The 140866-nt window shown below is 37.2% G+C and overlaps 2 protein-coding genes and 1 non-coding gene across 9 annotated transcripts; all 3 read right to left on the bottom strand.

The window, feature by feature from the left end:
- Positions 1–11712: 11712 nt before the first annotated feature.
- Positions 11713–82836, bottom strand: TMEM131L (transmembrane 131 like). Of its 5 annotated transcripts, none has more exons than XM_087936006.1 (35): positions 82520–82836; positions 81387–81457; positions 74052–74095; positions 58061–58129; positions 56874–56997; positions 50722–50838; positions 46821–46931; positions 44447–44524; positions 42206–42356; positions 42048–42106; positions 40756–40864; positions 39987–40083; positions 39413–39566; positions 38428–38598; positions 37812–37881; positions 35979–36096; positions 34944–35082; positions 34529–34638; positions 31878–31950; positions 30032–30162; positions 29245–29387; positions 28708–28894; positions 27135–27320; positions 26342–26488; positions 25238–25854; positions 24478–24632; positions 22885–23006; positions 20551–20690; positions 19964–20143; positions 18279–18357; positions 17723–17808; positions 15378–15489; positions 15086–15156; positions 12740–12882; positions 11713–12136 (listed from the first exon to the last, which is right to left on the bottom strand). In XM_087936006.1, the coding sequence occupies exons 1-35, from the start codon at positions 82641–82643 to the stop codon at positions 11858–11860; spliced, it is 4767 nt and encodes a 1588-aa protein (XP_087792132.1). In that variant the 5' UTR covers positions 82644–82836; the 3' UTR covers positions 11713–11857. The 5 variants fall into 5 exon arrangements, with proteins under 5 accessions (XP_087792132.1, XP_087792130.1, XP_087792131.1 ...); XM_087936004.1 differs by having other exon boundaries at positions 19964–20140; positions 22885–23009; XM_087936005.1 differs by having other exon boundaries at positions 17723–17805; positions 22885–23009.
- On the bottom strand, positions 45250–45379 carry LOC113434889 (small nucleolar RNA SNORA66). Its single transcript, XR_003373867.2, has one exon. It is a non-coding gene; the product is annotated as a small nucleolar RNA SNORA66 (small nucleolar RNA).
- Positions 82837–96212: 13376 nt separating the features above from the next.
- Positions 96213–131511, bottom strand: MND1 (meiotic nuclear divisions 1). 3 transcript variants are annotated; one of them, XR_015744094.1, is made up of 8 exons: positions 131251–131385; positions 126997–127062; positions 125761–125818; positions 123265–123413; positions 112252–112326; positions 110940–111054; positions 98011–98705; positions 96213–96443 (listed from the first exon to the last, which is right to left on the bottom strand). XR_015744094.1 is itself a non-coding variant. In XM_026697816.2 (8 exons), exons 1-8 carry the CDS (start codon positions 131251–131253, stop codon positions 96337–96339), a joined length of 618 nt encoding a protein of 205 aa, XP_026553601.2. In that variant the 5' UTR covers positions 131254–131511; the 3' UTR covers positions 96213–96336. The 3 variants fall into 3 exon arrangements, 2 of the variants coding, with proteins under 2 accessions (XP_026553601.2, XP_087792134.1); XM_026697816.2 differs by having other exon boundaries at positions 98661–98705; positions 131251–131511; XM_087936008.1 differs by lacking the exon at positions 98011–98705.
- Between the last annotated feature and the right edge of the window lie 9355 nt (positions 131512–140866).

The raw sequence follows: 140866 nt of genomic DNA on the forward strand, positions 1-140866 counted from the left end.
CCTCAATGAAATTGAGTTTGACATCCATGATCTAGGTTATAGTTTTACATCTTTTGCAATAGTTTCTGTAGTGGATCATCATTCTAGTCATATGCAGATGTTCCTAGATAGATGATGCCAAAATAATGAAACATGTTTAATGATATTCAACACAACCTCTGGCCTTTCATACTTACATCATCTCATAACAATAGCTGTAGTGTTGCAAAGAATATTTCATCTGTCCCCCATATCTTCTCTGTATATGCCTGTAATCCCATGTATATGCCTATAATCAGGGGTGGGTTTCTACCAGTTCTGTCCACCTCTGTAGAACCAGTAGCTCTGAAGAGCAGCAGACATAGAACCGGTTCTATGTCTGCTGATGTTTTTGCCCACCCACCCACACGGGCTCTTACCTGATCTTTATTTCCTGTTTTTTCAACTTCAGCTGCCGAACAAGGCACAGCTGCAGTTAAAAAAACCAAGAAAAGAGGACGGCTTCTCGGCACGCAATGTGGTAATGACGATTAATAGGTGTGTGGCTCAGGGCAGGGAAGCTCGTAAATCCCGAACTGGTAGTTAACCCTGTCGTATCCCACCCCTGCCTGTAATCCCATTTATATTATTCACATTTCTTAGATGTGCATGAAATTAGGTCTATTCAAGATCCATCTTCTAGTACTATAGCCATTGTATTCTCTTTATTCCTAAATAATCAGGAAATACTGGGGCATCTAATGCTTGTCATGGATTGGTATTGTGGTTTCATAAATTGAAAAATGCATTGATCTGTATTGTTAGGGGGAAAAAAATCATTGTCTTGATTTTTTGTTGTTGTTCAGTCACTAAGTCATGTCTGAGACTTCTTGATCCCATGGACCACAGCATGCCCCCCCCCCGTCCTCCGTTGTCTCTTGGAGTTTGCCTAAATTCATGTTCATTGCATCAATGACACTATCTTACCATCATATCCTCTGCTGTCCCCTTCTCATTTCGCCTTCCATCCTTCCCAACAATTTGTGTCTTTTCCCATTGGTTCTCTCATTTAGTGGCCAAAGTATTTGACCTTCAACTTCAGTATCCTTTCAAAGAACAGTCAGAGTTGATTGTCTTGAATACCACAAGTCTAACCTTTTGGTGACATCTAGTGGTAAAAATAATTTTCCTTGGGTTTTTCCTGCTTGTGAGAGAGCTTTTTAAAATGAACGTAATGCCAGCTGTCTTAACACCTTTTTTAATTTGGAGGAAAATGAATAAGAATGGCACTCTGGATAGCTTCCATCTCTCCCTCTGTTTCTTGTTAAAAATGGGCTTGCCCCAACTGCTGTTCCTGCAAACAGCAACTTCAGGGACAAATGACTTTTATCCATAAGCTATTTTGGGGCAGAAAACAACTCAAGACCGCTACCTAATGCAAACCTCACAATATCTCCCTAGAGATTTTAGTTGCAAACTGGACAAGTGGCTTCAGGGCATGGACTATAAATGCATCCCAAACTATGGGCTAAGACAAAAACAGTCTGATTTAACTGAATTAAAAATTATATTAATTGCATCAATGAATAAGGAATGACTTATATGTGTGTCTTCTTTTTGCAAAATTATAAATGGGTAGCAACTTCCAGAAGTTCTACTTAGAGTAGATGATCCTGCATATTCCAGGTGTCAGGCCAGAAGGAGTTCATAGGTTAAAACAAACAATTTAAATTATACCTGAAAATCAACTGACGATTCAAGCAGGATTCACAAAACTTGCATGCTTCCAATGACAGAAGCTGGAAAATATGCATGCTTCTGAATTTTGAACTAATTGTAGTTTTTGAATAGTTTATAAGGACTGCCCCATTAGGATCACAAGTGACAAATCAGCTAATATTAAAAGACTGCTATCGTGTCACCCCTAGTCCCTCTCATTATTAGACTAGACCAGTGGTGAGATTCAAAATTTTTTACTACCGGTTCTTTGGGCGTGGCCTGATGGGCGTGGCAGGGGAAGGATACTGTAAAATCTCCAGTCAGAGGTGGTATTTGCCGGTTCTCCGAACTACTCAAAATTTCCGCTACCGGTTCTCCAGAACTGGTCAGAACCTGCTGAATACCACCTCTGGACTATATCAGGGGTGTCAAACTCATGTCATCACAGCGTCATCACGTGACGTGTTGGGACTTTCCCCCCCTTCCCTAAACCAGGCAGGGGCAGGACCAGCATGGAATGCATCTGGCCCATGGGCTGTGAGTTTGACACCCCTGGACTAGACATACCCACCAGAGGTGGTATTCAGCAGGTTCTGACCAGTTCTGGAGAACTGGTACCGGAAATTTTGAATAGTTTGGAGAACCAGCAAATACCACCTCTGACTGGAGATTTTACAGTATCCTTCCCCTGCCACATCCACCAAGCCATGCCTACAGAACCAGTAGTAAAAACATTTGAATCCCACCACTGATACCCACCTCTTACAACTGTTCATCATAGTTTTCAATCCTCTAATCATCTTTGTTTTTCTTCTCTGCACTCAATACCAGGTTAATTAGTTAAACATTTTTGTATTATATCAATACAAAAGTAGTGTATTAGTTAGATATAACTAACCACTTGGCAGCATACCTAAATTGCTATTAATATTTCACCAATGCAACAAATGATATTTTAGTTTTAATAGAGGCACCAAACAAACCCCCCAAAAATAGAACCAGAAACTATTTCTGTGTGCTGAACTCTTACCTTCATTCTGTGTGTAGGCCAATATTTGCAAAGGGTTTATCATCAGATATTTGAGTTTGCATGCTTATAAATTGCCTCAAGCAATGCAATTTGAGCCTCAGTAGCAGAAAAATCACTTATAAAGTGGGTTAAAGTTTTATTGGTGAGGTAGTTTTGTTTCTTCTCTACAGTTTCCTATATGGGTCCCATCAAGGTTTTCCAACCTTCCATTTTATGTTATATGATGATGATAAGTGTTATTGTGGAGGTAAAGAGCAATTGACTTGGATGAATCTGGATTTCTGATTTTAGGTACAATTTTATGCTAATTGAGGTACTATCTGAAGGACACACATGTTTCCTTTCTAAAAACAGAATCGAAGCTTCTACATTAAAGGAATGGTGAACATTATGCCATCTAACTTACCTCTTTCCCAAACTCTAAAACAAGCTCTTTCCAAATGTTAGTAATTTGACTATAGCCGTATATATAAAGCATTATTAAGAATTTTATTTATAATCATAAAATCTTATAAAAATCAAGCCTCAAGAAACAGAATAGAAAGAAATGATAAAAGTTAAATGGAAAAAGAAAGACAGAAAAAGTAAGAAGATAATTAAGAAAAAAGAAATCATGGGTGGTGTGGAGGTCATGGGCTTTCGCCCTCCTTCCTTTCTCCAAACACTAGAACCAGAGTCTTCCAGTGAATCTGATTGGACAGATATTTAATACAGACTAAAGGAAGGACTTATTTGCAAAGGGTAGATTAATATGAACAATGATTGCAATAATTGGGAATGTCTAGTATAATGAGGAAAGGAATGCGATGGCTCAGTGGCAAAGACTAATTAACCAATCCATCATCCTCCACTTAGAAACAAACAACTTACTCTTTAATAAACAATTTGGTTTCAGGAAAAAAACTATCATGTAATCTGCAACTCTTACACTGCAAAAACATGGACTACAACTTGATCAGGGCAAAGCAATAGACACAATCTACATAGACTTCTGTAAAGCCTTTGATTCAGTGGTACATGACAAACTACTCCTAAAACTAAAATCTTATGGTATCTCTGGATGCCTGCATTACTGGATAGAAGCATTCCTGTCAAACAGACAACAAATGGTCAAAATTGGGAGCATCCTATCAAGTTCTGTACCTGTCAACAGTGGTGTCCCCCTAGGCAGTGTTCCAGGACCAACTCTTTTCATACTCTACATAAATGACTTCTGTGATCATATCAAGAGCAACTGCGTTCTCTTCGCTGATGATGTAAAGCTATTCAACACCACCGACAATACTGCTACCCTTCAAAACGACCTTGACGATGTATCAGAATGGTCAAACAAATAGCAACTTCAAATCTCAATAAATAAATGCTCTGTCCTACATATTGGCAAAAAAATAATAATCAGAAAATAAAATACAGGCTGAATAGTCAATACCTTGTTGATGATTCAAACTCTGCCAAGGATCTTGGAGTACTAATCGCTAATGATCTAAGTGCTAAAGCCCACTGTAACTACATAGCCAAAAAGGTGTTAAGAGTTGTTAACCTAATCTTACGTATCTTTTTCTCTGGTAATATTACACTAATAACTAGAGCATACAAAACATTTGCTAGACCAATACTTGAATACAGCTCATCAGTCTGGAATCCACATTACGTATCTGCTATTAACACAGTTGAGAAAGTCCAGAAATATTTCACAAGAAGAGTTCTCCACTCTTCTACTTGTTGCAGAATACCTTATACCACCAGACTCGAAATTTTAGACCTAGAAAACCTAGAGCTATGCCACCTTCGGTCCGATCTAAGTATAATATATAAAATCATACATTGCAATGTCCTACCTGTCAATGAATACTTCAGCTTCAACCATAACAACACAAGAGCAAACAATAGATACAAACTCAAGGTTAATTGCACCAAACTCAATTGCAGGAAATACAACTTCAGCAACAGAGTTGTCAATGTCTGGAATACTCTACCTGACTCTGTGGTTTCTTCCCCAAAACCCAAAAACTTCAACCTTAGACTGTCTACTATTGGCCTCATCCCTTTCCTAAGAGGTCTGTAGGGGGCATGCATAAGCACACCAACGTGCCCACCATCCCTGTCCTATTGTTTCTTTTATTTTTTATTTTTCTTATATGTACCCATGTATTCATAACTATGTTTTACTTATACCTAGTATCTTGTAAGCAATTGACAAAAATAAATAAATAAATAAATAAAATAAAGACGCCAAGCTTGTCAATCAGAAAGGTCGGTAGTTCGAATCCCTAGCACCGCCTAATGGAGTGAGGTCCTGTTACTTGTCCCAGCTTCTGCCAGCCTAGCAGTTAGCATGTAAAATGCAAGTAAAAATATTGGGACCACTTTGGTGGGAAGGTAACAGTGTTCTGTGTGCTTTTGGCATTTAGTCCTGCTAGCCACATGACCACAGAGACGTCTTCGGACAACACTGGCTCTTCGACTTTATAATGGAGATGAGTACTGCCCCCTAGAGCCAAAAATGACTAGCACATATGTGCGAGGGGAACTGTTACCTTTAGCTAGTATCATGAAAAGAAGGACTAAGGGTTACATGATAGCGGTGTTCCAATATCTAACAGGCTGCCAAAACAGGGGCTCAGCCTATTTTCCAAAGCACCAAAGGGCAGGACAAGAAGCAATAGATGGAAACTAATCAAGGAGTGAAGCAACCTAGAACTAAGGAGAAATTTCCTGACAGTTAGAAGAACAATTTATCAGTGGAACAACCTGTCTCCAGAAGTTGTGGGTGCTGCAATCCTGGGAGTTTTTAATAAGAGATTTGGGCAACATTTATCTGAAATAGTATAGGTCACCTGCTTGAGCAGGGGGCTGGACTAGAAGACCTCTAAGATGTCTTCCAACTCTGTTTTTCTATCAATCAATGAAATGCATTACTGCAAGATGCAGTGATGGCCATTACATTGGATAGTTTTATAAGGTATTGGTCTTCAATACTGAAATATGACCTCAGGAATCAGGGGTCTTGCTTCCAGTTATCAATTGCAGAGGAGAGAGATAAGGTTTCCATCTGTTGCTTGTGAGCAGCCCAGAAGCCTTTGGTTACCTCCTGTGACAAACATGTTGAACTAAGATTTATCTTGGCTTGACTCAAGGCTATTCCTTTGTTGTCTTGCTTATAGCATATTTCTAACTTCCCGAAGTTAGAAAAGTCTAAGTGTGTAATCAAAGAAGACATACTGGATAATATTGCCAAATGCTCATGCTCATTTTGACTTTTTAAATTTCTAAATTTTAGTCACAGTAACCTACCCCCCTGGAATTGCTCTCAAGCTGGTTTCTTTTATCAAAAATCTGATAATATAGATGTACTATTTTTATATATAAAACAATGCTTGAAATGAAAAAGGGATAAAAATCACTGCTTCTTTGGGCCATAGCCCTTTTCTGTTCTACGCTTTGTTAGAGTCAAAGGAAGTCATGAAAGAAGCAATTGAAAGCAAATAAGAAAAGAAGTGAGAAGGAAAGGAGGGTGGATAGCAATGCTCTGGCCTCCTTATACACCGCAGTGCCTCAGATTGCAGCCATTGTATGGGTTGAAGAGAGCGTTCGTTTTTATTGTGTGAGCTATCAGGATCACAACTCTTATAAAGCTCCTTTGACGTGGACCACAAAGATAGACTTTGTTCTGAGAATTCCTCTTAAATTTCTGTTGATAACTTCTTCAAGAGGTGGGTCAGCAGGAAGAGGGTTTTGCCACAGCTCATTGATCACTAGAAAAGCAACAGGAGCACCCAATGGATTCTAGCAGATTGCTTCCCGACTTTGAAGCTGTCCTTCAAAATCAAGAAATTGTTCCCTGCTTCTCCTTTTACACCAGGAGGACGTAGCAAGATCAATACTGATATTGTGCCAAAATCTTCAAAATCTGGGCTTCTCAAAACATTCCTTCTTGCTTGCAGGGGTCTTTTGTTTTTGTTTTTTCCAAATCTTGATGCTTGAAAATCACTTCTGAATATTATTCGGATTCTATTTTTGAGATTTGTTAACTGCTGCAGTTAGAAGAGGATGCAAGAAACCAAGCAAAATGTAGATTGCTGGGCAGTTGCTTTTAAACCTTACCGTATAATAAAATACAGGATTGTCATCAATAGGCACCTGATAATTAAACAAGTTCAAAAGCAACAAAAGACACCTGAATTCCATTTAAATTCTTTAATTGTTTTAAATAAATCAGACGAGACTGGGTAGAAAAAAATGGTGAAGAATTATTAGGCAGAACTCTAGCAATTCAAAGTGCTGTCACACTTAAAGCCTATCATGGCTTCAGCTCTGAATATCTTTGGGAACACCTTCTCTCATTGGCATCTGTCTAGTTGATCAGCTCCTTTGATTACTAGCTTTCATGAATGTCTTCTACATTGAACAGGTCTTCTCCAGTGCTGTCTCTCTGCTCTGGAATAAAATAGACATTCCCTTCTCTAATCCTAACCCATCTACTTTCTCTTGGAGATTAGATTGTTGCCTACAGCAGTGACCCCCCCCCCCACCACAACCTTTTGGGCACCAGGGGCCAGTTCTGTAGAGGCTTTTCTGCAGATGAGAGGGGCATGATTTCATGTGCTGCCTGCATCCTGTAAATAAGGCTCTGCATGCTTGTGCGGCCCAGTTTCTGGCATGCTGCAGCCAGGTCCATGGACTGGGGATTGAGGACCCTATAGTATGCATCCAGGGCTCCACAAAGCCATGAAGACCTGGCCGTTTGATTACTTGTGACATTGGGACTTGAATAATTTGTTTCCCCCCGTATCCACAGCAGTGTATCTCAACCACAGCAGCTTTAAAGTTGTGTAGACTTCAACTCCCGGAATTCTCCGTCAGCAATTCTAGGAGATGAAGTCCACACTTCTTAAAGTTGCTTGGGGTTGAGAAATATTGCTGCAGAGGAATTTTTGTTGATGAGCTGATTGTCTATGTAATGTGCCTACTTTGTTTTTAGAAGTGCGGAAACCATGTTGAAGTAAAAGCCCCTCCTCGAATATCCTGAATAATCCTACTATAGAAGCAGTGTCCATGCACAATGGCTTAGTGCAGGAGTCTCCAACCTTGACAACTTTAAGACTTGTGATTTCAACTGCCAGAGTTCCTCAGCCATTAAAGCTGGCTGAGGAACTCTGGGAGTTGAAGTCCACAAGTCTTAAAGTTGCCAAGGTTGGAGACCTCTGGTTTAGTGTGTGGTCTGCTCTTTAGTGAAAGTCTGTGAAGATTATTCCAACATAACACAGTGCAACTTCAGTAGAGTTCAGATGATTGGAAGTCAGTTGTGAATTGTGCCTCAATAAGCCATAGTAAAATTTGAAGCGTGCAAAGATTAAATCATGATCTTAATCACACAGATTAGATATCAGCCATTTGCTGTGGTCCTCTTAGGCTTAAAGGAAGATTTGCAATTTTGAAAAGATGTTGCTGGCACTTTAGGTAAAAGACTTTGGGGCGGGCATAACCTCACAGCTTGATTAGATCCAGCATTATGTGGCAACAGAGTCAGAGCACGTTAATATGGGAATTGATATCCAACATATAGTGTAGTATGACACAAACCACATCTGGGAGGAAGTCATTACTGAGCTTTTTAGTGTATTTATTTTAAAAGATGTAACAGCATCACTGGATGGCTCAAAAACTGTATCTGCTGATTTCTAAGAAAATCCTATAATAAAAAGATTATTCCTCATTAATCTGAAAGATTTAAAACCATGCTTTAAAATGGAAATACTGAATGTTCCAAATGAACTTCTGATGGGCTTTTGTGATGTAGTGCTGCCTTTGAATTACGGTCTTAGTCATTTTTTATTGTGGCTTCAGACCTGGACAAGAAATACGTTCATAAGTGATCTGTAACTCTCTATAAAACGCTTATGGTATAACAAACCGGTATAAAAATATAAAACAACATTAAAACACACCTATAAAACCACCTAACTGGAATTCCTGAGTAAAATTAAAGAGAAGCAGTCTCAGTCTGGACTATGAGTAAGATACACATATGTAGCAGGAACTTCAGCTGCTGACATCTGTAGGATCTTATAAGATGCTGCACAAATAGCAATGTGGACTGGAACCAGAGGGGGTATTCAGCAGGTTCTGACTAGTTCTGGAGAACCGGTAGCTGAAATTTGGAGTACTTTGGAGAACCGGCAAATACCATCTCTGACTGGCCCCGCCCCCATCTATTCTCTGCCTCCCGAGTCCTAGCTGATTGGCTGGGTCTTCTTTGGTTGCCCTGCATAGGAGAATAGAGCTGGAAAGCAGGTTAGTGGGGTGGGGAGGGAAAGGGATTTTGCAGTATCCTTCCCCTGCCACACCCACCAAGCCACACCACACCCACCGAACCATGCCCACAGAACAGGTAGTAAATTTTTTTGAATCCCCACCACTGGCTGTAACCATAAGTACCACCTGGTCATAAGTCGAGACTGAGCGATCAGGACATCTGCTGATTAGGATGAGAAATCTGACTCAGGAAGGGAAAAGTATATGTTTCCTGGTTTCCAATCTCACAAGGGCAAAGCCTTTCAGCTTTACTTTTAATGCAGTATTTACCATTCAAACTACAGAGGGAAGAACATGACATTGGGTAAAGGATAAAGCTTTCCTATCTATAGCTGGGTGTTTGTACCTCTGCCAGATAGCTGGCAGCAATGACTGTGTAACTCATATTTGCTGATGGCAGGAAGGCTGGGGTCTTTCCTACATCCGCTTGCTGTCCTTCAGAGTTTGTTTTGCCTGATCATATTCCATTTAAAGAACCAAAGACAGAAAGAAGACCAGGCTTTGGAAATTAGTTTTCCAAAGTTTACAGCCTTAATTAGTTTAGTTTACTAGTTTACAGCTAGTAAACTAGTTTACAGCCTTAATTCTGCTAAAGTGATACTTCTGGAGTATTAGTGGTGTTAAGCCTCAAGGGTAAGAGCTTCAGCCAAAGGTTTATGGAACAAGACATACTCTGACTTTGACTTTTAACTGGCTCTCTCTAGACATAAATAAGAGCTACTGTGATTAATTTGGGTTATAGCCCCTCCAAGGTAGAAAAAAAAAAGAAGTTGGAGATCCAACAAAGCCCATCAAGGTACCAGGATAATTTTATGTTTGATCGATCTATCATCTGTCTGTCTATCTATCTAATCTATCTATCATCTATATCTATCCATCCATCCATTTATCATCATCTATTTAATTTAGGAGTGTCAAACTCAGTTACATTGAGGGCCACATTTGGGTTGTGTTTGACCTTGGGGGGCCAGGGTGAGCATGGCTGGGTTGGGCATGGCCAGCTCAATGTCACTCCTGTTGGGGGCACATGTGGTAGCCAAGTGCTAAGGCAGGACTTCCCTCAGACCCTCCCACTCCCTCTCATTATAATCTCCTTCCTTTCCTTCTTTTTCTTTGTCTTTTTTCTTTCCCCTTCTCCTTTCCTGTCCCTTCTTAGATGCTCAAATGCAAAAAAAGGAAACGGTTTTTCTTTTGTTGTTTTGATTTTAGTTTGTTTTGATAGATCTCTGCCTGCAAAAACAGTGTGTGTGTGCCCCTCCTGAGCTCTATTTTTGCTGGCAGAGGCACTGTGGGCCGGTCGTTCGCTGTTTCCAGGGCAGGCCCATGGGCCAGGTCTAACGCCTTGAGTTTGACACCCTTGATCTAGAAGAAGCCTACGTAATCAGTCAACAAGCTCATGCACCTGCTTTTCAGACTTTATGCAATACATAGAAGGTGCTGAGGATGCCGCTATCTCTAAAATGAATATATATTTATAAATAGTATATTGCTTATAGATATACATATGGCAAGAAATGGAGATGCCACATCCTATTAGCATTTTTTGAAACAAGGGGAATTATTTGTAACTTTTTTAGTTCTAAGAGTATAGTAAGAACAACAACTTAGGCAATAGTGTTCCAGAGTCAATTGCTATGTTCACTGAAAATGAAGGGAAGAAAATGAAAGAACCTGCTTTGTGCAAAAATAGAAGTGAATTTCCCAACTCTAGAAGTGAAATCTCAACTCTAGAAAATTCCAGTAAGATTTTTGCACAGGTGGCAAACTCTATATGATATGCAGAGACCAAAAAGAAAATCGTGTTTATATATTTTCACAACTATTTATGTTTTTATTTTTGGAAATATGGCATATTCAGAATTAGGTTTTGGGGTAACTTCTGTTAGTAAAAAAAAAAAAAGCTAGAATTTGTGAAGTCGCAGTTATGGGGATATTGAATTTTCTTATACAGTTAACATGTACTACAGGTAGTCCTCAACCTACGGCCACAATTGAGCCCAAAGTTCTGCTGCTAAGCGACATGGTTGTTATGTGAGTTTTACCCCATGTTATGACCTTTCTTGCCACAGTTGTTAAGTGAATCACTTCAAGGGTTTATTAACATGGTTGTTAATTGAATCTGGTTTCCCCACTGACTTTGTCAAAAGGTCACAAAAGCTAATCACCTGACTCAGAGACCCTGCAACTGTCATAAATATGAGTCAGTTGCCAAGTCTCTGAATTTTGTCCACACGACCATGGGGATGCCACCAACAGTTGTAACTGGGAAAATGGTTATAAGTCACTTTTTAGTGCCATTATAACTTTGAGTGATCACTAATCAAACTGTTATATGTGAAGGATTACCTGTACTTCTTAATTTTGTTTTGTACAATTATTTGTATGGCTATTTTTTTCTGTTTATTGTTGTTAACTGCCTTAAAAGCATAAAAAAAAAACTATAAACTTGCTAAATAAAAATATATGAAATAGACATTAATGAAGTCAGAAAATGCTGGTTAGATGGCTTTTCATTCTGAAAGAAACAAGACAAAAACTTAAAAAGACCCTTTTACTTTCCCAAAATGAAAAAAGAAAGCAGCTAGGGAGTCAACAGCACGATACTCCCGATTGAGACTTCTCTAGAACACCATTGCTCATCTTATGCTTGAATGTGTTTTGTCAGAAAAGAGAAATGCTAGATGCCTTGGTAAAAAAAAAAAAAGTTTATTTTTCATACAAAAGTGCCAAAATAATGACCAACATTGAATTCTAGTTCAACCACCAGTTCATTCTAGTAATCAAAAGAAAAAGCTTTTTTTTTTAAGTTCACATTTTAAAAATGACATTCCTTTTTCACACATTTCCACAATAACCCGAGTCCCTAGGAAGAGAGAAATTTGCATTCCGATTAGCTGCCGAAGTCCATATATCTAAATTCATATAGGCACGGAATGGGTTAAACCTCGGGTAACATTCCTGCTTACAAAGAACTGCTTGGCTCTCCACCTGAGCTGAATGTGGAGTGGCAGCGCCGACAGGGCAGCAGTTGTCATAGACATCATTCTGAGGGGCCCAGATGGAACCAAAGAGGCCAGACATGGGTGACAAACTCCTGGTGCTTGAGAGGTAGGACTGAAAGGCAAAGAGAAGGTGTCACTGGGAGTGCAAAAGATGTCTGAAGTCCAGGGACAAAGCAGTTAAATAGCACTTGAGAAACTGAAGCAAGCTAAGGTGAACATTAAATTAAAATGGAAATAAACATTTTATTTTTAGGCACATTTTGCTGAAGGACCAGCCTTAACAACGTATGCATGCCCTCACAGCCCCTCATTATCCAAGCATGTTCTCCAGGTAAACGCGGACTTGAACCCTGTGTTTCCTAAACCCTGCTCCTATGCCTTAATCACTGCACCAGGACTGTAAATCTATTTTTATATCCAGAAAAAAAACCCAACACTTTTCCATTTTCCATTACTCATTTCATTGCATGCATAATGAAAACGTGTATTTAAATATGTACTGAACAATGAAACCTATGGAATTCAGAGCATGTGTTATTAAATGTGCCAAAATTACAATCAAAACTGAAATTGAAGCCATCTAAATTGAAATGTGAATGTTAAATACATCACTCTTTAAAAAGAGAAGCCCAAGAATATGTAAAGGACAACCCCAAAAGATTATGTTTGAACTGCTATAACAGAATGCATGAAACAGTCCATCTGTAATACTTACTGTTGGGTTGACATAACTGGTGGGTTCCCAGGTTGGAGGAAGGTTAGGTGGGGTGTTCCATGAAGACTGACAGCTGTGATCAATGAAGCTTGAATTTTGAATTTCTTCTGTGCATGGAAATCCATTATGGTAATTCATATTTTCTTTATTTTAGGAGACAGAAGGATTTTCAGTATTAATCAACTTTGTATCAAAGTGTGGATATTGTATATATTGTATGAATAAACATATATAATTTACATTAGTTATCTGAATAATTACTATATGAATCCTAGCTCCTGTTTTTATGCCCAGCTGACAGCAGCACCTAATCAACTCTGGCTAATCTCCATAAACCAAAAGGGCTCAGTCCAGATTAGCATTCGCATGGGAGGCTTCCAAGGCTATTTGGGAAAATTTTAAATTCCCAAAATAATGCCGTGGAAAACTACTCCCATTGCTACTATATTATATACCTATGTAATCCATCATAAATCAATCTGGACTTAAAAGTAGACTTCATTTTTATATCATGTTTTTGTTCGTTTATATAGGAGAGACAAGCTATACCAGGGGTGTCAAACTCGATTTCATTGAGGGCCACATCAGGGTTGTGTTTGATCTTGGGGGCCAGAGTGGGTATGGCCAGCTTGACATCACTCATGTCAGGGGCACCTGTGGTGGCCCGAGTGCTCTGCCAGCGAAAATGGGCTCCCGAGCTCAGTTTTTGGCTGCGATGGTCTCCTGCAACCCTCTGCCAGCAAAAATGGAGCTTAAGAGGATAGCTCATACCCCACCCCCGAGCTACATTTGGCAGAAAGTGTCAGGAAGCTGTCACAGCCGAAAACGGAGGTTGCGGTGGCAGCACGTGGCCCTCGCAAACTCCATTTTCACTGGCAGAGGCACTGAGGGCCAGTCCTTCACTGTTTCCAGGGCGGCCCTGTGGCCCAGATCTAAGCACCCTGCAGGCCGGATCCGGCACATGGACCTTGAGTTTGACACCCATGGTCCATACTAAATAATAATACAGGTTGGCTGAGTGAAGAACGATACCCATTTCACAGATATTGAAGGTGACTGAAACAGGCAGGCTGCCATATCTAAAGGCAAAGCAGGCAAGTAAGCAGGGTGGATAAAAGCCACTAATCCATTCTAAAAGATCCCTTTGGGGAAATAGATAAAAAGGAACTAATTTGTTAAGGAAACAAAAGAAAAAAAATGTCTCCTGACCCAAACAAAAGAAGTTGAGCCGGAGCACATGGGACGCCCTTTCCCAAATCCCATCAACAGCTACCGGATTTGGATATTAACAAGAAAAGAGTAGTTGCTAGTCTTGTCAATCAATAAAGCAAAGCAAACAAGGATTTGGGGAGCAAAGGGGCTCCTGACTCCAATTTCATTTTTGGATCCAGACTTGGCAGCTTCTGTCCATCTGGCTAATGCCTGCCAGTCTAATTGACAAAAACATGTGTGAAGTGTGAATGAGTGTGTGTAAGAAAGAGCAAATATACATCTATTGTAAAGTTCTACTGTTACTTTACGTTCACCAAGTCTCTAAAGAACCGATTGTGCCTCAATATTTGGTTGAAAGTGATTTCAGCATGGCTATTTTCCAGGGTTGTTGAGTCTGTGTGTGAGGGAGTCACCATTAGCCAAACCTGAGTGTGTGCTGACAGTCCAATCTGGACAGGAGACCAAAAGGAATATGCAAGAGCTAGGAGAACAACCAAAGCTATTCAGTGGAAGTCTGAATGCCTATTTAAGTGCACCTATTTCCATATATAAAATACTAATGGTTCTGTAGAACAGGGGTCACCAACCTTTTGGACCTCAGGGACCACCAAATTCATAATTTTAAATTCCGCGGACCACTAATATGAATTTTGACTGACAGTGGCTTGCTGATGTTGGTGGGAAAGTTGGTCCCATATTCCAGAGCTGCCGTAGTCACAGGACTGGCCCTTTGGTCATCCCGGAGCAGCTGTTCCTCCACCCAGGTGAACCAGCCTGCCATGACTAGAGGAGCTGCTCCGGGATGACCAAAGGGCCAGTCCTGTGATTATGGCAGCTCTGGAATATGGGACTGACTTTCCCAGCAAGCCACCCCGGGGCGGATTCCCTTCCCCCGCCGTTGGTCTTACCTTCCAGTTCCAGCTCACATGGCTCTACTCAAGGTAAAGTTTGTGCTCGGCTGAAGGGTGGGGGCCAGCGGGTGGGCAGGCCATGTGGGCGGCGCAGCCTGGATTAATTGCTTTGCGGGGGGTGTACTTTGGAGGGGACATTTCTCTGCGGACCACCAAAATTTTCTCATGAACCACCAGTGGTCCCCTGCCCACTGGCTGGCAACCACTGCTGTAGAAGACTTACCGTATTCATTCACTTCTACTGGACAGTACATGTTAAGCTGGCCATCACAGGGTGGATTCCAATCAACAAAGCTATTGCAAGATATTAAAAATAATGTAAGAAAAATTTCAGAAAGACTGAATTAAAACCAATACTTCAGCTCAAAAGTCACAACAAAAACATATTTCCAATAAAACAGCCCCTCCTAATCTGGATCCCACCACATCTTCCAGGTGTGAGAGGACAAGTCCCAGCCCCCCCCAACACAATCTCAGACTGTGAAGACCATAGTAAAAAAAAAACAAAAACCTGCCTATTATGTAATGAAGGGTTTTCCTGGATCATGCACGATACATTGTTCTCAAGACTGTAATTTGTCAGGCAGATAGGCTGGGATGACCACAAATCTCCTGCTGGATAAAGACCTAGAAAGGCAAATAAAATTTATAGCATGTTATATATTTATACAATATATATTTTTTTAAAAAACTTTCACACATCAGTATTACAATGCTATGCAACATTGTATTTCTACCCAAACAAATTAAGTCTTATAACATACAATATTCTAGCCACTTAATTGGCTGAGGTTTATACAGTTTTGATATAAAAGTTAAGGGCATAAGGCTGAAGATTATCCATCATATGAATTTGTTGTAAAGTTATGACTTCTCAGCTGGTATCAAACTCATTGACTTTGCTTGTGGGAAGCTGGCAGGAAGTTGCAAATCCCAGTCATGTGAGCTCTTTGCTTAATGTACCATGATCTTTAATGTTGACAATGAGGATTGGCAGTATTGCTACTGCTAAGTGATGCAGTCACATGATATCCCTCTTTACGATGGCATCACTTAACAACAGAAATTCCAGTTCCAAGTGAGGGCTTCCTATAGACCAGGGCTGTCAAACTCCCAGCTCGTGGGCCAAATGAGTCATGTGCTGGCCACGCCCACACCCGTTTTAGCAAAGGGGAAAAAAGTCCCGATACGTCATGTAATGCCGCTGTGACGCCATGAGTTTGAAACCCCAGCTACAGACCAAAGCTGAATTCTTAAGAGATTCTGGGAAAAATAATATATTTGCAGAAAGTGATAAGTTAGTCCCCAATTCTCTTTTTGGAACCCTGTCTATTTGAGACCAATAGATTTTAGAGGAGATGCTGAATTATTATATTCACAGGACTATTCCAGTCTTTTGAAACACACCTTCCAGAAGCAGCAATGTTTAAAAATGGGAGTCTGTGGGAAATGGAAGAACAGGAAGTGGATATTTGTTCTGAAAATGCTGGATGAGCAAGTCTTTCTACTTTAATTACTTTAAGCTCCCATTCGTCATTCACATTTTATGACTTAGATGGCAATTAATTAGAAAAAAAATGAGCAAAAAGACTTAATTTGTTTGTTCATTTATTTATATCTGGCATAATTTTCTACCTAATTTCTGAGATTTTACTGTCTGTCATTTTCCTAATACCTGCCCATAAAAAAGCAAAGTAAATCCAATCACTATAATATGTCAATTTATTTACATGGAAGTTGGTATTCTTGATTAAGGTATTCAGAAAGGAGAAAACGTACTTGCAAACTTATTTTAGCTCTGACAAAACTTCTCATCATACTTATTTTTGACCTTTTGTGAACAATAAGGTGATCAGTAGTTCTTATTTTGGGGGGAAATGTCATTTTAATTTTTTATAGTACTTTTATTAAAGATTGCAATTTACAACAATAAAAACTAATGCAAACTAAAAACAACAACAAAAAGTAAAAATGGAAGCAGGAAAGACAAAAATAGAAAAAAAACATAAAAACAAGGAAAAATAAAAATATGGTAAGGCAAAAGAAGAGAAATATATAAAGAAGTCACTTCCTCCTTCATCAAAAAATATAGGTAGTCCCCAAATTATAACTGCAATTGAGCCCAAAATTTCTGTTGCTAAGCAAAACAGATCTTAAGTGAGTTTTGCCACATTTTATGACCTTTCTTGCCACAGTTGTTAAGTGAATCGTTGCAGTTGTTAAGTTAGTAACACGATTGTTAAGTGAATCTGGCTTCCTCACTACACTGCTTTTGTAGCTGAGCACGACCTATGTAAACAATTTTAGTAACTTATCATCTTAAAAATTACATTTTAAAAAGTTCCTTTCCACTTATTTATTTGATTAGGATTTCATCTAGACTTTATCTTCTTTTAAATGGACACTGCCTGTAGATCTCATCCAATTTTGTCAAAGGGGCAGGATGCTAGTTGCACTCAAGGAAGCTCCAGATTTCTGAATCAAAGTTTCGGTAAGTAAGAAATTAAAAAAGAACAATTAATTATAACAAAACCTTGAGGGAACATTATCTTTCAATAGAAGAAAAAAGAAAGAAATACAAGGGATTTTTAATATCTAATTTAATATCTGTTAAGTTAGTGAAATTTAAGCAATCATTCACCCTAAACGAACTACCTAATTTCACTTGAGTTACACAAATCTTAGTGAAACAGCATTAAAGATAAATTAATCATTAGTTATATAACATTGTATATATCAGAAAGAAAATGAATAATGCAGGACTGTTTGGATGATTTGCCTTATATTACAAACAATAAAAATTATGCATAAAATTGGTATGATTTAGTTATTGTGTCAGATCTTTTTTTAATTAACCAACCTTCATTTTTGTCTTGATCTGTGGTTATATCTGTGAAGCTGGTACACAAATTCTCTGGATACTGTGCGATACCGTTCACCTCTCTACTAAAAATAAAGATAAATATTTTTATTTTTTTAACGATCAACATAACTTTTCCACTGCAAAGAGTATCACCATGGTTATGTTCATAAATGGACATATATTCCAGGCATGGTATCTAATGTAATTAATCCAAGTTGGAAAAAAAATGGCTATACGGGTTTTTTATCAAAATATTTGCATGGCAACATCTAGCTGTTCTTTTGTCTGATCTAAAAATACAAAGCAGTCAGAATTGATTAACATTACTAAGAAAATACATACATACATACATACATACAGACAGACAGACATACTGTTAAGCCAAAAAAGGGGGCACTTTAATATTTTATATGAAATAAACAGTAAAAAGCACTATCAAATGTATAAGTAAGTTTAAAATTAAAACATTTGCTTTTCATTTCTTTGTTAGTTATATTTGAAACAGTTGGTCTGTGAGTGATCTATAGAAAGAGGAATTATTAAAAGTCTTTACCTGGTGTTGCAGATGTTGTGGGAAAGATTTAAAGTAATGGGCGTATCCGGTGAAAAGTCATTACATGAAATGCTTTCCCCTGCAAAAAGCAAAATTAAGAATGAGAGACTGGAATAACATATATATAATACACTGACTATATGATTTAACTGGCAATCCCTAACGGGACTTTTAGCATCTTTCTAGAGATCTTCTTTCTTTTCTGTAGAGATTCCAAAAAGTCACAGAAAAGAAAAAGATTGAGGAACAGACATAGTATTCCCATCCAGAACTAATATATAAGACCACAATACCAGTAACAAGTCATAATGTATAAATTTGATAGTAATAGCAATAGCACTTAGACTTATATCCGATTCACAGTGCTTTACAGCCCTCTCTAAGTGGTTTTACAGAGTCAGGATATTGCCCCCAACAATCTGGGTCCTCATTTTACCCATCTCGGAAGGATGGAAGGCTGAGTCAACCTTGAGCAGGTGAGAATTGAACTGCTATCAATCAGCAGAATTAGCCCGCATTCTAACCACTGTGCCACCATGGTTCTTTAGATAAATAACTGTATAAATAAACTTGTCTCCTTGCCTTCAGAAATAATAACATTTTTTCAATGGCTTTGCCTTCATTGTTCCTTTATTTAAACTATGCTATTAACTCATGACAGTATTAAAATGCATTCAAAATAGTAATCCCAATATACATTTAATAAAGGTTAACAAGAAAAACAAATAGGAATTGCTAATGAAAAGACTTGATTGTTTATACAGGTAGTCCTCACGTAATGACGGTAATTGAGACCGCCAACTAAGTGATGCACTTGTAAAGAGCAATACTGCATGACCATGCCAATGGCAATTCCAAATGCCACCATTAAGCAAATTCCACCCAGTTGTTAAGCACAATGTCATGTGATTGCCTTTTGCTACCCCCTGCTGTCTTCCCCATTGACTTTGTCTGAAGTCAGCACTGAAGTTTGAAAATGGTGATCACGTGACTGTGGGATACTGGGACTGTTATAACTGTGAGTTGCCAAGTGTGCAAATCATGATCACATGATCATGAGGACACGGCGATAGCTGCATCTTTAAGGACTGGTCATATTTCTCCTCATTCAGCACCACTGAAAATTAGCATGGTTGCTAAATGAGTGCTTATAAGCAAGGATTATCTGTAGTTAAACTTCAGGAAGAGTTAGTTTTTGAATTTAAAAAGCCAGTTTGGTCTAGCAGTTAAGGCACTGGACTAGCAACCAGGAACTCTGAGTTCTAGTCCTGCCTTAGGCATGAAAGTCACTTTTTGTCAGCCGAATTCACTTTATAGAGTTGTCGCTGTGGGGAAAATAGGAGGAAGAGCCTTGAGATATTTATAAAAATAATAAAAAGTGGGATAAAACTTTTTAAAAGTGATATTCAGATATTGAGTTATGTTAATAAGTTCATTGGAAATTTAATTTAATCAGAATCCCTTTAAAATAAACTGATTGTATATTATCCCCTAAAATAGGTGTGCTTGTTTTGAAAACTTTAACAGCAGCAATTAAGATGTTTTTGTTATTTTCAAGATTATTTTATGAATAGCAATTAAGATTCCGGGGTGGGGGAGTCAGAGTTTAATGTAAGGTGGTGACATGCAGTGACGTTTCCCCAAAGCAGAGAAAAGAAAGAATGCGCGTCCAGACGCCCACATACTTGACGGAAGGAAATGCCTGCTAGGAATCTTCTTATCTCCATCTGAACTGCTCGTGCTGCTCCAGCTACCCCAGCTGCCCCGACTGGCCCGGACACTTCCAGAAGAACTCCCACAATCTGAACTTGAATCTGAACAAAACCTCTCCAAGCACTTCTTCTTGGGCCACTGGTAGAAACCTTCTTCGGGAAGCAGTTAACAAAACCAACTTTAACACTCGTATCATAGCATTCTCGTAAATAAGCAAATGTGTGATTACCAGGATATCAGACTTTCTCTTCTATTCCAGCTTTTGTCAGATAGAAAGATTAAACAACTTTAACAAATGGCAGACTAAGAGAGAAAGCTCATTTTTAAGCAAGGACTATCCCTGAAGTTTAGAAATGTTCAGTTTTATAAATATGGATATTTTTTTGGGTCACTGGTTGCCATTTTCCTAATCAGTCAAATATAAAGACTAGGATGTCCTCCTTATTATAGCATCAAATCAATTTATTTCTTGGATTTGATTTGAGGACCGAAATAAAAAGGATTTCAAATGAAAAACTGGTTATTATTGTTTGCCTTCCATTTACATTTTACTACCAACCTGCTTCTCTGTGTGCAGATTTATCATCTCCTTTGCAAGTTTCCCCGTTGCTTTGAGCACACCAATTTCTTATATTAATAGTAGTTCTGAGTTCATGTCTTTCACTGCACACATGCTTCAGTTCAGCCTGCTCAGGAACCCTGTAAAAATGTCCCCCAAACAAGAAAAAAAGCATTTTTTTTCTTTCTACTCTGAGCAATGAATGAATAATGCAGGGGTGTCAAACTTGATTTCATTGAGGGCTGCATCAGGGTTGTGTTGACCTTGGGGGAATGGGGAGGGGTGTGACCAGGGTGGGAATGACCAGCTCAGTGTCACCCATCAAGGCTCTATTTTTGGCCACGTCAGCCCTCCCGGACTCCGTGTTTGGCTGCAATGGCCTCCTGCGGCCCTCTGCCAGCAAAAACGGAGCTCGGGGAGGCCAGACCCCAGAACTCCTTTTTCGCTGGAAGAGGCACTGCAGGCCGGTCCTTTGCTGTTTCCAAGGTGGGCCCATGGACCAGATCTAAGCACCCCATGGGCCGAATCCGGCCCGTAGGCAGATAACAGATAACCAGAGCTGGAAGGGACCTTGTAGGTCATCTAGTCCAACCCCCCACTCAAGCAGGAGACCCTACACCATTTCTGACAAATGGCAGTCCAATCTCTTCTTGAAAGTCTCAAGTGATGGCGCTCCCACAATTTCCGAGGGCAAGCTGTTCCATTGGTTGAGTGTTCTCACTGTCAGAAAGTTTCTCTTTATTTCTAGGTTGAATCTCTCCTTGGTCAGTTTCCATCCATTATTCCTTGTCTGGCCTACAAGTGCTTTAGAAAATAGCTTGACCCCTTCCTCTCTGTGGCAGCCCCTCAAATATTGGAAGACCACTATCATGTCTCCCCTGGTCCTTCTCTTTACTAGACTATCCAAGCCCAGTTCCTGCAACCATTCGTTGTATGTTTTAGCCTCCAGTCCCCTAATCATCCTGGTTGCTCTTCTCTGTACTTTTTCTAGAGTCTCAACATCTTTTTTATAATGTGGTAACCAAAAATGGATGCAGCACTCTAGGTGTGGTCTTACTAAGGCTTTATAGAGTGGTATTAGTACTTCCTTTGATCTTGATTGTATCTCTCTGTTAATACAACTTAGGGTTGCATTAGCTTTTTTGGCTGCTGCTGCACACTACTGCCTCATATTTAACTAGTTGTCCACTAAGACTCTAAGATCCCTCTCACAGTTACTGCTATTGAGCCTGGTTTCACCCAGTCTATATGTGTACTTTTGGTTTTTCTTGCCTAAGTGTAGGACTTTACTTTTTTCTACACTGAATTTCATTTTGTTAGATACGTCCCAGTGTTCTAATCTGTCAAGATCCATCTGGATCTTGAGCCTATCTCCTTGGGTGTTAGCTATTCCTGCCAGCTTAGTATCATCTGCAGATTTGGTAAGTTCCCCTTCTATTCCCTCATCTAAGTCGTTAATGAAGATATTGAAGAGTACTGGGCCTAAAATGGAACCTTGTGGAGCCCCACTGCTTACTTCCCTCCATGTAGACTTAGACTCATTAAGGACTACTCGTTGAGTACAGTTTGTCAGCCAGTTGCGAGTCCATCTAGTGATGGTGCTATCTATTCCACTTTTTTCTAGCTTACTAAGAAGTAGGTTGTGGTCTACTTTGTCGAATGCCTTGCTGAAATCTAAATATATTACGTCCACAATATTTTGCTGGTCTATTAATTTAGTCACTGTGTTGAAGAATGAAATAAGATTGGTTTGGCTTGGTCTGTTCTTAACAAACCCATGCTGACTGCTAGTTATTACTTTACTTGTTTCTAGATGTTGGCAGGCTTTGAGTTTGACACCCCTGGAATAATGGCAACAATTCATATTAAAATTGGATGCTTGGGTTAAATAGCACTTCAACAACAACTTGACCACCTAAAAAGATAGGTTACATGTTAACAAGAAAATGAGTGAAATAAATAATTATAAAATAATAGATGGAGCCAAACTCTCCCTTTCTTACACAGAATTACTATTCCTATTTGGTAAAGGTTTCTGATCCAGCCAAAGAATTCTGCTTAAAAAAAAAAATCTTCATTTTTTTCTTTCCTCAGAATCCTTTTAGCATTCATTCTAAAATATTGCAGAAACCCCTTGGAACAGCAGCAGCAATGGTGACGGAAGAAGAGCAAGGAATTAGAAAAAGTCCTTCCTTCTGTAGACCGGGACATTCAGAATAAAAATACACTCAAAGACTGCTAGCACTCTGAATACATCCAATAAAATTTAAGAGGTAGAAACAGTGCTGATCTTCTAATTTAAAAATGTGAATATGTAACGGTAGTGATGCTTACCGTGAAGATATGTTTATATGCTTCTTCTTATTTTTTCTATTTGTCCTATGTCTATTCCAGCTAGTATTGGGCAAGTGTCCATCTTTTTTCTCTTGGCACCCATTTTTTCGGTGAACTTCTTCCTGCTGAAAGATACAATAATTTTTTTTAAATATACATGTGCTAGAACCATATTCAATATAACCAACTGTTGAAAGTTGATACTTTTATTCTGTTTCGAGTTAGAAATGGCTGGAATGGGAGCAAGAATAAGTAGTACAATTTTGACTGACAAAAACCAAGTCAGTATTATTAGCAGACCTACTATAAATGCTCTCTTTCTTTCTTCTTTTCTTTTTTTTTTTCACTCACTCACTGTTATTGCTGTTCCAGTGAGCTTCAAAGATTCCTGAAAAGTTATTTCAGTTTTGTATAATATAGTTGCAGCATATTTTGCTTCTGGTGTTAAGATCACAAAATTGTAAATCTAAAGTGAATCAAACAATATAAGTAACCTCATGTTGGGTATACGGCATCTAATTTGATCTAAGAGACCATGCAAAGCTTTGAAAAAAAATTTTTTAAACGATTTAAATTTTCTATTTTGTAAAAATGGGGCTCATTAACCCACTTCAACCAATCTTCATATTTTGAAAGTGTTATTCTTTTTAACAATTATATTGCTTGTACTTTATTACTAGTAATTCCAATTACTGTAACACACACATTGTCATGCCCCTGTCAGAATCTGATTCAGGGGGGGGAGGCCAAACAACTGACAGGGAGTGGGATTGTGGCTCCATTGGCTGTGGAAGAAACTGGGGAAGGGCAAAGGCCAGCTGGGCAGAGCAGGGAAGAGGTAGAGCAAGGGAGAGGGAATTTGGAGGAAGATCCAGGCCCACCCACCCCCCTTTTCATCCTAGGGCATGCAGGGAGGAATGGAGATGGGAGCAAAGAGAGTTGCATGGCTTACTGGGGAGGAACGAGCCCTGATTCCCTTCATTAGCTGCAGCTGGGAACACAGTGTTTAAAAAGGGAAGCTGGGCACAGCGAAGTTGTTGGGAGCAAATTGTGAATTATCTGGTACTGTCAAGGCTTATTGGGGTTCCTGGCGTCTTCCCAACTGTGTGTGTTTTGCCGGGCTTTCAAGTCTGCAATTACTTCTCCTGCCCTGTCAAGTTAATTATTGCAGTGTGGTTTGTGTGGATTTTTATTTACAGTTTGTATGTACTTTGTTTTTGGACTGAATTTCCTCCACTTAAAAACTGTACTTGGGAGAGTTTTTTCTCTAGCTGAAGGTAACCTGGACATTGGCGACAAAGTTGGAGGTACAAAAGGGACCCTTCTTGCTTATTTGACCATGTTGCCTTTGGGCCATGTCTCGGGTCATCGCACACATGGTGCCTGGGGCATACTGATAGACAATTGTTAAAAAATATGAAACAAGAAACAAAATAGGACTACTATATAAAGTTCATCTCGTTGTAACCACTGGGCTTTTATTAGCTTCAATAAAACTTTCCACAAATTGGATATTTAACTCCCCCCCCCGCCCTCTGATCTATCATCTTTTTTTAAAGTGAATATTTCAACAAAGAGATATAAAATACAAACCTCAGCAGAAATCAATTCCCGTTTTCCAGAATACAGTAATTCATCTTTAAGTCCTTTGTTCTCTATCTTCTCTGTGGAAAGCGGTCCACTAGCCTGTTTTTGCAACGTCTCACAGTTCCCTGTTTCATTCCTGAGAGGCACTTGCTGACTATTTCCTTGAGCAATAAAAAGACATGTACCTTGTAATAACCACTAATAAACCATGAAAAATTGTGGACCTGTGTTACTTGAAATTTATAGTACAGGTTAGCACCATGTGAGATTGGATTTAAAAATTCTCAATTTCTTAACTGAAAATATTATTTCATAAGATACTTTAGAAAAATATTTGGGTCTGAGTAGATAAAATAAAACATTGGCAAAACCCTTTTCTTTCTGGAAAGTAAAATAAAGGTGAACAAAACTATGCTTGTATTTCAATCACTTTAAAACTTACTCTGAAGGAATTTCCTCATTTACAATTTGTTTTAATCCTAGTAAATATGCCTAAAATTGCAGCCTTTGTGTCATATATGCATATCTTTTGTAACTGTTGAATGCTGAAAATTCAATTAAAAGTCACTTCTTAAAAGCATTAAAATGCTTGGGGGTTGCAATATCATATTAAGGTTGCTAATTGGACATAGTCCAGCTTCTATGGCCATAATTCTAAGCATTATCTTCAAAATTCTAGAAGTTAACAAAAAACTATTTTCTGTCATGCATATTTCTTTGTTGAGTTTATTCAAAATGACACCTTTTTTATTTTAAATTTTTTTACCTCCATTTTTCCTGGAACTCTCTTGAAATTCTGATTGTTGTTGAGGTGAAGATCTTGGAAAGCGACTTTCCGACAATTTCTTTGATGACTTTGAAGGACATAACTCAGGTTCTTTGAGTTCAGCTAAATTTTCTGGAGACTTAAGATTCGTTTCCTTAGGAAACATATTTGTTTGAAGGCCCTCCTTCAAACTGCAGTCTGAAGAAATGTTTTTCATAAGTGTTGCACTTTTCAATGCACTTTCGTCTTTATCTACAAAGTTCTCTGGATGTGCTAAGTTCTTTTGCATGTCCATGTTTACGCTATTTGCATATTTCAAGCTCAGCCAGTTTTCATTAACAGTACAAATGTCTTCCTTTGGTGCTGAAATAGGATTTTCAACTGACTGGCTCGACTTTTCATCTGTTGTCAGAATGTTGCTACTAGTCGTTGGGCTTGATTTTTGTTTACCATAGTACACAGAACATTTATGTTTCTTCTGAGAATGACTATATGTTGCCGGACTCCTCTTGGCAGCATTCTGGCTACGGCTGGTTGCAGCGCCCACCAAAAGGGATCCTTTGCCTTTGCCTTTATCAGAAGAACTGTAAGTCTCAGTAAACGTTCTGCAGCTGCTCCTAATTTTAAAATAAAATTATAAGACTTACTATAAAAAAAGATTGCATGGCTTCTATACAATTGCCAAAAACAACACAATAAAAAACAAGTTGTAAACATGGAACCAAGCATAAAAACTGAAAATCAAGTTGATACTTTCTAAAAGGATTTCTGTATTTCCTTCAGTTTTATATTTCCCGGCTCCCGTAATATATGTCATAACAAGAATATTCATTTTTTAATTTTATTTATCTATTAAAGTTATATGTCCATCTTGCCTAGATTTTTGTCCCTCTTCCACTGGAAAGATACTGCAAAATGCAAATATACATATACTCTGATATGCAAATATGCAAATCTAGATTATGTATAACCAGACTTTTTAAAATAGTAATTGCCTTCTCAGCATAAAACAGCAGCCATCCCTACTAAGATCTTAGAAATATCAATTACCCCTTTAAATAAGATTTCCAGGAATTTTATATATAGAAAGATAAAATGCATTACTTATAAGTTTCAGAACTAATGATGTCCACAGAATTGTTGTTTTGCAATGTAGAATTATGATTTGACCGCTGTCTTGACTTCATGAATTCTGTTAGAATGTACTGTGCTTGCTGGAAAGCTATCAAGATCACACCAAATAAGGACAAACTGCAGATACAAACACACATATAGAAACAGTAATGCAAAATGTGCAAAAATTAAAGTCCATTTAACCTCAATTTAATAAAATACATTTGAAGGCACCAAGAAGTTATAGTCAAAGGGTGATTACTATTATACAAGTTACCATATCCTAAACTTTGTGTAGCAAAGGATTCAATATGTAATACTGCATGGCATGTATTCTCTTAACACTATTTTAAAGTCATCCATGATCCTGATAGATTCCAGAATTTACTGTGCCTAGTACCTCGGTATGATGCAAAACCCACTAAGGAACGGTATGTGGGATGTAGGATTCTTCTCCACCAAAATAAGTGGGCTGTCAGACTATCAGCACCTTTACATATTTTAGTTTCTGCTTAACACTGAGGTTATCCTTTTTTTTCTGGGTTTGTATATTCTTCAAAGCCTGATAGATACCAAGCAATTTTGTTGAGACCAACTACTTGTATGAGTAATCAACAAAAAAACTCTCTTTTATAATGAAATTTAAAAATCAACTAGAGGAAAAGTTTGGTGGTAATTGATTTTAAAAAATCCTCATCTGTTAAAATAATGTAACAACTATTCCTGTATGATTACTTCTCCTTAGGATCCCACCGAAAGCATCCTGAGATTCTTAATGCTTTACCTTACAAAGAGTACTGTGAGCCTCCAGAATGACTCTTCCCAACTGGGGCCTGGTACCACATCCGCACATATGGGTAAAAGATGGTGAGGAAGGGTCACATTGAGAGTAAAGTGAAACTCGATGCCAGCAGCAGTAACCAGAGTCAGTTCACGAATAACCCAAGATGATGTAAAATCTGGAGTAAAACTGCACCAAAAAAAAAAAAAACCAAGTCAACGAAGCCTTTTTTTAAATAGTTCTTTCATAATTGCTTTTGCTGGGAACAAGATCATTATGGGTAGGTCTCAAATTCCAACTGTTCATTCAGTGACCATTCAAAGTTATGGTAGTACTGAACGAGTCGTACTTACACCTAGTCCTCTAAGACAGGGTTCTCCAACCTTGACAACTTTAAACCTGGCAGACCAGTTGAAGTCCTCCAGGCTTAAAGTTGCCAAGATTGGAGACCCCTGCTCTAAGATACAGTGGTCATGTGTTCAAAATTCAGGTGCTTGGCAGACCACCTGCACTTATAATTTTAGGCATACTTCATCGCCCTTCATCTCCCTATCTTTTCTATCCCTGAAGCCTGACTCTTCTACTGGAGTGCTCCACCACCCAGCTGACCTTTACTATCTTCTTCCTCCCACTGCTGAAGAGGTATGCAAGGCTTTCTTGCCAAGGTCATACATGGCAGTTACGAGAACTGGGAAGGCAGTCTCATACGGTCAGCACCTGCCTTGTGGAAGACCAAGCTGGGTATACCTTGTCAGCAGTAAGAGCAAGAAGATGGCAAAGGCCAGTTTTTCTGTTGTGGAAGCATACTTTCCTGAAGGAACTCCTTTTCTCTCCCCCCCGCCCCCCCATATATATACACACAGACTTAAACTATGAGCAAACTGTCTGCTGAGAAGGAGACATTCTGCAGCTATATATCCACATAATGGCCTCATTAACTGCTCTAGTCAGGAGTGGTATCAAAGCATCACCAACAAAGAAAGCAAGAAAGTGGTAAATGCCTGGGTAACAGGATTCTACCAGAAATATTTTCCATTTTTAGCAGAAAGATGAATCGTGAAAAGGTGTAATCATTCCAACACAGAATGAAAAAATGCTTTGAATGCATAATCTTATTCTAATATATCTCTAATATATCTCTCTTATCTAATACCAGCAACTGTGAAATGCGTTCAGGAAAGAATACCATAACAAGAAATGCCTTTGCCAGAAGACTGAGGAAAGAAGGCTAAAGAAGAACACTCTCAGATCTGAACTAGCCTATGGAACTTTTCTTTTTAAAGCATTATTATTGTTAGAGGTAGCAATGACAAAAAACCCATAAATAATGATTTAAGTAGCCAGCAAAGCAAACTGTGTCTTGTTAAAAGATTAATCTCAACATCTAAAATAATGTTGAGAATTACAGAATATATTACTGAAGTAAAATTTTATTAAAATCCTTACTAGTAAGAATTTGGGAATTATAGGATTTTCTATGAAAATGTTTTACGGAATGAACGTTCTGCTCATTATCGATATTTAAAGACAACTGTAAGAAACAATAAGTTTATCAATAAAAGCAACAAATGCTTACACAATGCTAATGTCACGTGAAGAATTTGATGCCAAAAAGAATTCTCTGCAGTCAAGTACTTCGAACCCATATCCTTGACAACTGTATCCATTAATTTTCATAGACATTATAGTAATAGGAAGATGACCAATGTTCTCAACTTTAAAGCTCTTTGTGATAGAAAGAATATGCTTGCCATCTTTCAGTTCTGAAAGTCATAAAATTGATATAGTTATTTTTATAGCAGTCGATCTATCTCAATGTTCTAAAATGCTAACAAATCTTCCCATAATGCTGTTACAATGATATGCAGTGCCCCTTCAACCTCTTCCCTGTATTAATGCAAAAAATATCTGTACTACATTATATATTATCCATGCATTTATGGCACATATTTATGATTATAAATAGCCACAACAGGAATCAGAGATACGTGAATAAACATACATGCATGTTATGAACCTAGTCTCTACAACCCTTTCTTCTAACCATACATATTCTGCAGACTGGAAACTAATTCAATTCAATCCCTTACCAACAGACAAATTTTGTACTCACGTCGTCTGCAATCCATAAGGGTTGACTCTGGCACCTTAAATCGAAGAGATCCACCAGCCCCAGGTAACCTTCCCCCTACTTTCAATAATTCTCTTGCTCCAATGCCTTCAACATGAACCATATCCAGAATTGTCAAATTATTCCTGCAATAAATCAATACAAACTTACATTAAGAAAAAAATATTAGCACCATCACAAATCATCTGACAGCATACAATATGTGCAATATATCTCAAAACAAACAGCGATAATTCCTTTTCCTAATGTATTAATGAATTAACTTATCCTAATGAATTAACGTATCCTGAAGACCTCATGGATATAGGAACACCTTGAATTAACACTGACTTTAATGATGGAAAAAAGATATTTCCAATAAAAGAAAGCTAAGAGCTCTGTATTTGTGTGCACAAAACTGACTACTGGAGGCATACAACATAAAATATTCAAGGATGGATAATTATTATATAGTATACATATGAACTATTTTACATATGAATTATATGGTATACATATGAAGTATATAAACTAGAGTTTACATCAGGGATCCCCAACCCCCAGTCCATACCCCGGACCCAGTCTGCAGCCCTTTGGGAACTGGGCCATGCAAGCCACAGGCAAGTGCATGCGAAACCCCACTGCCCCCTGCCCGCCCACGGAGATGGAAAAGTTGGGAACCCCTGGTTTATATCACCTCATATCATTTCAGAGGTGAAGCATTTTTAAAAATCTGCAATGATACTTTTTAGCTTCACTCTCTTTGAAGTAAGTAAAAAAGTAGATTTACCTGACTAATATAAGGGAAGTTACTCTCCTGTAGTCAAGAGGTGTAAAGACAACACCAACTCTCTTCATTTCTAGAGGCTGCAATTTCAAATGAAGCATCTCAGAACCAGACCTGCGATAATCATGGCCTTCCTGGGGTTTGCCCCCCCGAGTAAAATAAAATAACATATTAGTTATATTTGTATTTTATGGCATCACTTAGCATTGATTTGTAAATTGCATTTTTAATAAGTTAAATTAATAAGATTAGATAAACATACAGTTTATAAATTCAACAAAATATTCTGATGCCTTTTCTGTTTGTAAGAAAATAATTCTTTTTCTAATTATTAAGAAATGAATGTTGTTGAGATGAAGACTCAATGTGTTACTTTTAGCAACAAACCAAGAAACAGTTTGCCACTCAGACTCATAATTATGAAATGGAAGACTATATAAATTGATATAATACATACATAAATTTATTATTATTAAGGCATCTTCTTTTTACTCTACAGCAGAGGGAGACAAACTCAATTTCATTGAGGGTTGCATCAGGATTGTGTTTGACCTTCGGGGGCCAGAGTAGGCATGGCCAGCTCGATATCACTCCTATCGGGGGGGGCTGTGGTGGACTGAGTGCTCTGCCAATGAAAATGGGTTCCCAAGCTCCATTTTCAGCTGCCACTGCTTCCTGCAACCCTCTGCCAGGGAAAATGGAGCTCAAGAGGACTGCACGTGGCCCTCCTGAACTCCGTTTTCCCTGGCAGAAGCACCATGGGCTGGTCCTTTGCTGTTTCCACAGTGGCCCAGATCTGACACCCCTGCTCTACAGTATTACTTTCTGCATAAACAATAGCTTAGGCAACACTCAGGGCAACACCCTTAAAAAAACTGAAATATCAGGACTACAGAACATATGTATCAAAATTAATAGACTGGTTAAATCAATGAACAAATTAGGCATGATCGTTACATCTGTAATAAAATTAACTAATTTTGAACATCACAGAATCCATGCCACATAGTCAATACAGTCAAATAAAAATTTTGCAAGTCTTTCTATACTCTTTTCTTTTTCTCTAGAGATACTGCATATCACACTTGAATCTTTGGAAAACTTCTTGTTGCCCAAGACAAAACGACTTCCACTTCTACATATAATCTAATATGTAGACTAGATTCTAATATAATAATATAAACCATCATACTTTGGATGGATAGATCTATGCACCCATTAGATGGCATCAAATAACTAGTTTTCTGTATCTTTTTGCTACCACTCAGCACCTAAGATATGGCAACCCTAATAAATAAAAATTGATTACAACTAGCAAGTGAATCTTTCTTCAAGGTTTTCTCTCTTCATTTGCATTGGAAGCAATCTTCTATAACACTTAAAAATATGGAGGTGTTTCTACCAAACTTCTTTTTCTTAACTCCTATCATTAGTTACCTGTGGTAATCATTTTATTCAGTGGCAGAGCCAGTTTTTCTTCCCATTTTTAATCCTGACTGATTAAAGTCTGTATTCTAACTAAACTTTGCTCTTTTAATGTATACTCTCTAATAATAGGGTTTATCTTTCTGTGACCTATCCTGTATTATTTGATTGTTCCATAAAAATGAAAAACTTGCAATAGAGACAATGAGTTTTTCTTTTTTTTTAAACTAATAAATATGCCTCATGTAAAAGTTAATTCTATACTTTTTAGCAAATAATAATTCTGAATAGTTGAGTGCCTTTTGTGTATATAAACAACACATTCTGAAAAAAGTAAATTGCTGGAGAGTTTATTTAATGTAGATCTATTTTTAAGTTCCCTATTTTTTATGTATTACATCACTTTAACACAAGACAAACTTACCCGGTAAGTACACTCTTCTGTCAGTCTGAATTCAGTGGTTGTATAATTAATAGATTTTATATTTGCACCAAACCTGCATCCAAATGCATTAAAATAGTTATACCCCCAAACATAGAAAATGTCACAGAAATAACTGAAAAGGTCAAGTTATTTTAAGTTTCTATTTAATTCAAATATTTTGTATTGCTCGTCATTGTACTGTAAGAAAGGATATTATACAGTTCAAAAGTATATTATAAATTTTATTGCCAGAAAAACATATGGCCACCATTAAGAATTTTGAGAGAATTAGTCCAATTTCCCCACACAATAGCCACAGGAGATTGGTACTTTCATCCAGTTGGGGAAAAAAAGGCAGTGTCATATCATCCTTGATGCATGCATCACTGCAATGCCATTTCTGTCATTCTGCTTCTGTACCATCCCCACTTTTCCAGCTTTCTGCTGCAAATCATGAGAACCAGTTTGGTCCGGTAGTTAAGGCACTAGGCTGGAAAGCAGAAGAGAGTGTGAGTTCTCATCCAGCCTGAGCCATAAAAGCCAGCTGGATGACATTGGGTCACTTACTCTCTCTCAGCCCAACTCGGCTCACAGGGTTGTTGTTTGCGGGTAAGGAAGTGTGTTTTGCTACCTTGCAAAACAATAAATGAAGAATGAAGGAACAAACAAATGAATGAATGAATGTACAGGCTCACATCTGCTATCATTTATTCTCAACCTCTGCATGTTCTATGCATGCTCTTTTCTATGGAAAAAAAAAGCAACTGGAATTGGAGACTCACTAAGAGCACAGAAGATCTAAAACATGCATAGCTACACATACTGTCTCTTCTGTTTTCTCTATTGTTTTCACATACACTGCTCAAAAAATATAGGGAACACTTAAACAACACAATGTAATTCCAAGTCAATCACAGTTCTGTGAAATCAAACTGTCCTCTTAGCTAGGTAGCAACACTAATTGACAATCAATTTCACATGCTGTTGTGCAAATGGAATAGTCAACAGGTGGAAAGCATAGGCAGTTAGTAAGACATGCCCAAGAAAGGAGTGGTTCTGCAGGTGGTGACCACAGACCACTTCTCAGTTCCTATGCTTTCTGGCTGATGGTTTGGTCACTTTTGAATGCTGGCGGTGCTTTCACTCTATTGGTAGCATGAGATGGAGTCTACAACCCACACAAGTGGCTCAGGTAGTGCAGCTCATCCAGGATGGCACATCAATGCGAGCTGTGGCAAGGAGGTTTGCTGTGTTTGTCAGTGTAGTGTCCAGAGCATGGAGGCACTACCAGGAGACAGACCAGTACATCAGGAGACGTGGAGGAGGCCAATAGGTGGGTAACAATCCAGCATCAGGACCGCTATCTCCACCTTTGTGCAAGGAGGGACAGGAGGAGCACTGCCAAAGCCCTGCAAAATGACCTCCAGTGGGCCACAGATGTGCATGTGGCTGCTCAAACGGTCAGACACAGACTCCATGAGGGTGGTATGAGGGCCCAATGTCCACAGGTGGGGGTTGTGCTTACAGCCCAACACTGTGCAGGATGTTTGGCATTTGCCAGAGAACACCAAGATTGGCAAATTCACCACTGGTGCCCTGTGTTCTTCACAGATGAAAGCAGGTTCACACTGAGCACATGTGACAGACATGACAGGGTCTGGAGACGCCGTGGGGAACGTTCTGCTGCCTGCAGTATCCTCCAGCATGACCATTTTGGCAGTGGGTCAGTAATGGGGTGGGATGGCATTTCTTTAGGGGCTGCATAGCCCTCCATGTGCTCGCCAGACGTAGCCTGACTGCCATTAGGTACCGAGATGAGATCCTCAGACCCCTTGTGAGACCATATGCTGGTGCGGTTGGCCCTGGGTTCCTCCTAATGCAAGACAATGCTAGACCTCATGTGGCTGGAGTGTGTCAGCAGTTCCTGCAAGATGAAGGCTTTGATGCTATGGACTGGCCTGCCCGTTCCCCAGACCTGAATCCAACTGAGCACATCTGGGACATCATGTCTCGCTCCATCCACCAACACCACGTTGCACCACAGACTGTCCAGGAGTTGGGGGATGCTTTAGTCCCAGTGTGAGAGGAAATCCCTCATGAGACCATCTGCCACCTCATCAGGAGCATGTCCAGGCATTGTAGGGAGGTCATACAGGCATGTGGAGGCCACACACACTACTAAGCCTCATTTTGACTTGTTTTAAGGACATTACATCAAAGTTGGATCAGCCCATAGTGTTTTTTTCCACTTTAATTTTGAGTGTAACTCCAAATCCAGACCTCCATGGGTTGCTAAATTTGATCTCCATAGATAATTTTTGTGTGATTTTGTTGTCAGCACATTCAACTATGTAATGAACAAAGTATTTAATAAGAATATTTCATTCATTCAGATCTAGGATGTCTTATTTTTGTGTTCCCTTTATTTTTTTGAGCAGTGTATTACACTTTTTTTTTGATAAACCTAATAAACTTAGTTTATTTATTTATAATCTGTTCTATTCCAGAGTGACCTCAAGTGGTATAAAAGTAATAAGAGGACTAATGGCTATCATCACATCCCTCCCACTACATATATTTAGTACCATCGATATGGATGGAATTATTTTGTATGCGTTTAAGTCATATTCTTTAATAGTTATGTTAATTACCATTTGCTGAGTAGACTCAGTGGAGCTTGAGGATCAGGATAGAAAGACAAAGGCAGGAGTTGCAATGTAACTGGGAAATATGAAGGGTTTCTTAGCGTAAAATATTTTACCTATAAATAATTAAAATACAAGAATTCAAGTTATTAACATACAGTTTTGAGGCATATTTTGGAATGTTATAAATTTTAATGTTTTTTCTCAAATATTTGCAATTATATATAAAGAGCATGATTATAAATGTCAGAACTTTTTCTTTCCACTAATTATAATGTATGTTCAATGTGCTAAGCTAAATTATTGGCTTCAACCTGCTTCTACAATTTTCCTACACAGCAGTTGACCTCAAAATTCTTTTAAATCGATGCAATACCTACACATTAGAATTTTTTTCAGGATCGTAATAATATAATCTCACCATGCTGTTCATTGGTGCAGCTGCACTGAAGTTCAGTGTAAGACCTGCCTCTGACACCAAGTGGGGAAAAGATAATGCAGGTGATGATTCTTCAGGATTTTTTTGATAAGCAGCTTGAATAATTTCCCTAAGATTTCTTCTGTTGAGATAATACATGGAAAACAATGGTCAATACATTTGATGCTTTGATTATAAGTATCAATTATATATCTTTAGTTGGGAATATTTGTGAAATTAATTCTTGTTTTTTTAAAAATATTTATTTATAAAATTTATTGGCTGCCCACAGGGTAACTCTGGGCAGATTACAATCCTAGAAAACACATATACATATACATTAAAAATATAAATTAATACAAGCAAACACTACGATCCAAATACAGATGGGGTCGGGGGTGTGTGTTAATTGATCAACCACCGCCATGGTTGAGGTGATGCCCCATTGGGGCCCCAACTTGAAATGCAAAGCCAGGTCAGCTCTTAGGAAAGCTCAGAAGGGTTGTGTCTGACCTTACACCGAGGACCAAGATGTTCCAGAGGGCAGGTGCAATGGTGGAGAAGGTCCTTCTGGACCCCAGTAATCAGGCTGACAGGGCCTACAGTGTCCCTCCTCTGCCAGCATGGATGAGACGGGCCAATCCCCATGGAATGATATGGTGCCTCAAGTACCCTGGACCCTTGGCAGTGCTTTTACTCCACTACTTATTGTATTTTTAAGAAGAAAAAAAGTGAAGATTAATTTTGATAATGGCTGAACAAACAAGATGACAATGGGATGTGAGATAAAGGAAACTGCCAATTGGGGACCTGTTTCCAGACTGTCTTCCTCCCAAGTCTATGGTCTGATTAAGTCAGGAAAAAGCTAAGTTGCACTCTATAGTTGGCATTTTACCCATAAGTGACTGCGAACAACTTTTTCTTTATTCCAATTTGAGTTATGCTTATTTTTGTTACGTATAGAAATTTAATTATAAACCACAACTCTAGCTTCAGACAAAATTGCTAAATGAATATATATGTATTTATTATGCAAACCTGCAAATTTCACTCTGCTTAATTTTTTGCCATTTTTCGTGGAGTTCATATGCAAGATCAGAATCCACATTCCATGTTGAGCTGTCCAGAGAAAGACTTCTTTCCCAAAGAAGGTTTGCTAAAATAAAAATAATACTCAGTTGCATTGTTATACAATGTTTATCTTAATTAATACCTCTCTGATCATCATCTCATTTTAGGGAAGTACCAAAGAATCAATACTTTTTTTAAAATTAAAGAACAAATTTTATCTAATACATCAGAGGTGTCAAAGGCAAGGCCTGTGGGCCACATCCAGCCCATGGGGTGCTTAGATTGAGCATATGGGGTTGCCCTGGAAACAGTGAAGACCGGCCCATGGTGCCTCTACCAGCAAAAACTGAGCTCGAGAGGGCTAGGTGCAGAGGGCTGCAGGAGGCTGTCACAGTTGAAAGTGAAGACCGGGAGAGCTGTGCAGGGCCACCCGAGCTGTTTTCGCTGGCAGACTGCTAGCAGAACAAACTACTAGCAAAAGTAGATCCCTCCAACCCCGCCTGGGCCACCACAGGTGCCCCCGACACAAGTGATGTCGAGTTGGCTATGTCTACCATGGCCACACCCACCTGACCCTCCATGTTCAAACCCTAATGTGGCCCTCAATGAAATTAAGTTTGACACCCCTGTAATACATGGACTTATATTTTTTAAAAAACCTTGCCATTGTTTCTCTTCCTAATGCTGGAGGCAGCTTCTGACTTATCTTTCCTCTGATGTACTGCTTTGCCCTATTTTCCTACTGGTGTGTGTGTGTGTGTGTGTGTGTGTGTGTGTAGGTCTAGGTGTGTTCGGGTCTTTTCCCATGTAAGATTAAGAGTATCTTGGAGACATTTCGGCGAGGTCCCACTCACCATCCTCAGGCTGGTGCTTTCGGCTTTGTGCCAGTGCAAGCAGTGTGTGATCAGAGCTGCCATCTCTCTATAAATACTGGTGGTGGGGGCTGGTGTGCTGGGCTGGTTGGCTGCGCTGCTGCCTCTTGATTGGTTGATGGAGTTGATATTGGTATAATGGGCTGTGTGATGGCCTTGTGAGTTTTGTTGTGGAGATATCTTGGATCTTGTGCTGTAATCTCCTGGGTCGTTTGTTTTGTAGTGATCTTTTTTTCCATTAGCCTCTCGTGTTTTAACGGCTTGGGTAATGGGTTGTGTGATGGGCTTGCAAGTTCTTTTGTTGTGGTATCCTGGGTCCTGCATTGTAATCTCCTGGGTCATTTGTGTTTTGATCTCTTTTCCATTAGCCTCCTGTGTAGTAATGGCTTGGGTAATGGGTTGTGTGATGACCTTGTGAGACTTATTGCTGTGGTATCCTTGGTCTTGTGCTGTGATATCCTGGGTCATTTGCTGTGTTGCAACTTCTTGAGTTGTTGTGGTGTAATTTCCTGAGTTTTCTGATGTGATACCCTGAGCGGGTGGCTGGATATCAGGATATCACATCAGAAAACTCAAGAAATTACACCACAACAACTCAAGAAGTTGCAACACAGCAAATGACCCAGGATATCACAAGACCAAGGACACCACAGGATGGTGAGTGGGACCTCGCCGAAACGTCACCAAGATACTCTTAATCTTAGACAGGAAAAGACCCGAACACACCTAGACCTACATACCCGTACCCGTGACAATCTACGAATATGTGTATGTGTATGTGTATGTGTGTGTGTATGTGTATATCTTTGTACTACAAAATTAAGCAGAAAGGACAGAAGATATTTAAACAATAGTGTTGCAAAAAAATGAATGCTAGTTGTTGTATTTTACTTGATAACAGATTAAAACTTTTTTTTTCTACATTTACCTTTGTCTGACATTCTTAAGGAACAGTACATATCATGATGTGCTATGGCTTCAAAATGTCTCTCTCCTGGCTGAAAAATAATTGGGGGAAAAATAGTTAAGTAAAATTATCTTGCAAAAATAAGCTTCTGAATGTAAGCCGGCTTGCACTATGTTTCATCCTTATGTTTTATGTGTTTTGGGAATTTTTAAAATACAAATAGAACACAAATTAAGTGACATAATTTTAAAGTAAGTGTGTCTGCCTTTTTAAAAAATAATTTAGAAAGAAGCATAGAAATTGTAGACTCCTGTGATCTAAAGCTTTCAATTTCTGTCACTATAATACAAAGTGGTCCAGAAAATCCTGGGTCCTATTTAATTCAGATTCAGCAAAAAAATTCCTTCAATTAGCTATTTATTTAACCTTTTAAATACAATTTATATGGCTGCACCATTCAAACATTATGACTACAGATGGCAATAAATTTTAAAAAATGAAACAATGTCAGTTAAAATCCAAAACATTAATAAGTGACCAGGAAAATCTTATTCATATATTTCTCCAGATGAAAGTGCCATCTGGGACCAACTATTCAATACATTCCTGTATTTATAAATTTAGAGCAATATAGTACCTGAGACAAAGCAGAATAAATCTGTAGTGGAATCTCAAATATCACTCCAACATTTGTAGTCACAAAAATGCTGGAAAATAAATTTGTTACAGATTCCTGTATGTGATATTTCAAGGAAAACACATTCCAACAACCAGGAGGTAGTGTCAGGGCTCCTGTGAAGTTCAGGACCTATGGCAAAAACCTCAGATTTAGCTGATGGTAAAAGAAAAAGAAAAATACAAATACTACTTGGTTTTACGTCTTTTGATTCTAATCCTAGTGTATATGAAAATAAAACAGCAAACAAGGATTATGTTTGTCCTGCTACTTCTCTCTGCTGCTTCTTTCTCTGATATTTCCTTCAATATGTATTAATTCCAATAAAGCCAAGACTAGGAAGATTATTGATCATTCTTCAAATATACTGCCCCAAAGTGAAATTTGATTACGAATTCAACATTCAATGTTCTCACAACTTCACTGGAGCCTCACAAATTCCATCACAAGGAGGATAATTTCTAAAATGTGCACTGATGCTTTAGTGGCATTTTAGAAGCTGTTTAGAATAAGAAACTTAAACAGCTTACTTCACAGCTACCAAATGCTAAAATAAACTGGGAAGGCCCCAAACTGGATCATATAGTTTACTCAGACCTTTTGAGAGGCCTGGTACTCATTAACACACAATATTCAAATCACAGTAGAGTTTCACATTGGTTCAATATGATGTGTTTGCACTGTGCATTACTGTTGGTGGGGCGCACTGAATTGACTTTGAAATTTTGTATTTTATGATACAGCGATAAATCCTTGTTTCTTATAAATGTTCATAGTTTATACCAGATAAGGTATCAGTATTTTATGTAGAATGAATAAAAATATAGATATATACACAAATTACAGAAAGGAGGTATGACTGAGCTGAATGAAAGCGCTATTATATATAGATGATCATTTGAGGAAAAGTGCATTATGAGACCAGAAGTAAAAAAAAAAAAATTACCTTTAGAATATCCTTAGTTTGCCTTGACACATACACATCATTTAGCATAATGCTAAAATCGAAATTATTTGTAAACCACACAGACCAAAATGCTGAAATATTGTGATGTGGTTCTATGTGAAATACCACTGCAAATGGATTAATGCCAAAATATCTACAGAGATAAAATGCACAATTAAATGAGAAGACTGTCAATAATTTTAATTAATATTGTATAAATATCTTTGAATCAAAACAATACAATGGATAAAGTTTTTCAAAATACAATAAAAAGGGAAAGGAAAATTAATCTGGAAACTGCCTGTTTCCTTCCTTCCTTCTTTCCCTCTCTCCCTTCCTCCCTCTTGATGTAGCATTGCCACTTATTTATCTATTATTATTATTCTATAATCTCAATATATAATAAAATATATCTGTTCCAAATGTCAAAAAATCAATCTTAAGTCTCTGGAAATTGCTTTTAAATCATGTCAAATGAATTATGGATTAATTCTAAATTATAGAATATGCATTCCTCTATTTTTGAGGTCTTTGCATTGTAGTATGTTATAACATACTTGCATTAAAAACTCACCCTTCTATCACTGGATGTAAAAGACAGGGCTTAAGTAAAGTTGTTCTATCCAGTAGATTAACTCTTTCTTGGTTGCTTTCATGATCACATAGTGTACCTATGTCAAAGAAAAAGGGAAAAATTAATCCAAGAAACTATAGACCAATCATCCAGACATCAATACTTGGGAAGATTCTGGAAAAGATAATCAAGCAACAGATCTGCCAACACCTAGAAGCAAGCAAAGTTATAACCAGAAGCCAAAATCGGTTTGTCAAAAAAAGATCATGTCAAACAAATGTTATTGCATTCTTTGACAAAATGACTAAATTAGTGGGCCAGTGAAATGCTGAAGACATATTATACTTGGATTTCAGTAGAGCATTTGACAAAGTACAACCCACTTCTTGGTAAGTTAGAAAAATGTAAAATAAGACAGCATCAACAGTAGATGGATTTGTAACTAGCTGATAAACCACACTCAAGATAAGCAATTTCTCACGTTTGAAATTGGATATTTAGAAAGAAAATTAATGAAAAACAGGTTTAAAATAATATAATGTGACTTATGTTTAATTGTCCTATCAAAAGGACCATGAATTTTAATAAAATATATTCTTGAAATGTTCTTAAAAAGCCAAATTATACAGTATGCTAGGTTAATATATTTTGTTCTTTTACTAGAAAGGTAGACAAAATGCTTAAAACGAAAATAGTTCTTACCTCTGAACAAAAACAGACCCACAAAATACCACTTCTTAGTACTACACAACATATTAAAATACTGTACCTTTACAAATAATAGAAGCTACATTTGTGAAATTCATGGTCAATGATGGCAGCAATATTGGCTCAAAAAGCAAAGAAAATATTTTTTCCTGGGTCAAATGTTTTACATCCTGCAAAAAAAGGAAATTATACTGTTACATCACACTTATTACTATCGTAGTTGCTATAAACAGGCAAAGTTTCAAGTCCCTGCAGTTAGTCCCATCAAGCCATTCTTATTCTGAGCTCGTACTACTGAACAAAGCCATTAAAGTTTCAAGTCTGTTAACGTAGTTTTATACTAAGAATTAGCACAGAATTAGAAAATTCTTCTGGGTCTTTTTAAACTATCACTTACCCACTCCCTACTTATGCAAATTCTTTCATTCACAAATTTACACAAAAAGTATGTCCTAATCTCCTTTTCAATATTCATTGGAATTGATTGATTTTTCTCCTTTGTTCATAAGAGATACAAAGAGGTGGTTGGAATGTCTAATTATGCATAAAGAGAGTGAACAGAGAAATATTTCCCCAAATGGAAAACTTATATGTATTTCTCACTCTCCTTAGTCTGCTGGAAAACTACACAAAACTTTCCACTTCTCACTTCATTGGCTGAAAGATTCTTGAGTAAAGCAGCCTTTCCACGAAAGTATTTGGTCATCCAGAGAAAAAGATACTTAAGGGACAATATTGTTTTGATTTTACTACTACTACTATACTTTTATTCATTAAACCTGAAACTCAGCCAACTGAACATTTAAAAATGTATCACACATATTATTGACTGGCACTGATGGTTGATACGGGTTGCTGCCAGCGTCCTAGGTATCAATCAAGTATCTTCTTAAAATGTACAATCTCTGAGTAGCACAGTTTTTTGCAGTTCCACTGGTGTGTTTGCAGGAAGTGTCATCATTTTCCTCTTCTTCTTCATCATCAACATCATCATCATTATAACAAGTTTCAGTATTGGTTTCCAGGACAGTTCCTTCCTTGCACACCTGATTCAATACTTAAATTCTAATTTTGACGTTGAAAAGAACCTGGAGTAATCTCTTTTTCTAAATCAGATTGTGAAATAAAGAATGTTCAACATCATAAACATGTTGGTAACAATCCTGTTTGCATTTTGTTCCTTGAATTAAAGGATTTCTATTCCAATTTCTTTTTCAATACAATCACAGTTTGCTATATTATAACTGCCTGGGCATAAAGGGACCAACAAGAATTTGTGAGCAATTTATTCAGCATAAAAGTGTAGAGCAAAACTAATATTAAGCACAAAAATAATATATTTTTTAAAATTACCTGCACATACAAAAGGTTGTTCCCCGAATGTAATACGTACAAGATTACTGAAGAGCCATCTATACAAAAAGAACAAAACCAGAAGCAAATGTAAACTCTAATACTATACTATGGTCTAAAAAAATTAAAGTTAAAATGGTAATATATCTTGGCCTTACCTGAGGTCTGTGTTTTATCCATTGCTACATAAATTACAAAAAGGTTCTCCAGTAAGTATTGTCTAAGATCCACAAATTCATGCTGCACATTTTTCATTCGGACCATTAAGCTTATTTCTAGCAGCAGGTCATTGGATGCAAAGCAACAATTCTAATATAAATGAAAGGAAAATCCAAAAATGACCACAGGTGAATAATTAAAAACCTATAAACACAAGTCATAAAAGGGGTGTTAGCCACATCAAAACAAAACTGTTGGTGCGACAAGCAAAGGGATGCTCTGATGGCATTCTTCTTGTATGCACTAGCTCAGGGATTGGTTTGGTTTTTTTTGACAGATACCCCAAAGAAGAGCAGTATCATACATATTATGTTGCTTTCATGTAAATAGTTTAAGTTTAATTTAGTCTATCTAATGATTATATGTAAATTTAATTTATAATTTACATATAATTAGACAACCATGGAAGGGGTAGTAATATCAGTATTGATGATGCAATGTTACCAGATCCACTACTGCAGGGGTGTGAAACTCAAGGCCTGCAAGCTGATCCAGCCTTTAGGGTGCTTAAATCTGGCCCACGGGGCCAGCCTGGAAATAGCAAAGGACCAGCCCACAGTGCCTCTGGCAGCCAAAATGGAGCATGAAGCCACATGCACTGGGCACCCCTGTACCCTGTTTTGGGCAGCAGGAGGCTGCAGGAGGCAGTCCAGGGTGAAAATGGGGTGTGGGGTTCCCCACGCCCTCCACACCCCATTTTGGCGGGTAAGGTGCTACAGGAGACATCTGTCCCATCTTTCCCCTCCCTCCAGGCCGGCCCATGGAAGACAAGTATAATGCTGATCCAGCCATCGTAGAAATCTAGTTTGACACCCCTGCACTACTGCATCTAGAAGTCAGTCTGCAAATCTGAAATGTAATTGAAAAGTTTGATTATGTTAAATAAACAGGATGAATGAAGAGTATTAAAGAAAAGGCTTTTTTGATATTCAACATTGTATTGGTAGAAGAACATTTTTGGAAGCTAACTGCCCTTCATTCCAGAACTTCCAAAATCCTCCATTATTCAGGAGTACAGGTAGTCCTCACAGCAGTTTGGTGACCATTCAAAGTTACAATGGCACCCCAAAAAAGTGACTTAGGACCGTTTTTCACATTTACAACTGTTGCATGGTCACATGATCAAAATTCAGGTGCTTGGCAACTGGTTCACATTTAACATGGCTGCAGTGTCCTGGGATCATGTGAACAGTTTTTGTGATCTTCTGACAAGCAAAGTCAATGAAGAAGCCAGATTCTATGAACAACCGTGTTACTAATTTAACAACTGTAATGATTCACTCAACAACTTTGGCAAGAAAGGTCGTAAAACGTGGCAAAACTCACATAGCAACATAAATTTTGCACTCAATTGTGGTCGTAATTTGAGGACTACCTGTAACCCCTCTACATTTTGTTAGTTCTCCAAGGGGAGTCAGGAAATGAGAGTTATGAAAGCTAGTCTCCAAATGCTACCTTCTACTAGTATGAGATTATGTTGACTTGTCCTTCCACAAAAGTAATCCAGGAAGAAAGAGTTCTTGAAACTAATTATTACTTTTTTCATAGATGGAGTACTAAACATGATAAAATTAGTATTTTCTAAACACTGATACATGTGAAAGTGCTGATTCTGGGAACGGATCATTCTGGATAATTCTATAATGTTCCATTCTTCCTCTGAATACCACCAATCCAGCTGTTCTTGGGATTGGAACATCCTAGAATTTAAAATGGCAAGTTTTGCAGATTCTTAGAATCACTTTAATAACAGAAATTGTGGTGTCTACGCCATTTTAAGATCCCCAATATAGGAAGACAGAAGGGAAACATAGCACAGAAACCTGTGTTAAATAATATCCATCTTGAAGTTGAAGAGAAAGAATATCTAGAATAAAAGTGGCTTTGATTAACAAAGCTAATTATTCACAGAAGATAATATCTAACAGCAATTATTAAATAATTATAATAATGTTCATGAATAAATATTAAAAAGGGCACTTAGACAATATATTACTTGAAAAAGATCTGATAAAGATAAAGAAGGAAAAATTAGTTTTGAAAAGATAACTCCAGTGTAATACCTGAGCAATGAATCAGAACTGGTGCAAGTCACATCTAACAGAAGCTCAATTTATTGCTCATAGATAAAAGGCTTATATTTGTAAAAGCAAATTTAACAGCAAACATACATGCCATACCTTAAAATAATGATACAATTTGTTATGTAAACTGCATTCAAGGCGAACTTTTACATGACTGACATTCCTAGTTTCTGCCTGAAAAAAATACATAACCAGTAGTTTTATAAATAGTTCAAGAAATTGAAATCTAGAGGAAAATAAGGAGAAACTGATAATATCTAAGTAGAACAAAGGTTGTGTCAAAGTACAAAGAAGTACTTTCTTCTGTGTTAAAATCTTGGGCTTCCAAACAAAAATAAGAAATTTGGGCCTCTAATTGCTAGACTCAAGGTCATAGAAGCAAGCCTTCCTTTATATAAGGTATATAAAGACATTTGAACAAGATACAAATGGCATGTATGCTTTTTAATGTTGTAATGTATGTTATTTGTTGTAAAATAATAAGTAACCACTTGTAAAAGTATTTATAATAATGTATAATCATATTGTCAAAGGTACTTATTGAAGAGTTTGCATCCAAAATATAAATTATAAAAACATAATATAAAATTTAATAAATTTAAATAGCATTATTACTAATTTTATTTCATTCTTACATTCAAAGTTTTAAATTTCCACAAGGGGGAACTATAAGATCTAAGATTTAAATTCTTTCTATAAGCACTACATTTTGTGGAAATATTAATACCTAATGTCCAAATTTGTGTTTATTATCAGCTTTGTTAAAATACAGTTCAGGAGAATCAGCAAAATCTACACTTATACTTACACTAAAAGAATATTTACTAAATCAGTATAATGACTAACAGCATAACAATTGAAATAATCAATCCATCTTTTAATAAACTAGGGCCTGTTTATGTTGTCATGGTATAGAGTAAGCAGCCTTGCTAATTTAAGGCTAGTAAACTTCTGTTACCACATTTAATTTAGCAAACCTGTTCCCCTTGCTTCTGCTACATCATGCAGAGCCAGTGATCGAGTTTGCATGTTTTTTTTTAAATTTAAAATAAGGTCTAGACTTATTATTGTCCCTTTTCTATGTTTATTAGTCTATGGAAGTGTATCTTGCCCTTTCAAACATATTTATCCATAAAACAGTCAATAAAACACTTCTTTTTCTTCATTAAGCTAGAACTTTTAAAAAACAGTTCACATAGCAGTCCAAAGTTCTAGCTCCAGTTAAAAATTTTCTTGTTTGCAAAGTGGGAAGCCCAGCCTTTAGCATGCAAATCACACCCTTTAGTTATATTCTTTCACATATAAATCTAATATTTGTGTTCTGCAGACTTCAATGCATTTTTATTCTGGCCAAAGTTTCTAAAGACAATGACACAAACGGAAAAAATCTTGGAAAGCACACTGATTTGTTTGTGAAATTCGCATTCCTGCTTTTTCTACTCTAAAGTGGTCAGTCAGTATGCTAATTCAATTAATTCAGTTCTGGATAACAATCTATTATAAAATGGCCAATCACTATTGATCAATTATAGTGCTTCAGCAGACAAGTGCTAAAAAGAAAGATCCATATTTCTTTCTGAGCTGAGGTTCACACTTTTCAAATACAATCCACAAAACAATACGTTAGCACAGTGTTTTCAATCTTGGCAACTTTAAGCTGTGTGGACTTCAATTCCCAGAATTCCCCAGACAACATGGCAGTTGAAGTTGAGACATCTTAAAGTTGCCAAGATTGAGAAACATTGCTCTAAAAAATTGTTTAAATTCTGTACAAAATTAAATAATATTTGATAAATTAAAATTAAATATATGATTATCCAAGTCCTGAATTTAATTATTTCTCCACAGTCACATTACATGTTGCAATGTTTAAAAGAATGCAGCCAAGGGAATCAGATTGTGCATTTCTGTATTACATAATACTATGTAAAAGAGCTTAAGACTGGTTTAGAACAATTTATGGATTGATCTAACTTTCTCAAGGTTGTTATGAATAAGTAACAGCAGCAATCAATGTAATGAAATCCTCAATAACATTTATTTATAAGCAAATTGAAAAAGACTTTTAAAAATCTCATTAAGAAATTCTCTCTTTCTGACAGTATCTTATTTAACAGTTATATGCCAAGCTGGTTTGTGTGTCAGAAATTTTGCCTGGTTAAATTAGCTGGTGAAAGTGAGTGAGAATTATGTCAAAGCATAGGTGCATGAGAAAGCAAAACAGTTAGCTTTATTTTTAGAGCTAAAACCTCAGCACAACGGAAACACTTGTCTGCAAAACCACACCGTTTATTTATTGGTTATTTTGTCAATAGGGTTACTTTTCCCACCATTTGCAAACTCATTATTACAATTTTCAAATGTCAATACATTTACCCATTCTCAATTTCCAGGTCACACCTAAAGTTCCAATTAATACACTACTTAATAATGGGCATTAAGAATAATAGATTTTAAAAAAATACAGTACCAGTGTTTGTGAGATCTGAATACTATTGATATGTGGAAACAGCAAATAAGTGTTTGCTAACTCCTGTCTAGAATCTTCCGAAATGGCCTCTGAAGTTCCAGTCCCAAATACCTAGTGCAAAACAGCATGTTATATTAAATATTTCCATCAATAAATGTAATAAAGAACTGCAGTCTTTTAAAAAAACTTTTATATAATGCTATTTTAACAATAAATAAGATGTTGCGGTATTAAAATAGCAAAAAGATATTGTTGCAGTAAACAGAGAGTACAAATAAAATTTCTTTTCAGGAAACTTCAGATTCAATGGACCAAAATTTTATTTTGAACATCACACCTGCCTGCCTAAACAACAAATTACGTTTCTTACAAAACAGTCCTCAAAACCTTGTAACATAGTTTTGTGTAAAATATTAAATTAATATTTGTATTTGTTTGCATTTTCTTTTAAATTATGCAAATGATGTAAGTGTCTGCAAATGATGCAAAAATGGCAATGAAATAATGGTGTAAATTTTGCCAATTCAGATTTAACAGAACTTCGGATTTAATTACACTTTTTTCTCCGTTGTTTTATAATTATAAATCAAGATTTTACTGTATTGTATTGGCATTAAAAGTGTGTAAGTGTGCATTCATGCATGCATGTTTGTGTTTGTGTGTGCGTGTGTACAAGACATGCATCACATAATATTATTACTGGAATAGATAAAATAGATAATCCTCCCTTCAATATATTTGAACCAACTATCCCATCTAGCTTTCACTTTTTGTAAAACAAGCAAAAAGACCAAATTTTTATTTAAAAAGTGAAAGTTGATATACCATTTGCCCTCTTCATGTATCCCTAAAATGTGTCACAAAGTAGAGAAGCAAAAACTTTTCTGAACTCTCATAGTAGCTGCACGGGCCTAGTAATTTAGGTAAGGGATTTTGTAGTGTACTATGCTCAATTTTCTATTTCCCTAAGCTACCGTGATTATCATTTAAGTTCAGAAAAAGGTATCATTCCTTTAAGGATAGCCAACCGGTGCAAGGAGAGCCAATTTGGTCTAGTTGGTAAACCACCAGGATTAGGGTTAGCATTGCAAATTCTAGTCTTGCCTTTGGCATAAAAGCTAGCTGAGTGATTTTGGGCCAAGCACTCACTCTGTCTCTCTCTCTCTCTCTCTCTCTCTCTCTCTCAGCACAAATCACTCCATAGGATGGTGGTTGTGAGGAGGAGAATTAGGTATGTGTTCACTGCTTATTTATAAAAATAATGAAGGTGGGATAATAATAAATAAATTCATGCCAGATCCAAATGCATGTCAGACCCTTGAAAGCCTCAACTCTAAATACTTCTAAATTCATCCCTACTAAAATTAAAACACTTTTTTTGGAGTGGGGGGAGGCGGGGAGAGCACGAATATGTTCAAAACCTCATATAATAAGGGTTTTTTTAGCACATTGATTAAAAATAAACATATTTCAAACATGCAGGTAGTCTGGTTAAGAAATAGTTCCCTATCTCTGTCCTGTACCTAGGACTGCTTATTATTAAAAAGGGAGCATGCCATTATCCTTCTTTGAGCCAATGAAGCAATGAAGCTGCACAATATTTTGGGAACAGCTAAAAACAGGCTATATATAAAAAATACTTTGCTTCAGTGGTTCCTGAAAGAATTATGCGGCTTCAATGCTTTGTTGGCTTAGGAAGGACTGCACCATCTGCCACTGGTATTTTTAGTGATAGCCAGCCTGCTTTTAATCTAGTGGTTGTCCTTAAGTCAGACGGTCTTACCCTGGGGGCTGCCTATATTAATAAGGTATCACTTCTTTCCACAACTTTATATCAGAATCATACACATGACCCCACAAATTAAAGGTAAACATATATTTGAATAAGCTTAGTAAAACAAAATTTCCAAAAAAATTCATTTTAGTTTGTAAGATGGATTCGTTAAAAAAAAAAAAAGCAATTTGAAGTACAGGTAAGATTTCAACTATTGGTACTTAAATAGGATGTCCTATTTAAAAATAAACATAGTCCATTTTAAAAAGAGCTTCTTCCCCAGGATTAACAACAAAAACCAACAACAACAACAACAAAAACCTCTTCCTCAAGTAAAGTTGAAAGGAATGCAATATAACAGAAAATGTTTCTGCATGCCAGCATGGTTATTATCTTTTTAAAAATCAGGATGAAAATAAAATTATAGCTTTCTCCTCTGTCACAGAGTTGCTCTCTTTCTTTAAGTGTCTGAAAAGAACATTTATAGAAAATATATAATATAAAGGAATAAAATAAAGGAATTTTTCATATGGTATAAAAGCACTGACTACAAACAGGATTCTTGAAAGGAAGAAGCTACAGGTATTCCTTAGGTTATGACCACAATTGAGATTGGGATTGTCAGTGTGGTTATAGTTAATGTCATCTGACTGCATTAACTTACGACAACAATTCTGGCACTCCACACTGCTGTTGCTAACAGAGAATCACACATCGTTAAGGGAGAACCCACCTCAATCCAAGCCACTCCAAGACTGGCCCCTCCCAGACCCCAGGGCTCACTAACGAATTGCCTCCAACTAACCCCCAATCTATCTCCTCCACCCTGCATCTCTGCTCTTTTGGCTGCCCTGCAGGCTGCTTGGCAGGGTGGCAAGTGGCCCCAATACCAGAGATCTGGGGCTGTTTATAGTGTCCCAGGAAGCTCCAGATATTCCAGCAAGCATTCACTCACCCCGCTGTCTTCTTTTCCAATTGTCCACACTAACTTCTCATCTTTTACATTCAGCTTCCATGACCAAAGCAGAAGCACCTCCCTGTCTTTGCTGTCTCCTTTTTGAATCCAGCTTGTCCTGCAAACATCTCCCACATCTACAGCAGCTGCCCAGAGTGGCCTAACAGTGCCAGCAAACCGTCATTCCCCCAGCATGCTAGTCTCATGCACCGACCTTTAACTTTTTGCTGTGTCCTTATCAGACCCAACTTCTCTAGCTTCTGTCTTCAGAAATCTGTTGTCTCCAGAATGACTTGTTTCAAAGATAGAACAGCTTTCCAAAGGCTGTGATATCTTTGGAAATCTGTGCTGTCTTTCCAAAGGCACTCTGATGACAGCACAAGTTTACAATGACAGTGCTGTCTTCAGAAAGAAGGAAAAATAGTAGGAAAGTAAGAGCCATTTGCCAGAGAAGCTGGGTTCAAAAAGGAGGCATTTTTTACCCAAGTTCCACATTAGCATAAAAACGAGGGCTATGATAAAGGTGTTATATTCTCTGATGACATGATGCTTTGGTCTGCACTATAGTGAAATGAGGGTCTTTGCTTTTTATAAGACAAGGATGAATGTATTATGTTTCCTGGTAGAAAAGAGGAATGAGTGGGTATCAAACAGTCTGCTTTGCTCCAGCAATAGAACTGCTTAAAAATCAGAGGCATCTACACAAACTATGGAAACATATCTTTCCCATGCCAGCTGCTCACACTCTGGTAAGACCAATTCTGCAATTAAACATACAAATGAAGCATGATTGCTTACATTGTAGAATGAGTCTGGCATAAAACTTACATTGTGTCCTCATACCTTGCAAAAATAAATCAAGGCCAAATAGTGTAACAGTTTAAAATTATGTGAGATGACTACCAAAATATTAATATTCCCCACAAGGCTACTTGTCTTTAAAAAAATTAAATTCATAAAAATTGTTATTTTTAATGCAGAGTCACCAATATTATTGCAGAATCCTTTCATGATGGCAACAGCTAAAGGAGCACAAAATGTCAACCTCTTATACAGCATGTAATGTTCTGCAAATTCTATTTGTTTGGACTATATAACTGACAGCTTTCAGTTGTTGGTCCATTACACCATCATTAGAAATCTGTATCTCAAGCTGGTAAATGAATAATTACCTGATATGAAAATATTCCATGAGATGAGGTATTTATAAATAATGAACTTTCAAAACTGCCTTCTTCTACTGGAAGAAAAAGTACTCTGAAAGAAATTTTTCCCATTGCTGGAATCACCTACAAGTAAAATAAAAAGCATCTGATGTTCAATATATTAAATTGCCATTGATTTATTACAGACTTATAAATTACAAAGGGACAGCCATTACTTCTTTCCTCCACTATGATAAAACTAGCCAAGATACCCTTATTTGCACATCACTTCATCAAATCTAGAACCAACTCCCAGAAGTATTACATTGTCCTTCTACAACCCATTATTGTCTTCAAAGTGTCATAAAGAGCCAGAGTGGTGCAGTGGACAGAATGCAGTATTGCAAGCTAATTCTGCCTACTGCCAACAGTTTGATCCTGACCGGCTCAAGATTGACTCAGCCTTCCATCCCTCTGAGATCAGTAAAATGATGAACCTGATTGTTAGGGGCAATATCCTGATTCTGAGAGCTGTAAAGCATTGTGATATGGTATATAAGTCTAAGTGCTATTGCTATAATAGTGGTGTTCTATTATCTGGGCTTCAATATGCTATGCTATAACTTTTATTAATCATGCTTTATAAATCAGTATAGCTAGGTTACCCATAACACTAAGCTAAAAACCATTTTTATGAGTAACAATGGCCAAGTTCACACACATAGCTAAGCCAAAAATTCAGATTATGGCTAAGCATTGTGGCATAAATTCAGCCATTATCTATTCTCACATACAGTTATTAACCACTGATATAATGCTACTTCATAATGGATACATTCATATATTATTCCAGGCTAAAAACCGGTGATATTACACCTGAATATAAAATCCATTTTAAAGGGGTTCAAATGGATTTCATATTACATATCCTCTTCTCATTCCTCATGGCTTGTTCCTACACTACAATTGTAAGCCACACTTGTAAGGTTTGGATGAAATGGAAAGCTACAATATGTCACAAATCAGTATAGGTACAACTAAAAGGAACTAAATATTACAATTAACAGAAAAGAATACTCAATCCCATAGAAATACAGAATGAAGCAAAATATTTTAACATTGGACATATTGAAATATATTTTTGAACAATGGTCAGAGAAGTTGATTTTAAGAGTGACTGCCTCTACAAACAGGACTGTGTTTAAAAGACGCTATGGAAGAGGAACAAATATTAGCTGACTTGATTGAGAGTGATTTAAAGGTGAATTTAAAAATGACATGGGGAAAGATGTTACACAAGGCATACAAAAGAAACTGACGTATTAATAATTAAAAGAGGTTTATAAAGCTGGTTTATTTGATCAAGGTTAAAAGAGATACACTGTTATCTCTAGTAGCCCTTAATAGACTTTTGCTAATCAGGACTGAAACAATACAGCTATAAGGATTTGTTTATAGATAAGAAATACAGGAAGATACATATTTTAAGAATAGGCGATAAGCTACTGAAATTATTTATACTTTTGATGAAAACTCTCTCTCTCTCTCTCTCTCTCTCTCACACACACACACACACACACACACAGAGAGAGAGAGAGAGAGAGAGAGGCAGACAGGCAGGCAGACACAAAGATGACATTTTAGCATTAAGGATGTGATGCAAAAACCTCTATGGTAATAAGTTCACATTTCCATATATTTGGTTTATGTAGACTGCTGTCCTTCAAAAGCAATTGAACCTGCAACATAACAAACTACCCTTGAACTCAGGTCAACTTCAGAATAATTTGTGACAAGATGCGGGTAGGGAGGAAGCACTGTAGAAGAACATTTTAAGTACATCTAAATGTTCACATAATCATGGTTGCACTCCTTACACTTTGAGAGGAAGTTCCAGATTAATTTGGCTTTCCCCCCCACCCAAAAACAAAGCATGATAAATTGCAAAATAAATGTTATTTTGCCAAAGGAAAACATGGAGCCTGCAAACTATATTTTAAATATGCCATTAAAGCAGCTGGTTCTCAGCTTCTGTTAAGATTTAGCCTTCCAAGCATAAAAGGAGGATCCTTACAGATATACAGGCCTTGATCTTGCCTCAGCTCTGCAGTTTCATGTGCAAGTTGCTTTATGTTTCAGGGCTTAAATCACAATTTCCATTCTGTGTGCATTCACATCATGTACTTTATAACGGGAAAAACATTAAGTTTTACAAAAGGAGGGAGGAACTTTTTGGTATGTTCCCTCAAATGAGACAGACAACTCACCTTTATTTTTTACAGGATGTGATCTAATAATGCAAAATTATAAATATACTTCTTGGTCACCTTGGAATCTTTTAACAGCTTTTATATCAGAAATATTTCAGTTCTTTTAATACAAGCTGAGCCAAAGCCACCACTTTCTGTCTGAAGACATGAGTCAATATTTTAACCACCAGAACCTCAAATGGCCTTCAAGAGAAGGGTTTCTAAGGAAGTGATATCCTTGCACATTCAGCACCACATAAAAGAAGAGTTAGTACTTCAGCTTTTAATAATGTGGTTGTTGCACACATAGGTATCATAGCTACAACTTGTGTTATTGTATTAGCAACTTTTTGTACTTGCCGTTTGAGTGCAGTCTGGGGATTGAAATTTTCGAGAGATAAAATTCAGACTGATTTCAGGTGTTTCAGTATGATAAAATGGCACTAATACATAAAGACTTCATTGTGCAGGTAATCCTTGGTTTTACGATCGTTTGACAAACTTATAACAGCCTCAGAAAAAGTGACTTATGACCTAAACTCACAATTACAACCGTTGCACTATCCCCATAGTCATGTGGTTGCAATTTGGGTGCTTGGCGAGTTGATAACAGGAAAAATATTAATGCAGAGTATTTATTATTATAGATTTGCTATTAAATGACTGGTATTCTAAAATTCCAGAAAAGTGACTAAGTCACTGGACCAATGTTTCTCTTATAAATGGACTATACCGAAGGCTTTATTGAGATTTTATACAACCACGCATTAGTAAAATATAAAAGAATACTATTTAAGTATTGTGTACATTTGATAAAATATAACATTTTATTTGCAACTCTGCATTTTACAAGCAATGTTTGCTCTCTTTTGCATATATTTATATGGTATTCAGCTTTGTTCGGGTATTTTCCTATGTCATTATAGTTGTGCTTTTAAAGTTGTAGCAACGTTTCGGCAGAATCTCATCTGCCATCATCAGGCTTCTGTATTGTGTTCGTCTGTGAGTCAGACTTTTACAGTTGTAAAAACACACATATCTTCTTCTTCTTCTTCTTCTTTTTCTTCAGCGTTTGTCTCGCGCTCGGGCGAGGTCCGCTAATGTCCTTAAGTACTGCTTCCACACCTCTCTGTCTACCACGTATGTCGGGTCTGCCTTCGCGATCTCTAGATCGGCCTTGATCGTGTCCATCCAGCGTTGCTTAGGTCTACCACGCGGTCTCGCTCCTCCGACAGTCACCTTCATTGCAGATTTGATGATAGATTCTTCCTTGGCGCGGCTCACGTGGCCGAACCATCGTAGCCGGGACTGCCTCATGACCGTGGGGATGGGCACGACGTTGAACCGTCTACGCACTTCTTCGTTCCTGACGCGATCGAGTAGGGTGAGGCCTACCGACCATCGAACATTCGCATCTCCATTATCTGGAGTCTGCTTTCGACTTCTTTGGTCGCCGGCCAGCACTCTGCGCCGTATATGGCCACGGGGCGCACCACAGAGTTATAGATTTTTGCCTTCAGGCGCATCGGCATCTTCTTGTCACAGAGGACGCCCGTGACGGACTTCCATTTGCCCCACGCTGCGTTGATCCTGGCTGCCACCTCAGTTTGTAGTAGGCCTTCTTCCCCAAGAATAGTTCCCAGGTACTTGAAGGTGGAGGCGCGCAGTAGCTCCTGCCCGTTCACATGGATGGAGCCTGTCATTTCATTGTCAGTGGTTAGGTATTCGGACTTCTTTAGGTTCAGCCGGAGCCCGAACTGCTCAAGGCGGTCGTACCACTGTTGGACTAGGTGCTCGAGTTCAGCCTTGCACATGTTAGCCAGGAACACATCATCGGCGTAGAGCAGCGTCCATGGGGCGGGCGTGTACAGGTCGGTGTAATTGTGTCCATCACCAGAATGAACAGCAGTGGTGAGAGAGCAGAGCCCTGGTGTACGCCGACGGTGATATTAAACTCCTCTGATATCCCAGCTGCCGCTTTTACACGGCTTTTGTGACATCTGTATAGGAGTTGGACCCATTGTACGAGCAGCTCAGGCACGCCGTGATCTCGCAGTGCGTACCAGATGAGATCGTGCGGGACTCGGTCGAAGGCCTTTTCCAAGTCCAGGAAGGCGGTGTGGAGCGGGATTTTCTTCTCTCTGTGAGCCTCCATCAGCATCCGCACACCGAAGATGGCGTCGGTGGTGCCGCAGTTCTTGATAAATCCGGCCTGGTTGACGCTGATGTCGACGATGTCCCGAATGCGCTTATCAAGGACACGTTTGAAGATCTTCATAGTGTGTGACAGTAACCTGACCGGTCTGTAGTTGGAGCAGTCCGCTGGGCTGCCCTTTCCCTTCCAGATCGGAACAGTGGTGCTGCGGTACCAGTCGTGTGGCACTTTTCCCGTGGAGACGATGTTGTTGAACAGCTCGCACAGCCACAATGCCGAGCCCGGTAGTGCCTTTTTCCAGAAGTCGGCAGGGATGTCATCTGGTCCTGTTGCCTTACCGCTTTTCATGGCCTTGATGGCGTCGGTGACCTCGCTGGCATAAATGCCTGAGACTGGGCCTTCAACTGGGTCACCTCGCGGGTTCGTGGGTGTGGAACTCCTCGGTGGAGATCTTCTCGAAGTATTGCCGCCACCTCTCGGCAGCATCTCTGGGGTTCACGATTAAATTTCCCCTTTGTCGTTGATCCCATGAAACTGGTCAATGTCCAGGGTCTTCCTGTGTCTGCTTTTGGCTAGGCGGTAGATCTCATTCTCGCCTTCTCGCGTGTTCAGCTTCTCATAGATGTCATCGTAGTGGGAGCTTCTGGCTGTCGCTACTGCTTTCTTGGCTGCCTTTTTGGCCGCCTTGTGACTGCAGAGCTTCTCGCTGGTCTTGTCCTGAAGAAAGGCCTTGTAGAGCCGTTTCTTCAGGTGTACGGCATCTTGTACTTCCGGTGTCCAGAGCCATGTATCTCGTTCGATGCGCTCTCCATCCTGGCTTGGTGCAACCAAGCTGTTGGCAGCCGGCAGTGTGAACAGTGCTCCTCAACATGGACCACGCTTCCTGTGGCCCGTCGACCATCTGCAGGAACTGCTCCGGTTTGATGAGGGGTCCTGCCATCTTCTTCTGGTTCCACCACTTGATTCGTGGCTGGTCTGCATTCCTTTTGTCAATCTTGGTCTTGGGCTTGCTGATCCTGATCTTCGCCATCAGCGGCCTGTGCTGACTGCTCGATTCGCATCGCACGGGTACACCTTGGCGTTGAGCACGTTTTTAGCGGCTCTTCGTCGCGATGATGTAGTCGATCTGTGTGTGGTGGCTCCCGTTTCTGCTATGGTAGGTGAGGAGTTGAGATTCTCGCCTAATGAAGCAGGTATTCGTGATGGTCATATCATGGGAGTCGGCAAAGTCCAGGATCCTCTGGCCATTCTCATTCGTATCGCCTGTGCCGTGCCCACCGTGGCACTGGTGTCCGTTTTTGTCCCGCCCTACATGACCATTCAGGTCGCCCGAGATGATGATGTCGTCTTCGTGTGGGATCTGCCTGAGTTGGATGTCGAGCAGTTCCCAGAAGGTATCCTTCTCCTCCTCGTGACATCCGGTCTGAGGGGCGTAGGCGGACAAGATGTGTAGGCGCTGCCTCTCGGTCACTACGAGTACATATACATATACACACACACATACACACATCCATCCATCCATCCATCCATCCATCCCCTTCAGTGCATTCCCTCTTCCAATTTAATAGTGTAAGCCACCCAGAGATAAGATGGTGATGAATAAGTTTAATAAATAATATATGACAGTGTGACCCTCTTTCCCGATATGAATCGATGTTTATTCATTTGTTAATTATAAATTGATTGTGTGCTTACAAACATAAGCATTGCCATTTCGGCAAAGACTGGCATGCTACTGCAACATCATTTTCAAAAAATACGTTCAAAATACTCACTCTGCTATGAGCAGGGGACACATGAAAATGCCTAGACGTTGTAAACACTGAATTCACTGGAATGTCTCTATCCTTATTAGGGTTGTACGCATAGAGCATTTTAGCTTTGGGCAGCCCCAGTAACCTAAGGAAACAAGAAAAGGTGAAATAGGAAGACAGTGTTAAAATGAAAGATTATTGTGCAAACTCAGTTTCAACACTCTAAATCAAACTCGATTTCATTGAGGGTCACATCAGGATTGTGTTTGACCTTGGGGGCCAGGTGGGCAGGGCCAGGGTGGGTGTGGCCAGCGGAACATCATGTTGTGGGTACCTGTGGCGGCCCGGGCTCTGTGCCAACGAAAATAGAGCTCAGGAAGCTCTGATGGAGGATTGCAGGAGGCTGTTGCAGCCATCTGAGCTCCATTTTCGCTGGCAGAGGCACTGCAGGCTGGTCTGTCACTGTTTCCAGGGTGGCCCATGGCCCAGATGTAAGCACCTTGTGGGCCGGATGTGGAACGCGGGCCTTGAGTTTGACACCCCTGCTCTAAAAACTACAGAATTATATTCCACCCATCGTTTTCAACACAATTTTAAAAAAGATAATTTTGCAATAACTGAAGGCATAGTATCATGCCATGGTTTAACAATGACTCAAATTCTTCTTTCCTAGTATTGTGGTTCTCTCAATATTTGTTGTTTTCAATGTATTATCCAAATATTGTTTTCATTTGCTTTTCAAAGCAGAATCAAACCAGAAGAGTATTGCTTGAATATGCTGAATTGGGTTTTAGGATAAGGACAAACTATGGTTGAAACTAGCAGAGACACAACGTATTAACAATATATGAGCCTTGCCTTGATCACATCATAACAAACTATGGTTTGGTATAACACTACATCTATGATATAAGTAGGTAAATAATTTAGATTATAAAACAAGTTAATATACTTGTTTTATATGTTCCTCTTAAGAGCTGTAATTATTTTAAGTTAGCTAATGTATGCTGCTTCTTTCATAATTTAAAAAATGGCATCTGTTGTCCATTATTTACTTTTCTTTTCATAATCACCATGAAAATATTGATGCATCTTATATAATAATTGTAATGAGAAATAAAAAGAGACAAAAGACTCTTTTCTTGGAAATATTATTTTTGTATTATATATTGTTTTGCCTTTATTCTGAAAAAGTGAAAAATACTCACTGCATTCCAAAGTGGAGAATAGAAGGATGAAAATGAATAATCTTTCCATCAGGCATTTTTGCAGAAAACCTGAAAAAGAATATAGCGATAACTGTAGAATCTTATTAGATAAGAGAATATATAAGCACTCCTTCAATTAAATGTGTAGCATTCCATCTAGTGCTTTGTTTATTTGGTAATTCAATTTCTGATTGCTGAACTATATAAAATTCTGAACATTGGAATACTAAATTTTTCTCAAAGTCACCTAGTATTCCCAGGGTTCAAGCTTCTTTCTTCTTCCATTATAATATGTTAATTTCACTTTTCAGGGTTTCTATCTTATTGTATCAAAGTTCCTGTTACTTTGTATCAAGTTCCAATTTTTAGAGAACCAAACACTTTTTAAAGAATCACTGAAATTTTTCCTTTACCATTAGGTGGCGCTCTCTGTTATGTCCAAGTTCCACCTTTTCTTTTCACTTTTCTTTCCCTTTTAAGGCTTTTAAATTTCAATAATCCAATAAATCAAATTGTTAAGTATTATTTCTTTTTGGCACATTCAAGTTCAGCTTTTAATTATGCCTGTTTAGTGCCAATATCATATAATTTAACATAATCCAATTTAAGAAGATATTTTCTTCTAGCTTCCTCTTTCAAATTAACTCTTTTCAAAGCCACTTTCACTTATTCTAGACATAATCTCAATCTCTTTACAACCAGAAGAATACAACCTTTTTCTGGACATCCATTTTTTAAAAAATTGTGAATATTTCAATAATTCTTTGTTGGCCTGAACAAGTATTCAACAATCTGTCCCTAACAAGGACAAAGTAGGATGTGCTGCATGATCTGCCTGTGCTCCAATGGGGGGAAAAAAATCACTGAACTATACTGACCCTCAGCCTCCCAACTAGGTACAAAGCAAAAAGGCATTTCAAGTTCATCACCAAGATAGTAGAGGTTTAAGAGAGTAAGCAGGGCTCTGCACACCCTTTCTCGTCAGTTTCTAGTGTAGCTCACCCAATACAGCAGTGTCAGCACTGAATTCTGATATTTACTTATCTACATCTCTCAAAAAGTGACTCTTTTGAAAGTTTATATGCATGACTTGTTAATTACGTATATATGTGATCTTATTTTTATCTTCACATGGGAAAACTTGCCCAACTCTCAGAAGCTTCTATTTCAGATAAAGAATAATTTTTAATTATACATAGCTTATCCAAAAATTTACACTGAAGTCAGGACCTAGTTTTAATCACAATGCTGAAGGCAGCACATGTTACCAAGTTTCTTAGTTTTCTCCCATGTATTCATTTACATAATATCTATTCCACGCATCTTTCTACACACCTTTGAATCAGTTTTTGTCCATGAATCAGCTTCTAAGAACAGATGCCTACAGCTATATTAATTTCAGTATATGCAGTGCTCAGAATTACACCTTTATTACAATTTTTAATCACATACACACACAGTAGTAGTAGACAGTATGTTTCAAAGTCAGATAAAAATTCAGCTTAAGATAACTGCTCTTATATTTGTAATCTGTTTGGCTCCTATAGTTGCCATATAACCTTGCCCATATTAACGGAATTGGTCTAAAATCTTAATTCTTCTGATCTTGTATTTCATAATACTTAGACTGACAGATCCAATTGTTACATATATATCTGCTTTTGCAGTGACCTATACGACTAGATAAGAATATGAGCAGTGAAAAGCCTAAACTGAATGCTTTCCTTGCAAAACAGGCAACCATTTCATTTGCTATTTTCAACATTGCTTATAATCACCCCCAAGGCCTGCTATGCTGCCTCACCATGGCAGGATGAGAGGGGTTGCTGAGTAGAGTGAATAAAAAAAAAACACTGGGAGTGTACGCATTTCCAACAAGATTATCCCAAGCTCATCCAGCTGCCCAGCTATAGAAAACTATAGAGATGACCATGAAGCAACAAGGTGATATAGCAAAACATGAATTGACCCTGGAAAGGAAAGAAAGTGATAGTCAGAAATCTGAAGAAATGATGCCTTGATTCTGGATCAAGGAAGGTAAAATGCTGCAGGCTTCAAGATTCTGTTACCATAACAGAGTTCCAATATTTCCTGATCTGGCCTACTTGGAAGGCTGACACCAGCTAAAAGAAGCAGTTATCTATATTACATTGCAGTGTTATATGATGGTGTGGGAGATATAGTGGAAAAGATCACTTTACTGACAATGGTAGAATCATAATTTTATATTTGTCAGGAAAAACACAATGGTAAAACTACATGGATAGACAAGATAAAGCTGAAAACAATATAATGCTGGACAATGAGCCTTTCAGATCAAATAGCACTAGGTATGCTACTAACCAAGAGCTGAGAACTTTTCAGAATTGTTTATGGTATGACTTTCCAGATAGCAAGTTAAAAGAGTATAAAATCTGAAGTTGTAAAAATAGAAGTACTGTAGGATCATGGAATGAGAGCAGCATAAAGACCGGAAAGGTCAACACAACAAAAGACAAAATGAATTTACTACACTCTGACATCTTTGGCATCAGAGAATTGGAATGGACTGGAATGGGACACTTTAAATTAAAAGATCATACTGCTTACTACTCAAGAGATAATAAGCAAAGAAGTAATTGCACTGTTTTCAAAGTTATAAAAGATAAAGCAAAGTTAATATCTGGATACGCTGTAATCAATGACAGAATAAAATCAGTTAGGTTTTGTAGACAACCAGTGGATGTGACAGGTTGGGCATATTTATGGTCTAACCCCTATTGCAGAAGAGGCTGACAAGATTTATGGTCAAGCTGAATCTGAAATTTACAGAACATGCAAGTAAGATGTGCTGCTTGTGCTTAGGGACTTGAATGCCAATGATGAAAACAGCAAGGCAAGAATGTTATTGGACTGTACAGCAAACAAATGAAACAGGAAAAGAACTTATCAGTTTTTACCAATTCAACGATGTCTCTGTTGCTAAGAGTCTTCAAATAACAAAATTGACACCTACACACATAGATATAGAATAACAGAGTTGGAAGGGACCTTGGAGGTCTTCTAGTCCAACCTCCTGCTTAGGCAGGAAACCCTACACCACTTCAGACAAATGGTTATCTAATACCTTCTTAAAAACTTCCGGTGTTAGAGCATTTACAACCTCTGGAGGCAATTAATCCACGGATTAATTGTTCTGTCAGAAAATTTCCTCTTAGTTCTAGGTTGCTTCTCTCCTTGATTAGTTTCCACCCACTGCTTCTTGTTCTACCCTCAGGTGCTTTGGAGAATAGTTTGAGTCCCTCTTCTTTGTATCACCCCCTGATTTATGTGATATCATCACATAAACAAAGAAATCAGGTAGACTATATTACTACTAAAAGGAGATAGAACAATCTGGCTATAACAGCAGAGATGTGGCCAGAGGCTAACAGAAATAGACCATGAACTCCCCATATGCAAGTTCTTCGTTAAGATAAACTAGAACAAAGCCAACCAATTTCCACAATGTGATCTTGAACTTGTATGGGTTTTATACTTTAGATTTTTTTAATGTTGTAAATGCCTAGAGTCACCAAGTCCATTATAAATTATAAATAAAAATATTTTCGCATCAGGAATTAGAGAACCAGTGTGGTGTAGCACTTAAGGCATCAAAGGAGACCATAAACTCTAGTCTCACCTTAGGAACAGAGCCAGTTGGGCGACTTGGGCAAGTCACTCTTAGTCCTAGGGAAAGAGAAATGGCAAACCACTTGCAAAAAGCCTTGCCATGGAAAAGCTGCAAGTCTAGCTTAAGCTATTGCCACAAGTCAAAACATGACTCAACGTCACAAAAAATGAATTAGATAGCCAAACATGCTCCAACAGAGGGAACTGCAGACCCAGTGATATTCATAGCTAACTCTATCTTCACATGATATCTATCATGCCCCTGGTGGAGACTGACTCTGAGGAAGAGGAGGAACAGCCAACAGGGAGTGGAAGTGTGGCTCCAGAGCTGGTGGAGGAGGCTAGGGAAGGGCAGAGGCCGGCTGAGCAGTCAGAGGAGGACCCAGGCCCATCCCCTATCCATCCTAGGGCACGCAGGGAGGAGAGGATAAGGGTAAAATGTGGTCTACTCAGGAGGAGAGGGCCATGATTCTCTTCATGGGTTGCAGATGTGAGATTTGCATAAAAGTTTGGACCTGCGTGCTAACAGACACTGGAGACAAATTAGTGTTTTATTCCAACGGACTGTACCTGGTTATCTATCCTGGTCTGTCACGTAACTTTATTCAGTGCGGTTTGTTTTTGGTTTGTGCTTCGTTATTGGCTCTTTGAATTTGAACTGGGTTTCTTTCGTTTGGAATGTTATTTTGAAAATAGTTTACTCCTCCACTATGAACAATTAAACAGTGAAGCCAAGCTGAAGGCATTAAAGGACTTTTAGTTATGTTTTGGGTTTTGCTATGTTTCTGATATACTCTGGGTCATCACAATATCCAAACCAAAGTGGGTTATTTTCATTTAGAGGTATGAAGTTGAAATGAAATCTAAAATTATTATTCAGCCACAACTGGAGCTGTCCCTAAGTCATCAGCTGTCTGGGTCATAAGAACAGCCAGTCGACCTAAGGGGCAAGCCAACACTAGTGTGAGATTATTAGTATCCCAGAATTATGGACAAAGTAAACATTATATAAACAAGACAAATCTAAATATAAAATCCATTAAAATATATTACAATATACTTTACACACACATATATAAACAAGCTAACTGCGGATAGAATTTTAACAGGCTTTAAAAAATAAAATTTCAAGGATACCTTTTATTATCATGTGCACGTTGTAAGAGATTATTAGCATGCTCCATTCTCTGACTTGATATTTTATATACTGAACTTCGTATCTATATGTGGAGCACTTAGGTCAAAAGTCCATGCAATCTGCATTGACATCTTTTATCCCAAAGGAGATTGTATATGCAAATCCAGCTTAACCTTTGTTTGGTAACACAAAGGCTTATGTTTTAATACACAGATGTAGCTGCATGGAATGACCAGGGATAATCTAGATCCAAATAGCCATGGAATCTATTTCAGATAAATACTCTCCAAATAAAAGGGTTACTTTTAAAGAAAAAAAAAGAGTTTGGTCCTATTCTATGTATACTGAGGATGTCTCTGTTATAAAGAAGGGATATGCAATTAAAGAAAGCAAGAATAGTTTGAAGCAATAGGAAGTAAAATGTCATTACACCGGCCACATTTTTATACATTATATATACATTATATATTAATACAATCCAATTCCTAGTCTTAAATAAACAATGTAATCTAGATTTTGCAATTATATAAAGGTTCTGTCAATGTAGATAACCTGAATAGTCCAAGTCTAATCACAGAGCTGAATTAATATATTGAATATTTTCAAAATAATATTATGTTGCAACTATGGTCTGCTACATAAAATTAGTTTAGGTAAACTGCAGGTTGAAAAGCAATATGGTACTCTCTAATATATTTTAAAATAGGGGCAAAAGTTTCATAAAGGAAAATGTGTTTTGGACTATATTTGCCATTTGGAGAAATCCATGTAAGTATGCGCTCTCTAACTTTATGAAAAGCATGTACAAACTTAAGAGTCCCACTACAATTGAATATAGCTAATGCGCAATCATCATGCATCTAGCCAAACTTCAGAATTTTATCTTTCATTCAGAAAAAATAAAATTATAAAATCATTAAGCAGTATTTTCCACTATTCTTCTAGGTAAAAGCAGCACAACACTTTTTTGTATATCATAATGGTTTGGTCTAACAAACCATCAGCCTTGTAAGCAGAATATGCATGTATAAGCAAGTGAGTAACTTAGCATTCTTGTGATATTTGTTATGTTATGTCATATATTTGGCTGATGGGCACATATGTATATACATACATAAGAGTTTAACAATCTTCTAATCCAGGGGTGTCAAACTTGATTTTACTGAGTGCTGCATCAGGGTTGTGTTTGATCTCTGGGGCTGGGGTGAGCGTGGCCAGCTTGACGTCACTCATGTTGGGGACATCTGTGGTGGCCTGAGTGCTCTGTCTGTGAAAATGGGCTCCCGAACTCCAGTTTCGGCCACAACAGCCTCCTGCCACCCTTTGCCAGTGAAAACAGAGTTTGGGGGACTGCGTGCAGTCCCCCTGAGTTCCATTTTCACTGGCAGAGGTACCGTGGGTCAGTCCTTCACTGTTTCCAGGGCAGACCCATGGCCCAGATCTAAGCACCCCATGGGCCAGATCCAGTCCGCGGCCTAGAGTTTGACACCCCTGCTCAAATCCATCTAATATAAAACCAGTACTTCTTTGCAAATATGTTGTTTTATAAGTTTAAAATCAACTACATCTTACACAGAATTTAGATAGATCAAAACTCAAATTAATTTGAAAGAAATGGATTACAAAGAGTAATCCTTCTGGTCAGAAACTCATAACTGCAGGAAAAGGGGTGAGGGGAAAATTCTATAAATGGAAACACTGCAACAGAAATCAAACTGGCATCGAAGAACAGTAGTTAATGGCAACAAAACATGTATGTCATGGGTCAAAGAGTTGGTCAAACACAAGTCTTTCAAATCCATTCTATTGCTACTTGTCTTGAACAGAATTTGAAAAATAGCAAACAGTACAGCACTGTAAAGCATTTCAACACAGCATTATTCAAGATGGCACATACTTTAAAAGTGACACTTGATGTTAATTTTTTCTTGTCTTAGGAGACTAAGCAAGATCTAAAATCCAACATGAAGTTCTAACCAAACTGAAAAATTAGCAGTCCACAAATGCAATAGAAGCTGACACGGAAGATTTTATTCAACTGATTTCTTATTTTTGCTTAATTTATTTAAATGTTATTCTGCCTATCACTTCCAATAGGTTCATTTTTATGAACCATCTTTATTATTTCTAAAATTAGAATATGAAATATAATTTTAATCACAAAACTACATGCTATATAAATTTAGTTTTACCAAACTTCAAATCATACATCTTCTGTAAGCGCACAGAGATCTAATCGTGATTTGCTCTTTGAACCAAACATCTCATATACTATGGTTCATGTTAAATACTGCTTTAAAAAATGCATATTTCAAACTATGGCTTGTTTTTTCAAAAAATGCAAAGTATAATTAAAATTACTTCCTTAAATAAGGAAATAAGACAATGTAAAAATTCCCTTTTTAACTTTAGGCAGCCACCTGAACAATCAATGTTCCTGAAAATAAAAAATACAAAACAATTAAAATAAAAAATAGTGGTTATATTCTAATAAACTTAAGGTAGATGACAAAAGGCAATACAGTTCAGAAATTAAAAAGGCCACTGTTCAGAAATTACAACAGATTTCAAACATATATAACTGAAGCAATATAGATACAATAAACATTAGGAACAATAAAAGATCTTAATTAGCACATATAAAATGAAGAAGAACCTCAGTACAGAATACAGACTGAGTTGGAAGGGACCTTGGGGGTTTTCTAGTCCAGGGGTGTCAAACTCAAGGTCCATGGGCCGGATCCAGCCTGCAGGGTGCAGAAATATGCATGATTCTATATATGGTTTGGTGCTTTCTAAATAAAAATAAAAACTAACTAGTGCTGTCTTGGAATATAAAAAATAGATACTGGGAACAGAGATAAATGAACATTGACAAATTTGTCCATTCCTAAAGATGGACAAATTATTTCAGGGTTTATTTAACAGAAGGATGGGAAAATATTTGGGGAAGGGTCTTTTACATCAAATTATTTACTTAGCAAATAAGGTTATGTCAGCATTCTTATAATTCTGCCCTCTCCAAATTGTTTTTGAATTATCAATGGAAAAAATAGAGCTGAGGGATAAAGAAAGACAAAGTTTGAGATCAAATATGAGGGAAGCCAACATTACAGATAAAATAAAAAGGACATTTGGAAATTGTCTTGTCGGTGTATAGTAATCAAACTTTCCATTTGTTCTTCTAAATATCTACTTATATTGGAATGAAATCAACAGCAAGTGAGAAGTATTTCAAAGGAATATCTTAAACTGAGAAACATCTTCATATAAGTAAAGAGGTATAATGCAGAGACTGCATAGGGCAACAGATCTAGAGATAGAGAAAACTAAAAATAATATTGAACAGCAAAACACCAAATATGGTGCAGCCTGCCACCAGCTAACCAAATGACAGCACAACTTTCCCAAAAGAGCTCTGGAAGTCTAATTTTGCTCTTAAAACATCCTCTTAAAATACCGAGTGTTCTGGCAGAGCAAGGTACATTTTTCTCATCTTTTTTTTTTTTTGTTGGTCCCAAGTTATTTGGCTAGTGAATTCGTAAAAGTCTGCTTACATTTATGATAGATCTCTGCTACATACACTCAACTGCTTTCAACTCCATCTCCCCCTGAAACAATACAGGGTAGTGAAATAGGACAGGGCAGTCTTTTTAACCCATCAGATATTCTGCACTTCCGTTGCAAAAATTTTCAAGCTACCAAAGCCCAAAGATTGGAGATGACTGGAGACATAGCGCAACAGATCAAATTTACTGAATATTTGTAATTATGCACTGTAGCAAACATTGGAAAACAAGCAGGCATCTTTCTTTAGATTAACAGTTTTTAAAAGGGTGAAAATAGTACTATCTGAACATTTTTAACAGCAGTTTTTAAGAATCTTTCAGTTAAGGATACTTTTATTTAAATTTTCTCTCCACTTTTAAATTACTGAAACAATATAAACAGATTAGTGCATAAAACAGGGCTTTGTGGACAGCAATTCTGATGTTTAAAAGTTTACATCACTAATTAGGGCAGGTAGATGAAAGCATCTAGTCAACTATAGGTTATCTCCATAAACTAAGCAGAAGCAGGCCTGGTAGAGTACCTGGCATGGACTGCCAGAAAAACCTGGAAGTCTAGACTATTTTTTTAATGTAGAAGTTTCCGTTTTATTTCTCCATGGGCTTAATGACCATAACTAACCAAATAAAAGCCTCGTATTTTAACCACTGAGACCAAACTGGTTCTAATTTTCAAATGCTTTTTGGGGGGGAGTATTTGTTTTTGTACAGATTTTGACAGTCTTTTTAAGTTCTTTATCATGCTTCCTTTCATATTCAGTATTTTGTTAATCTATGGTTTAAAAAATATTGTTACTGGATATCCATACAATATTCATTTTTTGCAAAGAAAGGGATAAAACAGTGAAAATTTTAAAAAATGAATTTGAAAATGAACTATTTGCCAAAGTGCCATTTTAACATAGTAGAACATGAACATTATTTATTTAATATAATATAGGAAAGAACAGCAATGGTTTTTTTCTTTGTACAATCTTAATTCAATGTAAATTTTAATTTAATATTTTTTTGGCCCATCCACTATGATTTGGACTGTGCACCCTACATGCACAGCAGCCAAGCAGTTAAGATGCTGGGCTTGTTGACCTGAAAGATGGCAACGCAAGATCTAAGTACCGTGTGATGGAGTGAGCTCCCATTACTTGCCCCACCTACTGCCGCCCTAGCAGTTTGAAAGAATGTAAATGCAAATAGATAAACAGGTAGCAACTGTTGAAAAAGTAACAGTGTTCCATGCATCTTCAGATTACAGTCATGTTGGACATTCGACCACAGAAGCATCTTTGGACAACACTGGCTCTTTGGTGAATGGACATCAGCACTGCCCCTAGAGTTGAACAGAACTGGCAAGGGAAACCTTTACTCTTTTTTTTAACCCTACACAGCCGCAAAAATGACTTACTACGGAATACTTTATCACTACTATCCAAATCAGACCAGTGACACCCCAACTCTGAAAGAATCAGATATTAGTATTTGCATCACCAAGACTTCTTAATATTTTCTTTTTATGATTCACTACCCATTCAGTTTCAACGGATTCTTAATTTTACAGAAGTGCCCTATATTTGAATCTTCAACTTGAACTGAAACTAAAGTTCATAAAACTCCAAAAGTTGAAATTAGGTTTTAATCCACAATTGGAGAAAAGAGTAAAGGAAACCTAAGAGAGTCAGACCAGCTGAAAAGAGGAACGACAGGCTGATCAAACTAAATGAACACATCAATATTATGCACAGGAAAAATAGGTGTGTGGCTCTATTTTTTTTTAAGGCGAATTTCATTTCAAAGTGGAAAAACAAAAACAAAATCATCTTAATACAGAGCTATAAACAGTCCATTCAAGTGAAGATTGTTGTAAATGAACACAGGACTGAACCAATTAACAGAAACTATTTATATTTTACCTTTAACTTTTACTTCCATTGGCGTCCCTAGAGATTGCTATTTTTTAATGATACTTAATTAGCTTAAATGATTTCTATCCCAATCATTAGGTTCCAGGAAGCTCATATACTTAAAGAACGTTAATGCCATTTTTTTAAAAAAAGGAAGTCATAAACCTGAGTAGAATTACATAGCAACATTTCTAAAATATTCTGAAAACCCAGCAATATAAAAACTTTTTTCATTTTCTTTTAAATGTTCAAAGGGAGTAAGGAATTCCATAATCCAAAGCAGTCAGAGAAGGCAAGCTCCTGGCCTGTGCCCATCTCCACTTCTGACTGCTTTCGTGACATAGAATGGGTCACCATGTTTAACATGAGATAAGATTCTCATGAAGTGGTTTCCCTTTTCCCTACATAACATTTTTCATTGAAGCCAAAAAGTTCTATTTTGGTCTCATCCATCCAAAATGAACATTCTTCTAATAGCATTCTGACTTATCCACATGATCTTTTGCAAACTGTAAATGGTCAGCAGTACTTTTTTTGGATAGAAGTGGCTTTTTCCTTGCAATTCTGCCTTGCACACCACTGTTGTTCAGTGTTCTTCATGAATACTGACATTGGCCAAGGTGAGAAAGGTCCTTAGTTTCTTAGACATTAACCCAGGGTTCTTTGAGATTTCCCAGGATATTACTTGCCTTGCTCTTGGCCCAATCTTAGTTTCATAAACTTTTAATAGTTCATGAACTTTTAAGTCTAAAATATAAATGCTTATTAACTTCAAATTGCACTGGAGACTCAAATAAGGAGAAATTTAGAACAGTTAGAACAATTAAGCAGTGGAAATGACTTGTCTCCAGAAATTGTGGGTGCTTCAACAGGAAGTTTTTAAGAAGAGGGTTTCCTGCCTAAGCAGGGGGTCAGACTAGAAGACCTTCAAGGTCATTTCCAACTCTGTTGTTCTATCTAGCTGCCTTAGGTTTGATTTGTCGGACATTTTCTGAATATTAATTTTAAGCAAAGAAATGCTTCTGAACCTGCTAATATTTTGTGACATTTTAGACATACTCTGATAATTATTTTTAATTTGACATATATAAAGCAGCCTTTTAAGACTTTTTGAAAATGGTCTAAAAGATTGCCACAGTAGGTAAGGCCATGACAAAACATTTATCCAAAATGTATTCAGTGACATAGCGCTCTAATATCTCCTCACAGGAATATATGGTATTTCCTCAGTTCACATTTTTTCTTGGCTTGTTTCCCGAAGGTGCTTAATTGGATCCATGAATATAAATACTGTGCTTTAATTTGCAGCATGCCCACATCCCAAGATAAATATTCATGAAATATTGGTTGCCACCCTCTGGTCTAAATCAAGAAGTGGAAGTTTGTTAATGCCAAAATGCTCTGCTGTTTTTCCTTTTTTTTTCCCCAACCAGCCTCCACAGTCTGCACCAGGCCCTTAGAATGAGCAGAGCAATGGGGAAATGCAGTACAATAAAACATGGAGGAAAGATAAGGCTATTCTTCAAGGTAATCAACTTGTATCTATTTATTTAGTGACCAAAGGTACAAAGGCACTGAAAAGGGGGGTTTATGATCAGTACTTGCGCTTACAATTGTTACTGCATTCACATGATCAAAATTTTGACACTTGGCATATGTTTATGGTTGAAACAGTCTGTGGTCATGTGATCACCATTTTCAACCTTCCAAGATGACATCCGACAGGAAAAGCCAATGGGGAAAGCTGGATTTGCTTACTAACCATGCAATTCATTTAACAAAATAGCAAAAAACATTGTAAAATGGTTGTGACTCATTTAAACTACTGTGCTTAGCAACAGAAATTTGGGTGCCAATTGTGGTTGTAGTCAACTCATGCGATTTGGAATTATTTTTAGCAAATCCTTTTTGTAAAAGGATTTTTGTGAAAAGACTTCCCAAATTATTCATGCAGTTACACAAGAATAAAAGCATTTTAAGTTGAATTAAACTGTTATACTGTTCAGCATCTTCAAATAATGCCTCTTAATAATTTATCCACTTTTCTTCAGCAGCCCGTTCTTGTAGTTCATAAAAAATATTTGAAATGCAGTCATTACTGAATTGTTCCAGACTCATCCTAGAATTTGTAACTTTTTGACATTTCAATGTGCTTTGAAAATCTTTGAGAAAAAAGCAACAAATCCACTTTCACTCTTTCTGCCTTCTTCCAGGAATTCACAGGATGTAGCAAGAGCTCTTCCACATTAGATTTATTTAGTTATTTATTTAACCTATACAAATTCAAAAGGAAAAAATGGAAATGTAAAAAGAAAAGTAAATTCCTTTTACTTAATGCTTGGACCTTACAGACAAATGGTAGGGCTGAAATTCAGTGGTAAAGTAGAAATTTCTGGTAACACCAGGAGCCACACATTTTTGGGGAGCGCCTATGAGGCATGTGGGCTTCCCACCCATTGTGTAAATGCTCTGAAAGTTTTTTATTAACATGCCAGGAATGCAAACAAACGAAGGCATCTATACCAAATTTCATAAGAATGTTTCAAATATCACAGCTCTGTTGCCTGTTTTTAATCAATACAAGTTTAAAGAATGCCAAACTGTTTTTATTTTGGTTGTTTTTTGCAGGTTTTTAAAGGTTTTTTTTCTTTTACTAAAATTTATCCCTCAAGAGAAAAGCTGCTAAGTATGCCATATACTGTGTGGTAATATGAGCCTGAAAAAAGCACAAATCCCATCAACAACGTTTAGTTGAAAGTGATTTGAGTGGCTGTTGAGCAGGGCTGCGAGTGTGTGAGTGAGTGACCATAAGGGTTACTAATCAACAGCCACTCAAATCACTTTCAATCAAATACTGACATTCATTTACTCCAAAAGAATACACAAGAGACCCAGTGAAATCTAAAGTTACAGCAAGTTTACTGATAACAATGTAAATTTGTTCTCTCCCTGCCGCTTCTTGTCTCTCTGTCTGTCTGTCTGTCTGTCTCTCTCTCTCTCTCTCTCTCTCTCTCTCTCTCATACACACAAACACACACACACACACCTTGATCCACACATAACCACATCTTTCTCAACTAAGCTGTCACTGTCAACCTGCCAGAAGGATGGAAGCTGCAAATCTTGATCCAAAGACTTCAAAATCCTTTTTATCCCCCTTGCTTTGTTAATTTACAGTAATGCAGGGGTGTCCAACTTACATCATCACTGTGGCATCACATGACATATTACAACTTTTTCCCCCTTTGCTAAACCGGGCGTGGGCATGGCCAGCGCATGACGCATCTGGCCTGCAGGCTGCAAGTTTGACACCCTGCAGTAATGGCAGCTACTCTTCCCTTGTTCATTTAATGGCTGTTGATGGGATTTGCGGAAAGGTTTCCCAGGTGTTCAGGAAGTTCAGGTCCAACTTCTTTTCTCTGGTTCAGATGACATTTTTCCTTAACAACTTGGTTCCTTCTTATCTTTTTCCCCTAAGGAAATGTTGGAATTCTGGAAGTTGAAGTCCATATATCTTCAAGCCTCCAAGGTTGAGAAACACTGTTTTAGACAATTCTTGGGTTTTTTTAAATCCGCTCTACTTATACATCTGTTCAGTTTTAGTAAGGCAGATTTAGCCCAGCCTCACAAATGCCTTTATACATATTGCATGGTTCACATCTATAAAAAGTACATCGTTTGCACAAGAATTGTTTGCAGAACAGCATCTTCTGTAAAACTAGAGCACTACCAACAGGACTTGAAACATTTTCCCATTTCCTGAAATGTGCAATATTATTGCAACAATTATTGTAGGCTTCAAAGTTGGTGAATTTGTTGCACATAAGTCCACAATAATGAAAGATATGAATGCCAGCAATGGCAATGCTCCCAAAAGTTATGCATTTCTATATCCCTCTATGATTTCAGTCAATGATTTCACATCTGAACTGAAAAAAACATATTGAATTTTACTCAAAATTGATTAAATAGAGAAAACTGGCCCTAAAATTTCCTGGTGTATTAAACTGTACTTCTTAGTAACTATGATCCAACACAATGAGTGTTATATAGGGAAAGATCCCCAGGCACTGTGTTTATTTCTAGATTATATACATTTTTTAATTTTAAAATTTTCATTTCACAAATTTGTAGTTGAACAAGTAGGCATAATAAAACAGAAAGACATGAAATGGCATTTCTAGGAAACACTATGAAACTAATAAAAAGATAAGGAAAAGTGATGAGAAATGTATTTGTATTACAAAATATACCAAAAATGTATCCCACGCTATTTTAATTCTTCAATTTTATGGAAACAGTTTTAAAACATTAAAGAGAAATTACATTTTAGTGAAACATGCATACGTGAGTTACAAAGACATTGTTTATTTTACATAAGGGCTTGGCGGAGGGAAGATACATACGACTTTGAGAGCAATCAGCACTAATGTGGCTTTCTGACCCTCAATTAAATCCTATGGATTATTAGGAAGGAACACTTCCACAGAGTCTTCTTCATACATTCAACCACCCTCTTTCATACAGAACAAAACAATATGATATAATAATTTGGTGTATAAAAAATAAAATTTTTTCATCTTCATTTTACAGTATTTTAAAAAGACTAGGCAAAGCTATCCTGAAGTATATAACAAAAATTCTACATCACCAATTATTTTTAAAATTAATCTCAAACTTTAAAAGAACCAATATACATACTATATTATATGCTGTTCCAAATTATGGCAATTTTACCAATACTTTAGAAATATTCATCTTTTCCAATTCATTGATAAATAAAATAGAGTATTAAAAGTTCAAAGTGGTTACTGGATTTAGCTTGATCAGGTTACACAAGTATATCGTAGTAGTTACAAAATCAAGCATAATTAGATGCAACAAAGGAAGGATGCTAGCTAATGAAAGAAAAACCTGATTATATTTGACAGTATATTGGGAACAATTTAAATATTCATATTCATTAATCAGCAAACAGATACTTATATCTGTACTTGATTGGAAAATTAATAAAGCAACTTACAACTAAGCAAGGTACAAGTATTTTTTTCTAATGTTAGTAAGGAAATGGAAATAACTACAAAAAAAACCATAAGCATTCGGTTTTAAATGTTAAAGTTTCTGCGTTATTGAAAATATTTACATGAATATTTTGGAAATAAATATCTATGTTTTATCTATAAAACCCTACCCCCAATGTTAAGAGGGGTAGTATTTTAACTGAGACTAATCAGTAATGTTAATGTTATTTTTGTAACAGGAGGAATTGCATTTTTTATATTATTTTTTCTAGAATCATGTCTACCTAAGACTACATTTCTATATAAAATTCATCTAAGCTAAAACAGATCAGCATTGATCTGCATTTAGAAATATGGCTCCTTTGAAAATATTGTTTCTTTGAGAAAGTACATTTTCCAGAGAAATAAATAAGAATTAAATAAGAATGTCGGTGATTTTAAAGATAATTATGGAGGCTATTATTATAAGTCAAATTACACTAAAGTTGTGTTGCATATCTCTAATAAAAAAGCAATATACATTAAAGTATCAATTGTATTGATACTGTGAGGAATCGTACAGAATGAATTCAGTGGGAATCTGTCATAGCTGCAGAGCAGAGCTGGACATTTTCTTAACTGAAACCTATGGTAGTCACTACCAGAAAAAAACTGATAACCAAATATTAGCTGAACCAATTGGTCAGAGTCTTATCGAAAGTTGACTTTACTTACCTCTGCTCTTGGGGATCTTCCTCCACATCCTCCTCTGACTCAGCCTAGTAAGCAAAGAAAACATCAGAAAACTGTTCAGCGACAAACATGAATTTCCTACATATACTTTATTTCGGCAATGCTAGCTAGTATCTGCTCTGTGATGTTCCATGTTAATTAGGCTACCACACTACAATATGTTTTAACTTTTCCATGCAAATTTTTGAAAAATGCTACTACCAAAATTTAAACCAGGGGTGTCCAACCTTTCACCTTCCCTGGGCCACATTAGAAGATGAAAATTTGGTTTGGGCCGCACATAAAATAAAATAACAGTAACGATACCCGATCATCCCAAAAAACCATAGAAAACATAGTTAACATATTAAATTTATTTGGAAATAAAGTTAGTGAGATGTTTTTATTATTTATTATTTATTAAAAATTATTTATTTTTATCAGGGTTTTTTATCACAGTTTATTTTCGGCCAAATTTTGGGGGGGAGGGGGAGAAAGCTCGCCTGCCTCACGCCTACCTCTCCTCCTGCAAATAGCCCGGCTGGATGAGGCAGGACTGGAAGGTAGAAGCAGCAGCAGCAGCGGCGGGGGCAGAAGCAGCGGCGGGGAAGGCTTCTGCCCCGCCGCTGCTGCTGCCCCGCCACCGCTGCTGCTTCTGCCCCCGCCGCCACTTCTTCCCCTACCACCGCTGCTGCTTCTGCCCCCGCCGACGCTGCCCCCGCCGACGCTTGCCGCCGCTTTTCCCCCACCACCGCTGCTGCTTTTGCCCCCGCCGCCGCTTTGCAGCGCCGCCGCTTCTTCCCCACACCGCTGCTGCTTCTGCCGCCGCCGTTGCCGCCACCACCCCGCTTCTTCCCCGCCACCACCGCGCTTCTTCCCCGCCGCGGGGGCAGCGGTGGCGTGGGCAGAAGCAGCAGCGGTGGCGGGAGAAGAAGCGGTGGCGGGGGAAGAAGCGGCGGGGGTGGCGGCGGGAGAAGAAGCGGCGGCGGCAGGGGCAGCAGCAGCAGCAGTGGCAGGGCAGAAGCGGCGGCAGGGCAGAAGTGGCGGGGGTGGCGGCGGGGCAGAAGCGGCGGGGGTGGCGGTGGGGGAAGAAGCAGCGGGGGTGGCGGCGGGGCAGAAGCGGCGGGGGTGGCGGCGGGGCAGAAGTGGCAGTGGCGAGGGCAGCAGCGGCGGCAGGGGCAGAAGCAGGAGCGGTGGCAGGGGCAGAAGCAGCGGTGGTAACAGCAGGAGGTGGCGCTCTGACGGCGCCCGCCTTTTCTCTTGCTGCTTGGCCTGGCGCTCGCCTCGCCCCGCCTCGCGCCTGCCTCTCCTCCTCCTTCTCGCTGGCTGTGGCACAATGGTTGGGGTGGGCACCGGGCCGCATTACGAGGCGACCTGGGCCACATGCGGCCCATGGGCCGCGGGTTGGACAAGCCTGATTTAAACCTTTTGAAGTAAATGCCTAAATCTTCAGACATGTAACAAAAGACCACTGTAACAAAACAAATAAGAACAATGAAAATACATAGTGACAGCACAATGGAAGATATTCTAGAAGATTGGAAAAGATTACAAACTACAAAGACCTGCAAACAGAAATAGAATGACAGTGATAAAAGCAAGCTCAGGTAGTACCAATGGTAATACATGGCTCAAGTGCAATCTCAGAACAATTGGAGCACCACTTGATCATCATCAGCATTGACAAATTTACCATCAGTCAATTGCAAAAGGCAGCTTTGCTCAGAACAGCTTCCATCCTACAAAATATCTATAACACCATCAAATATCCACATCTGTCCATCCCAAGTCCTTGGAAAAGACTCTGTAGGTAGATAAAAATGCCAAATCCAGTCTCCACATCTGGCTGTGTGATGAACCATAAAATAGAGAAAGTCATAGAAAATGAAGAAGCTAAATTTCTCTGGGAGTTTAAAATTTAAACAGACAAGTGCCTGCCACATAACACCTCAGACTTAACAACTGTTCATATGAATGGCAATACAGTCTGGATACTGGACAAGGCAGTACTGGGAGACAGCAGAATAGAAGAGAAAGAACTGGAAAAGATAGCAAAATACAAAGACCTTCAAAGAGAAATAGAACAGCTGTGGCAAAAGCAAGCAAAGATAGCACCAGTAGTAACAGGCATATTGAGTGCAATCCCAAAACAATTAGAGCATCACTTGAACACCAATAGCTTTGAAAAATTCACCATCAGTCAATTGCAAAAGGCAGATTTACTCAGAACAGCTTACATGCTTCAACAATATGCCTAACACCATCAAACATCCACACCTGCCTATCCCAGGTTCTTGGAAAGGACTGGATAGGTAGACAAAAATGCCAAATCCAGTGTGAACATCTGGCTGATTGTGTGATGAACCATAATAAGCACTAGACAAAGAGATGGCCAACAGTCAGCCCATCAGCAATATTTAATAGCTGCATTAAGACTCATGGGAAAGTCCAGAAATAATACATGACAAATGGTATTTCTTTTCCATAAATTAAGCCCTGGGAAAACAATATCTCCAAATCCCATAGCAAGCAGCTCCGGTGTTCATGGCATTATTATCCTTGAGTAACACTCAAATAAACTTAAACATGTCATTTCCCTTCTGAGCAGTATCAATAGATAGACTTCGCTTAATACATACACTTCTAAAGGTTTTCCCATTTGCGATTATTTTTTCTATCATCCTTGGCAGGGAAATAGTAAGACTGCATTTCTGACTACAGAATGTAGCTTCCTCTTCTTCCCACATTCGCATATGCCACATCCTTAATATAGACAAAGAAAATGAAAATTCCAATTTCTTCCTAATTGCAAAATGCATCCAGTTCTTATATCATAGTACTAACTTAAGTGCATGGGAAACACATGAGAAAATAAATGTATTTTCTTTTCATAGCCTACAGTCCTGTCCAAGATCTGGGGAGAAATATCCTAAAACATTCAAGAATATTGCTTGTTTATTTGGATACAAATTACCTTGTTATACTAGTCATTGAATACTTCTACTGAAAACCTGAAGCAAAACACTTTTTAGCTCATAATCTGTGCTTCTTACATCCAATCCGTAAATATAAGAAATAAAGGATCTCTTCAAAATATATTAGGACTACAACTCCCAGAATTAACAGCAGTCAGGAAGATTATAACTTCTTGTGAATGCAACTGCCAGAATTCTAAGTGGGCACACTTGAAAGACAGCAGGTCCTGTATCTTCTAAAGCGAAACAGGATTTGTGCCATCAAGATTTTATCATTCCTTGTAACTAAACATAATATTCAAATTAGCAAGCATCCTTTGCATTGATTTCATTATGTTCCTGACCCATAATTAAGTATAACAAAGCCGTGATGGCATAGTAGTTAGAATGCAATCTTACAAGCTAACTCTAATCACATTGCCAGAAGTTTGATTCCTTCGATCCTGACCAGTTTAAGTTGTCTCAGCCTTCCATCCTTTCCAAGAACAGTAAAATGAGGACCCTGATTGTTGAGGGCAACAGGCTGATTCTGTAAACTGCTTAGAGATGGCCTGTAAAGCATTGTGAAGCGCTATATAAGTCTAAGTGCTATTGCTATTGTTATAATTGCATTAACTTGATCTTTAGGTTTTTTTTTTCAAAATTAAGTTTTATTGCAATCAAATACTCTTTCGAATCAGTGCAGAAAGTCCGCTTACAATTCATTTAATGACCATTCAAAGTTACAACAGCATTTTGAAAAAAGTGACTTATAGCTATTTTTTAACACTTATTATGGTTATGTATCAAAATTCAGATGCTTGCAACTGACTCATATTTATGACAATTACAGTATCCCGAGGTTATGTGATCTCTTTTTGAGGCCTTCTGACAATCAAAGCCAAAGAGGTAACCAGATTCACTGACCAACAACTGAACCAGTTGTTACTAACAATTGCAGTGATTCACTTAATTGTGCAAGAAAGATAATAAAATGGGGCAAAATTCACTTACCAGTAACTTTCTCATTTAGCAAAAGAAATTTGGGGCTCAATTGTGGTCATAAGTCGAGGACTATGTACAAATACTTTAAATAAACATAGTTTAATTAAGACATCTATGAGAGTGTACACAAATGGGACATGATTCCTTTTTATAATACTTTTACACTCCTTGTTTTATTTAATCTATATGTACATGTGTCCCCCAAAATTAAGAAAATACCATTCCTTTGAAGACAGAGTAACAAATGCACTCACAAAAGACTTTAAAATATTAACTGGAGAATCAGTCTTATTTTAGTTCTGTTCCAGCATAGGAACTAAGATAGCCATGGACAAATAAGAGATTAGACACAGTATCTTTACCAATTCATAATGGACATGTTATTTATAAACCGTAATGGGCACAAAATATGGTAACTTCTACAATTGCCCATAGCAACTGATTATAAGTCATTAGTTGAACAAGCATTAATGCAGTTGATTCCCAGAAATCAATATAGTGTAGCAAGAAATGACATTAGTATTATACGGGAAAATGCAATTAAGAATTTATAAATAAAGCAGTGTTTGAATTGCAGCACTTTTGCTTTATGGTTTCTATCTATCTATTCCTGAAGAATATTAGAAAAAGCTTATTGAAAAATATTGGGAAACAACTATTCTTTTCATGAGTATTTCAAAGTTACTCAAAATTTGAACCTGAGATTCCACCAATTTCTAAAATAAGAACATCCTTCTCATTCTTCATAACCAAGAATTTAAAATGAAACTCTAAATTCACTTTCTACTTAATATTGGCAGCTGACTTACACAGAGGCTAAACAAAATACTACAGGCCCAACAGAGAAAGTGAACAATATAAAATTGAATTTCCTCTTTAAAAGGTATTTAATAAGTATCCAAAACATTCCATTTCTTCTAAAATCTACTTCAAACTATCTCACAGTAGACAAAGGAAGAAATTATTAGTCTTTATTCTAAATTCACTTCTGCTTTTTAAAACTGGCTGTGGGTATCAGTGAAACCAATCTATTTTCATACTAGTGCAAAATTTATATATGAATAGGAAATCATACGTAAAGCTTTTTGCATGGGAAAAACATGAAGCATTCTTTTACAGAAAAAAATAAAACATTTCCTGTTAAAATAACATGTTCCTCACCCATAGAAGAAGAAAGATATGTTTCTATTACCTTATCTCAAGGCTTACAAGAAGTTAACTTTTTCATTTTTATATCCTTCAGGGGTTGTTAAGACAATGATTCCTGTAACTGCCCACTGTTTTAATGCCTAGGAATTATGATAGTAACACACTATAAATGTAAGATAGGAGAAATCAGGTAGATGCTCACGGACTATTTCCAACTGCACAAAACTGAGATTCAGCTTTTTTCAAAACTCATTTGCTTTATCAAGATAATCATTACTGCATGTTAAACTAAGACAGCAATGAGGGTTGCTTCACCTTACTATGCATGGCTGAAACAAAGGTCAACTTCGCATGCAACATGCGCTAGTGCTAATAAAGGAAAGGCAGAAAGAGCATTGTGAAACAAAAGGCCATTTGGTTTAGTAATACACAATTGACTGAGGGCATAATAATTTGGAACAGTATTTGTTTATATGCTCCATGAAAATATAATATACACCTGATTTAGATGATGTAAACTATGCTGAAATATTACACCAGTAATAATAAGCTTTCAGCTACTGTGCTGTCCTTTTTTGCACACAGATGTTGAATAATTTGGCATAATACACAATATTAAACTTATTTTAGCAAGTTGCTAAAAATCCAGAAAAACCAACAATCTTAATTTTACTTAAAGTTAACACCCTTTCTTTGCTTTTCTGAACAGAACTCAGTAACTAATAATGCCATGAATTTAAAACATTAGTATAAATAAAATGTAGCAACACTTCGAAGTTAATCAAAGATGGGTGATTACAATAACTAAATATAAAAGCACACAATTTTTATATACCACCTTCAGTTCAGATAAAACAAATTAATATCCACTTCATCAATAAAAACTAAACCAGAAAACCTACTAAGTTTTCAAGTACCTGAAAACTTGCAGTCAAGATAATTGCCAAGAGTTACTTACACCTTTCATAAGACTAAATGACATAAGCATACAAACACCAATTCACATAAATCACTCCTGCATAGTAAGAAATGGTCTCAGTAATAATGCTCACACATACTTTACTTCTACCATAGATATTTTAAGTCCAAAGAGAAGGGAGTTTATTTTATCTAGGGAGCTGATGGAACTGTCATGCTCTACAATTGATCACTGTGGGGTTAAGAAGTTGAAATTAGTTCCCCAAATACAATCTTTCCATGCCAGACCTTCTTCTGCTGGTCTTTATTCTGGTAGCCGTGAAAGATACTGTCTGGAGAAGTTCTTCCAATCCTGAGGCCTTAAGCTACATTGCCATATGAGGCCACCATCCACCATATGAACTCTTGCAGCAGTTGGGATATTACAAGTTATACCTTTCACATCTGGGCAGCACTAGGGACGCTCTCTTAGCACTTAGAAATAAATTCTTTTCAGATCATTAGGATTATGCCTAAATTAGAAGACATGATTACAGAAAATCATGCTGGTCATGAATATTGCATTGTTTATGAATGTGTGGACGGAATATGGAAAAAATGCAAACCTAGATAGCTGCTAAGTAAAATATATCTGTAACTATTAAAAAGGATTTAAGAATTTTTCTATTTAAGAATTTTTCTAAAAGTTTGAATTTTAAAATAATTAAGATTAATAAATTGAGTATCCTCACAATTTTAAGTGGCTATATTCCCTCCCTTTAACAGGGATGGGAGCGCAGGAGAATGGCATTACATTGTAACAAGAATGGTATTACATTGTAACAAGAAAATAACATATCCTGATACAATGTTCCTCTTAAAGAAGTGGGCTTTAAACCCATGTTAAAAGTTCATGAGATCTGCTGACAGCAACCTTCCCTTATAGAAGCAGTCCTGCCATCATATGTCAATGGATTTGTCCTACAAAATTATCAGGTGCATTAAATTTCTAAATCTTGCAGGAGCTGGGAGTACTTTTTGGTATATAACCTTCATTATTTTCCTATGAAATTGCAGCAAAATAGAGCCTGCAGTGCTGATATCCAGTTAAGACGAACATGGGTGAATTGATTTCCAGACACAGCCACCTCTAAATCTTAGGCCACCATGACTTGCAGAACAGTGTGGAGGAAAACACTGGTAAGGTACAAAAATTATATGTTTTAGAGATACCTAATCCCCCTCTAAGAGGAAGAATGATCTTATTCTATAGTATAGGTGCTGCCACCCATATCTGTTCTGCTTTTTACCTCTTCCCAGACGTTCCCCTTACCTTAGCAGGCATCAGGAGTTCCCCTTCTTCGGCTTGCCACAGCTCCACCACATTGGGAATAGGATCAATCGCTAGATTTTGGGGGTGGGGGGGAGAGAAGAGGTAGAAACCTCAATCAGTGCCAAAATCACTTCTAACCAGGTCAAAGGAGAATCGTGGGGACCTGGATCTTCACCTAGTTAGAGAAAGGAGGCGGGGTTCATCCGTTCTAGGACCGGGCCCTTTCAGAGCGGCCCAAACATGTGGTCAGGCTTTGTTTTGTTTCGGGCTCGAGGCTAAGAGGCGCTTCCATATTGAACGCTGCTGCAGGCACCACACGCGCGAAGAAAAGGGGAGTGTGAAGAGGCCGACTTGCCAAACGCGCGTGTTTGTGTTTGGCCTTTCTTCTTTAAAACAAGCAAGGCAGGCGCGCGCGCGGGGGGGGGGGGAACCGGAGGGAGAAATATCTCCGCAGCCCGAATTCCGAACCACCCACCCTTCCTTCGGTGAGGCAGGCTGGGGAAGGCAGGAGGGAGAGCCTGGGCGAGGAGGGGTGGCGTCGTTTTCTCAGCCAGGCGGACCCCAGGAGCAACAGAAGGAGCAGCAGCAGCAGCAGCAGCGTGTTGCCCGAGCAGGGCGGGAAGAGAGAGGAGGGCGGCGGTGGCAAGTGGTGAAAGCAGCGTCCACACGTTCACAGGGTGCGAACGCGCCTTCGACGGTTTGGCTCCCCCACCCCTTTATTTACTGCTCTGCCACACGCTCGTGCAAAGGAGCTCCGAACGAGCGGTCGTTTTTTCCTCTCTCTCTCTCTCCCCCCCCTTTTTTTTCTTTTTTTCTTTTTGAAGCTTTGAGCAACGAGGCAGGAAGGGGAACTGGCGCACGGCTCTTTTTTTTCCCCTTTTCTGGGCGCCCGGGAAGGCAGCAGCCAGGGACGTTGCTGCACAAAGGGAGGCGTAAAAAGAGAGAGAGAGAGAGAGAAAGAGAGAAAGGGGCGAGGGTGGAAAACCTCAGTCCACTTTCGCCCTTGTCAGACCCGGACCTCTTCTGGTCGACCCCCCCCCCCCCCCACACACGCCAACTCTCCCCCTCCCGCCGCCTTCACCTCCCGCTGCAGATCGGCGCTCGCCCCTCGAGCATTCCGCCAGGCTCTTTACCTTGGCCCTGCGCTCCTCCCAGACGGCAGCCAGGCAAAAGGACCTGAAAGACGCCGAGCAGGAGATTCACGGCCGTGGCGACGCGGCAGTAGCTGCTCTGCGACGGGGAGCGCAGCCCCGCCATGCTGCTGAGGCGGCTACTTTCCTGTCTGCCCGAACTGGCTGGCAGAGCTACAGCTGTGGCGGCGGCGGCATTGGCCGCCTCCCCTTCCCCCGCTCCAGGCGCGTGTGCGGCAGAGATAGAGAAGGCTGCGCGGCACAGGGCGGTGGAGTAGGAGAATCAGCTTCACCCCCCCTCCCCTCCTCGCTGGGGCTCCGCCCGGAGGCGGTGGCTCGGCTGCTTGTTACCGCCACCCAAAGCACATGGAAAGCAGGCCGAGAAGACACCGAAGGGAGAGGACGGGCTTCAGCAGCGGGCAAGGCCCCGACTCTGGGGTTTGGCTGCTTTATTCAGGCCGTCAGCGCAGTTTGCTCAAAGGTGGGACTGGTCGGCCAGTCGTTCTATGCTACAGAATAAACCGTTGGTCCTCAGTTCTGCATTAGGCACTGCGGGCCTTTCTTATTTCCCCCACTTTCTTCTTCCCCACACCTGTTCCAGCTCTTTGGCAGAAGCTTTCCCAACCAGTCCTGGGTGGGTGTTTTGCCTTGAGCAGAAACTGGCACTAGATGATCTCCAAGGAGGCTTCTGGCCCTTTTTAATCCTTCATCCATTTTGTCTATGATGTAGGGTTGACAAAAATCCTGTTTGAGTTTTGAGAGGTGGGGGAGGCCGCTCACACAGTGGAGACCCTCTAAAAACATGCTTTGTTATTAGAAGAATTGTTAAGAGTATAGTAATACCTGTCTTTCATGGCAGTAAAACCATCTGCTGACGAATGACCCAAAGGCTGATATCACTATTTTGAGTTTTTGTCTGCACTGTCCACTTTGAAAGGAAAAATCGGGGGTGGGGTGGGGGAATAACTGGTGCAGGATGCAGTGGAAAGTAATGTGAGAAGTTCAAATGAACGTTCTTCCATCTTCTGCTCACACCCCCCACAAGCAGCATTCTAACTAGGCCTTTGCTGGTCAACGGCTTCCTTTTAAAAAGCAAGTACTAGTAAAAACTAAACAGAAACAGCCTACCAGGGTTTCTGTCTGTCTCCACAGGACAGAGGAATGCAAAGGGCTCAACTGAGTCTACTACACACCCCCCAGGCCCCATCCCAACATCTAGTTAACAGTTTGGCAGCTGATACATGATTGCCAGTTTCATGTGGGATCAGTAAGGACACTTTAGCTATATTATGGGGATGTTAAAGAAAATAATTCTTCGCTTCAAGGAAAGGAAATAAACTATGCAGACAGTGACCTATTTTTCAAGAGTAGTTAGAAATAATTACCATGCTGTCTCTTATTACTATTATTAGATTTAATATTTCTTCTTTAAAGTAATGTTGAAAACTTTATTATTTCAAATAAATAACAGTAGAAGCTTAGAACCCACTACCAATGGAGATAATGGGTCAGTCATCAGTAACTGAGTTTAAATATGCTTGGGATAAACATAACAAACATTAAAAAATAAAATAAAAGAGTTGTTGGAAGAAATAGCCTTCTGGGTTCAGTTCCAAGTGGGGAAGAAAGACACTGGAAACATGGTGACTGCTTGGAAGGATGGTTTAATGGTGGACAGGTTCACATGCCTGGGAGCTCCTGGGTGAAAAGGGAAGAGATGCCGAGAATCCCTTAGTTTTATGCCCTCTGTTGGGATTTGAATTTGAGCTTGTATTCTGAATGGTTGTCAGACTCCCATGGGACCATCCAGGGCCAATTCTGTGGGCTGTCCCGAGTCCCAGGCTTGATTGAGCTTTGCTGGATGATAATGTAATGAAAGGGCTTTGGGCAATTCCTATTATAGCTCTAACTGAAGTAGATCTTTGTTATGTAAAATAGACTGGCCTAGGCCAGAGTAATAGCCCATTAGCAAGGGGAGGGGGGGGGAGGCTGAGTTTCTGCCTCTTTGAGTTTGTACTTTTCTTTTTAGGGGAAATATTCTGCCTTTTTAATATATCCTAAAATATTTCATTTTCCTAGGAGAGGAGTGGGTTTTAACTTCCAACAGAGTAATAAAAAAATAAAATAATTCACAAAACCTTAAAGGGAGACTCGATTGACCTATTGGTCTTTTTCTGCTGTCAGTTTTCTATGTTTTTATATTTCTTTCCATCAAGCTGAACATACTATAGCTTACATATTTGTTTATACTGACCAGAAACGTTAGATGCATGTTGTTGCACTGGCCAATGTTAGCTAGAAAGGAGATCCCATAGCTGAAAGTGGACTTGAACCAGACTGCCCACACTCCTAACCTATCATCAGCTGTCATGTATTATTACTCCAGTTAGTCCTCAATTTGCAACCAGTCACTTAGTGATGGTTCAAAGTTACGAAAAAGGGCATTTATGGCCCAGATTTGAAGTTCCAACTATTGGGCTGCCTCTGTAACCACAAAACCAAACTTCAGACGTTTGGCAACACAGTTGTATTTACAGCTGTTTTTAGCATCCCAGTTACATGACCATATTTTATTATGGCTTTGCTGAATATCAGCATTTCCAGTTTTTGGCAAACCACATCCATGGTTAATCATTGGTTTGTTTAACAGATATGGTGTTTAACAATTGCTGCAAAAGATCGTAACATCAGTCATGTGACTGATTCATCTTATGATCATAAAACAATCCATTTTATGGCAGGCTCCTTTACTGTCATATACCAAATACCTCCCTGCTCTTCGTAGCTTCGGATCTTTGCATGACATACAATACATGGTCTCTCATGTTTACTCCAATAATAAGCATGTTTATAAAAATGATTGTCCTTCCCAATGTGTGTCTATTCTATATTTTCATTAACAGCCATAATACCTTATAACATTAAAAAACATTTCCATTAAAAAAACAAAAGATACGAATTCCAAACAGAAAAGCAGCAGTACTACTACTGCAGAATAACTAAAGTATGATCCACCAAAGTTTTTTTTTTAAAATCCCTCATTTTATTTAATATTTAGGCAAACTAAGGAAAACATCCAGCAAGCATATAGGCTGTTCCAATAGAAGTCTTTTACCTGCTTCTGCATTGAAACTCGGTGACACAGTCATATGGGAACAATATTTTAATAATTGCAACTTACTAGGTAAGCATGATTCTACTTTTTCTAGAATACAATGCATATTGAGGGTATTGTAAAGTACCAAGTAAAATACTCTAAAATCCCATATTCTGTATGAATGACAATAATCAAAGTTGAAACAGTACTATCCAGAATACGTTAAATGGCAACTCTCCTCTATGTCTTTGATTCTCACTAACCTGAAACCGCATGAAATCACAACAGTATTTTATTAGGACTGTGCATACTTTGAAAAATTTCCAGAGAAGTATTTCAGGCTTCATGCAAGCCCAACTCCTATCTTCTACTCATCATAATATATGCATCATTTCTCAGACTAATTTGAAAGGCCGAAAGAAACACCAGTGTTTTAATGTTTCGTGTTATTGAAGCAGCATATTTTCAATGTGCTATTTAAAATAGTGACCTTTATTTGGTCAGGCTTTCATAGCTGTTTTAATTAATAGTGGGAAGTACTGTGCTCTTGTATTTTTGATTCATTTTTATAATATGCATTGCTCTGTAAATTACTTTCACTAAATTAAAAAATATATATCTCACCCAAAACGATGTTCCATCAGGTTTTTCAATTTCGTATCAAAGAATACAGCATGTCTAGTAATACAAGTAAGCAAAAAGATAATATCCAATCTCTCTATTTTTGCAATAGCAAGTCATCTATTAGGATTCACATTTTTATTATGCCTGGTATGTTTAATAGATAACCCAAAAGTGGGTTTTTTTTTTAAAGGCAACTGGACTTTGTTTTTTCCTTGAAGACATTTCGTTTCTCATCCAAGAAGCTTCTTCTTTTGGGGTGGGGGTGGGGGAAGGAGCTCCAGTTGGCTTTTGAAAAAAAAAAACCCACCTTTGTGACAACCATGACCTGGATGTCTGAGAATCTCTATAGACATTTAAGAGATAAAATATTAATAATTTCATAAAATGTTTTTACAATCAAGTCCAAACTATTTAAATCAAGGAATGTTTCATAAGCCAATTTTCTAACAAATGAAAATGAAACATGCATTGTCAGACATATATTCACATACAAAACTGCAAGGATAAGATATATACGAAGAATGTACAGTTCACTTTTGTTCTTGAAAGTCTAGAAAGCACTGGCCACAACTAGCTTGGTAAGTTCTGACTCCCTGAACTGGAGGCATAAGTTTTCAAACTGGTACTATGACATACTACCCAAATTTGGACTTCTTTCCTGTTAGAAAAAAAAAAGCATTTTTATTTTAAAAAGCGTAGGCATTTTCAGCTTCCAAGAATGTGGGTTTCTATCCAGTTGTGTGGGAGATTAGGTTGAAACTCAGACAGGATTATTAGAAGATAAGAGATGAATACTGTGAGATATGAAGTCGTATGAAATCAATGTAGAACAGAACCCGTTCTGAACAGAAGAATATTTTACAGTCACTGCTGGAAAAGGGGTAATTGGAAGAAAATATTAATTCAAGATGGCATCAATAGGAATCCTTTAACTTGGTCCTTCTACTCCTTTAAAATATGCATGCATACAAGTATGCATACATTTTGTGGGGGAGCATCATAGAGCCATTCTAGGGATATTGGAGCCCTTTTCGCATCTAGTCTTCTGGAGATGCTATGGGAAAACACATTGCTCACAGGCTGCTGAGTTGGGATATCAGATTTTTGCAATGTTCTGTCTCTGTACAAGGAAGGATTTCCATTCAAACCAAACTGAACTATAGTGTGGTTTGAAATATACTGCTTTTTAAGGTGGGTCACTGCATAGCAGATCTGTTCATTTATCACTTGTTTAACTTATGTGTTACTTTAGGCAAGGAATACTGAATACAAATAACTTCATAATGGAAAGAATATAAAGTGTGCCAGAACCCTTCCTAATTTATTTTATTTATTTATCTATTTTTGTCAATTGCTTACAAGATAATAGGTATAAATAAAAACATAGTTATGAATACATGGATACATATAAGAAAAAAAATAAAAGAAACAACAGGACAGGGACGGTAGGCACATTGGTGCGTTTATGCACGCCCCCTACAGACCTCTTAGGAAAGGGGTGAGGTCAATAGTAGACAGTCTAAGGTTAAAAGTTTTTGGGGTTTGGGGAAAAAAAACACAGAGTCAGGGTAGAGTATTCCAGACATTGACCACTCTGTTGCTGAAGTCGTATTTCCTGCAATCAAGTTTGGTGCGGTTAACCTTGAGTTTGTATCTATTGTGTGCTCTTGCGTTATGGTTGAAGCTGAAGTATTCATTGACAGGTAGGACATTGCAATGTATGTTTTTATATACTATACTTAGATCGGACTGAAGGAGGCATAGTTCTAGGCTTTCTAGGTCTAGAATTTCAGGTCTGGTAGCATAAGGTATTCTGCAACTAGTAGAGGAGTGGAGAACTCTTCTTGTGAAATATTTCTGTATTTTCTCAACTGTGTTAATATCAGATACGTTATGTGGGTTCCAGACTGATGATCAATAGTACTAAAAATAGAAAGATCATCTCAAAAAAAAAAAAAACAGTTTCTGATTTAGTTTTCTTCAGATATTTCTTGTTAGATGATCAAGCATACATATACTGTACTCACACACACAATACACAACACACAACAGAAACAAACACAGTTGATCTTGAAAATGAGGTACCCTTAGTGGACCTTTTTCCAAAATCTTTGCCGTTTTTTAAGCTACCATAAAAATGGCTTTTAAATTTTCACAATTCTTGGCAGCCACTGATTCAAAATATGATGAAAGATGGCTGGTAGCTATACTGTACAGTTGATATTTATATAAAACAGACATCCGAGTCTTAATTACTCCTAGTGAAAGGAGATTAGTAGCTGATCATTGATAGGTCTATGAATCATTTCACTGATGAAATAGTAAGATAATTCGTAACAAAGCATGAAGTTCTGGACTAGAATACTATTATATAGCTAATACTAGTTTTATTGCATTATATAAATCTAGTCCATACTTCATACATGCCTCCAGTGTTAACTCGAGCTATGGAAATCACACCATCTATGTGCAAAGTGATTACCTTGTCTATTTCAAACCCTGAAAATATACAACCTTGGGTGAGTCTGAAAAAGATGTAGGCGTGTCTTTCTGTTGAATGAACCTTCCACACTTCACATAATCTTTCTCTCAACTAAATACTGACTCATACTTTGTACACAATGGTTGCAATGAAACTGATGATATACATCTTAGCAATTGAGAAGTCCAAACCCGTGCTTTAAAAGAAGTCTGTTGCTTACACTTGAAATGTATAATTAAAACTTGTTCTTTAACCCTTTTGACCAAACTTCTGCTTGAAGTTTTTCCAGTAAGTGCACAATGGGTTCAGTATAAGGGAGAGAAAAAAAGAGGATCTTGGTAGCAGAAAATAAAAATGAAGTGGCACCATTGAAGGCAACACATAAGCCCATTCTTACAGCCAAGGAAAGGTCAGTGTTTGTTGTGGAGACACTCTTTACCAGTACCAACATTCATAGATAACTGGCTAACTGGCTGACTTTTTTAAACATTTTGTTTGTGAACAAACTAACACAAGGTTAGTGAGAATAAAGCATTCTAAACCATTCAGATTCCTTTTTCTGACCAGAATAACCAATTTAGCTCACAGTGGGAATGCACTGAACAGTGTACCTTGAACAAATTTGAACATTTAAAAAAGTCACTAGTGAGACTCTAGTATGGAAGATAACAAATGTGAGTGGGAATAACTTACCAGTAGTTGGTTAAACAATTGTAGCTAATAAGTCTACAGTTCCACAATGACCTAGGAGAAAATGTTGAAGAGTGTAGGCTCCAATCTAAGCTATGGGCTGTTCTGCATAGAGAACTTATAAATGGCACAATAAGAAATTAGAAAATACAATTATTACAGTTTTTATTTATGTATCACATTTTGAAGGCTTCCCAATTCAATAGCAAGACCAAACAGAAAATAAAGATATTAATTCCAGTATATTTGCAGATCAGACAAAGATAGAAGCAACAGAAGTTGGAAGATTATCAATATTTAGCAAGATATTGACAAGTTGTAATATGAACATTAATCAAGATTAATTTAGGGCAGCACAGAAATCAGTATACATAAAAGAATAGGGTACTACAATTTGAATTTAGTGAACAGTGTCATAGAGGTACAGAAAAAACAGTCCTAGGCTGCATCAGCAGAAATAAAGTGTCAAGACCAAGACTAACTCTTAATTCTTCTATATGCTGTGTTACTCAGATAATCCAGTTCTTACACCATTTTAGGAAAAATATTAATGAACAGAAAAGTGAAAAAAAGCCAAGATCAAAGGGGAAGAAACCTGACAAGGAATGTTTGGGAGATTGCATATGTTTAAGACTATTTAAGAAAATGCCACACAGAGACAGAATAACTGTCATCAGGTATGTAAAGGAGACAAGCTTTTTTACAGAAGTTTTTACAGAAGGCAGGGCAAGAAATAATAAGATTGAATTATGAATAGAGTTAACTTGCACATTGTGAATAGTAACAATTAATGAGAGAACAGGTGGGAGATTACTGGATTACTTCATTGGAATTAAACAGAAGCTGTAATGGGAATTCCTGCACTGAGGAGCTGTTAGATTAAATAATCTATAAGCCTCTCCATTTCTTATATTCTATGAGTCACAAACTTCACAAAAATTCCTATTCATTTAGTGGCCAGCTGTCAAATAATACAGTTTTATTATGGTATACTTTTTGGACCTCACTGTTTCACTTGTTCCTCCATTGAGTAAATCTGAGGACCAATATGTTGAATACCTTAGTAAATATAGTCTGTATCCCTTAATTCACCATTATGTCCAATCTTCTTTTACTATTTATTTGTGCCAATCTTACCCTTTGCTTTATTCTATTTATTTAATTCTTTATTCAGCCACTCTTAACTTTTAAAAACCTTAAAATGGACATGGCACTTTTTCTTCAATAAGATATTTGATGTGTGCTACAGAAGATGTGCCTTTGTGTTAAGAATATGCCTTGAAAACTGTCAGGAGATTAAATCCTTTGCAGATGTCATGTTGAATACAAACAAGAAGCCAATATTTGTTAATAATAGCATTTCATAATCCTTTAACTCTTTGTACTTGCATTATAACTTATGAAACATTTCACAAACACACACATACACACACACACACACACACACAGAGAGAGAGAGAGTTGTAAAAATATTATGACTAGTTTATTGAGGTGCCATGATATTGGTAACTTGTTTCGAAAAGGTTAAACAGTCTAATTTTAAGACTGACACAAATCTAAACATACTATGTCTAGCGATCAAAAGCCAATATTGCACATATTAAGTACGTTGTGCTAGATAAAAAAATTAAATCTAGATAAAGACCAAAGTAGACTTATAATATGCCTGGGCCTGCTGCAAGCTAATCCTGAAGTCTAAGAAAAAAATTATATAGAAAACTGGACAAAATTAAAAATAGGCAAACGTCCGCATATAGTGCATGTTTAAGAAAATGATATTCAAAGGTATATTAAAGTAAGGAAAACTGCAAAAATTATGTATTTGGAATAAGCACACCAAAGAAAATAAGCTTGGGTAATGTGATCAGAATCCATTCTAATTTATTGTAAATTAATATATGAAAAAGTTTGATTTTAAGATTATTCCCCCCTTCCCAAAAGAAAGATTCCAGAAAAATGGTTATAAGTTCATGCAAAAATTTGTGATGCTCCTCAGCTCTCTTTCCTTGTCAACTATTACTGAAAATAATATCAGATACTTTTGTCCCAACTAATATCTTCATATGACACAATAGGTACCTATAAATACAATATCTACACTTCTAAGGGCCTCATTCCAAAATCAATCAAGGTCATGAGAATGAATATTTAACAAAACATTCCATGTGCGAAATTAATTGGTCCACATCTACATACAAACATAATCCCACATGTAAACCATTCTCCCTGTGCCTAAACAAGGAAAGTGTAGTCAAGACAAACAAGGAGACCAACTGAAAATCTGACCTCAGCAAGCACCAAGCTGTGTATACGAATATTGACATTAATTCTGTTACATTCATTTACACTTATTCTCTGGTTAAGTACATACAGGCTGCTATGCTATGGTTAGTCCTATTTACAGAAAGTCTTACTCTTTTGCAATTTCAACTTATGAACTTGATCAACTTTTTCTGATAAAATTGTCCTGCAATCTTCAACTCCTACACTGCAAAAACATATGGAGTGCTCTACTTGACCAAGGTAAAGCTATAGATGCAATTTACATAAACTTATGCAAAGCCTTTGATTCAGTGGTACATGACAAACTACTGTTAAAACTAAACTCCTATGGCATTTTCCGGCATTTCCGGATCCCTTCATAAGTGGATTACTGCGTTCCTGTCAAACAGGCAACAAATAGTAAAAATAGGGAGCGCTCTATCAAACCCTGCTCCAGTTAATAGCTGTGTCCCCCCAAGGCAGCATTCTAGGACCCACACTCTTTATACTCTATATAAATGAACTTTGCGATCACCTTATAAGCAACTGCGTCCTCTTTGCGGATGACGTAAAACTATTCAACACCATCGACAATGCTAATATCCTTCAAAGAGACCTTGGTGATGTATGGTCAAATATCTGGCAACTCCAAATCTCGACCAACAAATGCTCTGTCCTACACATTGGTAAAAAAAATCAGTACACCAAATACAAACTAGGCAGATATGACCTCATTGATGATCCTCACTGTCAAGGACCTTGGAGTTCTTATATCAAATGACTTAAGCGCCAGAGCTCACTGTAACAACATTGCCAAAAAGGAATTAAGAGTTGTAAATCTAATCTTATGAAACTTCTCCTCCAGAAATATTGAAATTGCTAACTAGAGCATACAAAACTTTTGCCAGACCAATACTCGAATACAGCTCATCAGTCTGGAATCTGCACTGCATATTGGACATTAATACAATTGAACAAGTCCAGAAGTATTTAACGAGAAGTGTACTACACTCTTTTGCTCACAACAGAATACCCTATATCACCAGGCTTGAGATTTTGGATTTGGACAACCTTGAACTACACCGCTCATGGTTAGACTTAAGCGTAGCACACAAAATTATCTGCTACAATGTCCTACCAGTCAATGACTACTTCAGCTTCAACCACAACAATACAAGAGCACACAACAGATACAAACTCAATGTTAACCATTCCAAACTTGATTGCAGAAAGTACGACTTCAGCAAGAGTAGTCAATGCCTGGAATGCATTACCTAACTCTGTTGTTACAACCTCTAACCCCCACTCCTTTAACCTCAAACTATCCACTATTGACCTCACCCCATTCCTAAGGTCTGTAAGGGGCGTGCATAAGTGCACTATCGTGCCTACCGTCCCTGTCCTATTGTCCCCATTTATTAGTACCTATTTCCTGTATTCTTACTCATGTTTATACTTATACCTATTACCTTGTAAGTGATTGACAAATCAAATCAAATAAAAATAAAAAGCTGTCTACAACTCCAACCTAGAAGATCCTAGAACAGCCCCCACACCAATCTTTTGGCACCAGCGACTGATTTCTTGGAGATGATTTTTTTGTAGACCAGACGGGTCGTGATTTCACACGCTACCTGTACCCTGCGGATGGCGCTTGTTTACATGACCTAGTTGCTGGCATGCTGCAGATGACTGCTGGAACACAGACCATCCTAGAAGTCAAAAAGGAATTGCATACATACACTGATCGTTTTAAAAATTGACTTATGAACAGCCTGTTGGAATACAACCTATTTTTAAGTAGAAAATTGTATTCCATGTAATCTGCAATGAAAATTATTGAAGGGATCCTAAGGCTACTTAATTGTTTTGAATTTTCTGTTTAGAAAAGAAATGAGTTAACCAGTAAGAGCTAGTGCTAAGTGCTAAGCTACAAGAACAAAGAAATGCTTGCATGATCACCTTGTAAAAAGTTCCAATGAGTTATGTGGCTCTTACTCTGTGCATCTGTAAGCATGCCTGGCAGGAAGAGGTCTTGTAGTTCTATTTTGTCAGCACACTATTGTCATTCACATCCTGTACAAAGTGGAGATTTTCTTCTTCCTAATTTGCATGGGCAGTGGAGGTCCCCCATTGCAGACACTCATTTTGTATATGTGGTTGTCAGCAAGATAGGCATGCATGCTGCTTGAAGGAATGGCAGTAAATTTGCCTTTTTTTCTGCATTTGTTTCAACTATTTGATTTTAACAATTTAACAATTTCGATTTCTAAGGCTGCCCAACTTTACAACACCTCCAGGCAGTGTGCAAATTAAAACCAAATGTATTATTTCCCCCCAAAGTATATTATAATAGGGGAATAGAGAACCGCCACCATCAAATACAACATGGTTTAATCCAAGTGGATTTATATCCCAAACAGTTCCAGAGTTTGGGGCAAAAAAACCAGATCTTCAAGGTTCGTTAAAAGGACTGCAGGATTGGGCTATTCAAGTCTTTGAAAGTGGATGCTATTCCAGAAGATTAATGCTTATCATTTTACTAAGGAGGAAACTATATTTAAATAAAAATCCTAAATACCTGATCTAGCTGTTAGAAAAAGAATCAGGACCATATCTTCCTTTTGCCATTACCAGAGAAGGAATGTGGGAACTAAAAGAGGTACTGAAAGTTATAGTACAGAAAAGAGGTACAGAAAGTTATAGCCTTGAGAATATTAATCTATCTGTCTGGTTTAAATTTTCTTTTTCTTCCGTCTTTTGTTTTTCTTTCTTTTATACTTCTTTTTCTCTTTTCGCCTTTCCCCCTCTCTTTCCCTTCTTTCTTTCTTCTTTTTCTCTCTCGTTGCATATGTAATGTTGTTATGTTATTTTTAATTGTAAATTCAATAAAATTTATATATAATGAGAATATTAATCTAACAAGTTAGAGGCATGCGAGATAGTTGGAAGGAATAAAATACTCCATACACTAACGTTAACTACAGCTATCCTCCCTAGTTTGAGAAAACTACCGAGTAAAGTTTCCACAATTTTTCATACAAACGATCTTCAGAAGATAAGTAAATCTTAAAATATGTCCATAGAAATACTACAAAAAAAAAAAAAAAAGAATCATGTTATCTTACAAAGCTGGCAAGAATGAAATTTGATGATGAAATCTTCATGAAGAACGAGCTAACTAAAGCCACTTCGAGATTGAATTCACGAAGGGTTATGAGTCTTGGTAACGATGTCAATATACAAAAACAAAATACCTGCAAATTGGCCATGTGCATTTCCTAAAGGCCAGACTTTCAATTTGGTGATTACCAAATTGAAATCTTTAGAAATACTGTATATTTCATGTACAAAATAAAGGGTTGGGATTATTTCCCATAATAAGTAATGTACAACTCATATATTTTAATGCAGGGCTAAATTACAATTATGACAGACTTTATTGTACAATTTATACAACTATTACACTTTATTTTGGATTGTCCTAAGGGATGAGCAGGGCAACAAGATAATGGATTAAATATACCTTATTTAGCGATTTCATATATGAAAACAGATTGGCTAAATGCATAGAGAAATATATATGGATATATTACGCTAAGTATGTATTTTGTTCAAAAACTGGAAAGAGTTAGAGAAGTTGGATAAGCAATACCAATTTTTATCAGCAGTCATATTTGTATACCGTAGAAAAGCTTGGGCTTCTCTGTGTTTGTGTCCTTATACTGAAACAAGCATTCTGAGATACAGAGAAGAAAAATAGATAGTGTGAAAAAAAATCAACTAAAATATTTATATTTTGCCTTTTAACTTCAGCAGGAGGTCTGAACAGGTTTACCGAAGATGAATTGAAATAATATAAGCTAGAACAAAACAAAGCACAGAACTAATGAAGTTGACAAGGGGACCTAGAGTAGAGCTCCTGCAGCTACTGTTGATGAAGAGGCTCAGTTAATCATATATTAAACATTTTTCAAGCAACACTTTTCCTTCTTTGTTGTGTATGTGTACGCTTGCATGAATAAGTGGATTTATATTTCAACCCTTTCATGAATGCTATGAAATCTGTTGATTAAGAACTGAAATCTTCAAGCTTCTCATCAAATGTCAGTAAAAAGCTCATGAATACCATTGTACATTCTTTTTTTCCACTAAATTATATGAATTGCCTTTCTTTAGATTTTTAAAATAGTTCAGTGTTTTTCACTTCAATTTAAGAAAATGGATAAAACAACCAGTCTATTTAATGATACAGCTGAAGTTGGGTTTTTTGAATTAAATATGTGGAAAAGATATTCAATACATTCCACTCAACTTCCAGAGAAAAATCCTTCGTATCATTAAAAACCTTTAATGCCTTTTAATTTTTCAAATAATTCTATAACGATTAAAATAGCTTCCTGTCTCTTTCAATGTTTTGTAAAGGACTAGCTTGTTACTTTTATCATGCAACTAATACCACAGATTTCAAAGCATAGACTCTGTAAACAACTTTCTGTTTGAGACAATTATCAGGAAGATCAAAGTGTAAGACAGCAAAATTACTTTAGTGTTTTCAGATTTTATTAACATCAGTACAAGTAATGGTAGGAATGAAATACAATTTAAAATAAAAGCATCTTGAACAATATTAAGTTATATGGCATCCTTTTTATTAAAAAACTTTCAATCAATATAGTCAAAATCTTCTGGTATACCAAATGTTTTGTCAATTTTGTTGTCTTCAAATCCAAACTTCCGTTTAGCCCAAGATTTTACAGCAAATATATTATCTGTAGATAAAGTACATGGAAAACAGTGGATATTAGGGCTTCAAGTGTTTATAATGATAATCATAATAAAAGACCCTTAATGTTTCAAGATAATTAACAGATCTACAAATTGTCATCCTGAGGCCCCTCCTCAGATCTAAACTACCTATTTGGTTGCAAGATCAAACAGTGATTATTTTGTGATTTCCAATTCTCACGTAGAGATGAGGATAAGAACTACACTGAAATTTTCTGTATGAGACACTTCAGAAGTAAGTTTTCCAAAAGACAACTGATTGCGCCATAGGCACAGGGCAAACAGTTCAGCACAAAATCTACTGTGCTTAGAACTTGACACTCTTTTTCATTCAGGAATTTAAAAAAAGAAACCAACCCTTCCCTCTCTACACTGAAACAGAAGACTGAAGTACCAATCTATTTCCCTACAACCTAATAGAATAAAATTATGATAGTCTAGGTTTTAGAATGCTTTGATTTTTCCTGTTGATTTAAGTGTCACAATATTTCCTGCATGGTATCTCGCATCCAGTTTAGTACCGGTATCAAACAGATACAAAAATTATAAAACTGATTGTAACTTTGAAAGAATTGCACTTAATGAAGCATAATTGCTCAAAAAAACTTGTCAGCAGTTAGAGGGAAATATTTTTGAGAAAAATAATACAATAAGGATAGGTGTTCATATGTCATGAAGTGAATAAGTATATGATGACATATATGACATATAAAATGTTTAGCACAGTTTTCTCCAATTTAGAATAAGTTAATTTTATACCAGGAACTGCTCACATGGCAATTGATACTAAACTGTTATAAAAAGATGAAAAATCACAAGGTAAGAAATTAAGTATTCAATTTGCTTGCAAATACTTAATATGTTATTCTTTTAACCCTCAGTAACTAGCAAACAATAAAAATAGCAAATTCAAAAGAATAAATTCACAATACAGGGAAAGATTTTTAAAATAAAAAAACATTTTAAAATAAGATCTGGAAAAAATAAACACTTTGCCAAATGCAATTCTAAATAAAAGTTGTCCTCGACTTAGAACAGTTCATTTAGTGACTGTTCAAAGTTACAATGGCACTAAAAAAACACAATACTTGAAGCAACCCCATGGTTACATGATCAAAATTCAGATGCTTAGCAATTGATTCATGTTTGGTTGCAGTTTTCCTGGGGTCATATGATCACCTAACAAGCAAAGTCAATGGCAAAAGGAAGATTTATTTAACAACTTAAAAACTGCAATGATTTACTTAACAACAAAGGTTGTAAAATGGGAAAAAACTCCCTTAGCAACAAAAAGTTGGGATTCATTTGTGGTCGTAAGTCAAAGACACCCTGGTAGATGGCAGTTCTATAATCAAGAAGAGTCTTTCCCAGATGACCACTTCTGAACTTCTGTGAAAGAGTCTCTAAAAACTATTTAAATGAACCAGAAATTTCATATAGTTGTCAATTCTTTTTATTTAATTATTTGCAGTTTTATTGATTCATTTTAAGTAACATATGCAAATTTATTTTCAGTGATAAAATTGAGGGAGCTGAAACATGATTACATACCAATTAGTTTGGACTTGATTACACATGACTGTTCCTGGAAAACTGTCTCAATGTGGAATGTGACGTAATGTGATTAAATTGTAATTACAATGTAAAATCATAAACCATTCATATCATCATTCACAATAATCTGACAATGAGGAAGCCCATTTATTGTGTCAGCTGCTTTGTGTAATTACCATAAATCATATACTGCTGTGCACTCTAATCCAAAATCCCAAGTAACTTCAAATTGATTTATACATTTTATTGCTTTTCATTCATTCATTCATTATTTGGTTAGTTTGCACCAACCATCATTATTTGCAGATTACTTGAAGATTGTCACACGCAATCTGTGTATAAAATGCTTAGCACCTAAACAATAACAGAAGTGATGCCTAGCAAAAACTGAGTCTATAACTAAGAACAAACAAAAACATTAAAACGTATGAATCAGAAATCACAAAAATTATATTACAAGCAATGGCAAGCTTCACCAGTAATCGTCATTTTATGGGTTTTCAGCAATCTCTTTTCTGGAAAATAAATCAGTTTTATGTAAAAAAAAATAGTAATTACAATCTAAAGCTAAAACTTGTTATCTTTTCATGTATTGATTTTTGTTCACAGAAGAATGAATGCTGTAAAATAACGTAATGCAGACACACCAGTCCATCTGTTGGCTGCTTCCTTAGCTATTTTATTTGCTTGACCTAAAAAGAAGAACAAATAAAGAAATAAAATTCCATAGAAGCAATTCATTAGATCAATAACTTAACAGACTCAAAAGAATAAAACTATATTTTTAAACTTATTATGCATTTTAAATAACTTGAAAATGTTTTATTGTCCCTTTGAAGTTAAGGTTCAACCTGAAAGATGGCATATATCTGGCTATACTACAGGAAAATAAGAATCCTTTAGTGCTTCACTGAATTAGAAGAGGCTATGCTCTAAGAAGAAACAATGTGTACAAACATTTAAAAATTAGGCTACCTGAATTCTGTGGTGCATAATGAAGAATGTTATTTGAAATAATGCTTTTATTTGTATTTTTCACTAAAGATGAATACATTTATAAAAAAAAAACCCATGGATGAATTACAGAATCATGACCCTTTAGTAAAAATCCCTTGCTCATTTATTATAAATTATTTGGGTAACTTCTTAATGTGCCAGTTCATATATTCTTGTTATTCACTTTCCTCTGCTATGGGACAATTTATAAAATGGGAATTGGCAGCTAGTAAAGTTCATAAATATACAGTGAAAAACAGGGTCGTCTTAACAGCATTATTGGCCCCGGGCAAAGCAGTGTATTGGGGCCCCTATGACAGCTACTCACGTGAATAAAAATGTGAATGGTCGATAAAATTAGACATATATTTATTTTATTGGCACTTCCAACAAAATCGATGTTATTTAATAAAATAACACCAATTAATTAAAAATGCAGTAAAATGTAATAAATATGTTGCTGTATTTATATGATACAAGGTGTATTAAAGGGTTAACATACACATATTAATATGGGGCCCCTGTGCTTGTGGGGCCCAAGGGCAAGTGCCCATCAGGCCTATGCATTAAGACAGCCCTGGTGAAAAAGCTCCTGTATCCAAAGTTCTACACCAATAGTTTGTTTGCTTATAGATACAGACAACACTGGTTAAGGTGAACATCTCTCCGCCAAAAAATATATATACACTGATTTTATGAGATTATTTAATCACATGCCAAAATAATACTAAAACATTTCTACAGTAGATTAGCATATGATCACTTAAAAGTTAGAACAATTAATCAGTGGAACAACTAGCCTCCGGAAGTTGTGAATATTCCAACACTGGAAGTCTGGACAACCATTTGTCTGAAATGGTGTAGGGTTTCCTGTCTGAGCAGGGGGTTGAACTAGAAGACCTCCAAGGTCCCTTCCAACTCTGTTATTCTATTGTTCAGAAGACTGTAGGGAAACGGCTATTGGGACATATGGAAACTGCTCTTATAGCAAATGGGGTTGTACTGCTCTCTCTCCATTTTCTGATTTCCAGGCTTCCATAGTGAGATCCTGAAATTATTTATAGTTCTCACATCCACCTATAGCCCTGGTTTGTCAGTATCTGTCTAGCATTTTTAGTGGCAGTGGTCAGTATATGTTTGTCTCTAGGAATGATAAAAATTAATGCAACTTTAAATGTTTCATTGTTACACATTTACACTGCATAGTCTTCAACCTACACCCAGAATGAAGCCCAGAATTAAAGTTGCTGAGTGAGAAATTTAAGTGAGTTTTGCCAAATTTTATGACTTTTCTTGCCACATTTGTTAAGTGAAGCAATGCAGTTGTTAAGTGAATCTGGCTTCCCCGTTGACTTTGCTTGTCAAAAGGTCGCAAAAGAGGATCACATGACACCCAGGACAATACAATAGTCATAAATGTGAATCAGTTGTCAATGATGTCATGTAAATCATGTGACTGAGAGGATGCTGCAACACTCGTAAGTGTGAAAATTGTCATAAGTCACTTTTTTTAGTGCCGTTGTAACTTCAAATAGTCACTAAGTGAACTGTTGTAAGTCAAGGACTACCTGTATTAGCAAGATTTAATTTGCAAAATAAACTTATGTTAAATATGTGACAGGACAATACCCAACTCCAAGCCCTACCCTATAACATAAAGAACTATTTTATTTAAAACTTGCAGATGAGATCAATTAGCTTCAGATTAAAAATCATAATAATAAATTTTAAAGAAATAAAACAAAGGAAAAATAGGGTTAAAAAAGGATCCTGTAAATTACATTACAAAGACAAGTTCTCATCTAAAATGATATATATTCCCTGAAATGATAAAATGAATCATGAATAATATTATTTCACTGTAGTTAGTGTAGGATCAAAAATAAATCTCATTTACTTTTAATAATCCTATTTTAATCAAAATATTAAACAAACTAATGATAAAACTTTACAACTTTATAAATCTATTTATTGGCAATAAGCAAAAATACTTAAAATTTGAAACACCAATTATAATAGAGTGTTCTTGCATAGTTTTTGAAATTTGGGTCTTATTTTGTACATAGCCATTCTTATTCACTGAAATCAAAGAAAAGGAAAAAAGACGATGTAAAAAACCTGCTTCAAAATGCCTGCAGCTTGCAAAAAACTGGAAGGCAATAAATTGTTTTTTCATTCTTTCCTCCCATGCAGACAGAGTGTGATAACAACCACAGCCCATTTTGTCTTTCCTCTCTAGCCTAGTGTTTGAGTCCCTTGTGCATTTTTGCAACATTTTCCTTCTTCAGAGTCCTTTTCTCTTGTTCTCTCTCGCAATTATATCTGTAAAAAGATGGGCTTATATTATAGTTCACAAGAGTTTGCAACCCACATGTTAAGAAATATTCTTATACAAATAGAATTTTTTTTTGAAAAAAACCTTTATTGTATTTTTTAAAGATGTCACCCCTTACTCCTCTACCAAATATTAATAGACAATAAATAAAGTTGCTACAAGTCAGCTATAGATTTCCCCTGCAAGTATTGTGTAATATTTTTAGCCAGACCCCAAATCCACAATTCTAAGACAAATGTAGGCAGCCTGAATAAATAGTGATACATCCAAATTAATGTTAACAATCTTGCCAATGTTAGCCCAAAACAGGACTACAGACCAATGTTCTATCTCGTGAGTTAATTTTAATCAGCCTGTATAAAACAATTCTGAAGCTTCCAATGTACAATAAATAAAACTTTGCTTTAAACCGCCACTCCATTGGCTTACAGAGACAGAACACTCAACTTGTTATTGCAGAAGTCACATAAATAACTTGCAACCATTTTGTCAACTTCTATGACAAACAGTTATTTGCTTAAGTATTATTAAGACACCCTCCTTGCTTTCAGGACATGAAGACCTGTTAAAAATTTGTTCAGGACATGTCATCATGTGGAGTTTCTATCTCTGTTCCTGATTCTGTTCCAGTGGGGCAGGCTAAAGTTAAATCAAGCTGATCTGACAGGCAAATAGAGTTTTCTGTCAGAAAATGCAATACAATCCCATCTACCAACTTTCTGATCCAGAGGCTGAGGGAGGTCGGTGACCAGGTTTCCAGATGCCCTGATGCAGGACCATTCATTCTCTAGCCATGAGGCTCTGAGACTCTAATATCTCTTGTGCTTTTCTGCTAGAGAGAGCCCACCCAAGCAACCAAAGGGTATTTTTAGGTTGGATTTTTTTTTCTTTGCCTGGAACAGCTCTGTGCTTGCTCCAGAATAGAAAAAATAGCGAGAGCAGAAAAACTAGAAGCCTCTGTAGAATAGAAAAAAAAACTTCTAAGGAGATACTATTCCCTGCTTCTCTCGTCTGCACTTGCTCTTATCTCTGAATTTACAGGCAGCAGTCATCTACAAGTGCAGCCCTGATTCCATGTGAGGGTAGCAGCCTTGCTGGCCTCGTTTTGGTGGCACATCAAGAAGTATATTGTGTGGGGAAGCAGATTTAGAAGGAGCAGGCCTTCCGCTATTTCAAGGACACAGGTAGTCCTCCAGTTACAAAAGCAATTGGGACTGGAACTTCCAACAGGAAGTGATGTGGGTAATCTCGGTAATCCTGGTCACGATTAAACAAAGTTTGCAGGTTATTAAGTGAAGACCTCATGTGACCAGGACTTGTGACCTTGGAAAGACTGTTGTCTTACAACAAGCAGTCAATGGGGAAGCCGGCATGAAGTCAAAGGCTCTGGGCAGCCTGCAAGCAAGCCAGCAGATGGGTAAATGCTAATGAGTGCAGCCACAAAAGGAAAATACTGTTATAGTGCTGTGCAAATATTGAACAGATGTGCATGTTCTACAGATTGCAGGTTCAGCGTGTGCTGTGTATGGGCAGATGCAACTGATTTCATACTCTGTAGCGGGCTCCTTAGAAAAAAAAGATGGCAGAGGTGACTTATGGGACCAACTTGTGACCTTCCCCTTCTGGCTTCCCCATTGACATTGCTCAGGTGACCACACACTGCTGCAACCATGTGAGTGGGAAGTGGTTGCCAAGTGCCTGAATCAAACACACGACTAAAAGAATGATGTGGCAGTTGGAGCATCACCCATTTGGTGCCATTGCAACTTGGAACAGTCGCCGAAAGAGTAATGGTTAACTGAGGACTAAGAAACATATGAAGTATCAACTGCAGATATAATACAGTTATACATATATCGTTCCAGTCATATATTTATGGAAAAATAATAAAATAACTTTATATCTTAGATAAACTGTAAGACATTCAAAATTCTTCTAGTAGTTTTTCCACTGTCAGCAAAGGGAAAAATACTTTGTGGGAAGGCAACTAACAAGACAAAATTTATGCATACTACTGTTGTATTTGAGAATATACTATTTTAGGTATTAATATTGGTTTTACTATAAGCAAAAGGGAAAGAGAAAGGACAGGAAAGGAAATTTAAATGCATTACTTAGAACCATCAACCTTTTTATGAAGTTGTTATTTTAGAAAGTGTGGAGGATTGTGAAATAACAAACTATTACTTTAATAAAAATAAATATAATTTGAATTTTCATTGAGAATATACTGGCAATGTAGTGAAATAAGGAAAAAGAAAAAAGAAACTTTTGACCTTGAAAAAACATCAAGCATGCATAGCTGAATTTACAAAACAAGAAGTAGCTTGGACCAGTATGAGCTGTCAGCTTGCAAATATGCACCAACCAGCAAGTTTGAGAGTCTCTTTTTCGGTTAACAATAGCCAAATACTTTGAAACACTTTTCACTTAGTTATCAAGTAACACAGTATACGATAAATCCTCCCCACCCATCCAAAAGGTAGCATCTGTAATGCTATTCTAACTTTGGTTTGGATTCATTTATTCCAGTACCTTCCAAAATTATAGTTGATAGACGCTCTGAGTTGCAGCTATGCACTTTTCTGGAAGAATAATTCTTTGTATTTAACTAATGAGACAACTATTATAAAAGCAATGACTGTTCTCTAGGTCATTAGAAGAGTAACCTACTGTGGGCAAAACCTATTCAAGGTCAACATTTTATGGTCAAATGCTGACAATAAAAAGTGATATTACAAGACAGTACAATATTTTTTTTTTATTTTTAAGAAAAAAATTTGATTTTTATAGCAGAAATTGCCAAATCACCCTTGGCATTAGGGATTCCATAATGTAAGGGGCAGCCACAGAAAAGGCACATTTGAGAGCTACTACTAAGTGGCAAGATTTCAGGGATGGGATCTGGAGCTTGCTCACCTATCTCAGGGCTGTCAAACTCATGTTGTCATGGTGGCGTCATGTGATATATTGGGACTTTCCCCCCCCCCCTTCGCAAAACCGAGCGGGGGCGGGCCAGCATGTGATGCATCCAGCCTGCGGGCCGTGAGTTTGACAGCCCTGCCCTATCTGATCTCATGGGAAGGGCAGGCATTCTGCAAATAATCTGTTCCTGTACCATGCAGGGCTTTAAAAGTGATAACCAGTGCCTTGAATTGAAGCCATAAGGAAATCTGGAGCCCATGAAACTTGCTCTACAAAGTATAATGTGGGCATACCTAAGAACACTTAATATTGTAAGTCCTGTTCCATTTGGACCACTTGTAGCTTCCAAGTGGTATTCAAAGGCATGCTCATGTAAAACACATTGCAATAATCAAAATGGGACCTGACTAAGATGTGAGGGACCATTAACAAAGGCTCCTGAACTAGGAAAGGGTACAACTACTGCACCAGACAAATCCGTGCAAACCCCACCCCCCAACAACATCCCAGAGGACCGTCAGACTGCACACCAATTCAATCTGAGGATGTGCAACACCATAAAGATAGCAAGTCACCAGTTCCCGAGGGACCCAAACCCCAAAGTACTGCATCTTGCCAGGATTGACTTGAAGTCAGCTCATCATCTCCCAGATCTGCAGAGATTGGATATAATGGGATATAAGACATATAGATAGTAGATGGGAGACACCTAAGCTCTGAGGGTCTCTCACTCTTTCACCAACATGGACTGGAACATGCCACTGACAAAAGAGGAGAACCACCGTAAAACAATGATTCCAAATTCCAAACTCTTAAGCTAGACAAAAAGGGTATCAGGGACAATGGTATAAAAAATGGCTGATAGAGCCAGGAGAACTAGACCAGGGGTGTCAAACTGGCGGTCCATGGGCCAGATGCGTCACACGCAGGCCACACCCACCCCAGCTCCGCAAAGGGGAAAAACATCACGATACATCACATATCAATGTGACGCGGTGAGTTTGACACCTGTGGCCTATACAATTGCTCCAAAGGTGATCAGCAAGTGCAACCAATCCCATCTCTGTACTAAACACTGTCCTGAACCTAGATTGAAAAGGGCCCAAATAATTTTCTTCATCCATGGTTCTCTGAAGCTGAGAATTACCCTCTCATCAATCTTTCCCGAATGATTGGAGGCTGGACCAAAGATACCTAGAAAAGGTGGGTCAAGGAAGACCTCTTGAGAAGGAGGCGCACCATCTCTTCCTTCAGGGTAGGAAGTATACCTTCTCTCACAAAAAGGAATTAACCACTTGGACCCAGCCACAAGCCACCTCCAGGAAGCTTTAACAGGGAGGGGAATAGATCTAGAACACAAGTAACCAAGCTTAAAGCTGCAATGGCTCTACTCATTTCTTCAGAATAAACTGCCTCAAGCTTCTCCTGGATAACAGGGTTCAGATGTGTCTTAGACATTTGCAAAAAAACCTCCCTAGCTAAAGTCCAATTCCAAATGACATTGAGACTTTATCTGACAGATGTGAGAATTTTCTCACAATGAGAATAGATGGAATAGCTGGAAACAGTGTATCAGAGAAATATAGAGAAGATAACTGTAGAGTAGAAGGTAAAGAAACCTAGAAGAGATCATGCAAAATAAGGACATTTCAATCACAGCAAAGATCAGAATAATTAAAGCATTGTCTTTCTAACAGTAATTGATTGTTGTGAAAATTGGAAAGACTGAAAAACTGGGAAGCCTGGGAAAGACTGAAAAACATACACCTTGGATTATGGATGTGGAGGTCATTACAAAAGTACCAGGGTCTGCAAGAAGAAACAGTCAATCAGTTCTGGATCAAACAAAGGCTAATTGCTTCCTTGAGACAAGAATCAGCAAGAAGAAACTTAAATACTTTGATGTAAGTGCATGATGGATTAAAAAGAATTATTGTGTTTGGCAAGAAACGAGAAAAGGAAAGTCAATGGATACAGTGGATAGTAGTGATCCAATAAATCCTTGGAAAGTCCCTGAAAGAGCAATATACTTGTCAGAACAAGTTTTTGAACTCTTGCTTATAAGTCGCCATAAGGCCACCATTTATCATAAACTGTATATATCAACTAGAAATCTTCTGTGCTTTATTTTCCACACTTTTGCACTGTATCATTAAGCTAGATATGAAGTGCAATCTTAGTAATTAGCAATGTTTTTATGAGATGAAACAAATAGCTAGCTCAGAGATGATAAAAGGAAGAATTTGCTTTATGTTCTTTTTTTTCACTTTTGTAATATACGCACTAATACAAAATAATAAAGACAAGCTGCTTCCTATCCAGATGTCTAAGGGGTGGGAGACTGGGAATTACTCTGTGTGGTTATATAACTGTGTAGTTATGTAAAAATACAGCAGTAGATTTTTTTAGATCATCTTCCACTGCTGAATACAAAGACAAACAAACTAGGTAAAAGACAAGTTATATATTTTGTTATTTAATCCTTGAAAATGGTTTTTGAATAGCAATGTTATTGGCATTACTAGATTTTAAAACACATGCTGATTAATACTCGAAGAACAAATATTTTAACAATGCAGTTCCATATAGGCCTAACTTTTAATATTTCCTGCTCTGAAGTGTAAAGGCAGATGTGACTTTGCTTATGCATTTTCTCAATTTAAGAGAAATCTATAATACACGTTGTAGCAAAAGATAATGCTTACCTATATACATGCAACTAATGATTTCATGGAAAACAGCAAACAGGATCATCCAAAATTTTCTTTACACAAAGGATATACTGTAACTCATCCAGTAAAAGTAAAAGGAACTAAAACTAAAGAGGCAGTTTTACATAAAAGGAAAGGAGAAGCTAATTTACTCACACCCTGAAAGCAGATTAGACAATATATTTTAAGTGATCACTTCTCAGTATTTGTTATCCACAAATACTTGTATGAGTGTTTTACTACCAATAACATGCCGTTAACAACTGAAAGCATTTATTCCTGACATTTAAACTTAATTTCAAAACTTATATTACTAAAGCATGTTCCAAACAGAGGCTCCCCGCAAACAGACAAAAACAGGGAGCACTTTCAGGGTTTAGAGCATGGGTATGAAACTCAAATTCATTGAAGGCCGCATCAGGATTGTGGTTGACTTCAAGGGGGAGTGGGTGTGGCCAGGATGGGCGTGGCCAGATCAACGTCCTGCAGCCATCTGCCAGAGAAAACGGAGCCCGACCTCTGTTTTCACTGGCAGAGGGCTGGAGGCCATGGGCTTCCTGCTCGTGGCCCTCCCAGGCTCCGTTTTCGTTGGCAGAGGCAACAACACGCCAGTCCATCGCTGTTTCCAGGGCAGCCCCGTGGGCCTGATCTTAGGACCCCACTGGCCTTGAGTTTGACACTCCTGATTTAGAACTCTTGAAGTTGAGGAAAAGTCAGCTTTGTTTAAGTCATGAGTTGGAGACTTCAAATGTACATTGGGTTTGCTCACTTCCTTTCTTAATCACTTTACAAAATTGCTTCTTAACTGCTTTTAGATATAAGAATATGGGACACAAGTTTCATCATACTACATGATTCTTCTTTAATCCTCAGCAAAAAAAAGTTTCATGTGTTAAGTTTTAAGAATTTTAAAAACCTGAAACGGACAGCAAAAAGTGATTAGAATGTTGGATTTGCAATAACATCTTGAAATTATAAGAATCTTTCTTGTGGGTTGCTTAAAATTCTGTTTAAAAGATACAGTACAACACTTTGAATCTAAGTATAAAAAGTTTTTCAATGGAAAAATGTTACCGGTTAGAGAAAAACATGATAAGAGGAGACTTTGAAGGCTGGACACTAGAGGCAATCAGAAAGAATTAAAAAAAGAAACCCCACAAATACAGAAAGGAAAACTTATTTAACTTTGGAAGAATTCAAGGGTATTTGGGAAAATATACTAGGAAATTTCTATTAAGATGTCTACCATCATAAAAATAGGCTTAAAGGAGGAACTGGAAGAAGATACCACTGAGAATCAGGCTATTTTGGATTGGGATTTAAAAAGATGAAGATTCTTAATATGTTGTTCTTGGTAGCTGTTAATGGATTTTTATTGCCTGAGTCTGAATGATGAGGTTTTAAAAATTTGTTTATAGATAACAGATACACGAAGAAGAGATTGTTTTGCATTTTTAAAGAAAAAGATAATAGTATTAAAAATAAATATGAAACCGATCTGATTATCTATAACATGTATGTTGCTATTTCTGGTAACACAAAGGGACTTTTGCTGACTAGGACTGAATTATGTTTATAATTTGTTCATAAATAAGAGATGAGATATAACTTGGGAAAAAGTGTTCTTTTATATAAATGATAGGGATGGTGATAAGTTACTGAAATTGTACTTGTCTTAATGAAGAAGCAAGTAATTTCTTTATATTTTTTTTCTTTTATGCACTTTTTATATTTTTCTCAGTTTGTATTCATTTTTTAACCTTTGTATTTTTAAACTGTCATAAAAATTATTATAAAAAAGTTGTCCCAGTCATGCACAAGAAAAAAAATATAAAACTTGTAAGTGGAGCTTTACAGAAATACAAACATTTAAAAAAAAAGTGGGGTATGGAACCCTCTTCCCAAACCAAAACAGTTAAAGCCACCCATGAAGGGTTGGAAGATAAAAGAGAACACGAAAGGAAAGAGAACATAGAAGATAATGCTGCTGGGAATTTTAATATTCCAGGTAACTTTACTACCTCAAAGTTGATTGCCTAATCCATAAGTTCAAAGCATCTAACCTGTTTTTCTTCAGATATGTTTTTTTCTCCTGCTTGAGAAAATGTTTTCTTGCACATTCTACCTAATCCAAGGCAGGAATATAAGATGATAGGGTGAAACATATATGGCAGAAGTATACGTGAAAATAATCTACCTGCTTTGGAGTATCACAGTTGAATATGAATCAGGTGTATTATGCAGGAGAGAGAAGGGAGAGAAGTGGACTAATTCTAAACTACATCAGTCAGAGTAGTGTTCAGATGAAGAAAAGTCTTCATTCCTTCTACTCTTAGTTAGTCAGAGTGTACTTAGGATAGTGTGCCCAGTTCTGAGCACCATATATTATGAAACACAGTGATAATCTGAACCCTGTTCAGAGAACAACCAAGTCGATAAGAGACCTGGGAAGGAAAATAAAAAATCAACTAGAGTTTTGGATGTCCCTCTGAAGAAAACCACAGGAAGACATGATATCTGAAGAGATGAACTTCTGAAGGTCTGTTATATGGAAAATAACAGAAAATTGTTCCAGAATTGTTTCATTCCTGTGCTCTTGCCAACCAATCTTGCCTGCTATCAGGTCCTATTCAAATCAACCTATTATAAATAGCTACAAAGAGTGACTTCTGTCGTCATTCACCTATTATCCTTACTAAATCCTACTGTCTTTGTGTTGAGCCTTTGTGTTGATCCTGTCTCCTCTGTAAAAAGGGATTCCGCACTCAGCCTGAATAGTTTTAACCTATATCTGTTTGTCAACATATCTAAGTTCTAAGCATAGTTCACAAAATTGTCTGCTATAACATCTTGCCTGTTAATGACTTCTTCAGCCTCCATCACAATAATACATGTGCAAACAACTGATACAAACTCAAGGTAAACTGCTCCAAACTCGATTGCAGAAAATACGACTTCAGCAACAGATGGTCAATGCCTGGAACGCCCTACCCAACTCTGTTGTGACAGCCTCAATCCCTCACAACTTCAACCTCAAACTGTCTACCATGGACCTCACCCCATTCCTAAGAGGTCTGTCCTTAAAGGGGACGTGCATAAGCGCACTAGCGTGCCTACCACGCTTGTCTTACTGTCCCCATTTATCTGTATTTATTTCATTTGTTCATGTTTATGTTCATACCTATACTTGTTTTCTTCTATATGTTTTATAAACAAACAAACAAATAAATAAATAAGTGTGAACCCATGAGGGTCAGTAGGTAGATGCAACAAAACAGTTTTTCCTCTTCTTAGCAGACATCTTCTAACATGGTTATAATATCATTCATTTCAACAGCTAAGTTCTGAGACAGCCTTATTGATTTCAAAGTGAAAGCCTAATTTACAAATAGTGGCTGCACTGATCTTCATTAGCCATCTAAATGGCGGTAACCATAGTCATATACTAACGCAACCAGGGGTAGCAAAAATGGCAAAAATAACCACATCTCACTGACTATATTGCCATTATGATGTTATTTTATCCACTGCTCACATGTGCACCAATTCAGCTGAACCAGTTTTCTAAGTCTTCTCTTCTTTCTTCTCTATGCCACTTGACTGTCTCCTTAGACACTAATCTCCATAGTTATCTTTGACATAGATTTATCCGGTCCTTTCATAAGAAGTCATAACCACACTATAAGAAAAACCAAGATGACAGATATGACATCTTAATCCAAGTTACAATTTATATGTTTTCCAAAACATACTTTATATTCTGTACTCATACTCTTAGCATACAACGACCACCCACACACCAAAAAGGAAGTATATAGTGATTGTGACCAGGAAGGAGGTATCAAGAGTTAAACAATCATCAATGAAAATACCACTGTTTGAAAGCTATGAAAATGGGATTATTATGAAAAGTCCTGGAAAAAAATCAGTATACTATTATAATACTAAACAAAACTTACGGATTTCTTCAACAATATCTGGATCACATTCTTTATATTTATCTACTTCTGTCTTTAGATGGTCTTTCTTCTGTTGTAAGGCTCTAAGTTCCTTTATTAGTGCTGCACGTTCTGCCTGAATACATTTAATTTGAGAGAATCCAAAATAAAATAATCATCATTATCATTAAAATGTATCAAATGTTCTGGTCACTGTGCATACAGAGAATCCAATTTCTTTCAAATGTAGCAGATAATACTAGAGCACTCTAACAAGCACAATATTATTATGACAGTAATACAATGAGACATAATTTTTATTTTATTCAGCATATGCAAATTTAATTTAAATAAAGTGTCAGTATTATAATTAATATGCAGACAATACAATATAGGAGATAGTATATTAAAATAAAACCATAATAAAATCACCATAAGAAAGAGCCATGGAATTTCAATGCGATAGATGTTATAATTCAGTATCTAAGGAAGCTAACCATCTAACTGCTTCCGGTGCAGCTGGGGTGAGGTCATCCTAAATTTCCTGAGTGGACATTCTTGAACTACGAAGTGTATGAAGGGATATAAAATATAGGCTACCCCCACAATGGTATATCCCGGGCAACAAACTGTCTTAATAAGGCAGCTAAAAGTCTATACACAGAGCAACCGAACTGGATATTGCATCTCTTACAATCAAAAACTATGGAGGCAGCAATTAGACAGAATTTATACTGCTATATCTGTTAAATATATATTTCAGGGCTAAGTGAAAAAGCATGTGTATTTTTGGCAATACCAGTTCAAGTATGTGCAGATTATTAGAATGCATCTCTAGTTGAAGTCCTTATAAATCCACATTCATAATCTAGTATGATATGAATAACTTTAAAGAAAAGTGTAACAAATTATAAAAGGATTTAAAAATAAAATAATTTCTAAAATATATTTAGAAATAGAATTTAAAAGAAACTCCCCTCATGTAACATATAATATTAGTCCTATTACAGAGCTATGCTTTAGGTAACACAGACAGCCCTGCATTCTACAATTGCCACCTACAGAAAACCTATACTTTCATCCTGACATATATAACTATAATATTTTCAAATTGGAATTCCATCTAGACTTGGGACATGGCAAAACAGGGATGCCATGGTATTTCCCTCCCCCAATTATTTCAGAAAGCACCATAAAAGTATAAAAAATGTCACAAGATTTGATGATATTGTCATATAGTAATGTTTTTAGGGCCTTTGAGTCACCACGCAAAATTACACATGGCAAATGGGGCTTGATTGGTTGCTAATCAATGTTCTGAAATAAAACTTACAGTATCTTGCCGCCCAATTTTTGATTGCTTGGTGCTTTCTTCTAAATCCTTTTTCTTCTGACAATAGTCTGAGAACTAAAGGGGGGAAAAAGCAAATCTCAGATTATATAAACATTAATATTTATATTCAATATTCATTTTTTCAATTTCATTTTAAGAAAATGTTTTTTTTCCAAACAGGCTTAGATTTCTATAATATGCTTGTTCATAAAATGACTATTATGGCTAATTAATCAGAACAAAATATCCATTTACTGGCAAACTATGGTAGGGTAGCTTCTTTCTGTTGGATAACAAACAGCATTATACAGTGCAAAAATACCTGAGGAGAAAAACATTTAACACTTGACATTTCAGCTTGCACAGTAGGACTATAATACAGACAAACTGCAAGACACCTAGAATAGTGCACACTACGCAGTCTGGATCAGTTGTGACTTCTATGTACAGTACTTTGCAGTACAACAGTTGAAAAATGACTAAGCCATGAGTCAATGTGATAAATGTATTTATCAGTTTATGTTTTTGGATGGCTATTTTCACTAGTTCCAGTTCCAGTATTGCTGAGATAATCCTGAATTTGCATACTGAATAGCAAAAATACAGGATATTTGTAAAGAAACATTGATATGATTTTCTATATGTGTGCATGTTACATCCCTAAAACATAGATACAAAGGTGGCATAGTATATGGTATTAAATTTATCAAAAGGTTTTCCAAAGGGCTAATTAGTTTAATTTACAGCAGCAGAACATCCTCAGTGGATTATCATTCCTTGAAGATAATTTGTTAGTTTTTAAGACAGTTCTCAAACTTGGTAAATTACCTAAATTGGGTAAAAGGGTTTTTTCTTTGACTAATAATATACAAATCACAGGAGCATTTAAATAAGGACATTCTGATAAGTAGTAAAAAGAACTTTTTGAGAGTTTTGGCAGTGAAGAAAAAAGGGAAATGCTACTTTAAGATGTCACAAGAGTTCATTGTTTTTACCACTTGATATCTCACTAATTTCCATGAATAAATCTTAGCTTTATAGGTGACAACAACTGCTGATAAACTTACAAAAAAGCATTTTTAAAAATTTGAAAGGATATAAACTCTGCATGAGTGTAATAAATACAGAAAAAGCACTATAATCTGAATATTTTATATGTTCTGAACTTCTTAAGAATATGAATAATCAGCAGTATGTCTTTTTATTATCTATAAGTACATAGCTTATTGGATGAGTTATTGTATTTTTAATGTCTCTGAAATGTTTGCTAATATAGCAATTTTTATGATCAGATTTCCAGTTAAAACTTAGAATGTCCACAGCATATCATACAAACTATATTACTAAGATTCTGTTTTGTTGATTCACTGACAAGTAAATTGTGGAATCTACTCTATTCACATTGCCTTTTATGGAAAAGCCTCTCAAAGGTATTTTAGTACATGGTATCTTTATACAGCAACTCTTTCATTTTTGCACATAGATGAAAAATCAATCTTGGATCTCAGCTTTCTATATCCCAGCATTTTAACATTTTAAACAAAAATCTCTTGCAATTTATAATTGATTCATTTAACAAATCTTTCTGAAATGCACAAATGATACTAAACAAATTGACTTATGTGGAACTGATGACTAAATATTTATAATCACTTTAATGGGATATAAGACAGCCAGTAAAAGATCAGCATTTGTACATAATTATCTATCAGGCATTTCTGGTAAACCATTAATAAAACTTGAGGGCCTTGGCATTTTCTTACTAATGTTTTCCAGCAACCAGTAGTATGCATAACATTCTGCCTTGGCATCTGGAAATACTGCTCTCCTTTTAAAGCCCCCTCAAGTTGGTTCCCATCAAATTCACACAATTTTACATTATACAAAGTTCTTCCTTAATCTCTGTGCTCCAGATTTTAGGATTATAAGCATACCTAGCATGATAATGGCGTGCATAAGAGCACCAACGTGCCTACCGTCCCTGTCCTATTGTTTCTTTTTATTTTTCTTATATGTATCCATTTCATGTATTCATAACTATGTTTATACTTATACCTGTTATCTTATAATCGCTTGACAAAATAAATAAACAAATAATCATGTTTATTTGCTTTGATAATGCATAATTTTACATACAGGACCATTTCCTGAACCCCCATATTTCTTTTAAAGTAAAAAAGCTCCAAATGTTGCTATATTTCAAAAAAATAAATTTGATTAACAATCTAGTAATGTTATTTTGTCATTAACAGTAGTGAAAATATAGCCTTAACTGTACCAAAGTAATAAAGCTAAACCTTAAACTTTTTTTTCTACCCATATTTTCCCGAAAATAAGACCTGGTCTTATTTCCTTTCAGGCCTCGAAATAAGCACTCGGACTTATTTTCAGGGAGGTCTTATTTTTTTGATATGCAGGAGGCCAGTGGCCAACGGGAGAGGGAGCACTGCTACCGCCAGCCCCACCCTCTCTCCCACTGTCTTTTTGCTGCTCTGTTGTGCTGTTGAGCACGCAAGTGGCTTCACTGGTGGCTGCAGAATAAGTCGGGCACTGACATGACAGGTATCGGGATGTGGGAGGTCTGGCTGCAATGGTCCTAAGGTAGGCGAGTGCATATGTCCAACCCGCCACTTCCACCCTATCTTGATTTTTACACCTGCACTTCTCCCCACCTCATACAACCAGATGGTGGGCGGGGCTTAACTAGGGCTTATTTTGGGGCACAGGCGTGAAAATTGGACTAGGGCTTGTTTTCAGGGTAGGTCATATTTACAGGGAAATATGGTACAGTCATAAACTTTATTCCTGAAATAATTCCTGAAATTTGTGAGATATTTCAACTATGAAAAAAAGAAAAAAAATCAAATAATTCTGAAAAAAAAAAAATCCTGTATAAGCAGGATGATGAAGTTAGAATATCTTATTTGGCCAAGTGTAGTTAGATGCATGAATATTACAAGTACATCCGACGAAGAAGAAAAAGAGCATTGCAGGAACTGTGGTGGCGCAGTACCGCAGGCTACTTCTGCCGACTGACTGCAATTTGACAGTTCAAATCACACCAGGCTCAAGGTTGAGTCAGCCTTCCATCCTTCTGAGGTTGGTAAAATGAGGACCCAGTTTGTTGGAGGCAATATGCTGACTCTGTAAACTGCTTAGAGAGGGCTGTAAAGCATTGTGAAGCGGTATATAAGTCGAAGTGCTATTGCTATTACTATATCTAAAGGATAGTGAAGAAGATAGTTTGAAGTTAGTATACCACCAGGAAGGCTTACTGATTACTGGAGAGACCAAACTAGATTACAAGAAACAGCTTTAAAAAAATTTTTTTCTTCTTGTTGACCACCTTGAAATTTAGATCGGAGTTGCTGTGCAGGAAGAAAATGTCTCTGTTGAGTTGAATTTGATTATGTTATTATGTAAATGCTGTTGTGTTGTGTTACAGAAATGGATTGCCACTGTCTTCTTTTACGATCTTTTTCCAATGTATCAGTCTTAGTCACAAATACTAAGAAATCCTGGTAGTTTCTCATCCAAGTAGTGATCAGGTTTATCCCTATTTTCAGAGATTAGCAAAACTTAGAAACTGCTGGACTGGCTTTAATTCTCACTTCCCCAGTGATTTTGATGAAAATTATTTTGCCCCATTGTTAATAACAAGAAGTCCGTGCTGGCAAAGATTGAAATCCTCCTAAACTGCTCCTTAGCCTAGTATTGATTTACAGAATGGCAGGGGTACTCAGCAGAACAGTTTCAAGACTTAACCAAGATCAATAAAGTCATTCCAAAGTCTTTGGGGTTCTGCCAGATCACAGCCCTTATGGAATCATTTTACAAAACTTTTGAAACCTGGTGTGTTTGTTTCAGGTTTAAAACAAGACACATTTTCCGTGTCACAAAAGCACTGCGTACATAGTTTACAATTGTTGCCTAATACACACTTATAAGAATTATTGAAAAGTTACAAACTGGGCCTATGTGGAAAACAAGTCATTCTTTCTCTCAAGATCTGGCAAGCTGAATTCTGTTCAAACATATGACTTATATTTCAATCTCAAAAGGAAAGTTAGACATAATATTTATCATTTAAAATCAGACAATTCTTCTATAATAAAAATAGGGCATTCCTAATAATGATTAAATTGGAAGAGTCTGACCTTCTGCTTACTGCCTAATAGAAGTGAATAGGTCTAAAATGCATGAAGGATACATAGAAGAAATAGCAGGAAAAAGAGAGCTGAGCAAACCAAATACATGATCTTTGGTAAGCTTCTTACTATCGCACTATAACAGAAAACTCTAGCATCTTTTTACCTTCATCCTGCACAAGTGTAGTGTCCAGTTGTTTTTGCACTGCTCTTATCTAGTTATTATAGCAAAACTATCTATGTATGAAGCAACAAGGAAACTTTGTTTATCAGCTGGCCTGATACATAGTCTAACTCTGATTAGGATGGAAAGAAGTGATTGGCTCAGAACCTCCAGCTGGCTTCCACCCCCCCCTCCCCCAGTTCAGCATATCAATAACTGTACCATGCTGATAGCAATAGCAATAGCACTTAGACTTATATACCGCTTTATATGCTTTACAGCCCTCTCTAAGCGATTTACAGAGTCAGCATATTGCCCCCAACAATCTGGGTCCTCATTTTACCCACCTCAAAAGGATGGAAGGCTGAGTCAACCTTGAGCCTGGTGGGATTTGAACTGCCAAACTCTAGGCAGCTGGCTGCAGAAGTAGCTTGCAGTACTGCACTCTGACCACTGAGCCACAGAAGCTCCTTAAATATATGATAATACGTAAGTATAGTAAATTTATTCTATAGACTGGAGAACATGAATCAGTTACATTGTCCAGCTAGAATTTTGTTAGGGTAGGCTAGCCTTTATCAAGTTTTTAAATCCTAACATCAAATATTTAATCAAGAGCCAGCTAATTCTTAGATTCAGGGCACTAATCTTAAAAAAGTAAAATGTTAAAAAAATCACAATATTTTTATTCAAAGTATTTCATGGGATCTCACATCAATAAAATTTTACATCATTTTAAGTAAGAATATCAATATCTTATTGCCTGGTATTATTTATGCTTTAAAGTTTTGTTTTATTATTTTCATATTTGATAACATTAAAGATGGCATCTAGGCACTGGTGCTTTGATGCCAGGTATAATTTAATAATATGTATTTCTGGCTAGCGCAATGAACTAGCCGGGAGTACATATTATTAATGAAACTAGCAATATCCGATTCATAGTAAATTGCATACATAAAATTACCTTTTGAAATACCAACTCAGCATATTTTTAAAAAGATTCTTGCATTCATTGTTTTACTATTTCTAATATTCCACTTTGGCTCCATTTCATTTTGATGTTAAACAAAGCACTCTTCCCTCCTGTACAGTATCTGTGTAATCAACACAAATGTAGCTAACTGTTCTATTCATATCTGAGTCTTAGAGAACTCATTTCCATTTCTATATTACTTGCTGAAAATATTTCTGTCATCCTAGCATTCCTTCCTTTGATCTTATTTATGATTCCTTCTTTTTCTCTACACGAAGGGTCTTCAAACTTGGCAAGTTTAAGACTTGTGGACTTCAACTCCCAGAATTCCTGAGCTAGCATGACTGGAGGAGGAATTCTGGGAGTTGAAGTCCACAAGTCTTAAAACAGTCACGTTTGAAGACCCCTGCTCTACACAGTTTTCAGTTTTCACTGAAACGGCAGCTGTACTGTCCCTGCAAATCAAACTGTGCATGTTCTGACTAGCCTTGATGTAATCTGTATTAACCTTTAAATGCTAAGTTCTTCCTTCCCATCAAGGAACCAAGAGTTTCTGGCCAACTGGAATGCCGCTAGGGTTCCTACAGCACAGGTAAACTTCTCCCTGCATCGAGTAGCAATGAAATAAATGTCACTAGAAAAGCATTTGTCTCTTATGAAGATAATGCATACTAGCACTGTTCTGCCAATAAAACAATAATAAATTCAAGGACCATTAGAAACGTTAGATTAACTAGATGGCAGAAGAAATATGTATTAGTTGGTAATTGCATGTGGTAAAAAAAAGGAATCATAACATTGGTGTTTTTATACATGAAAAACTAAAAAAAATGTTCCTTTATATTGTATTAAGAAGAGCAGGGTAGCAAAGCAACTCAGTAGACAGAAAAAGTATATTTGCAAAGATTTTTAAAGTTATCCGTGTAATATCCAAATACAACTTTGCATCTCATTGTCCAACTTTTATTTTTCTAACATAACTAGCATTCATAACAACTACCACATTTTCAGGTCTCTGTTTCATGAAGTTATTAATGGTGCCCTTGCATGGTAAGTTCATTACTTGGACAAAATGACAATAAAAAAGCTTCCTCTATCTACTAGAAGCTCAGCAGAACAACATTCCATTTTATTTACAAAAGTTTCGGATTTGTTAAGGCAACCTAATAAGGATGCTGGATATTAAGATTATTGAACCTGACACTTTCTCTCCTATTGCCATGCTCATCAAACTGTAACACATATCAAACCATATCTAAAAATGTTTGTGTTGTGTAGTGCAGGGGTCCCCAACCTGTGGGCCACGCCCCCCCCGCTGCTCACAGAAATGAAACTGCAAGCCCCTCTTCCCACCCTCCTCCCCCATGCACCAACCCAAACAGGTTGGGGAATGTTGGTGGTGTGTGCGTATGTGTGTGTGTCTGTCTGTGTGTATGCAGGAGCCTACATTTACAAACAAGGCAGTCATCAAATGAGACTGCATATTTATATATTTAAAATTCCTTTCCTCATATTCTGCACCATTTATTTTTTTTCTATTTTTTAATTTATATTAATTATCTTTTTAACTCTTAATGTTCAATAAAATTATTACTAAAAAGTATGCAAGATACCTGCCTGCCAGTAAGAAGTTACTAGAGCTAAATCACTTTCAGCCTGGAAGAGACTAACACATTTTGGAATATGGTAAGAGAAACAAAATAAAGCCATTACAACCTGCTCAGTACAAATATCTTATTAGAGTATTTGATAAGGGGAAGGGTCACACATTAAATTTCTGCAATAATCCTTGCATAAGAATTATTCTTATTATCAATACAAATCATCAAAAGATCACATATCCCCAAGAGCACAGTCCACTACACAGTTAGCATGCAAACTTTACTCAAAACAAGTTAAATTACACAAGCCCAAAGAGAATTGTTTTCCTGACAGGGACAGTCAGATGCTGCTATTATGGGTGTGGCTCGGCATATTCTGACAGACTAATGGAAACATAATGAATTTCACAGCAGAACAAAGCCAAATTGTTCTACTTGAATTATAATATTTGGTGAAAGAAGCATGGAATTTCCATTTTCTGTGTATTAAGAAGATAGTACAGTTGAAAATTTTGTATCCTCTAGCTCAGAATTCCCCAATCTTTCCAGCTTTGCAGACCAGTTGCAAACAGTGAGCCCATTGCACTAGTGAGCCGCAGCCCAGGTTGGGGATTCCTGCTCTAATGCAATGATTATACTGGAGTTTGTCAAGGGTTTATTTAACACACACTTGGTTTGCAGGTATAGGGATACACACACACATATACACACACACACACACACACACACACCTTAAATCTGCAATAGGCATTACTCGACTTTAGACCATTTGTTCAATCATTATAGCAGCAGTGAATGGACTTACAACTAATCCCCAAAGTTATGGCTCCAGTCAAATGGTCAAAATTTAAGAGTTTAGCAGCCCACCTGCATTTATGACTGCAGGGGAGATTCAACTACCTTCATTTCCCTATCTCCCCTCCCATTTTGACCCCTTCACTGTGTAGTCCCTACTGCCACAGCTGAATTTGCAGTCTTCTTGCTCCCATTGCTGACCAAGAATGCCCAGCTTAGCCCTTTGGGAGACAGTTGCTGGCCACACAAAACTTTCTTTCCCAGATCGTGCATGGCAGTTTCTTCATGTGACATGGGTGACATGGCTTCATGTGGCCAGCTGCTGCCTCACAAAGAGCCACACTGGGCATACTTTTGGCAGCAGGAGCAAGAAGACAGTGAAGGTCAGCTGGGGAGGGAATCTGGGTGGAGTGTAGAACAACAGGGGGCTTGGAGTGAAAGGTGATGAGGCTGCTGGCAGGTGGAACTGGGCTGTGGCAGTTCTGGCTTCCCAGGACAGCTGTGGCTTTGTGCTACTTTGCTGGCCGGGCTTCTTGCTGCCCAGAAGCTTATGGGTTTTGTGCAGCATCAAAGCCATGTCCTGCTAAGAAGCCCTTGAGCTCCAACGTGGCAAGAAGGTCCAGAGCTATGTGATTCTGGGACTGCTTATCATCCTGCAAGACGGGGGTAGCCAAAAGGGCAGAGTTGGGAGGGAATAGGCAGTTGTGGGGGGGGGGGGAGCTGAACGTGAAGCAATCTCTTATCTTGGAAGAAACAAGAGTTGGGGCTAGGAGGGACCAATTCCTGATGGCTTAGATTGGGTGGGTCCTCACTAATGACCAATGGAATTTGGTTAATGATGGCAACAGGGAATACGGAGGCTGCCTTCACTAAGCCACACAATCACATGATGTCATGCTTTACTACCACATTGCTTAGTGACAGAAATTCTGGTCTCAGTTGTGGTCATAGGTCAAGGACTACCTGTATTTCTCTTTTTGTCTCAAATACTGTGCAGGCCAAAAAGGATTTGCTATTTATTAACTAGCATCTAATTTACATCTTAGCTTCAGGAACAACAACTTAAAATTTTCCAGACATTATAATCTGCTTTTTTTTTCATCCTTGCTTCTTTATTTACTATGGTTTTCACACCTTTAGTGTTTATGCTAATCTGCTTGTGTATATTTGTGTATGTTAATAGATGTTTGTGTATAGTTGTTTTAAGATCCATTAAAAATTGGTTATGAAGTGACACGTAATTGCTTCCACTACATTGCTATCAAGAAGAGAGAGAAAAAAGCACAGCCACATCTTATTTAATTTTTTTTAATCCCACCGTTATTATTCTTATGAATAACTCAAGGTGGCTATTGCAGTTGTAATAAAGTGCTTCACTGACAACCCTAATTTAGCCCAGGATTTTGGTAAGTTGTTATGGATATTATGTGAGACACCCACGTGATCATCTTGTTCATCAACTGCAACCCCATTTCTTTCCACTGTGGTCATGAAGTGACCATATGAGTCATCAAGCGATTGTGCAGGAGTGCCTCAGGGAAGGCTTTTGGAGGCCTGGCACCCACCGTGACTGACTAGAAAACCTGGAATGTGGGCCTTTTCACCGCTCCATTAATCCTGGAAGGCCTTAGCCAGTAAAACTCACTGGCACACAGAAACTTGTTGCAGGCTTAGTCCACTGGTGTACAGGCCTCCTCACTCCCCCTCCACTCTTGAGAGGTCTAGGCCTTCTATTTGACCCATCATGCCTAGAGGGTCTTGGCTGTCCATTAAAAAATAGCCCCCTCCCACAGTAGCAGATTTTGTCATGAAGCTCCCTGTGTAAGAAAGCTGATCCAATATTGGGCCAGGCACCTCTTTCAGAAGCTGAGCCCTGGAACAGGTTTACTCCTGCAAATCCCTGAGTGGCTGGGTTGTAAGGAAGTTGCTTCATGTGCACTACAGCTGGCCTGAGCTCCCTTGGGTGGATGAATGGCTGCAGGGACGACGGCAGGGGGTGTTGGAGGCTATAGCATCCCTGTAGTCAGTCATTAAGGGCAAATGTTAAGGGCATTAAGATGCAGGAGTGCTGCAGCGGCTGTAATTTTTAAACCAGGTTATAAGTAGCTTTTGGGGAAAGTGTCATAACTTTGAAAGTTTGGAAGTTGAAGATTACCTGCATTTGCGTTTCTACAGTATTACAAATTACCACAACTGTAAACAAGTAGCAAAACTGTACCTCAACCTTATTAATAGCACTCTAACAAGACTGGAAAAAATGTAAGTTTGAGATAATCCTTCTGTACCCGGATATTTTGATATCTGGAGATCTTTGAAAGGTAAGTGATTGGGGATAGGGGGGACGGGTGTAGGGTGCAGAGGAATTCCAACTGGCTGTAAGATCCCAAGAGGCAGGATGCGGAGCATGGAGTATCTCACTGGGTGGTGGGGGAGGCCTTGGAAGACTGGAGGCCCATGGCTTGTGCCTGTACTAGGATGTCCCCCACCTGAGGCACCCCATATTCCACTTAAACACCTGCACGTTCATTTTACAAGTGCACTGGAGAGCAGGGACTCCTCAAGTAAGTAATTTAACGCCATCCCAATTTTCAAATGCAGTGAGCAGGATCTATTATGGTTGTAACTCGAGGATTACTTGTATGTGGCTTTAAAAATTCTCTTAGTGAAGGTGATCAACTTAAATGTAAACATTCTCATTCTCTAAGGCACAACTTTTGAAAGGGAACCATTCTTTTGTTGCTTTCCTACAGTTAACTCCAAAATATGTATTGATGCTAACTGTGGCAATGGATATAAAGATCCAAAAAGTATAGGTAACTACACTATAGTGAAGGCTATTGGAATCAAGTGATAGACAGTGAGATGGGCAGTATATAAATAAATAAATTTGAAAATAAAATATTTTAATAAATAAAATATGTAGAATGTGTAAACCAAATTTAAACCCTTTCAAATTATTACAGTTACAGTTACTGTAATAATTTGAAAGGGCTTAAGTTTGGTAATTACACATTACAATTAATTACAAAGTAATTAATGTGTCTTTTGCCTGCTATTAAATGAACAGCTTTTTACAAATATCTAAAATCTAATCACTAGCTCATATAGATGACTCAAAACCACTGAAAAAAATCAGCACCAACATTGTAAATATTTGAGACAAAACACTATAAATTGAAATAATACAAACAGTAAAATACTTAAAAGAATAAAAAAATACTTAAAAATAAGGAAGATACAGCACAACTAAGTTAAATGAGAAAATACTTATTTGGAAATAATTTTTTTAGTGATCACTGTATTTGCATAACAGGAGGCATGGAGAATTACCTGATTCTGCAGTTCTTCCAGTTTACATTTTCTTGTGTGCAATGCTTTACTTGGGAAGGCCCAAAAATAATTTGACGTTCCAATCCTATCAGTGTCTACCATACCATCATCAACTAAGCTCTGTAAGATATCCTTCACTGACATAGATGCTGTCAAAGAAATAATCATAATTATTATTTTGAAAACTTATGTAGATTAGGGAAAATTATTATTCATTAAAACATCAGAGAGGATAATAAAGATTCAGAATATCCTTTGAGAAATTTTCAACAATTCCTGAAAACTTTGCAAATTGCCACAAAATAGCAGATGGCAAATTAGGCTTATTTATGCATACAGCTACCCAACACACAGAGTTCCTTTAAAATCACTGCCACAAAAAAAAATAGCAAAAAATATTAAGTTACATAGCTTTTTCTTGTAAGAAATTAGACTTGTAACAGAACAACAGAATAGCAGTGAGGCAATTCCAATTCTGTTAGGACATACTGTAGAATAAATATCAAGAGGATCCTTCAGCACAGATCCAGAGGAATTTCAAATTCTTCCCAGTCTATTATTATTTCTCTAAAGGAACTCTAAAAAAAACACTGGCTTTAAATCACTTTTCCCATTAATGTATCTAACATGATATACTCTTCTGAACTAGTTGATTTTCCCTGGAATTTATCCTTCCCATCTCAAATCAAGAAGAAATGAATGTGCACACTGAAATTTTAAGTTAGGTTTATGAAATCAGTCCAAAAATATACATATTGAATAACTTAGCTCAAATATTACACACAATCTGCAGAATAAATAAAATGGCAATGCTGTTGAAAATACCTTTATCTGCATCTCTGTTATCTATACTGAACATAGCGATTACATAACTGAACTAACTTGTCAAACTAGCAAGGAAACAGGCTTAGGGGTTATGTTTTGTAGTTACACCCTAAACATTTTTACACAAACACACACACACACACACACACACACACACACACACACACTATTATGCATTCTACAACCAATAGTAATTTTTATAAGCTATTATGTCTCATAGAAATATCAATTTTACCCTAAACGTATTTATCTGAATTAACAAAAAATCAAATCTATTAAATGTAAGGGACCAAAAAAGAGTTCCACTTTCCTCTAGAAATTCCCCATTACGAGTACAGTGAATAAATTTTGCTTCTCCATTATCCACTTGATCTATATATGAATTATACATGCACAGACTCCCTAATGAATTTTGAAAGCATTTCAGGTCTTTGTAATTGTATAATGTGTCCTGTAAAGCATTATGTAAAATATGCAGCAAACTGAAAATATCATGAATTCATAGTGCATAGAATACATAGAGAGACAGTTTGGTGTAGTGCTTAAGGTGCTGGCCTAAAAACCAAGAGACTGTGAATTCTAGGTCCTTTTACATATGAAAGCCAGAGGGGTGACTTTGCACTCTCTCAGCTCAATCTACCTCACAGGGTTGCTGTTGTATAGAAAATAGGAAGCCGGAGCATGAGGTAATTCCACACACTTGAGTTTTATATAAATATATAAAGGGCAGAATAGTAATTTTTAAAGATCTGAAAAGTCAAGAGATTATGGCATAAACCAATAAAATGGTTATTGGCAAACTTGTGTCATACCAAAAAATCTTAGACAGCACTTAGAAAATCTCCACAATGACAAAATTTCTACAAAAGGTCCCACTGCTTGGATTCACTGATATATTATGCCAAAAAATAACCTCCTAGGTTCTTGAGACAAACTTGATAGCGTCAGCTAAAGAACTGGCAGCTGTAATTTACATTGTTGTGTGTATAAAAATTGGTGTGGATAGTGGATGCGGTACTACCTGGAGACAGAAGAATAGAAGAGGAAGAACTGGAGAAAATCACAAACCATAAACAGCTGCAAAGAGAAGTAGAATGACTATGGCAAAAAAGAAGAAGAAAAAGAAGCAAAGATAGTGTGAATAGTAATAGGTGCCTTGGATGCAATCCCAAAACATCTGGAGCACCGTTTGAACATAGTCAGCACTGACAAAACCATCATCAGTCAGTTGAAAAAGGCAGCTTCACTTGGAACAGCTCACACCCTGAGGCAATATCTTTAACACCATCAAACCCCCCAAAATGCCTATCCCAGGTCCTTGGGAATGACTTGAGAGGTGGTCAAAAATGTCACATTGAGTTGAGCCAGTTTGGTCTACTGGCTAAGGCACCAGTCTAGAAACTGAGAGACTGTAAGTTCTAGTCCCACCTTAGATATGAAAGATGGCTGAGTGACTTTGGACCAGTTATTCTCTCTCAGCCCCACTCATCTCACAAGGTTGTTCTTGTGGAGAAAATAGGAGGAATGAATGTTAAATTAAGCTACCAAACCCAGTTAGATCCAATTTTCAGACTTCTGTGAGAGTAAGAACATGATGTCTTTGGAAAAAACAAAAACCGTTAAAATGGAATTATGACTCAAACTTAGAAACAATCAAATCTAGGTACTCACTTATTCCTTTCTCTTTCGAAGCAATTTTCTCAATATCCTTTAATTGGAATACATCTTTCTGATACCAAAAAAGTGAGAAGAGAACAGTTTGTTTTGTAATTTGTTCCTATTATAGCAAATGACAGAAACATTACTGAACTCACTAAATTCTCTCACTAAATGCATTGCAAGAATAAAAGAAGAAAAACTATGTTAAAAATAATTTAACCAGACTATTGGAAGATATTTTCTAATAAGAATTAAAAAAAACCATTTAATCGCATTTCCTCAAAAGACACATGCATTTCTCTGCTCCTAAAGTAATTGTATCCTGCTATTTACTAAATATTAGTTACTGTATTTCTTCTTCATTTATTCTAACACTTTTAGAGAGTGATATCAATAACTGCTAATGTATATTTTGTATCTGTTCTAGAAGTATCCTTTTCAGGTATAAAACTAGATGGAACTATTGCTGCAGGATTGTGTAAAGGAATATCTTTAAAAACCATCCAAACTAGACAATAATAAGCAAATATTTGTGAAAGTAAGAACATTTAGTTTGGTTCATTTTTAAATTTAGAAAGCAGCAAATCAAATGAAATTCTGTTGTTCAGCATTCTACAGCCAAATAGTTTTATAACTATAAATTTCACATGAAATTCAAAATAAAGTACAAAGAAAACAAATATATTAGCATGAAAACTATTCTTCTTTATAGCACTGAAGTATTATACGACTCAGAGCTCTACACATAAAAATATGATAATATTCCAGATTAAAAATATATTTATTCATGTATGCATTTTCCTTGCTCCATCTCATAATGCAAATAGACTAACATTAGGATGTCTTTAATAATTATAGGTTCCTGATTCATCAAAGTCTTTTTATCTATACTAAGATAGTTTTCCTCAAATTAAGATAAAACATATAAAACACTATATACATTTCTTAGAATATTTGGAATGTTTTACATTAAAAGGCAATTTATCAAAGGACAGTTGTCAGACTGAATGTATAATTCAAGAAGAGTTCACAGATAACGTCTAAAATTTGTATGCCTTTCTTGACATGATCGTTTTTCCACATGAGTTTACATGATAAATTACTCTTAGGCATCATGGAAGTGACTACAGCCATTAGTATATAGCAAGGATCTTTAACCATCCTCTTGGCAACCCTGTATTTTCAAATCAGATTCACAATTTCTTTTAAAAAAACCAAAAGTAATAGAAAGCAACAAATATTACTTACTGTTTCAAAAAAGATTTCCATCATTCGAGTTCTCTTCTCTTCAACACTCAAACCTCTTTTCTTTGACTAAATAGGAAAAGCCATGCTACATAAATAACTGCATTCAAAACCAAAAATCTTAGGTACATAAGTTAAAATGAAGGATTACACCAAGAGACTGAAGGGTCTCAACCTATCTGATGGGCATCAGCTTTGATAAGACTTTGTGAAAATTTCCCAAATTTATTTGTAGTTTTATATATAAAATTATATTCAAAAGATGATATAAATGATTTCAGCCATAAAATTAGTTTTATAAGTTTATCTGCATACATTTTTCTACCTATAGTAATTTAATGTTGTATTTTTTTCTTCAACAGAAGTATCAGTATATGCAACTACTTCAAAACTATTAAGACACTCAAATATAAAACTTGTTTCTGATGTGTTTGTTTCATTTATCCTGTTGAAAATACAAGGAATATTGTCTTGACACTGTAGAATCATATACTTTTGTTTGATTTATATTATTCCATAATAATAATGTCTACATGTATGGTCACAATAAAAATATAGAATAATTTAATACAAAACAATGTATAATCAAACATTTGGTTGATTCATAAAATATCTCTCTCTCTCTCTCTCTATGTATGTATGTATGTATGTATGTATGTATGTATGTATGTATGTATAAAAATATATAAAAAGCCAAATACCACTCACTCATCACAAAATCTCCAAAACCGTAAGGCCTACAAACTTGAAATTTGGCAGGTATGTTCCTCTTGGCTTCTAGATGCTCACTAAGAAAGGATTTTTCGAAATGACCATCAGATCATTAGTATTTTTTATAGAGTAATTAACACACTCTGATTCTAAGGAGTTCTACTCTCCCTCCCCACCTGTAAAGAATTATGTTCCAATTGCCAGTTGCCTCACATTCCATTACCTCATTTCAAACTGGCAGATGTTCCATTCCTTCACTCAGGAGCGGCCTGGGGCTCCTTACAGTACTAACTCACCAAAATGTCTCTTTCCACCTATGGAACTGCTTTTGGACTCAAGGCAGCAAGAGCAATATTCCCTTATGTATTTCAATCACTGACCACCACTGAGCCAATGGATTGTGTACCAAATTTCTCCTGCATAGCCCGATCGCAAAGTTTTATCATGAAGCAGTTATCCAGCTAGTATATTCACACACACACACCTGCATTTTGTGTGACATAAAAGTATAGGAAATAAATAAACATGGCTATTCAACAAACAAGCTTTTTTCTTTAAGACTCCTATTTGCTTCATAAGTTCATTTAGAAAGTCTGCCTGCAGCTTCTACTAAACCAGCTGATATAGTATAGCAATATCTTTTTAAGATTAACCAAAAGTTGCCAAGTTCTAGCAAATTATTGCACAAATCCATTAGTGAGCCGTGGTAGCACAGTACTGCAGATTGCTGGCTGCCTGCAGTTCGAGTCTTACCAGCTCTAGGTTAACACAGCCTTCCATCCTTCTGAGGTTGGTAAAATGAGGACACAGATTGCTGGGGGCAATATGCTGGCTCTGTAAACCGCTTAGAGAGGGCTGTGAAGCAGTATATAAGTCTAAGTGCTATTGCTATACTGCTAATCTATTTTTATACCTGCTTGTTTATGCAGCTTGTCATTCTGAGAGTTTTGGGAAACACAATATAGAAAAACTACACTAAAAAAAGTCCAGAGTCACTATGAAAGAAATAGTGTCCAAAATACATATTATCTGTCATGCAATGACAACTATGATAAAGCAACCCATTTCTTCCTACGGTTATCAGTCTATTTAGCAATAATGTTACACATACCAAAGTTGGAGGTAGATACAATATTAACTACGAAGATACTATTACCCTTCCCCGGCAATGCTTTTATTTACACACTGTTTAACTCATTATAATCAATTAAACAGTGTGGGCTGTTTAATAGGGGTCAAATTTCAAGAACTCAATAGTAAAACATTTGTTTAACTTTCAACAACAGGTTTTAAGACTAATAGTTGTAAATCACTTGTTTAAAATAATGTGTTTCACCACCCTCATTTAACTGGCTATGGTCCAAGTTATTTCCATAGCTATATGCACTATAAAGTATCAAATTGTGTTTTATGTTGGGGTATATAAACATATATATTTTCTCTTTGCATTTATCTTCCCCGGTTACAAGTTTTACTGTGTAATAAACAGAATTCTAAAGGGAATAATTTATAAATATAATTAAAACATACTCTGTACAAGATTAGTATTACTTGGGGATTTTTTAAAAAAATTGTGTTTTTTTAATTTCCAGGATTAATATCTCACTCACTTTCACAAGAAGAGAAATCTTTAAACAGCTGTTATTCATGATGTGTAAAGACATTCCTGGACAGATAATGAAGGGAAGGAATGACCATTACTATTATGGATTTCTTAAATACTGATGGCTAACTCTGCAAAACCCAGAAGCAGAGGCGCAACTCCAGCAAAAAAAAGAGTTTAAAAAGTGAAGATTTATTCTAATCAATTTACATATCCCATACAGCAATATCCCTACGCTTTGGGATTGATGTTATGCATTCAGACGTTTCCAACTCTTGGTAATTCTGTTTGCCTGGTCTCTGTACATCTTCCAATCTTGCACTATTCAACTACTACTGCTACTACTGCTGCTGCTGTTACTACTACCACTACTATTACCACTAATTTATTACTTTATTAAACTAAACTACTACCCTATATGTTGGGATTACTAGATATAATAATGAAAGTGTTCAGAACCAGAGTATGAATTGTGTGTACAAGTAGTCCTTGACTTACAACAGTTCATTTAATGACTTATCAAAGTTACAACATTACTTAAATTGACTTATGGCCATTTTTCACATTTACGACCATAGCATTCCCAGGTCATGTGATCAAAATTCAGATGGTTGGCAATTGACTCATATTTATGATGGTTCTAGTGCCCTGGGATAATGTGATCACCTTTTGCAACCTTCTGACAACCAAAGTCAATGGGGAAGCTAGATTCACTTAACCATTTTACTAACTTAACAACTGCTATGGTTCACTTAAAAACTGTGGCAAGAGAGGTTGTAAAATGGGACAACACTCACTTAACAAATATCTCACTTAGTCCACAACTTATGACAATTTATGTTGCTATCTATATTTAATAGATCCAGTATAGTAAGGTGGGGAAATATGATACCTATTCACCATCCTGTCCCCAAAGTCTGCTTGGCTTCTGTAGGAGCAAGGGAGGACTGGTAATACACATAATTAAAGCGGAGACTGCTATAAAACCTCAATTCATGGTCAAAATGATTCCTTATTGATTCTGTCTCAAACCCACCTCACATGATTGTTGCAAAGATTACATGCAAGAGAGAAAGTGTACGTAAAATATAGAGCTTTGTTTTGATCTAGTCCAAAGGTCTTCAAACTTGGCAAGTTTAAGACTTGTGGACTTCAACTCCCAGAATTCCTGAGCTAACATGACTGGGGGAGGAATTCTGGGAGCTGAAGTCCAAAAGTCTTAAAGCTGTCAAGTTTGAAGACCCCCTAATCTAGTTGATTTATGTATCATATGGGGTGAGAATAATTACCTAAGACTGTTCTGGGGAACGATGGCCCCTTTATGACTTGTGGACTTCAACTCCCAGAATTCCTGAGACAGCATGGCTGAGTAAGGCTGGCTCATGAATTCTGGGAGTTGAAGTCCACAAGTCATAGACGGGCCATCGTTCCCCAGTCCTGATTTAAGAGATCCAAAGCTTTCTGTCAGTGCCCTCTTCCTTGATAAGGGAAAGCCTTTCGGAGTTCAAAGACATTTACTAGTGGGTTGTCTGTGACACTACAACTAGCCCTCCATCAACCACACGCTAGCTGAAGATAACGGGGTTGCGCTGAAACAGGACGCACCAGGTGCAGGAAGCTGATCTTTGAAAACCTAATTTCTTACAAGCCCGACTAAAACCTCGAGGAAAAGAGGTTAATTACAACCAGCTTCTTCCATCCGTGCGTTGGACTCCAACTTCCCACTTTCCCCAGGCACCTCAACGGGCGCTGAGCATGATGGGAGCTGTAGTTCAACAGGGAAAAAAACATGGTCCCTCGATCGTGTATATATATATATATATATATATATAGGACATCATCAAATCATTATATATATATAGAGAGAGAGCCTTTACAGCCCGCTATATGGTTGAGTGACCTTAGAAACCTCGCAAGCCCGGCGGACACGGGCGCCGGCTTACCATCTCCTATCCGCCACAGGTCCTCCTTCAAACGGCGGGAACGGCGTTTGAGCGGGAAAAGCAGCGGGAAACCATCCCGCCTCCTTTGACGACAATGTGCCGCCTGATGGCGCTCAGCTGTATTTGCGCCTCAGCCCCTCCCCTTTTTTTTGCGGTGTCCTATAGAGCTAGAAAAATGAAAACATTGCAGAAAATGTGCACGCGGATTCTCTCCCTCACGTTCGACTGTTTCTCCTTTTCCCCGTTCAGGCAAATCATTGTAATACTTCTCAATGCTTCGCCCAGGAGTTCTAATGCAGGGATCTGCAACCTTGGCTTTGCTGGCTGAGGAATTCTGGGAGTTGAAGTCCACAAGTCTTAAAGTTGCTAAGATTGGAGAACCCTGTTCTAATGAGTAACAGGGCATTATTTCTCTATGCATTTAATTTCATACGTGGAGTAGCATATGGAGGATATTATTTTGGGAATATTAACGCATGGTTTACATATTTAATTTTTATATTCTATTCCATATCTTATTACTATTTTACATTTTTAGCATAGCTTCTCCCCTCTTTTAATTTTCTCAATTTTATTTTAATGATCTCTTCTCAATTCAAATCATTATATTTATGTTTTTTGTCTGTCCTGTTTCAATTATCTTTTCTCATTAAACAAAATTTCTCCTGTAGTTACTGATTGGAGTATGACACCTTTATATCTTTTAAATTTATCCATTTAACTCTTATTTAGGCTTCAATAGATACCCTAAAGTTATGACATTCAATATAATACATAACTTCCATTCAGATTTTCCTTGGTACATTCTTAAAATACATACTATATTCTTAAAAAAAGAAAAAAAATATAACTGTATGTAATTAAAACAACACATTCCATTCCAATTCAATTCTATCATTAATATTAATATTCATTAAAATCGTAACTTCTTTACCATTACTTTTCAATTAAATATCATACTTCTATGGGAACAATGATAAGCTTTCCATAATTAATTCCCCCGCCTCTTCACTTATATTTTATAAAACATTAACTAATTAAGATGTTCCCATTCCTTCCTAATTCAATTTTCTCATTTATTTTATTTCACTTATTCTATTAACAAACATTTCACTAAATTACACTAACTGTTTTATCCCTCATTTTAATCATACATTGTTTCCAATTTTCTAAGGTTATTTCTATTACTAACATAACAATACAATCTTATGTACCTTTACAGAATCCCCTTTTCAGTTAAATTTTCACCCATTATTTCTAAATAGGTCCTGTTTCTCTATATCTTGTTCCGGTCCTTTGTAACTTCTTTTACTTTCCTTCTTCCCTCTCTTCTTCTCTCTCCCCTTTTTACCCCCTTGTCTCTCTATCTCTATTTCTCTCTTCTGTATTCCCCTTTTCTGTTGCTTTCCAGTATTATACTTATTTTTCGAATTATTCTTCTTTTCTTTGGTTGTTTTTTTTAAGTCTTAAATTCTCCATTCTCTTTCCCGCCTTTCCTTTTTCTTCCCCACATAAAATTACTTGTTCATTAAAGATGGCTTCTTCTTTGTCCCAGTCTTCTTGTGTTGCAGTTGTTTCTTGTTGTTTCTCATAGTTCCAATCTCCATTTCTAAGAATTGAAAAACGAAGCCTCTTCTTTGTACTTTTTAAGCTCCATTTTCAATTAATCCAGAAGTGATGCCATTGTATAAATTTTTAAACAACCACCCAATTAATTTTAGTCATTCAAATGTAATAACCAAGAATCCATAGATCACCAAATAATCCAAATACATGCAGGCTGTTTATTTTTGCTCTTTTTTTTCACTTTTTCTTCCTGGGGTTACTGTTTAGTTACAAAGTTTCAGTTAAAATGTATCTTTTAGAAGTCTTATTGAAGTTTTACGGTAGATTCTTTTTAATTCCAGGCAGTCTCCTCCCTCTTCCAGATCCTGCCTTTATTCTTTTTCTCTCCCTTCCTGCTTATGAAAAAAAAAAATAGTGTCCAGAAATCTTTATTATCCCTTTGACATTTTTTTTTTATTTTCAGCTTAATTGCCTGTTGATGTCAAAGCGGATTTTTCTGATTTCTTATTTAAGTCTTTTAGTTGTCAGTATAGGGAAGGGAAGGGAAGAAAAAAAAGACCAAGCCTTTCCCTTTTCACTTTCCTTCGCTGCTTCCGACTCTTTTTTGGGAGCGATGATATCTTTTTGTAAGTTTAAATTCCAGGGTACCTTAGTTGTTGCTTTTACAATTTAACCCAGTCAGCCAAAAGTTTCACTTCTTATCTTCCTCCTGCACATTCTTTTCCGGTCAAGTTCTTCTTTGTGGTGGCCATTTCTGACCACCGCTGCAACCGCCTTTGGGAAAGGGAGTAATGGCCAGCTGAGGAGGAGAGATGCGGCTTTCCTCAACCCTGCTGGCAGTCTCCCCCCTCTTCACCACCTCTACAGGGTGGCTTAGCCACAAAACCAGCCGGCTCGGGGCGCTCCAGCGGCGAGCCCAGACCAAAACTGTGCACGATTGTCGATTTCTGTCTGTCACCGAAGAGACTTCAAACCGGAAGCCATATTGCTTTTATTTTCAGGTGTTCCTAATCAGTTTATTAAAAACAGAAAAAAAACCCGAATATTAAACAAGATAAAAGTTATCTAAACTATGGAAGGGAAATTTCAGAATGATTGCTACACTTATTAACCAAACCCCAAAACTTTAACCAAACTCCCCAAACTTTAACCTTAGACTGTCTACTATTGACCTCACCCCTTTCCTAAGAGGTCTGTAGGGGGCATGCATAAGCACACCAACGTGCCTATTGTCCCTGTCCGATTGTTTCTTTTATTTCTTTTTCTTATTTTTCTTATAATCTCACTATGATTCATGTATCTATGGTGTTTGCAATTAAATAGCATGCTTTGTTACTTATTTCTGTCTGAAATTAACACCTTCTTTGAAAATGTTTATAGCCTCACTTAGGGTTACATCTTCACTTAGGATCATTGTTATTTTTCTTTATAAGAACAATGATTTTAAAAGATTCTTCTGAGGCTCTTCACAATCTTGGTTTCACTACGTGAATACTTGACATCATCTGTAAAGTTGGCCAGTTCATTCTTACCCTCTATTCAAGTTCATTTATGAACAACCTTAAAAGCTGAGTCCAAACACATCCTTGTTGGGCTCTGCTTCTTATAATTTTTCATTTACTTGTATTCTTTGGGGTGACATAAGGAATTAAGCAGTTCCCATGAACTCTACATTTTTTTGAATAAACCCTAATGAGCAATTTTAGTAAAAGCTTCAAGAGAAATTTGTAAAAAGTGTTTTGAAAACTCAAATATGCAGTATAATAATGACAGGTTCATCTTCATCCACTCACTCATTGACACAACTTTTATATAACCCACTATTGTGTTGGGTTAAATAACTCTACATGTGCCTATTGTTTCAGTGCAATGCAGAAATATTAAAAAAAAATTGTTTTAAGATAAAGGATGTAACTCCTTCCTATTTGATGTACTTTACATTACTGTTACATTACAGATCATTTAACCGCTCTTGCTCAGTTAGTCTTTGATATTATATAAAGGTAGTTTAAACCTACAGCATATCATAGAAACGCCCTGGAGTCGGGGCATCTGTGTGGACCTGAGCATTTACTGGCCTGATGCCCTCCCTGATGCCTATGGAGTTTGCAGCAGGTATTTTTCTTTTTGCCCTAGGAGAGAAACATCTACCGCTACCTAGGATTAAACTCAGCCTTCAGAATGTGTGATGAGCATCTTCACCACTAGGTCACCATACTATTTTACAGTGCATCACAGAGCTGTAATAAAAAAAAACCACACACACACACAAAATAATAATAATAAACAGGATTTACTCGCCTATTTGAATACATCCAAAGAAAGCCATTGAATGAAATAGCCAATGAAAGGAAGCACTTGGTTGAACAGTTTGTTTAACAATTCTTACCATCAGCAAATTCCTCTGAATGGCCAACCCGAGTCTACTTCTCTGTAAGCTCATTGGTTGTGTCTTTCAGAGTAAGAGAGAATAGGTCCAGTCTCTAGTACAGGGTTGTCAAACTCACGTCATCATGGCGGTGTGACATGATGTATCAGGGCTTTATCCCCCTTCGCTAAACTGGGTGGAGGCGGGGCCAGGGCCAGCACATGACACATCTGGCCCGTGAGCCGTGAGTTTGACACTCCTGATCTACCATATATGACAATCCTTTGTATACTTGAACACCAACAACAGTGGTGTCTTTTAATTCAGTGGCCCTCCATTGATCCCAGCATCCTGTTTGTGAGCCAAAACTCTAGGATAAACTTCCTTCATTTGGCTTTTTATATATATAATACCTCCTTAGCTACAGGATGTTTTCAGAGAAGACAACAGTTTATAAGGCAGCCAGTTTATACAGGTTGCACCACCTTTTTCAATATAGCTCATTAGGAACAAACCGTATTTGATTCAGGAAACAAACAGCCTTGCCATTGATTGTATATACTGGATTTATCTCAGGACAAAGAGAACTTGTTTCTTACTATTGTATGTTCCTTAATGCTTATTCCCTTCTCTGCCAGTAGTTTGTTTTGTGCAACTTTGCTGTTATAATGGCTTCTAATTCTATTATGCATTCAAAATATCCCTTTGGTTAAGTCTGCTAATATTTAGTGGTTTCAGGGTCCATCACCTTTCTTTTTTCAATCCTCTCACTATCTTGGCAGTCAGTCTGCCAATGTTCTTTTTATACTGAAGTTCCCAGAACTGACCAAGGCAAAATGGGATAATTATTTCCTCTGACTGGAGTTTATGCTCCTTTATATATCCCAAAGTTGCAGTTTATTTTTTCAGTCACATGCGATTCACTCCTATTCTATTTATGATGTATTAAAGCACACACATCTTTTTCATATATGCGGCAATCCAGATCTGTTCTCTTGTGTTTTTCATTTTTTTATCCCCAGATGTAGTTTAAATTTCATCCAATGCATTTCAGCTCACATTCAAGTCTGTATAAATCTTTTTAAACATATTCTTTACCTTCTAAAGTATTAGCCGCTCCTTTTTCTTCTTTCTTCAAATTTAATAATTATTTCCTCTTTAACATCATTAACAAAATATTAAAAAACACACAAAATGTTGAATAGCTCACAAAATGTTCAATAACACAGAAGTCAGGATATTCCTTTGGCTCTTCAGTATAGATAGTCCTCAAGTTTTGACCACAATTGAGTCCAACATTTATGTTGCTAAGTGAAACATTTGTTAAGTGAGTTTTGCCCAATTTTATGACCTTTCTTGCAATAGTTGTTAAGTGAACATTGCAGTTAAGTTAGTAACACAATTAAGTGAATCTGGCTTCCCCATTGACTTTGCTTGTCAAAAGGTTGCAAAAGCTGATCACATAACCCCGGGACATTGCAACTGTAGTAGTTTGAACCAATTGCTAAGCATCTGAATTTTGATCATGTGACCATGGGAATGCTGCAATAGTTCTAAATGTGAAAAATGGTCATAAGTCACATTTTTTTTGTCCTTAATGGGTCTAAATCTACATGGAGGGAAGTAAGCAGTGGGGTGCCACAAGGTTCCATCTTAGGCCCAGGACTCTTCAATATCTTCACTAATGACTTAGATGAGGGATTAGGAGGAGAAGTTACCAAATTTGCAGATATATTTATTTATTTATTTGATTTATCAATCACTTACAAGATAATAGGTATAAGTATATACATAGTTATGAATACATTAAATGGGTACATATAAGAAAAATAAAAGAAACAATAGGACAGGGATGGTAGGCACATTGGTGCGCTTATGCACACCCCCTACAGACCTCTTAGGAAAGGGGTGAGGTCAATAGTAGGCCGTCTAAGGTTAAAGTTTTTGGAGTTTAGGGAAGAAACCACAGAGTCAGGTAGAGTATTCCAGACATTGACCACTCTGTTGCTGAAGTCATATTTCCTGCAATCAAGTTTGGTTAACCTTGAGTTTGCATCTATTGTGTGCTCTTGTGTTGTTATGGTTGAAGCTGAAGTATTCATTGACAGGTAGAGATTTAATCTGGAAATAAGGAGAAACTTTCTGACAGTGAGAACAATCAACCAATGGAACATCTTGCCCTCAGAAGTTGTGGGAGTGTCATCACTTGAGACTTTCAAGAAGAGATTGAACTGCAATTTGTCAGAAATGGTGTAGGGTCTCCCGCTTGGATGGGGGGTTGGACTAGATGACCTACAAGGTCCCTTCCAAATCTAATTATCTGTAATCTGTAATATTTTCAGTGCCATTGTAACTTTGAACTGTTGTAAGTTGAGGAGTACCTGTTTATAGTACTTTCCAAGCTTCAGTGGAACTATTAGGGATATTCTCTAGGCATAGTCATTTAGCTACTTATGAATCAAGGTAAAAGCTCTATTACCTATTTAATATTTTAGGATTATACTAATAGGAAAGGATTAATGAAACACTTCCACTAGTTGCCCCAGTAACCTAAATATAATGCAACTGATGCTGGAGCATTAGCCTCATTTACATTAGCTAAATGTTTCTTTCTTGCCTGTACTAAATGGCAGTTCTCTCCTTTTCCCCCAGCATAATGATGGTTAGCTAAGGTTTCATTTCTTTCTAAGAGAGTAGGTGTAAGCACAAGTTTAAACATTCTGCTTTTCACTGTCATCAATTACAATTCCACTTTGTTCTAGCCACAGACCTACAGCTTTTTACCTTTCCTTTTGTTCCTGGTAAACCTACAACATACTTTTTTGTGTGTTTACAGGCATTACTTGCATGTTTTGACCTATTCTATATTTTGTCTTTCTAATACCATACTAATTTTTGTTTGGTTATATATTCCTGTTTTCATTTCCTATATACAGGCCATTTTCTTTTCACCATTTTCTTAACTATGTATATCTCTTGTATTTTTAAGTTTCTTTTCTCCTAAAATGGAATTGGGATTCTGTGCTCTACCTCTTGACTTCAAGACACTGAATCCACCCTGTTTTCCCTCAGATTGCATCAAAATATGTTCTTTTTATCCTAGTATACAAATCTGATCCTTAATTTGTATGAGCCCTGGCATGAACTAAAAGAGAACAGGATTACATTTTCTCCACAAGATCCCAATAATCTCTTCATTTCTTCAGCCAACGTGTCCTTGTTAGAAATTTTTTTACTTCTGAATTCAGCAAATTAAGATTTCCAAAAGGTGGTGGAGCAGTTGAAATGCCCTTGTTATTGCATGTCTTTTTGAAAGTTTGGCAATCTGACAGAGAGGTCTCACTAATCTCCAGGCTGTCTTATAATAAATTCCAACAATATAAATTTAGATTCTTTCTCCTCTAATTTTTGCAGATATTGTGGCTGGGATTTTCAGGTTCTGATTCTTTGATTTATATTTTTTTAAAGTTACCACACCTTCCTTTGCTATTAAGTGTTTTCCTTGAAGAATTTGTACTTAATCCTATGTAAGTTTAACTTTTCAAATTCTCCCCATTTTCTGCAGCCTGCATTTTTGCATTGTAATATATTGAGAACTGAAGTGATAACCCTAATGGTTATTCTTGCAGTTTCCTCCCAATCTCTTAAATTCCGTATCTATTTTCATACTACATTCTCTGTTATTGGTTTCACTTCTTGACAGTTTATTTGGTTTGCTATTTTCTATAATTAAATACCTTTCTGGTGAGAAACAAGCAGACTATGTTCCAATCTTTGTGAAATGTAGCCTGTATCTTGCCAGGAATCCTTCATTAAACCACTGTCTGTGGTCCAGGGAGCCGAATTTGTCAGGGATTAGCAACTGATTTCAAGGATTCTTTCCTGTTATGTGTGGCTCTTCACTGGAAGAGTTAACCAGTGGTTATTGCACTCTCAGGTCCTTCCAGCCCAAGGTCTCATAATTTTGTGATACTTATTTCTTCTGGCATTCATTTGTCCCTACATGAATGAACAGAATGAAATATTTGGTGTGTTTGAAGAATCTCAGCAGGCTCTTTCCTTAGGCATTTGGGCCAGGAGGTTATGTGCTTGTTCATGTACTTTTATGCCTGGAAGACATGTTATGGGCTTTTAATTGTTGGGCTTTAATTTTTGCATTGTGACCAGTCACTGTTGACAGATGGATGACCAAATAAATTATTTAAATAAAGTAAAATTCCATAGCAGTTACACTCGTTGCTGGGAATTGTTATTAAGCAATGCAATATTTTTTTTCTTGACAACTGTCTTTCTGCTAAACATCACCAAACTTCACATTTCTGTGAAGTATACAGATTTAGCTTTGATATAGCTAACTGTCATGCCCCTGTTAAAATCTGACTGAGAGGGAAAGGCAGAACAGCCAACAGGGTGTGGGGCTCCAGAGGTTGTGGAGGAAACTGGGTAAGGGCACAGGCCAGCCAGGCATTCAGAGGAAGACCCAGGCCTATCCCATCATCATCTTAGGGTATGCAGGGAGGAGCGGGTAAGGGAGAAATGTAAATGGCATGGTCTACGGGATAAGAAAGGGCCTTGATCCCCTTCATGGGCTGCAGCAGAAAGGGCCTTGATCCCCTTCATGGACTGTTTAAAAGGACAAACTGCGCATGGGCCAGTGCTGGAAGCAAAGCGTGAAAATATTTCCAGTCTGTCAGTTCCTATCTGAGTTCTGGCATCCTTCCCGGTGTGTATATTTCAAGATCTGTGGACGTCTTCAAGCCCTTATCCTGCCTTGCCTCATTAATTCTTCAGTGTGGTTTGTGTTTTGTTTTGTTTTCTATTTATAATTATATGTATTTTGAGTTTAAATGGAAGTTCTTCCTTTTCGCAACTGTTTGTGGTGTTTTTTTTTTCTCTCCGGTCAATGATAACTGGACCTTTAAAGCTAAGCTGAAGGAATTAAAGGGATTTCATCTGTTTTTGTGACTTTGTTGCTTTTGTATCCCACCCTGGGTCATCACAGCTAACAGTTGAAAGCGTACTTTATAGCTTTTACCGGAAATCACATATAATTCCTTCTACAGAAGAATTGCAGATTAAGCTTTGAGAATGTGCATTAATGTCAAAATATGTTTTATTTGAAAGTCAATACATACACAATCTAATCAAACTATGGATTATAATTCTGCACGTGGACTTGTATTATATTCATAGTTTGGGTTTTTATTTAAGGCTATTTAAACATTACATAAGTCTATTTAATATTATATGTGGTCTGCTTTTTATATTATTTATTCTGAGTGATTATACTTCCTCTTTTTGTTAATTATTGAATATTGATTCCAATATAATTTGAACTATCAAGTTGTAAAGATCATTTTATGTGCAGTTATAATTTAATCCAAAAATAATTAAATTTTATATAATTTCTCTACTCTATTTTATTTTTGCTTAAATTGGTTTTCCATTTTTTCTTCAAATATGCTTTCATTCTCTATTAGAAGCAAAGAAAGGCAACAAGAAGGACCCGGTCAAATGTGTTTTTTTTAAGGTAACTGGACTGATTATTTTGAGGAAACTAAAATTTAAATTTAATCTGTTTAAAATCAATCCAGTTGCCTTTTAAAAAAAATACTTTTGAGGCAATCCTGACCTGGATGACCAAGAATCTTCATAGACAGTTCACAGTTGAGTTTGACTGAA

This window comes from Pseudonaja textilis, chromosome 6 (genome assembly GCF_049901715.1).
Source record: "Pseudonaja textilis isolate UNSWEBS1 chromosome 6, rPseTex1.2, whole genome shotgun sequence".
NCBI lineage: Eukaryota > Metazoa > Chordata > Lepidosauria > Squamata > Elapidae > Pseudonaja > Pseudonaja textilis.

Bases quoted from the DNA above. Each gene is read 5' to 3' on its own strand.
- TMEM131L (XM_087936003.1), bottom strand. From the start codon at position 82,643: ATGGCGGGGCTGCGCTCCCCGTCGCAGAGCAGCTACTGCCGCGTCGCC. The intron at 50,839-56,873 runs GTGAGTATTTTG...TTTTACTTGTAG, and splicing joins TGTCCCCTGCTCATAGCAGA to GTGATTCCAGCAATGGGAAA. The intron at 30,163-31,877 runs GTAAGTTTGTCT...GGCAAACCCCAG, and splicing joins CAGAAGAGTGTACTTACCGG to GAAGGCCATGATTATCGCAG.
- MND1 (XM_026697816.2), bottom strand. The intron at 112,327-123,264 runs GTAATTCTCCAT...TCCCCCCTTTAG, and splicing joins TGGAAGAACTGCAGAATCAG to TTCTCAGACTATTGTCAGAA. The intron at 111,055-112,251 runs GTAAGTTTTATT...AAATGTATTCAG, and splicing joins AAATTGGGCGGCAAGATACT to GCAGAACGTGCAGCACTAAT.